Raw genomic sequence first — 112,673 nt, 5'->3', positions numbered from 1 at the left:
CTTTTTTGACCCATCACATCTATGCAAAACCCCACTCCAGCAGGTAAAGGCCATTTTCTCCGTTCCTTTTACTTGCAGTTGAATCTTTTCCATAAAGCTTCTTTTTTAAAAATTTTTAATTTAATTTTTATTTTTGGCTGCGTTGGGTCTTCGTTGCTGCGTGCGGGCTTTCTCTAGTTGTGGCGAGAGGGGGCTACTCTTGGTTGCGGTGCGCGGGCTTCTCATTGCGGTGGCTTCTCTTGTTGCGGAGCATAGGCTCTAGGCACGCGGGCTTCAGTAGTTGCGGCACACAGTCTCAGTAGTTGCGGCTTGCAGGCTCTAGAGCGCAGGCTCAGTAGTTGTGGCACACGGGCTTAGTTGCTCTGCGGCATGTGGGATCTTCCCAGACCAGGTCTCGAACCCGTGTGCCCTGCATTGGCAGGCAGTTTCTTAACCACTGCACCACCAGGGAAGCCCCATAAAGCTTCTTTTTAAGAGTCAACCTGAAGTGCTTTACACATTGACTAGCTGGCCTCTTATTTACCCTCTACCTCCATTTCCCCAAAAAACAGTTAATAAATTATGTGAATGAATCTGTAGTTTATAAAGTAGTGGTTCCCAACATTTAAGTGTAAATACTTTAACATCAAAAATGTCTTATTTCTTACTGATATTTTATAGAACATAAATAGTGAATGAATTCAGCAAAATGTGTAAGTGAATTTAAATTTAATTGTCTCAACAGTATATATGTTAAATGGTTGTACATGTTCTACAAATTATTAGCTATTCAGTCTGCTACAATGATATCTCATATAGCATGAGCCCCATGAATAATATGAATTTTTCTAGTACCACATTTAAAAAGTAAAAAAAAACAGTTGAAATTTATTTTCTTTTATTTTTTAAATAATTTTTATTGGAGTATAGTTGATTTACAATGTTGTGTTTTTCTGCTGTACAACAAAGTGAATCAGTTATACCCATACATATATCCATTCTTTTTTAGCTGCTTTTCCCATATAGATCATTACAGGGTATTGAGTAGAGTTCCCTGTGCTATACAGTAGGTTCTCATTAGTTATATATTGATATTTTATATATAGTAGTGTGTACATGTCAATCCCAATCTCCCAATTTATCCCTTTCCCCCTTGGTAACCATAAGTTTGTTTTCTACATCTGTGACTCTATTTCTGTTTTGTAAATAAGTTCATTTGTACCATTTTTTTAGATTCCACATATAAGTGATATCATATATTTATCTTTCTCTGTCTGACTTACTTCACTCAGTATGACAATCTCGGGACTTCCCTGGTGGTCCAGTGGGTAAGACTCTGTGCTCCCAATGCAGGGGGCCCGGGTTCAATCCCTGGTCAGGGAACTAGATCCCACATGCATGCTGCAACTAAGAGTCCACGTGCCACAACTAAGAAGCCTGCATGCCGCAACTAAGACCTGGCACGGCATGCATAAATAAATAAATAAATAAATAAATAAATATTTTTTAAAAGTACGACAATCTCTAGGTCCATCCATGTCACTGCAGATGGCATTATCTCGTCCTTTTTGATGGCTGAGTAATATTCCATTGTATATATGTACCACATCTTCATCCATTCATCTGTTAATGGACATTTAGGTTGCTTCCATGTCCTGGTTATTGTAAATATTGTGAAATTAATAATACATTAAGTCTAATATATCCAAAATAGAATGTCAACATAAAATTCAATATGAAAATGTAAAAATGACTGAGATATCTAACATTCTTTGTTCCATATAAAGTCTTTGAAATCTGGTGTGCATTTTACGGCTACAACACGTCTTACTTCAGACTAGCCACAATTCAAGTGCTCAGTAGTTTCATGTAGCTAGTGGCTACCACATTGGACAGTAAAGCTATAGACTTTGCTAAGTACTTTGGTAGTTTCTTTAATATTACCAGTAACTCTATGGCCCCTGGGAATCATCCATTCACAAGTGAGAACTTCTGCTATATAGCATCCTAACTATTCACTTGTTAAAATATAAAATGGAAATACTGTTTTTTACCAGAAGCACTTTAAAATCAGTTATACCTTTAAAATGGTGAGTATTTCTGGACTTACTTAAGAATATTCAAAAGTCAGATATTTAGTTTCATTTATATCTAGTACAATGAAGTGCTGAACTTGAGTTTCTGTTTTATATTCTCTAAGATGGAACAGGACATTTGTTAAGCTTTTTGTCTATGCATTATAACTAGAACATAATATCAGGCTAACCAAATTATAGAAAACTGTCTAGTTCCATATTGCAAAGATGCCAGAAAAGTGAATTTTTAAGCTTTGGCTGAAACCTACTCAGCTCCTCTGAATGAAAGTCAGCACTTCTAGCTATACGTAATTGTTTTTTCCATTCAACTCAAAAATCATTTATTGATCATCTATTCTATTTAATGTGCTGAACTAAACTCTGGAGTAGACCCAGATAAATAAGAAGCAATACCTATCCTCACTCAAAGTGCCTTCTAATTAATAGGAGGAGGTAGATGGAATGTCCTCTCTCCAGCATGATCTCCGTACTTTCTTTAGCCACCACTGACTTAACATTTTGGATATTCCTTCAGGAAGCCTTCACTAACCCAGCTAGTTTGGCTTGGAAGGGTGCCCCTCCTAAATACCTTTCTAGAAGATTGTACTTTCCTTTTAATAGCACTTATATATGGTTGTAATTGCCTGTTTATTTGTCTGTTATATGGATTGTAAGCTCCAGGAGAGTAGGAACCATGTTTATTTTGTTCTCTTGTAACCCAGCACCTGACACAAGTTCGTACTCAGTGTTTGTTGGATGAATGAATTAGAAGTTGAAAACTATCTGTACAATCTAAGAACCCCGGAATGAAACCAACAAAAAACTTAACAGGGGTTATCAGTCAGTCAGTCTTGCATTTTGGTTTAAAAACTGTTATATATGTATGAAATAATAACGACCTGATATTCTTTCAACAAATAATTTTTAGGCCTATAATGTCAAGCACTTTTCTAGGCACTGATGATACATAGTTGTGAACAAGAGAGCAAAATCCAGGCTCTCATGGAGCTTATATTCCAATGAATGGTGATAATCAATAAAGTAAACAAACAAGACATCAATTTTATAGATAAACATTTTGAAGAAAATAAGGAGTGGTGTGATCTGGTGGGAGAGCTGTGTTACTTTGCATCAGATTGGCTGTGAAAAAGAGAGGTTTGGTTAAATACAAGCACAGCGTAAGTAGATAGATCATCATGAAGTCTGGTACAATAATAGAAAAAATGGATCCAGATCAGGGAAGGCAGAAGTCCCTTGTACCCTCCTATTCAGACCCAATGTGGAAGGTTATACAGAGTGTAGCATATCATACTTTAAAAGGAACATTGATGAACTCTAGAAAGGTCATTAGCTCATTAGCTCTCATACCCTTCACCGCATTCTACCAATTCTCTTCCTCCTGTATTTGCTGTCACTATCCACCTAAAAACCTAGATGTGAGCCTCCTGGACTCAGATTTGCCTCACCAACCATATCCTAACTGAGCACAAAGTTCTAAATGTTCCTCAGATGGATTTCTTAAATCTGGGCCCCTTTTCCACTCACAGTGATAGTACCTCAGCGCGTCTCCTGGCCTCCAGTCTTTGTCTTGCATATTGTCATCAGAGTTCTTTGTAAAGTATAGCTTTGGTCCATGAAAGGTGATCATATTGGTTTTTGCCTGTGCTGGGCACATGAGCAAAAGAAGACTTACTAATTATGTGGGGGTGGGGGGAGGTATAAATTGGGACATCACATCACCCAGCAAATCAGGACATATAGTCACACAAATCATATACTCCCCTGCTTAAAAATCTCCAATATTTTCCATTGCCCACAGGGAAAGCCAAATTCTCTAAATAAACATTTGAGGCCTTGTCTTCTGCTTCTACCCCACACATGCCGTGGCCGCCGGCCACATTGCCTTCTCTTAGCCCCCAAACATCCTGCTCTCTGAAAGACATCTGGAGCCATGTTGCTGGGTTTGACTCCCAGCTCCCCTCACTACCTATGTAACACAGAGCAGGTTACTTAACCCTTCTCTCTCAGTTCCTTTTGTAGAATGGGAATACTATGAGGATTAAATGGGATTATACATAGAAAGAAAACCTTTATTTTTTTTTAGTATTTATTTATTTAGGCTGGGTCCGGGTCTTAGTTGCAGCACGTGGGATCTTTGTTGCAGCATGTTTTAGTTGTGGCATGCCGGATCTTTCTTAGTTGCAGCACGTGGGCTTCTCAGTTGCAGCATGCATGTGGCATCTAGTTCCCCCACCAGGGACTGAACCCAAGCCCCCTGCATTATGAGCGGGGAGTCTTACACACTGGACCACCAGGGAAGTCCCAAGAAAACCTTTAGCATAGTGCCAGGAACATAACAATAAATGTTAGTTGTTATCTCTGTAGGATATATTCCCACAATTTTACGATGAAAAAGTAAACTTGGAGGGCCTCCCTGGTGGCGCAGTGGTTGAGATTGCCTGCCGATGCAGGGGACGCGGGTTCGTGCCCCGGTCCGGGAGGATCCCACATGCTGCGGAGCGGCTGGGCCCGTGAGCCATGGCTGCTGAGCCCGCGCGTCCGGAGCCTGTGCTCCGCAGCAGGAGAGGCCACGACAGTGAGAGGCCCGCGTGCCGCAAAAAAAAAAATAATAATAACCTTGGAGATGTAAAGTTGCCCAAGGTCACATAACTGATGGCACATGTTTTTCCACTGTATTGCAATTCTTTTAGTGACTTGAGGGCGGGGAGCACCCTTTGCAGATTCCCCACCTCCAAATACAGTATCTGGCACTTAGTGCGCAAAGAATGTTGCATGAGGTCAGTTGGTCAAAGATTTGGAAAGACACGTAGAAGGAGAATGTGAAATCTGGAAAGAGAGGGTCAGGAGAGTTGACTTAAAATATTCTTGAAGTTATGTGGAAGATGGAGGGACCCAGCGTAGTCTTGGGTAGGTCTGGAAGAAACATCTGGGCCCACTGACTGAGATGACAGGAGGCAAGTATTTCCGCTGGGGGGGAAAAAGATATAAATTGAAGGGAAAAGGTATAAATTGCTTACTAAACAAAGAGCGCTGTGCGATGTTGGAAGGGACTGTTTCCCCAGTCACTGCCCTTGAGATAGGCCTGGCGCCCATAGAGACTGGATGACCTCTGGACATCGAAACTGTCTGAGCCTAGAGTCTGTCATACAGAGTGAAGTCAGAAAGAGAAAAACAAATACCGTAGCTAATGCATATATATGGAATCTAAAAAAAGAAAAAAATGGTACTGATGAAACTAGTGGCAGGGCAGGAATAAAGACGTAGACATAGAGAATGGACTTGAGGACGTAGGAGGAGGGTAAGTAGCATGGACATATATACGCAACCAGATGTAAAATAGATAAGATAGTGGGAAGCAGCTGCATAGCACAGGGAGATCAGCTGGGTGCTTTGCGACGATCTAGAGGTGTGGGATAGGGAGGGTGGGAGGGAGGATCAAGAGGGAGGGGACATGGGGATGTATGCGTGCATGTGGCTGATTCACTTTGTTGTGCGACAGAGGCTAGCGCAGTATTGTGAAGCAGTTACACTCCAATAAAGATCTATTAAAAAAAAAAAAAAAAACTGGGAACCTGGCCAGCAATCAGGGGAGGGATCTGCAGACCCGTCGATGACGCCCTTGCCCCCGCCAGAGCCACTGGTCTCCACACGGTCTCCACCAGGCGCCGCCACCCTCGCCGGAGGCCTGGCTTTCCCAGACCGCCTGGAGGAAAAGCAGCCTCGCCGCTAGGCTAAACGAGCGACCAGAGAAAGCGAAGGAAACCCCGCCGGGCCGGAAGCACTCAGAACTGCTTCCGGGTCAAGGGGGAAGGACCTGCCATGGAGCCTCGCTGGGCGGCGGGGTGGCTGGGCTGACGGGGCCGCGGGCTGGCGTCTGAAGCGGGAGAGGCGCAGCGCCGCCCGGGACACGCAGGCGGGTCCCGCGGCCGCCGCCATGTCGGTGCTGGGCGAATACGAGCGACATTGCGATTCCCTCAACTCGGAGTTTGGGAGCGAGTCCGGGGGTGGCGGGGACTCGGGCCCGGGGCCCAGCTCTGGTCCGGTGCCCCGAGCCGGCGGCGGCGCGGCGGAGCAGGAGGAGCTGCACTACATCCCCATCCGCATCCTGGGCCGCGGCGCCTTCGGGGAGGCCACGCTGTACCGCCGCACCGAGGTAGCGGCCCCCGGCTCCGGCCGCCCCCGCCCCGCCTGCGCGGCCCTGCTCTCCCTGCTCGTCGTCCTCGCTTAGTGTTGGGGCCCCGCAGGGTATCTGTCTCGGGGTCTTCATCACTTGTTCAACATTCCTGCACTAGGAGTTCGTTAGAGAACTGGTTTTACTGACTGGTCGTTTTTTAAATCAGGCAACTGAACAAGTCATTGAACCTTCTCTGAGCCTTAGTTTCCCCATCTGTAAATTGGAGTTAGTGATAGCTACATACCTTAAACGTAATATTTACTTTTTAAGGTTATTTTGAGAATCGAACAAAGATACTTTGCAAACTGTAAATTAAAGTAGTTTATGAATGTGAGGTATTGTCAAAACTTCCTTCCTGTTGTGCCGTACAGCTCTCCAAGGTCGAGGTGGAGAGGAGGGGATAGCTTCAAAATTCCCACATCCGTGGCAGCTCCCCTGCCTTTGCCATATCTTTATGTTCAGATATGAACACTCAGTTGGAGATTTTTCTTGAAGATCATAGGGAAGATTTTAGCGTGTTAGTTTCTTCAGTGATTATCCAGCAGCGTTTATTCGTGGGAAATACTTTTTTATTTTGGTATATTCTAAGCCGTTAGTTCTTAACTTTGGGAGGGACAGGACTCCTTTGAGAATCTAATGTAAACATACCCTCCCCGCAGTCCACTACTGCACACACACAAATCCTTTGAAGAGATTTGTGGATTACTGACCCTCAAGTTCAGAATATATACTGATTAAAACCCTATACTGGGGAGTCTACTTCCAAAAACTAATCGGAAACAGGGTTTGATCACTAAAGTCTTAAAACTCTAGTTTTAGAATAGGTAAGCATCAATGAGAACTTGCTGGGGTTGCTGAAGGTGTTTGATCTATCAGTGCTATCTGTCTGCAGTTCTGGTGTGTGTTCCAAGGTACTTTTAAGGCTAAAAGATGGAGGAGGAGAGAGGTGGTTGCAAGATTAATGTATAAGGTTAGAGTTACTGTTAGTATTCTGTTTTCTTATTTGTACTCAAAATATGAGAATGAGGAGATGAGCTTTGGTATTCCTATTTTATAGTTAAAGAAACTAAGATAGTATATTTAAGGACTTGCCCACTTAAATTAGAAGCAAATCCTGGGCTAGAATGGAGTTTCACATCTCCTTGTCCATGCCTTTCCATTATTATCATGTTGAACTTGATTACCAAGGTTGTTTTAAGTTTGATTGCACTTTCCCTAAAATTGCACAGTATTATCCATAACACCAAATGTTTATTACATCTGTGAATTTACAAGGGTTTAATTAGAAGCAGCCCTTTCCCTCAAGAAGCGTATATTTCGTTGGGAAGACATGTTAATCTTGTTAGTAGCAAATAACATTTAAGTTGTATGTGTATATAAGGGGCAAAGAATGGACAAATATTTTAGTGTATGAGCTCTGAAAGTTAAGGAAATGCACAGTGGAAGGTTCATTGATCTTCCCCCAAAGTTTCAAAGGCCTAACGAAGCCATTCTAAAGGATAGGGAGGGTTATTTAGGTGGGGATGCTCCTGAGCTGGGGAGCAGTATCTGTAAAGAATTAGAGATGTTATAAAATGGAGTGAATATTGGGATCCACAGGTAAGTCTTCATGAATAGAGGAAAGCATGATAACATAAAAATGACAGTAGAAACAGAGTTGCAGAATGGGACAGGGTGAGGAAGGTGAACTCAGAGCCCTTAGACCTGGCTTATTCTTATCCAGAAAGGATAAATGAAAATCATTAGAGAAATCTAAATTTATAAAATGAGAGGCAATTTTAACATTTCTATTTTACAAGAAACTGTGGTCAGCCATAGGTAACCATTTTCCAGCTCTCTATTTCTCCAATACAATCCTCATCATGACTAGCAGTCTTTCATAATGTCCCTCAATAGAATCTTTTGAGACCTACCTCCATCCCATATTTTTTACCTGGAATTGACATCATGTAAATTAAGTGTAGAAACAATATAACAGCATCTTAATGCTTTCCCAGGCCTGCAGTAAATTATGATGCTTGGTTGTATGCAGAACCTTTTTAAAGTCTGTTCATGTTTAAAGGAAAAAAAGGATTCAGTCTAGGAAGTTTTCTTCCTAGGCTTACAGATCCGGGTGTGGATTCATTCTCTGCCAGGCGCGAGGAAAGCACGATAGCTCTATTACTGTGTTACAGGATGACTCACTGGTCGTGTGGAAGGAAGTTGATTTGACCCGACTGTCTGAGAAGGAACGTCGTGATGCCTTGAATGAGATTGTTATTCTGGCGCTGCTGCAGCATGACAACATTATTGCCTACTACAATCACTTCATGGACAACACCACCCTGCTGATTGAGCTGGAATATTGTAATGGTAAGGTAGCATTCAGTGAGACTTCCTCCAGTGAGACACTCTTGTGCTTGTACTTACCTTAAGAGGGAGAGAAAAAGGAGATACACATACAAAGAATAAGAACTTTAAATGGATTTCTAGAGTTTAAGAGAAATGGTTCAGGCCCTGGAGAGTTTTGAAATGATCTACAAAATGAGGGGAGGGGTTTTTCCCCTGCATACTCAAATTCTCCTTTGTGATGATAATTCCATCTTCAAATTACTTGTTCAGTTGAATTTTGCATTCATTTTTCAAGGTTTTTTCCTTATGACATGACATTAATCAGGCATTAGAGACATAGCATGGTTTGACACTTGATATAATATATAATGAAATGGCTTGATATATAATGAAATCTTGTAGGTAATATTTATTTATATTGACTTCAGCTAAAGCCATCCTGTTGAAAAGTGGTCCAAAGATCATAGCTGACTGAAAATGAAAATGATTTCTTTGAACACTTTTGCTTGTAAAATAGCAGTATAGCCTGTTTGTTAAGAAAATAGACCCTGAACGCATATCCTAAGCTTCACTGCTTTTTAGCTCTGTATCTTGCATGAGCAACTTAACCTCTCTGTGCCTCAGCCTCCTTATCTTCAGTGAGCTTGATGATAAGCAATAGTTACTTCCTAGGGTTGTTGTATGAAATGAATATGTAAAGCTCCTAGCATAGTACTTGATATGTAGCAAATTTTTGATAAATACTGTACAAGCTATTATCCTTATTACATAAGAGAACCCCCAAAGCCCTTTCTTGAGCTGCATGCTAAGGAGGTCCCAGCATATTCTTCACTTAAATCTCTTTAGAGAAAGCTCCTAGACTTCTTTCTTCCTAGATTCTTGTGTACCATGATTGTTCCTATGTTCAACCCTAAATGTATGAGATTATATTAGAAATTTTTGAAGTAGCAGAAGCCTCAAGTAGCTAACTTCCTTTGTGGTTAGGAGGAACTAGAACGAATGGTGTATTTATTGAAACTCTGAGTTACTAAATTGCAAGGGGAAAAAAAGTTGTGAAACTTAACCAGGACTACGGTGTAAGTTACAGCTGCAGGTAGGAAATAAAATGAACCATCATCATTTGCAGTCTGTATTACTTGATAATGAAAGGGAGAGGCAAATTCAGACTTACTCTGCAGGAAGGAGTTAGTAAAGGGAGTAATGATTGGAAACAATCTAGAGTCTACCCTAAATTTTGGGAAACTTTTTCAGTGTGAAGTGGAAAGAAAAAGAAGTTGATGATATACACCTGTATATACAAAACATCACATTACAGCTGTAACCCAAAAGTTCTAATAGTCACACTGAGAGAGTTGTTACCAAAATATTGCAGATTCCTTTAAAAGGAGTTTTGGAAAAGAAAATCATCGGATTTTGAAGACTTTTAAAGTAATTTTATAAATTAGGGTACTATAGAAAGTGTCTTTACTCTCATCTTTTCTAAAAATGCTGTACTTCCCGTTTTCGTATTGAGTCTCTTCTGTTAGGGAGGGGAATCTCTGAAGAATATTTCAGGTATAGTCCTTGACAGATGGGAAGAGTTTTGTACCCATGTACCCAAGAGCTGAGAAGGAAGAAGGGGTATCTTTTAAGAGGAAGCAGAATCCTTCACTTACTGTGGCACTTGTTAAAACCCTAGGAGCGTTGATCTCTATTAAGCAATTCAAACCTGTTTCTTGTTTTATTGCAGGAGGGAACCTGTATGACAAAATCCTTCGTCAGAAGGACAAGTTGTTTGAGGAAGAGGTAATTCATATTTCTGTGGAAGGAAGCTAGAATTGTAATGTTGTGATTCTTGCATTCTAGTTCTGTATTTACTCTTACAACAATGAAGAGTGTTTTTTTCCTTTTATTCAGACTCCTTCCAGGCTCTGATTGATATTCATGAGAAAGGAAACCTCTAACAAGGAAGCTGTCTATAGCTGCTTCCTAAATGGTTTACCTCCACATCATGATTCTCTATGACCTTTCTTTCCTGGTTCTGTTACTACATACTGGTATGCCCAGTTTTCTATACCTTTGCATTCTTCCTGGATTTCTTTCCACAAGTCTGCTTCATCATACTGTATAACAATATTGGAACTATTTTATAATGATCTGCTTTTTTTTTTTCTTTTAAACCCCTACCACTTTTCTTTGCCTACTCAACCTACAAGCAAGAAATGTCAAGTCATGTTGAATCATAACCTCTGGTTGCAGCTTTGTTTTGTGTGTTCGAGTGTGTGTGTTTATTTATATGGTTTTTTTGGTTTGTTTCCAGTCCAAGTATAATTTATTTTTTCTCTGCAGATGGTGTTATGGTACCTATTTCAGATTGTTTCAGCAGTGAGCTGTATCCATAAAGCTGGAATCCTTCATAGGTAATGAGTGAAAGAATGTGGGATGTATTCCTTTCCACCAATCCAACCCTCACCTTGGGTACCTCCCATCAGCACTATTATTTTCTTGATTAAGCAGTCAAGGCTTTTCCGTTGATATAATTTAGGAAGGCAACAGTGAGTAATGAGGGGCATTATCTTCACTTCCTAAAGTTAAACTGTGATCTAGGAAGAATCTCCTCAATAGCTAAGTACTGCTCAGTCATCTCTTTAAGAAGTATTTTAGAGGTGAGTTCATTAATTCATCAGTAAAGCCTAGAAAGCCACTATAAAAGTGGTATTAGATTGGTTGGAACTCATAGTAAATGTTTTCTCTGAGCAATAAAATGGGCAATTGTTTTTAATTTTATAATTAAGTCTTTTAATTTAAGTAAAAAGGGCTTCCCTGGTGGCTCAGCAGTTAAGAATCCGCCTGCCAGTGCTGGGGAGGTTCAAGCCATGGTCCGGGAAGATCCCACATGCCACGGAGCAGCTAAGCCCGTGTGCCACAACTACTGAGCCTGCACTCTAGAACCCGTGAGCCACAACTGCTGAGCCCACGTGCCACAACTACTGAAGCCCACGCACCTAGAGCCCGTGCTTCTCAACAGGAGAAGCCACCGCAATGAGAAGCTCGTGCACCGCAACAAAGAGTAGCCCCTGCTCACCACAACTAGAGAAAGCTCGCATGCAGCAACGAAGACAACGCAGCCAAAAATAACTAAATAAATAAACAATTTAAGTAAAAAGCTTATTCATTTTGTACAATTAATTATGCAGTTTTACCAGAGCTTTGGCCGGGGGAAACAGCTTTCTATCCACTTCTAGCTATAGGAGAGAACCATTATAAGAACATTTCCACGTCATTATACCCTGCTTAAGTGAGTCATGGACCATTGTTAGAGATTAATGTTAATACACTAGCATTTCCCTTTTGATTGGTTTGTCCATATATTTCTTGATAGCCGTCGAGTGGCTCCAGTTGTCTACTGTTACTTTCTTTTCGACAATTACAAAGAATATTGTTCTGTTTTTTTCACATCTTTCAGTACGGGAAGCCAGAGTATGGACTAGACACAGTTTATTTGTGTTACTTACGGTCAGTTCATCTTCAGAAAGATAGACAGTGATGTTATTTAGGTGAAGCCTCTAACCATTTTGCTGCTGGGATGTGCTGTCTCTTCTGTTCTCTTGCCTTAACAAACTTGAAACTTTGGCACCAACCAAGTGTTAAAATTGCCTTGATAATCACTTATTTCAAGGCACAGGTGTTCATTGAAGAGGCAGTACACCTCATAGGAATTATGATTACCTAGGGCACCTTTTTTGTTTTTTTCGTCGGACCCTCTCAACTTTTCCTAACGACTTCAGTGTTCTGGGGGACATGCCTGTGCTGCGAAACCATGGAGGATGAAGTTAGTTCTCTGCCTCCACTCCCCCAAGTCCCCTCTCAATGTTAAAATGTATGAGAACGTGATGGCCACTCTTTGGGATCCCGTAACAACCTGAGCAGTGGTAACACACTCTTTTTATTTTGTACTAATTTTGGGCAGGAAGGGGGATGAGATAAAATAGAGATAAATGAGATAAAATAGTTGAGTATATGGGTTTAATATACAGCATCTTTTTTTTTTTCAGAGATATAAAGACATTAAATATTTTTCTGACCAAAGCAAACCTGATAAAACTTGGAGATTATGGCCTAGCAAAGAAACTTAATTCTGAGTATTCCATGGCTGAGACGGTAAGTTATCCTTGACTTGGTTGGGTTTGTTTTGTTTTGGTTTTTGGTGGCGCTCTGCGGCATGTGGGATCTTAAGCAAAGTCCTAATCACTGGGCCGCCAGGGAATTCCCCCTGACGTAGTTTTTTTTTCTTTTCCTTTCCTGCACTGTGAGATATAACTGTACCCCCTGAATTTTGCACACTTCTCTCAATATTTTTACAAGTTCTCCATACTTATAAAGCAAGCCTTCAGGAGTCTTTTTCCTGGACCCACTAACAGTTATTTACATGCTCAGGTGTTTTTTCAAGCGCCATTGTCCACATAACAGCTCTGACATCATTGGCCTTTCCAGCACTGACTAGAGACTTTTCTAAAAGCAATAAAATACCTCACCATTTTTTCCAGACTAGGATCTTTAGTAGATTTCACTTTATCTCTCATTTAATGTTTGTTCTTAGGGTGTTAGACATCTCTTGTGTTTCCTTTGAGTTTTTTCTGGTTCAGAAACCCTATATTACAAATAAAGGCTGATGCCCAGAGAACAATCTCATCTTTAATATGGTACACAGTCTGAACTGCAGAGCTCCCTTCTAACCTGATCCTATGAAAGACCATTTGTAAAGAGTAGGCATAAGCTGATCTTTAAACACAGTGATCTGATCCTTTTAGGACTTATAAAACCCAATTATTACTCTTCTGGTTTCACAATGCTTTGTCTTTAAAAGAACTTGAAAATGTAAACTAATAAAATTAATTTTGTCCTCATGATTATTTTTGATAATGTTGAGATGTGCCTGCAAGCAATCTAGAAACATCCAAGGATACTGATAGCCAAGGTTGGGAGTCAGCTTCAGGGACTCAGTTTGCTTGTATGAGGGTGCCATATTGAGTTTCTGAGGAAGTAGTCATATTGTTGCATGGATTTTTCTCATCAAGAGTAATCCGATAAAGCCAAGATTTAACTTTTTTAACCCAGTTAAATGCAAAGAAGGAACGATATGAAAATTTATAAATGCCATGTAAGCCATCTGAAAAACTGCCTTGCTGATGAAAGATGGCTGTCAGTTTTATTAGAATTTCCAGGGTACTCATTGTCTCTCATCTTGGGAGAGGCATGACCTCCATTCAGGGCATTTTTTTCCTTCCAACACATTCTTGAACTCAGAAGATCTTTTTAAATTTGGAAGAAATTCACTAGCTGTGTTAGTATTGCAAATGTTAAATTGAGCCATTTACAAAGTTTCACTACTATGCGTTTCAGTTAGAACTTTTAACCTGTTTATTCAATTACCATCTCCCCACTACCAGTTTTTTTTTTTCCATTAGTGAACTTTTACCAAGTATGCTTTTTTTTTTTTTTTTTTTGTTACGCGGGCCTCTCACTGTTGTGGCCTCTCCCCTTGCGGAGCACAGGCTCCGGACACATAGGCTCAGCGGCCATGGCTCACGGGCCCAGCCGCTCCGTGGCATGTGGGATCTTCCCGGACCGGGGCACGAACTCGTGTCCCCTGCATCGGCAGGCGGACTCTCAACCACTGCGCCACCAGGGAAGCCCAAGTATGCTTTTTACGAAGTCTGTGAAGTCTTCAGTGGGTCTTGAATGCCTAAATCCTCTGTGATCCAGGAATCACAGAGCTTTTCTGTCTCCCAAATTACCATATGTCTTTACCACAGAGATTGTCCCTTTATAATTGGCCCAAGAGATCTGATAGGAATAAGATTTCTCCTCATAGTGGCATCATCTCATAAAAACCATTTTGGGATATGCTGATGAATGTTTTGTAATTGTTGTCACTAGGTCTAGGAAATTTAATTCAGTTGTTGAAATATTAATATAGTTACCTCAGAAAAGAAGTTATTCTTTGATTGCTTTCTTTGTTGTTCAGCTTGTGGGAACTCCATATTACATGTCTCCAGAGCTCTGCCAAGGAGTTAAATACAATTTCAAGTCTGATATCTGGGCAGTGGGCTGTGTCATTTTTGAACTGCTTACGCTAAAGAGAACGTTTGATGCTACAGTAAGTTGATATATTATCCCTGCATTGTCCTTGCAAATGGTACAGCTTGGTTGAGAGAATCAACTTTATCCCTGAGCTTCTGATTTCATGAACAGAAATCAGCTGTAGGAAAAATAACCAGTATTCAGGCACTGGCTTAGTAGTGTATTACTAAAATTCTATAGACAAGATTTATTTCCAACTTGAATTCCCCACTGAAATAATCATAATCAAGTAGTTTGAGCACGGTCCTTGAATCTGTTGACTATAATTTTAAAACTGGCTCTAGGATCGACTGTGTGATGCAGCAATTTAGATAAGCCATTTCATTTCTTAGGCTTCAGCTACATCGTTTTATAAAAGCTAAGGCAAGTTATATAATACTCATTAAAGTGTTTTGATCTTTTTTATGAAAAATTACACCCTGACTCTTACTAAAGATTGCTACTGTTTTATAAACAACAAATCCCTTTAAGGCTCTTTCCTTTTCTTCTTAAGCCCAGTATAAAGCAGTGCTTCTCAAACTTTAATATACATAGGAAATCACCTGGGCATCTTGTTAAAATGCAGACTCTATTTTAGTGTGTCTGGAGCTGGGCCTGATATTCTGCATTTCTGACAAACTCCCAGATGATGCTGATGCTACTAGTCCATGGGTCACAATTTGAGTAGCAGAAGTGGATTCACATCCAATATCCTCTACAAACCAGATGTGAGAACTTAGGCAAATCACTTCATCTCTTTAATCCTCTATTTCATTAGCTATAACAAGGGAAAAATACATATTCCTCTCATAGAGATGCTCTGCTAATGTATATGAAAATGCAAATGTAAGATAATGCAGAATTCTTTGGCCTTTTATGAGACCTGTTTATTTTTCTAAGTGCTGAAGTTTATTCTGATCTATCATCTAATTCTCTTAAATAACATAGTGGGAAGAAAATGAGTTTTGGGTCAGATAGACTTTGGTTGAAATTATGGCTCCATTTTTTACTATCCGTGTAGTCTTGGGCAAGTTACTTTACGTCTCTGAATTGGTAATGATAACCTTGCATGGTGTTTGCAAGGGTTAAAAAACATTTTATGTGCAACTTATGTTTCTATTGGTCTCAGTAAAGGTGGTGGTAGCACTGTTATAATAATTTCTTATCATTATGAACTTATTATTCATTGCCTTGTCTGTTACAGCAGAGTATCACCTGTATAACCATTATTCGGATATATAAATTAGGAGGCAAATTAGTTGGCAAAGGACATACTTAAAGCCAAGAAGCATAGCTAACCTTGCTTTCCTTTTTCTTAGGATTCAGTTGAAGGGTCAGATTATAATATACTCTGAGTATTATTCTATTGGTCACATAGTCATACCTCCATGTTGGCCAGTTGGCTTCATTCTCTGACAGCAGTAGTGCATCCCTAACCATTTCTTTTTTTTTTTTTTTTTTTTTTTTTTTGCGGTACGCGGGCCTCTCACTGTTGTGGCCTCTCACATTGTGGAGCACAGGCTCCGGACGCGTAGGCTCAGCGGCCATGGCTCACGGGCCTAGCCGCTCCACGGCATGTGGGATCTTCCTGGACCGGGGCACGAACCCGTGTCCCCTGCATCGGCAGGTGGACTCTCAACCACTGCACCACCAGGGAAGCGCCCCTATCCATTTCTTGCTGATATATACCAACAGTTGTAAAAATAAGTCAGACCTAATTCAGAACTATTGCCATTTCTTTATATGATAGTCACAGACATCTCAAAGCCCCTACTAGTAGATTATAATGTCATCTTTATATAACCAAGGACAATACAATAATCATTTTCTCATAGAACCCACTCAACTTGTGTGTGAAGATTGTACAAGGAATCCGGGCCATGGAAGTTGACTCTAGCCAGTACTCTTTGGAACTGATCCAAATGGTCCATGCATGCCTTGACCAGGTAAGCGTGACTTAACATATTGATTTCAGTTCAGTGCTTTCCCTTCCAGCCTCAGTGTTTGGAGTATGGCATAGATGAACCAGCACAAAACCACATCCACTTCCCCAGGGTAGGATGTATTTGTGGCTGTATCCGGGAGAATAGGCATTGGCAATTCATGATAGTTGTGTGCTTCAGCCAACAAATTCTTCCTTTACTAATTTGCGAAATGAATTTACCATCTAAATTTGTGCTCCATTTTTTATGATCAAGATTAATTTTTTAAAATTGATTGTATAAAATAATAGAGGTAATTTAGAATTCCTAATGTGCAGAATGTATACAGTTCTGAATGTCACAGTTGCCTTGCAGTGCAGCTCTAGGTCAGCATTATTCAGAGGTGGTCCAGGAACCACAGGCATTAGAATCGCCAGGGGATGGAGGAGTTTTACAAGAAGAAAATGAAGATTCCTGGGCCCCACCCCAGACTGACTGGATCAGAATCTCTGTGGATAAAGCCCAGAAATCTTTACTTGTAACAGGCACTCCAGGAGATTCTTATGTACTATATATACTGAAATTTGAGAACCACTGCCCTAACAGTTAAAACAAGTGAGGAAGGTGCATTCTCATTCACATATAAGTGTTGATGATAGTGAGCATGAAGCATAGAATGTGACATAAGAAATAGGTTTTTTGAAACAGAAGGATGGTATATAGTGATCTTTGAATAACAAACCTACAGCCTTCTAAGAGGAAGTAAAATACGTCTTTAGATCCCATTTTGCCCATTCCTTTTATTTATTTAAATATTTATTTATTTATTTTGGCTGCACCAGGTCTCCGTTGTGACGTACAGGATCTTCATTACGCCATGTGGACTTCTTAGTTGGGGCACATGTATTCTTAGTTGGGGCATGCACACTTCTTAGTTGCAGCATGCATGCAGGATCTAGTTCCCCAACCAGGGATCAAACCCGGTCCCCTGCATTGGGAGCATGGAGTCTTACGCACTGGACCACCAGGAAGTCCCTTGCGCGTTCCCTTTAAGTTAAAACTAACCCGCTGATACTTTTTAGGACCCTGAGCAGAGACCCACTGCAGATGAACTTCTGGATCGCCCCCTTCTCAGGAAACGCAGAAGGTAAAGAGCAAAGGAGTTGCTTCATTTTCTTTCTGTCGATGGCCGGCTGACTGTTAGAAGCCTGAGCAGAGTACTACAAAGAGAGGGTGGTGTCTCCTGACTTTGCCACTCTGCTGCTGTTTTCTTCCAACATCTCTGCTTTCATTGCTTGATGTAGTTCCTGACTTTCACCTCCTTAACCTGTGCTACTTACTTTGTTCTAAATTGATACTGATGAGACCCTGGAGCCCTTCACTCCTCCCCATCTTCTGTGAGTTCTAATCTAGAGTTTGGGCACTAGAGTGTAGTAACTAAGAGAGGAGGGCTCTGGACTCAGACATCCTTATGTTTGTATCTGAGTTGTGTCATTATCTTTGTCAAGTTATTTAACATCTCTGTCCCTTAGTTTTCTCTATAAAGTGAGGTAGGGTGAGGATTAAAGGAGGTAATGCATATAAAGTGCTCAGCCCAGGGCCTGGCACATGGTGCTCAACAATTGTTGGATAGTAGTGTGGATTTGGACCAGGCCTTTGCTTTTTAGTGCATTTGTTTAGATGGTAGATGGCAATTGGAGGGGTCCTCTTCAGATACCTTTTGCCCATTTCCTGTAGTCGAGGTTGATTGATTCATGACAGGTTATTTCCTGAGGTTTATTTTGTGTTAAAGGTCTCTAGAGGTAGGAAGAAGGTCCTTTATCCCTCACTTTTTGTAGGAGGCTTCAAACCCTAACTCAGAGGAAGAGGTGTTGTTCGTCCTTCTTAAACGCTCTAGTCTCTATTTCATCCTGTTATACTATTTTTGCCTAACAACCCTTCTTCCTCCTCTACCAGTTCTTTGTTTTTGAATCTTCCCAATATTCAAACATGTACTGTGCTCTGTTTCAAGTGTTGCCCTTAGATGCGTTAAGTGTATACCTAATTCCATAATCTCTGCTGTTTGGTCAGTAACCTTTATTCTGTTGTATTAAATTAATCTTTTTCTGGTTCTCCAGTTGATCTCCAGCCAGTGTTTTAGTGCGTAGAATGATGTATAATACTCCAGATGCAGCACTGTAACCTTCCATTTATGTTCTATTCGTATTCAGGCAATATCACCCTTTAGGGCTGGTTAAGCATATTCTAATTCTTTATCTGGCTTATTTTCCAACAATATAATCACTGTTTAAATCTCTTATTTAAATATTTCCATTGATAATGCAATTTTTATTGAGAGAGTTGGAGATTTACACGTAGTACTTTGTTAGAACTTTGTTCTTTGATGGAAAAACAGAAGACAAAGAGCTTTCCAGATAAAGCACAGACACAGGGAATTGTGGAAGTATTCAGGAAGCACTAAGAAGTTCTAGACCTGGCGTTCTCAATAGCAACACCTCAGGAACTTTAAAGAAAATGCTGGTTCTTAAGCACCACCCCAGGTCTTCAGCTATAATTGATTTAGGCAGAATGAGAACCCTGAGTTAGAACATGGGAGTGGATACAGGGAAGGAAGGCTGGAAAGGTAGGCAGAGAATGTTGAATGCCAGATGAAGGAATCTGTGCTTTATTCAAGGAATAGTACGGAAGTGTTGGTTATTTATGAGAGGGCGGTTCATGTGATGAGAGATGCGCCTTAGGAAGAGTTATGTAGCAGTACTAATAGCAGTGTTAAATCAGTATAGGACTGATTAAAGTGGATTGAAACTGTGGTGAGACCAATCAGGTGCTACCACAGCCCAGTTGGGAAGTAGAGCTGCCCAGAACCAAGGTGGTGAGACTGGGAAGGAGACGTGAGTAAAAGGGCATTGTATAAGTAGAATCTATAAAACTTGAATATTGAAGAAAGGAAGACAGCTGAGTCCAGAATCACTGAAGTTTTAAACCTAGTTCACTGGGAGAATAGAGGGTGCCAGTTACAGAATTAGGAGAGTCAGAAAGAAAAGCTGTATTGGAGAAAGACAATGAGCTGAGCTTTAGAGATGTTGAGTTTAGGGAGTCAGTGGGCAGACTAAGGGAAGATGTCAGCAGGTTCCTGAAACGAGCATCAGAGGTTCTCAAGGCTCTCTGGTCTGGCCTGGAACATTCCTCAGAGACAGAAAGCAAATGGCCCCAGACTGCTGGCCCCCTTGTATTTAATGAATTGTCTAATGCTAGGCCTATAGAACTGTTTCAGTTGTATCGAAGTACTTTCCTAAAAGTATTGTAACATTGTGGGAGGCAGATGGTTTATAGAAGATTAAGTCTGTTGAAGGTTTTAAAGAGACACTAGTGCAATATAGGAACCTATTATTTCTCTCATGTATCTTTGCTTTTCTTTTGGTAGAGAGATGGAGGAAAAAGTCACACTGCTTAATGCACCTACAAAGAGACCAAGGTAATGCTCAAGAGACTCTTGAAAAGTAATATATCTTAAATTACCACCAGGGGGTCTTTCTTTCTTGGGTCTGGACATTGTTTGATCCCAGTAAGAAGCCTTTGGCATCCTTTCAGAAGCCAACATCTGCTTAAATGTCAAATAGTCATTTCAGAGAAAAAGAAAGCTATAACTTTACCCTCATGCTAAAGTGGACATCATTATCATGATGAATGTTGAAAAGTTGAAAACTGTAGGTGTTATGGATCAGACTGCTATCTGATCTGGCTGAGCTGTGATGAAGCCTTAAGGCAGGAATTGCAAAGCCTGCTATGACAGAGGGTTGAAATAAGTTGTCGAGAAAGAACATACTTTCTCATACCATAATTGGCAGTTCTCAGGAAAAAGACTGGAAGCATTTTTCTTTGATATAATTTTTATGTTAAATGTTCCTTTGTTCTGGGGGTTGTCGTCAGGTCAAGCACTGTGACTGAAGCACCCATTGCTGTGGTAACATCCCGAACCAGTGAAGTCTATGTTTGGGGTGGTGGGAAATCCACTCCCCAGAAACTGGATGTCATCAAGAGTGGCTGTAGTGCCCGGCAGGTGTGTGCAGGGAATACCCACTTTGCTGTGGTCACAGTGGAGAAGGAACTGTACACCTGGGTGGTAAGTGAAAGCTACGTACTTTAGAACAGTGATGTGCGCCTCATTGTTTACTGGGGCCCAGGCTGTCTTAAGAATTTTGTTGGTTGAACATGTGCTGCAGAAGTGGCAGCATGGGATGATGGAATGGAAGCTCTTTAGAGAGTGGGGATTTTGTCTGTTTAGTTCACTGATGTATCCCCAATGCCTGGTACATGTTAGGTCGCTTATAAATGTTTTTTGAATGAATGAATAAAAGAGAGAGAAAGAAAGAGAAAGAATTAAAAGGCTTGGACTCAGGAGATTGGATTCTCATTTACCACTGGGTGATTTCAGAAGGTCACTTAATTACTCTGTTCTATTACCATGCATTTCAGAGCAACTCATACCTGTGAAATAGCTTTGTAAACAAATGAAGCAGTGTACCATGTCAGGAAAATTCTAAGACCTCCATCAGTGACTGAAGATGGAATATCCTGAGTAGAATTTTCCTTTGTTCCCCTCTAGATTCTATCCTCTCACCTTGAACAAACTGCCTATTTTTGCTGTCTCTTTTCTTATCTCCCACTCATTCCTCATTCACCTACAGTGCAGCTTCCATCCCTCCACTCAATTGAAACTACTCTTGACAAAATGACCTATAAATTGTGAAAATAAAACAGATAGGTACACTTGAGTCCTTGCTTGATCTCCTGTAGTATCTGACATAGTTGGTCACTCCCTCCTTGAAGCCTGGTCTTCCCTTGGCTTCCGCAAGAGCATGTTCTCTTGACTTTGCTCCTGTCTCTTCCGCTGTGCCTTCTCAGGCTCACTTCAGGCTGCTTTTTCTTTACCCGACCGTGTCTTATCTTAGGTTCTCGGGTCTTCCCACTCTTCCTCCTTCCTGAGGGAGCTCATTTTTTCCAGTAGTTTCAGATAACTTCTCCATGAGGACAGGCTTTATCCCCAGTGTGTGACAGAGTAGACACTCAACTATTGATTGATTGAGAGAAAGAATGAGTGATTTGGCCTCTGTTGTAGAGTTTTAACTTGCTGTTATTTCCTAAAATCCTCTCACTTAAAGAACTAGCTTCTGGGGGGCTGCCAGAGGTGGATTGAAATTAGTGCCTTAAAAAACATTTGTGTAAGGACTTACAGTTGAGTTATTGAATGGGAAGAATTACTTATGTCTTTAAAACTGTTGAAAAGTCATGTAGGACTATTCTCAGTGCTTTATAGCAGCGTCTTTGATGTTACCAGATTCCTTATGACTGTTACGTATTTCAGGGAAACTGTGACCAAAATTTGTAAAACTTTTACAAGGATTTCCAAGAGGCTGTACTCCTGTAAAAAAACAATCAAATTAGACTACATAAAGAATTTTTTCATCATCACCCATAATTAAATAGACAGTTCACCTTAGACTTGAAGAAGAAAGACAAAATTGAGAATGGGTCCTTTTAAGGCCCGATGGATATCAGTCTGGATACTTTAAAAATCTTTATCTGTTGGCAGGGGTTTTTTACTATCTACCATTAAAAGGTTTAATCCTCTTACCTTTTTTTCCCCCCGTTTCTATATTTCCAACTGATTTTTTTCCTACTGCTTTTCTTAATAAGAAGTGATACTAAAGATTAGGTTAAAGATTTGGTGTGAAAAGTTTAAAACTTCACAAGACCTATTTATTTCACAGAACATGCAAGGGGGTACTAAACTCCATGGTCAGCTGGGCCATGGAGACAAAGCCTCCTACCGACAGCCAAAGCATGTGGAAAAGTTGCAAGGCAAAGCTATCCGTCAGGTGTCATGTGGTGATGATTTCACTGTCTGTGTAACAGGTAAGCCAGCAGCAGAAAGCACCCAGGTGCATTTAATGTGGGGTATTTTACTTAATTCTGTGCAGTTTTAGTTGGGATTTTACAACAAAAGACAGTATCCAAAGAACCAAAGACAGTGAGCAAATATTATACACATTAATAACAACATGCCCAACTTGCTATAGCATTAGAGTAGTGATGAGCAAAGAGAAGGCAGGTGGATAACAGAAGAGGTGGGATTAGGAGAAATATATCGTATGTCCCAGTTGTGGGGGGAGCAGAAATAACCTCACTACCTAGTCAGGTGTAGATAACGCTGAGTCAGGAATTGGGAGCTCAAATTTAGTTTGGGTCTTGCCATTACTCACTTTATGATTCCTTGGTGCTTCCCTTTTTTTCTGTAAAATAGAGATGGCCCCGGTAAAATTTTAAGCCTCTTTAATATATCATCCCACCATTCTTTTTTTTAACTGTTACTGTAACAGTACACATGACCCCCTAAATACCAACAACTCTAGGCTTGATGGACAGTCTATCCGATTTCTCTGATATAATCATCCCATGTGAGCTCATTGGCTGAGGTCATCCTCATTCCAGCCCTGCCCAGCTTTCTGATTAGACAAAATAAGTCATTCCTTTGATGGGTTCTGCTTTCCTTCCTTTCACAGATGAAGGTCAGCTCTATGCGTTTGGATCTGACTATTATGGCTGCATGGGCATGGACAGGATTGCTGGCCCTGAACTATTAGAACCCATGCATCTGGACTTCTTCCTGAACAATCCAGTGGAGCAGGTCTCCTGTGGAGATAATCATGTGGTGGTTTTGACACGAAACAAAGAAGTCTACTCTTGGGGCTGTGGTGAATATGGTAGGTGTAGCCTTGACTCTGTCCACTTATTCCCAGGCGGGCAACCTGACCTCTTGCTTGTGTGCCTCTAAGCACATCATGCAGCCTCTATTTGAGAAGTGTTAATTCAGTAAAAGAGAATCTTTTTTTTTTTTTTAATTTATTTATTTATTTTTGGCTGCATTGGGTCTTTGTTGCTGCGCGCAGGCTTTTTCTAGTTGCGGCAAGCGGGGGCTACTCTTCGTTGCAGTGCGTGAGCTTCTGATTACGGTGGCTTCTCTTATTGCGGAGTATAGGCTCTAGGTGTGTGGGCTTCACTAGTTGTGGCACGCGGGCTCAGTAGTTGTGGCTCTCGGGCTCTAGAGTGCAGGCTCAGTAGTTGTGGCGCATGGGCTTAGTCGCTCCATGGCATGTGGGATCTTCCCAGACCAGGGCTCGAACCTGTGTACCCTGCATTGGCAGGCAGATTCTTAACCACTGTGCCACCAGGGAAGTCCAGTAAAAGAGAATCTTATAGAATATTTTCATTGGGAAGGAAGCACCCATTTTATTTTATTTTTTTAAGTTGAGAGGTACAGTAGATTTGATTTGATTTGATTTCTTTTTATTTATTTATTTATTTATTTCGTTGCACCGGGTCTTAGTTGCAGCACGTGGGCTCCTTAGTTGCAGCACGTGGGCTCCTTAGTTGCAGCTCACGGTCTCCTTAGTTGCAGCTCGCCAGCTCTGTAGTTGTGGCATGCGAACTCTAAGTTGCAGTATGCACGTGGGATCTAGTTCCCTGACCAGGGATCCAACCAGGGCCCCCTGCATTGGGAGCGTGGAGTCTTATCCACTGCACCACCAGGGAAGTCCCTGGAAACCCTCATTTTAATGATTTTCTTTCTTATGTGTGTCTCAGGAAGGCTGGGTTTGGATTCAGAAGAGGATTATTATACACCACAAAAGGTAAAATCAGAGGCAACTTCTTCCTAGAGCCTATCTAGGTCACACAGACTCCAGTAATATGTCCTCTTTACCTGACTCCTCATATCAAGGTGTTTATCCCTGAAATATTTCCTATCTGGGAGACTGACAATCCAGGATTCCTAATTTAGCACTATGTGGTCTTATCATCTGACTAAATCATAAAAAGTTGCGAAAGAAGATGCAGCCACTGTGGACACTCTGGAGTCACATCTTGCTTGGGGATGAGCACTAAAATCAGAATGTCTAGCGAAAAAGTCACATCAAGCTAAACACACCCTGGATGGGAAATATCGGAAAGCAATAGAGTATCCCTTAACCCAGCACAGCCATTTCCCTTCCCCTTTCCACAGTTGGATACCAAATGAAGTAGTTGTTTGTATTTAGGGGTCATACTGTATGAAATGTAATATCTAATTCCTCTCAGTACTGCAAGAGCTGGCACTGTGAGAGCTGGCGCGGGAGCTGAAACAAGCAGAGAGAGCACGGTCACATGCGCCCTAGGACACAGGCTCACCCACTGTTCACTATTAACAATGTTTATTTACATTTTAAAAATTAACCTATATCTGTGGGACTATTCTCAGTCAATAGGATTCACAGCTATTCCTCTTCTCCTGAAAAGACTATAGGAGAATGTTTGCGGTTTGAGTTTTCCGGTTTCACAGACATCCATCATGTGCCCCCACCACTCTTCAGCCCTGTCTCGTTAGCTGCAGAGGGAATGTGAGCCTTCACAAGTCTTGGCTGCTGCCTCAGTCCTTGGTCACCTCACTTATTATATGACCACACTGGCACCCCACAGGGCTACTGAGTTTCTTCTATAACGATCATGGGATCTCTGCATCTCAGGGGACTAAATCAGTAATAGATGGAAGCTTCTCTTTTCCCAGTGTTTTCTGAGAAGTCTTCCTAAGTAGGACCTATTGCTAAAACTTTTAGCTGACCTGGAATTGCCACCTTTTACTTTATTATAAAACTTGAGCTCCTTGTTGAAAACAGTAGCCTCTAAGCTGCTGGGCAAATCTGAAGAAAATAGAGCAACCTTTATTTCCCTGTAGTCATTCTGCTAAATGCAGAGCATCATTTTTGAAAGAATTTGAGGGTTTTTTCCTAATACAAGTTATGTTTGGGAGATTTTCTGATTTTTTTTTTTTCTTGCAGGTGGATGTTCCCAAGGCCTTGATTATTGTTGCAGTTCAATGTGGCTGTGATGGGACATTTCTGCTGACCCAGTCAGGCAAAGTGCTGGCCTGTGGACTCAATGAGTTCAACAAACTGGGTCTGAATCAGTGCATGTCTGGAATCATCAATCATGAAGTGAGTACCCCGTTTGGTATCCTAAGTACATCATCAGAACTTCTCTAGGTTGGAATTTCTTTGGAAATGCTATTATTGGTTTGTGACCGTGGAATTTGACTTAAGAATAAAGTGACGATCTCACAGGCACTATGTCCAGTAAAGTAGCCAGCCACCAAAGTGTACATACTATACGATGCCCATTATATGAAGTTTCAGAACAGGCAATATTAACTTATGATGGCAAAAGTCAAAACAGCGGTTGCTTCTGGGAAAGAGGGGCATAGGTGTTAACAGAAAGGGTAGGAGGGATCCTAGGGGGATGGAAATGGCCTATATCTTGATCTGGATGGTAGTTTTACATTTATATACCTTTAGAAAAATGTATCAAGCTGTACAATATTGTATAGTACGTTATACCTCAATAAATAAATCGATTACAAACAATCAGTGATGGAATTCAGATTCTGCCTTATCACTGAAGTAGATACAAGAAAATTAACATTATGAAAAGAAACATTTTTCCATGTATCACCTCTCTAGGGAGTTTTTATGATTACTCTCAAATCACTGATCCTATATAGGCTTATTAAATATAATTACCATTCACCTCCTTCAAGGATGTCATACATTCGCCACTGATATTAAGTACTAGTCCCCTCTTTGTGTTAGTATGATGAGTTTTTGTCATTTTCTAAAGAGTCATATTGAGACAAGTTTGCTGTCTCAATGGAAAAGATAAGAATTAGTTTTTAAGCAATCTCTAAAGTAGTGATTGTGAAATGGGAGAGTGCAAATTTGGAGCAGGTCTGGGGAGGGTGTCCATGTACTTTGAAAAGGCATATTCAGAATTACCATTACTTGATTTTGAGTTTTGTTACAACATTGTGTTTGTTGTGAAATTTTAAACTTACATGGTAAGATTTATTTTTATGCTAATCTAAAGGGAACGTGGGTTTTAACAAGTTGAGAATATTGTAGGTAAAATTAGATCACAGTAAACTGATGGGCTGGACAGAGTCTTCAGGATTTTAATTCCTTCCCCTGCTTTTGTTAGGTATGTAGAGTGTATAACCAAGACAAAAGTCAAATGATTCTATCCTTATATAGATGCCTTCTGGGATGGAGAGTTCATGTTTTGCATACCCTAATTTAGGAATCTTAAAACTTTTGTGGTCAGAAAGTCCTGCTTCATACTAAATTCTCTGATTACATATTGAGCTTATTTCTTCTTTTATTCTATTGGAGATGAAAAGCTACCTGGCACCTTCTTAATAACATGATTCACTTGAAAGGCCTTTTGGTCACCACGACAACATTTTCAGCCTGTTTCCCCTCCATTTTTTACTTCATGAGTCTTTGCTTTGTGTTCTACCTTGTTTCAGGCATACCACGAAGTCCCCTACACAACCTCCTTTACCTTGGCCAAACAGTTGTCCTTTTACAAGATCCGTACAATTGCCCCAGGCAAGACTCACACTGCTGCTATTGATGGTGAGTTGATGTACAGCTGTGGACACAGGCCTTCGTATTTCAGGCTCTTTTATTCTATCAAGTAGTAGCGCTTCTTAACTATATGTACACATTCTCCTGATTTCCCCCCATTATCCAGTATTATCTTATTAACAACTTGGGCATTCAAATAAATGTTTTGTTGGTAATCATTATAAGTATATAATCAATACATTCCTTAATGAGAATACCACAGCTACAATTTCTGGCAACTGCTATTTGTGATTAGCACCATCTATAAGTTTTCTAAGTTAAATAGTACCCATTTTCCACATTTAAAATAGAATATATAATATTGAATCACTTCCTGGGCCTAATTGGTCATAGTTCTAGATGCCCTAGCTGCCCTAGGTCCAGTATTGTGTAGCTAGCTTTATATTTGTATACTCTAACAACCAGAAGCTAGTCTGTGGGACTCTGCATTGTCTGCATTTTCCCTCTGTTTCATGACCCATTTGTACCTGGTTATTTATTTTTGCTTCTGTCTCAGAGCGAGGCCGGCTGCTGACCTTTGGCTGCAACAAGTGTGGACAGCTGGGCGTTGGAAATTATAAGAAGCGTCTAGGAATCAACCTGTTGGGGGGCCCCCTAGGTGGAAAGCAAGTGATCAGAGTCTCCTGCGGTGATGAGTTTACCATTGCTGCCACTGATGGTGAGTCTGTACATGTTATTTCAGGCTTTCTGGATAGATGGCTATATTTTAATTTTTGCTTGCAAAAGAGGTGGACTGGTTATTTGTGTAGCTGGATCATATGTTTACTTTTTTTTTTTTTTTTTTTTTTTGCGGTACACGGGCCTCTCACTGTTGCGGCCTCTCCCGTTGCGGAGCACAGGCTCCGGACGCGCAGGCTCAGCGGCCATGGCTCACGGGCCCAGCCGCTCCACGGCATGTGGGATCTTCCTGGACCGGGGCACGAACCCGTGTTCCCTGCATCGGCAGGCGGACTCTCAACCACTGCGCCACCAGGGAAGCCCTTATGTTTACTTTTTCATCTGTGTTAAATTGGTGGCCAATTTTTATGCCTATGGAGCTTCATTAACTTTTCATGTGTCCAACATAGTGATTGCTGTAAAAAGGTCAGATTTCTAGAAAATGGCAAGTTAGTACTCTTAAATCCCTACTTTTTTTACTTTAACTTTTTTGGTACAATGTTTTAAGAATTATTAAATTCTTGCCCAGTACCATGTTGGTTCCAATAAATGTTGGGTGGCTAGAGCGGAGAACAACATAATTTAACCTTGCTCCTTGGTTGGGGTCAGCTGCATTGCGGTGATGTCTTTAGGGACTACTAAGGCTTGAAGGGCTATATACCATGTGTTTCTCAACTTTCTGAATTGGTCTAATGGAATTTTCTTCTCTCTTTCCTCTCAGCTATTTCTTCTCAGCATCCTGCTCCTATCACTTCTCTTCTTTACTGCAGCTTCTGCTAGCCTTCACTCCCTTTCCTCTTTCTTGTGCTTTCTTTTTTTCTTTTTTCTCTCTTCCTGTATCACCTTCTAAACTCTCTTGATTTTTGTAGCCACTTCTTTCTTGTGACTAGTGAACACCAAAATAACATATTTCATCTCCTTATCTTTTGACTCACTTTGGCTTTTTTTGTTATTGTTCATGCTCTGGGATGTCTTTGTTTTCTTTCAGTCTGTGCCTGTTACTTACACAGGAGAGGTCCAGCTATAGTGTCAGATAAGTGATCTGTTACCATATTTAATTAAGTGAACCAGCCTTCAGAGTAGCACATTAACCTTCCCTGCTTGTCCCAAAACAAGTGGTTTTAGGGAACAGACTGGTTAGTTCAGGCTAGATAAATGGAAATGGTACCTAGAAGGACAGAATCAGGATGTCACTGAGGATTAAAAATAGTATAGCAAGTTCAGTGGCACTTTCTGACAGGGCCTCGGAGAGGTAATGTTTCTTCAGTATCTGTGTACTTCTCAAGTTAAACTTCAGAATGACGCGTATAGAATTAGCCTCTGTGTCTGGGCGTATTACCTGTTGATAAATGTTCCTCCACTCCTTTGAACTGTACTTGATCACCTCATTCACACGGCAGACATAAACTGAGTGCCTACTATGCTCCAGGTCCTCCTTTAGGCTCTGGGACTATAGAAGTGAGTCTCAGCAAAAATAGAACCATCGTATGATCCAGCAATTCCACTCCTGGGCATGTATTCGAAGAAAAGGAAAACAGTAATTCGAAAAGATACATGCACCCCAGTATTCATAGCAGCACTATTTACAATAGCCAAGACATGGAAGCAACCTAAGTGTCCATCAACAGATGACTGGATAAAGAAGATGTGGTACATATATACAATGAATGGGATATTACCCAGCCATTAAAAAGAATGAAATTCTGCCATTTGCAACAATGTGTATGGACCTAGAGGGTATTATGTGTAGTGAAATAAGTCAGAGGATGGCAAATACTCTGTTATCACTTATATGTGGAATCTAAAAAATAAAACAAATGGGATAAGTATGACAAAACAGAAACAGACTTACAGAGAGAGTGAGAACAAACTAGTAGTTACCAGTGGGGAAGAAGTGGGGAGGGGCAAGATAGGGGTATGGGGTTAAAAGATACAAACTACTATGTATACCATAAATAAGCACCAAGAATATATTGAACAGCACAGGAAAAATAGCCATTATTTTATAATAACTTGAAATGGAATGTAATCTATAAAAATATTGAATCACTCTGTTGTATACCTAAACTAATATAATATTATAAATCAGCTATACTTCAATTAAAAAAAAAAGTGAGTTTCAGAAAGCCCCTGTCCTCAGGGACCTCACAGTCTAGTAGGGTAGGGGAGACATACATATAAACAGATTAGTGCAGTCAAGTAGGTTCAGTGCCATGATTATAGTATCCAAGTCTAAAGCCTGGAGTGTCCAGGGCTCAATCCTTCTCTCCCTTTCTTTTTTTTTTTTTAATATTTATTTATTCATTTATTTGGTTGCACCAGGTCTTAGTTGCGGCAGGTGGGCTCCTTAGTTGCGGCATGTGAACTCTTAGTTGTGGCATGCATGTGAGATCTAGTTCTGTGACCAGGGATAAAACCCGGGCCCCCTGCATTCGGAGCGCAGAGTCTTATCCACTGTGCCACCAGGCAAGTCCCTCTCCCTTTATTTTCTTTTTTTTTTTTTTTTTTTTTTTTTTTTTAAGTTTATTTATTTATTTTTTTAATTAGTTTCTGCTTTATAACAAAGTGAATCAGTCATACATATACATCTGTTCCCACATCCCTTCCCTCATGCATCTCCCTCCCTCCCACCCTCCCCATCCCACCCCTCCAGGCGGTCACAAAGCACCGAGCTGATCTCCCTGTGCTCTGCGGCTGCTTCCCACTATCTATCTACCTTACGTTTGGTAGTGTATACACGTCCATGCCTCTCTTTCGCCTTGTCACAGCCCACCCTTCCCCCTCCCCATATCCTCAAGTCCATTCTCAAGTAGGTCTGCGTCTTCATTCCCGTTTTGCCCCTAGGTTCTTCATGACATTTTTTTTTTAAATTCCGTATATATGTGTTAGCATACGGTATTTGTCTTTCTCTTTCTGACTAACTTCACTCTGCATGACAGACTCTAGGTCTATCCACCTCATTACAAATAGCTCAGTTTCGTTTCTTTTTATGGCTGAGTAATATTCCATTGTATATATGTGCCACATCTTCTTTATCCATTCATCCGATGATGGACACTTAGGTTGTTTCCATCTCCAGGCTATTGTGAATAGAGCTGCAATGAACATTTTGGTACATGTCTCTTTTTGAATTATGGTTTTCTCAGGGTATATGCCCAGTAGTGGGATTGCTGGGTCATATGGTAGTTCTATTTGTAGTTTTTTAAGGAACCTCCATACCGTTCTCCATAGTGGCTGTACCAATTCACATTCCCACCAGCAGTGCAAGAGTGTTCCCTTTTCTCCACACCCTCTCCAGCATTTATTGTTTCTAGATTTCTTTTTTTTTTTTAATTAGTTTCTGCTTTATAACAAAGTGAATCAGTCATACATATACATCTGTTCCCACATCCCTTCCCTCATGCATCTCCCTCCCTCCCACCCTCCCCATCCCACCCCTCCAGGCGGTCACAAAGCACCGAGCTGATCTCCCTGTGCTCTGCGGCTGCTTCCCACTAGCTATCTACCTTACGTTTGGTAGTGTATATATGTCCATGCCTCTCTTTCGCTTTGTCACAGCTTACCCTTCCCCCTCCCCATATCCTCAAGTCCATTCTCAAGTAGGTCTGTGTCTTTATTCTCGTTTTGCCCCTAGGTTCTTCATGACATTTTTTTTTAAATTCCGTATATATGTGTTAGCATACGGTATTTGTCTTTCTCTTTCTGACTAACTTCACTCTGTATGACAGACTCTAGGTCTATCCACCTCATTACAAATAGCTCAGTTTCGTTTCTTTTTATGGCTGAGTAATATTCCATTGTATATATGTGCCACATCTTCTTTATCCATTCATCCGATGATGGACACTTAGGTTGTTTCCAGCTCCGGGCTATTGTGAATAGAGCTGCAATGAACATTTTGGTACATGTCTCTTTTTGAATTATGGTTTTCTCAGGGTATATGCCCAGTAGTGGGATTGCTGGGTCATATGGTAGTTCTATTTGTAGTTTTTTAAGGAACCTCCATACCGTTCTCCATAGTGGCTGTACCAATTCACATTCCCACCAGCAGTGCAAGAGTGTTCCCTTTTCTCCACACCCTCTCCAGCATTTATTGTTTCTAGATTCCTTGATGATGGCCATTCTGACTGGTGTGAGATGATATCTCATTGTAGTTTTGATTTGCATTTCTCTAATGATTAATGATGTTGAGCATTCTTTCATGTGTTTGTTGGCAGTCTGTATATCTTCTTTGGAGAAATGCCTATTTAAGTCTTCTGCCCATTTTTGGATTGGGTTGTCTGTTTTTTTGCTATTGAGCTGCATGAGCTGTTTATAAATTTTGGAGATTAATCCTTTGTCAGTTGCTTCATTTGCAAATATTTTCTCCCATTCTGAGGGTTGTCTTTTGGTCTTCTTTATGGTTTCCTTTGCTGTGCAAAAGCTTTGAAGTTTCATTAGGTCCCATTTGTTTATCTTTGTTTTTATTTCCATTTCTCTAGGAGGTGGGTCCAAAAGGATCTTGCTGTGATTTATGTCATAGAGTGTTCTACCTATGTTTTCCTCTAAGAGTTTGATAGTTTCTGGCCTTACATTTAAGTCTTTAATCCATTTTGAGCTTATTTTTGTGTATGGTGCTAGGGAATGATCTAATCTCAAACTTTTACATGTCCCTGTCCAGTTTTCCCAGCACCACTTATTGAAGAGGCTGTCCTTTCTCCACTGTACATTCCTGCCTCCTTTATCAAAGATAAGTTGGCCATATGTGCATGGGTTTATCTCTGGGCTTTCTATCCTGATCCACTGATCTATCTTTCTGTTTTTATGCCAGTACCAGACTGTCTTAATTACTGTAGCTTTGTAGTATAGTCTGAAGTCAGGGAGCCTGATTCCTCCACCTCCGTTTTTCGTTCTCCCTTTATTTTCTAAGTGAGCTTATTACCTTAAATCCTCCCTGTGCACTGATAGCTTTAATTACCGTACCTGACTTCTAGACTCACTGATTCAAGTCCCTTGATTTGGATGTCTAAAGATAAAGTGGCTTTATAGCATGGTCTTCCCAAGTTGGTCCTGATTCATGCCTACTGTCCGGGCTTAATCATTAATAGCATCCCCTTTTCATTAAAAAATGCCCTGAGTTGGATAAGAGGTAATGGGCATCTCAAACAAACTTACTGTATTCAAAATCAAATTTCCGATCTTCTGTTCAAACCTGTTCCTCCTGCAGCCTTCCTGTTTCAGAAAATGGCAGCTCTATCCTACACCCCACATCCCATCCATTCGCAAATTCTATAGATTATCTTCAGAATATACCCAACCACTTTTTACCATCTTCACTATTACAACTGATCTCCCTGCTTCCATCCTTGGGCCCCTGCAGTCAGTTCTCCTCATGGTAGCCTGGGGGATCCTTTTAAATACCTACTGTTCAGAATCTCTACTAGTTTCCTATCTCAAACAGTAAAAAACAAAGTCATTGGAATGGCCTGCATGACCCAGACTTCAGTCACCTCCTGACCTCTTCTGTGGCCACCGTCCCCTCCTTTACTTTGCTCCAGCTGCAGAGGACTTCTGTGTTGTGTTTGTGATACATACTTTGCACTTTGCTATTCCCTCTGCCTGGAAAGCTCTTCCCCTAGATATCCACCTGGTTCTCTCTCACTTCAATCAGGTCTCTGCTCAAGTATCAACAAGTACTTCTCTGACTACCCTGTCTAAAGTAATGATACCCTACTTTATTGTTTATTTCCACTTTTCTTTATGGTTTATCTTCCTTCTTAGCACTTAAGGCTACCTGAAGTAATTTATTTATCAGTCTCTCCCCACTAGAATGTCAGTTACACAAGGGCAGCAACTTTGTTTTGTTCTCTGCTCTCTTCCTAGCACCTCAAGCAGTGCCTGTCATGAAGTAGTTGCCCAATAATTATTTGAATGAATGACCAAAAATGTTGAATGAGTGAATGAATGGATGGCAGTATGTAGGAGCGGTGGTCATTTTTACCTGGGTAGCATCAGGAGTTGTTTAGGCTTTATATAGGGGAATAAATAGCTTTCCCTTGTTTTATACATGGTGGAAAATCTTTTTAGCTCTAGGGCATAAAGATGGGGAACCCAAAAGAGAACACTGGGAAGCCAGTGTTCTGTTCAATTGTCTGCTGTTTAATTTTTTTTGTCTAGATAATCACATTTTTGCCTGGGGCAATGGTGGTAATGGTCGCCTGGCAATGACCCCCACAGAGAGACCGCATGGCTCTGATATCTGCACTTCATGGCCTCGGCCTATCTTTGGATCTCTGCATCACGTCCCAGACTTATCTTGCCGAGGCTGGCACACCATTCTCATTGTTGGTAAGGGTTCCATATGTGTTGGTTAGGATGGCTTTGACAGAGGATAGACCCACACCTAAGTTACTAATGGTCACATTCTGGCAAACAGAAGTGTCCTGAAGAAAAGAAGCTACTCGTGTAAGTCTTAATAATTGTCAGTGATACCATATCTAGTGGTAGGAATAGAACATTGTTTGCTGTCTTATGACAACTTCGGGCTCTGCCCCCCTCACAGTAGAATTTGTTACTTCTAGTAGTCCACTAATTAGTTTATCTGTGCTCATGCTTTTGTGAGAAACATACAGTACACCTTTAAAAAGAAACTAAATCATAACTGCTTTCTGCATAAAGATTCCTTTGTTATGAACAAATTATAAAGATCTGTGTGAAGGTTTACAAGTTCATTCTTTAGGCCAGTGGTTTACAACCTTGGCTGCGCTTTAGAATCCCTTGAGGAGTTTTTAGAAATCCCATTGTCCTGACCAATTAAATCAGAACCTCTGGGGTGGGACCTAGGCATTGCTACTTTCTAAAGCTTCCCAGGTGATTCCAAAGAATAGTTAAGGTGGAGAATTGCTACATAGTTGAATATAGAGTAGGTATTGGTGCTTGGCTTATAATATTTATATCTGGTATGAGAGATAGCAGTTATCTCCTAGATTAACTCCCTATCTTAGGCTGTCATTTTTCCTGTCTCTGGCTGTAAACAATGCTTACCTACTGAATATTTTTCCTCAGAGAAAGTATTGAATTCTAAGACCATCCGTTCGAATAGCAGTGGTTTATCCATCGGAACTGGTAAGTAGCAGTATCTCAGGTACCAGTGGTTTTCTGAGGTGTGAGTCTTTGGGTTGAATTCCGTGCAGTCTCCCCAAAAAGGAAATAGGAAATATCTTTGGGAAATGAGGAATACAGTGATCAAGAGGGAAGGTCATAATTTGGTAGATTTCACAATAAGTTATGACTTTTACATTGCGGTCAGAGGGAGAGTACATCTTTGCCACCACACATGTGGGAGTAATTACGTGGCTTGCCCAACATTGTATTGTGACTTACGTACTGTTCCTTTCCTTACAATGCTAGGGGCTGTGGGTTCTGTCTACCCTTTACTTCCATAGTGTTCCCAGGGGTATTCCAGTCTATAGAAGTAGTCCTTCAGAATAAGCCCTTAGAATTAAAAGTTGGCTAAACTTTCAATGTAGTTGGGAAAATCAGCCCAGACCTCTCTAATACTTTTCCTTTGGCTGCTTTCTTCATGGTTCTCTTATTTGGGGCCATGCTAGGAAATTGAATCTGTGTTCCTTTTGGTTTTCCATTTGCTAGAGTACCTGTAGTCTTTGATGTCTCAGAACTGGATTCTGATGTTTTGTGCAATCAAAACAGATGAAGAACCAGAATGAAAGCAGACTAATCCTCCAAAAAGACAGTTGAAAATCTGATCTAGACTTGTTGAGCTCTAGTTTACACAAACACACATCATACCTTCTGTTAGTTTCCTTTAGTAATCCATTGCTCAGCATCTGTTTGTGCATATTATCTGTCCCAAATGATAAAATACCTTTTTGCTAAGCACAGCTGTTATATTACAGCTCCATTTTACTGGAACAGTATTTAAAGGAAAAACATAAGATTAAAAGCACATGTCCATTGTCTGGAAAATATAAACTCTGTAAGGGCAACGATTTTTGTCTTTTTTATTCAATAATTTTATCCACATTGCCTAGAAGAATGCCTGGCAAATGGTAAATGCTCAATAAATATTTGTTGGTTGAATATGTTATAACCATCCAATGGAATATTATATGTGTTAAAATGAACAACATCTACAAATCTTTCCATAATGTGAAATGTAAAAAGCAAATTGCAGCAGACTACATGCCTTTTTATAAAGTTCAGAAACAAGCAAAATAAATAATATATTGCTTAAGGATACCTAAGTATGTGATAAAGTTTTTTTTTTTGCAAGAAGAAATGAAAAATACAAAATTAATCAAGTAGTTATATATAGGTAGGAGGCCAGAGAAGGAAGGAATTCACAAGACAGTTGGAGCAATACAGGTAATATTCTTGTTCAGCCCTGTCCCATAGCTCTTTCTGCAATAATGGAAATGTTCTATGTCTGTGCTGTCCAGTGTAATAGCCACCAGCCACATGTGGCTGTCGAGCAGTTGAAAAGTGGCTCTTGCGACTGAGGAACTGAATTTTTCATTCTGTTTAAATAACCATATTTGGCTAATGGCTACCATATTGGAAACTAATTGTACTTTCATGTAGTAGATGCATGTATGGTTATTTTGTTAGGCATCAAAACTTACACATACGTTAAAAATAGTCTTAATGTGTATGTCAAATGTAACATTTTAAAAAGCCATTTAAAACAAAAAAGCAAGCTTAAGAGGTTATTTTGGCATCTACAGGTCTGCTGCTTCGGTAGGATCACAGTGTGGCATAGTCAGTCCTCAAGCCAGGTTAGCTGGTAATCATAAATAAGCTTTTACATGTAACTTTAGAATATACCATGCAATTTTTTTTTTTTTTAGCTTTGGCAAATTACTTTCTTAGTTATATTTTTCTTTGGCCCATATTAAAACTCAGTTTCATTTCCTGACTGTACATCAACTCATCTTCATTAAATGTAACTTGGAATATGCTGCATGATATTTAAAGAACCAGCCATCATATTTTTTGAATTCTTACGAATAGTCATTAAAGAATTTAATGAATTTAACGGTTGAGGACTTCTCCATTCAGGTGTTTCCCCGGAAAGGGAGTTAATGGTGAGTTTATCTGGCAACTTTAAGAGGTGTTTGGCTCAAATGTGAAAAAGCTTTGTAAATAAGGTGAACCTCTATGAAGGATGCTGGAGTCTGGGTATATCTGTTAAGGCATGGATGCTGTGGTTGAGGCGACTATTCAGTAATGCTGTAGAACATTGATAATCTGCTGTGGACATAAGGATAAGCAAGTTTGGAAAGTAGAAGTGAATATTGCTATAAAGATACTGATACACAATACCTTGTATAAAAACTAAAAATTCAGTCCACAGTATCTGACTTACACTGTTGCTGTTCTGCTTCACGCAACTCTAAGAACCTCTCCGGGGGTCGGTGGGGCTATCAGATGGTAAATCTTGCTGCATAGCAAAGCTTTCTATTTCTGTGCTGTGTATCTGTCAGTGGTTCAGAGCTCTAGCCCAGGAGGTGGCAGCGGTGGCGGTAGGGGAGAAGAGGAGGACAGTCAGCAGGAATCTGAAACTCCTGATCCAAGTGGAGGCTTCCGAGGAACAATGGAAGCAGACCGAGGAATGGAAGGTGTAGTCAGTCCCACGGAGGCCGTGAGGATCAGTGGGGCCAGCAGTTCCTGTCCTGGATGGCTTCGAAAGGTAATTCCTTTGGTAGAGGTACCTCTGTAGGGACTAGAAAGGATCTGTTTCCCATGTCCTATCCAAGCGTTTTGCAGCAGGCATCTAGGTTTCTGATTTATACCTGAACCAAAATCACCAAATCTCTAATCCTTTTTCTTCCTGACAAGAAAAGATACAAGATGTGCTCATACCTGTATTACTTAAATGAATGGAAAATAATGCAATCTTCCTTGAAGGCAGTTTTTGTAATGCACGCATGCAAAGATTAAGCTTCTAGATTTTGTACTGTGGTTCGTAGAAGTAGAATATTGGGGCAATTGGAATGCCTTATGGTAGAGAAATGCTTTAACAGTGGTTATCTGAGTGATGGAATTACTGGTGATTTTTATCGAGAGTCTCCCTTTGCCCATCTGTTTTTTCACATTTTCTACAGTCAACATTTATAGTTAGAGAAATTTTAAATTTTTTACTCCCCCCCGACCAAAGAGAGAACCTGTAGATTTAAAGCTCCCTCTATAATAAGATTAAACTTGATAGCTACATAGGAATATGAATGGAGGAAGCAGCACACAGTTCTGTCTAAAGCTTTAGGTCAGCCTTCAGCAACCTGGCAGTTGGCCTCACTGCCATCACCTTAGAGCTTCCCAACTTACTGAATAGCCTGTGTAGACTGAGTGTGTTAGAGAAACATGTCTGACACTCCAGAATGTTCTTGGATTTGAGTTTGAATTCGCTTCACTATTCACTCCTCAGAGGAAGGAATGGCCGGATGTTGACAGGTAGGGCAAGCTATGTTGTAACCACAACTGTCCTGCTCCACTAGAGGGTGCTGATGTCACGACAGAGTGAAAGCTATAGCAAGAAGGGAATTTGGTCGAAAGTAAATGGCTCAAACAGAACTGATGAGATTCTTTCTCTTATACATAGGAGCTGGAAAATGCAGAATTCATCCCTATGCCTGACAGCCCATCCCCCCTAAGTGCAGCTTTTTCAGAATCTGAGAAAGATACTCTGCCCTACGAAGAGCTACAAGGACTCAAGGTGGGCTCTGAAGCTCCTTTGGAACACAAGCCCCCAGCAGGAGCCTGGGTAACTGAGCTTTTGCCTTTAAATCACAACTAGGTAAACAATGGCTGTAAGCTCTGCCCAGTTCTCCTGGCCTCACTGTCTTCCCTTCTAGCTTCATTGGTTTCCCAGCTGCCCAGCATCAACTCATACTGTCTGTTCAGTAGTGCTTAAAGCCTGTACGCAAGGCGAAACTGATTTCTGTGGAAAAGTATCTACCCTTTCACATTTCTGACAGGCCCACATCTTTCTGTACCAGGTGATTGTCTTTCTTTTTTCTCTGCCTCAGAAGTACCAAAACTGAAATTCCAAAATTCAAATCCAATTTTTCATGACACTGCTAGGGTAGGTTGGAGGTTCTAAATGTAAGTAAGAAATAATACTTGTAGTCTACTGGGGAGCAATGCATGTATACCTAACTTTGGTAGAAATCAAATTGTGGTAAATATCTCAATAAAACTGTAAACCAGGGATCATCAGACTTTTTTTTTTTTTTTTTTTTTTTGGTACGCGGGCCTCTCACTGTTGTGGCCTCTCCCCTTGCGGAGCACAGGCTCCGGACGCGCAGGCTCAGCGGCCATGGCTCACGGGCCCAGCCGCTCCGCGGCATATGGGATCCTCCCGGACCGGGGCACGAACCCGTATCCCCTGCATCGGCAGGCGGACTCTCAACCACTGCGCCACCAGGGAGGCCCCATCAGACTTTTTCTAAAGGGCTACATAGTAATTATTTTAGGCTATGCGGACCACACAGTCTCTTGCAACCATTCAATACTGATATCGTAGCACAGAAGCAGCCAAAAATAATGCATAATGAATGGGCATGCTTATGTTCCAATAAAACTTTATTTATAAAAACAAGCAGTAGGCTGGATTTGGCCTATGGGCTATCATTTGTTGACCCTTCCTATAAACAAAGTACAGTAGAAGAAGGGAGAAAAATCCAGGCTAGGATAATTGAAAAACTTCCCAGAAGAGGAAATAAAGCCTTTGAAACTTCAAGGTAAACATTTTAATTCCTCTGTCAGTTAGCCATCTTGAATTATTCTGGCGATCCTGTTTACTGAACACCTCTTAAATCTCTTCTAAAGTGTGATCCACTACATTTCATCAATATTGACCCTTTGAATCATGGTGTCCTCACTGTGATCAGAAAGACTTGTTCCATCTGGGAAGATCCCACATGCCGTGGAGCACATAGAGTAGAGTGCGCCACAACTACTGAGCCTGTGCTCTAGAGCCCACAAGCCACAACTACTGAGCCTGTGTGCCACAGCTACTGAAGCCCACACGTCTAGAGCCCATGCTCCGCAACAAGAGAAGCCACCGCAGTGAGAAGCCTGTGCATCACAACAAAGAGTAGCCCCCGCTTGCCACAACTAGAGAAAGCCCACGTGCAAAAAAAAAAAAAGAAAGAAAGAAAGACTTGTTCCAAACCAAATTGTGCATTCTCTTACTTCAGCATTTTAAATAGGAAGATATCAAAGACTTTAAAATTTTTCACGAAGTTCTCCAAAATAGATGATTATTCTTTTACCTTACCATAATGCAGACTGAGGCACTGAGAGTTCTCTTGCTCTGTTATGTTAGAGCCAGGTTCTATTGTAATCCCAGCAGTTTTCTGTTTCTCTTCCATTTACTTCGTGTGTATGTGTTTTATATTGTTACTTTAAAAGTAAAATCTGGTAGCACTTAGAGGACATTTGGATTGGGGAGCTGTAGCATCCAGGCAGAACCTCCTATGACCCTTTTCTCCTGTCTCTCTAGCCACCTCGGCTGAATCCTGCAGGAACATGCACTGGGAAGGGAACACCCTTGACTCCTACCTGTGCATGCAGCACTTTGCAGGTAGAGGTTGAGAGATTGCAGGGTCTGGTGTTGAAGTGTCTGGCTGAACAACAGAAGTTACAGCAAGAAAACCTTCAGATTTTTACGCAGCTACAGAAGCTGAACAAGAAATTAGAAGGAGGGCAGCAGGTGAGAGCATTAAAAGAATAATTGAATTTCTAATTCTGTTTTGAAGAATCGTAGAAACAAAACACCAGTGCCTGCAATAGGCTTACTTCTTTGCAAGTACTTACCTTTTGATGATGTAACGTTTGTAATTAATCCCAGATGCTTGGTCCTTCTTCAGGCACCTGGATTGAATCATTTTATCACCTTACTTCCATTGTATTTTTGTTACCTTTGCTTTTTCTTCTACTTATTACGAAAAACTTTAAACATTACAGTTCAGTGGACACCCATACATCCACCATCTAGGTTCAACCGTTGTTAACATGTTGCTGTAATTATTTCAGATGTGTTTGTGTATGTGTGTATGTTTAAAATATGTGTAGGTATTTATCTGTGTATTTGAAATATGCGTATGTGTATGTGCGTGTATTTTTTTCCTTTTTTTGCTAAACCATTTTCAAGTAAATTATGAAAGTCATGACATAGCCTCCCTAAGTACTTTATTACACATATCTAAAAATAAAGACGTCATTATTCTGGAGAACCACAGTACTATTATCACACTTAACAAAAATAACACTAGTATTCTCATTTCTCATCTAGTACCCAGTTGATACTCAAATTTTCCCAGTTTTCCCATAAAAATGTCCTTTATAACTGTTTTTATTAGACCAGAAACCAGTCAAGAACCCCCTTTTACACTATTATGTTTCTCATTTCTTTTAATCTAGAACAATTCCATCACCACTTCTACCCCCCCCTTTTTTTTAACATTTTAAAATTGTTTTATTCAGTGATCCATACTTCCCTCACTGATTTGAAAGATCACATTTAATATATTGTAAATATCCAAATACACACGGGTTCATTTTTAGGCTCTCTTTTCTGTTGCCTTGAGCTATTTAAAATACTAGAGTTTTGAATGTCTTGATTCCCAGTAAGGAAAGTCCTGTGCTCCTTTTTGTTCTTTTCCAGGGTTACATTGGCTATTTTTGCACATTGCTGCTTCTATATGAATCTTAGAATTCCTCAAAAGTGAAGTTTCTCAAAACTCCCTTTGGTATTTATATTGGAATTTATTAGATTTGCTTTGAATTGTATCTTTATTTGAGTAGAGTTGACATGTCTGTAATGCTGAGTCTTCCCAGCCTTGAATAGTTATTTATTCAAGTCTTCCTTTATGTTCTTACATAAAGTTTTATCATTTCTTAGAAGTCTTGTGCATTTCTTTTTGGATTATTGTTGTTGTCATCTACCCCTGTTTTTAAAAAAAATTTCCATGGCATTGGTTTGTTGAAGAAACAGGGTCAGTTGTTTTACAGAATGTCCTACATTCTGGATTTGCTTTATTTTCCTGAGACATTGCTTATCTTATTCTTTTGTCACCCTGTCATTTCTGTAAACTGCAAGTTAGACTTAAGGGTTGATTAGGTTCAAGTTAAACATTTTTGGTAAAAATACTTCACCGGTGATGCTGCTTGCGTCGTTTTTAAAGGGCCATAGTATTGCTCTATATAGAGTGAACTAGGTTAGGGAAATACTGTCAACCTTGGCTTTGCCATTTACCAGGTTTATATGTTTGGATAAATTACTTTGTTTCTCTGAGCCCTGGTTCTCACCTGAAAGAAGAAAATGGTTGTTGTATGGTTGTTTTGAGAATTAAATGAAATAATGTCTATGAAAGTACTTTGGAAAGTAATACACACACTTGAAGTAAGCATGGAGTGATTGGCAGCTGTAGGAGGGAGGAGGATTGTTTGCCTAGGGCTGTTTGAGTTTTAAAACTGAAGAGTTCTGCATCCCAGAAAATCCTGCAGTCCTGGGCACACCACGACACTTGGTCACCCTACCTGCAGCAAATGTACAGGTGTGGACCTCATCTAAGGTCCTTTTATTAAGGTAGTAGTATGAGCTTCTCACAAAACCATGGCTACACATTCTTAGAGGTGGGCATTGAAAATCTAGTCCTGAAATGATGTAACTAGGTGGCAATGTTGTTAACCTGGAACTGTGTTTTATCTGGACAGGTGGGGATGCATTCCAAAGGAACTCAGACAGCAAAGGAAGAGATGGAAATGGATCCAAAGCCTGATTTAGATTCAGATTCCTGGTGCCTCCTGGGAACAGACTCCTGTAGACCCAGCCTCTAGTCTCCTGAGCCTGTATAGCCTCCAGGAAACTGGAATCCAAAGACCTTCACAGCACACTTACTGAACGCAGAGAGCGCTTTCCTGGCTTCGTTCACTTGCAGACAAGGAGCGCGAGGCGGAGGCTCTGAAGCACTTTCCATGTACACTTGGAGAGTAGCATTGCCTGTTAGATAGGATCTAGGAGTGGTTTTGTGTTGGAGAATGGAAGGGCCCCATGGCCCTGGCTTTGTCCTCAGTGACTGCCGTAGCAACAGCAGCTCTGTACCTCATCTGGTGATCCCACCTTTGAAGAGGAGACACAATGCTCACCTTAATTTTGCTGGTAGCAGCTTACATCCCACTTGCCATTTTCACCATTAATTGGAAGCTGCCTTGGGAATTCAACACCAGGCATTGCACCTCTGGGTGGAGGAGGTTAAAGTGTAAAGCTGGAGTGGGCTGGAACCAGGTGTGGCCCATCCAGGGTCATCTGGAGAGTGGTGAAGTGTTCTAAGCCCTCTCAGGAGCCTTAGTCCAGGAAAGTATGTCTGGTGGAGTCAATCTTCAGCTTGTTTTCAGAAAGTTCAATTATTTTGTGCAGCTAAGTGCTTGAGGAGGAGCAGTGGGCTTAGATTGCTTTTCCTCTGAGGGTTGAGTGAGACTTCTTCAATGAGGAGTAGAGAAAGAAGGGTAGGTCCCACCTCGTCCCACAGCAGGAGTGTCAGGCTGTGGCCAACGCAGGGTGGGATTTCCTAGCTTTGGAAGATTCCTCTGAGAGATGAGGCGTCTCGTCGAGAATTGAGTCCATGGAGCAGTAGGAATGGACTTCAGAGGAAACCGTGAGGGGAGGCCCTCTGCAGCTGCCTCGGTGTCTTCAAGAGGGCCTAGAGACTGAGTCTTCTGCCCCTGAGAAGACTTCTTGTGCCTCTGCCTTCATGGCTCTTAGGGTTCTAACCTTGACATCAGCAGCCCCAACCGCTCCCTTTCTGTATGTCTAGTCAGTATGTTTCCCCTTTTGGTGTTTTATGAAGCCATATCAGTGAATCTGTATCATCTTTGCTACTTGAGTGGCCCAGAGCCAGCCCCCAGACCAGGTAGTCCCTGAAGCCTAGCAGAACAGGAGGAGCCTGCCAAGTGAGAGGAATTTGGCTGAGAGCTCCCTTCTGATCCCCGTGTCTTCATGTCCTTGTAGACAGGAGCAAGCTAGCTTTCCCAGAGAGAGAAAGTGTCCTAGAAACGTTTGATGGTTTTACTTACGGATGTGAGCATTGTGTTTCCACCTAGCCTTTAGTATTTTGAGTCACAGGAGCTGCCTTGATGAGTCTCATATCCTACCTCCCTAGAAAGAGCTAAATTAATTTTTGTTTCATTTTCCCCAACCAAAAAATGAATGTTTGATATCTGTTTAATATGTTGGAAGGACCTGTGCAATGGAAATTTTGCCATTTCCCTAAAACTGGTGGTGTAAAGGCTGCTGCTCCGGCAAAACCCCTCAGCTGGGGATGGGCAACTCTATTCAATGGGATCTTCTTTGGTTTAATATTCCCATTGTTTTCTCAATTCTGGGAAGCCTAGTACAATGGTACTAATGTAATCACTGAAGCCTTTTCTTAAAATAAGGGAAGGGGCCAACCCTGGATTAAAGTTGCAAGTTCTGGGGACTTGGGGTTTGCAACAAACCCTAACAATGGGTTTTGATTCATCATGTAAATGCAACTTTGATTTTTTTTTTTTTTTAAGGACCGACTGGCCTTTCACGTTCCTGTATCCCTCATGCTCACCACCTCAGCAGGCCTGAGAGGCAGGGTCATTTTGGGTGTTAATCATGAGTATTGCTTCTGCCATGGAACCGAGGAACATGGGCACGTTGCTGAGACTATGGGATGAAAGTGAGCGCTGAAGGGAGGGTGAGAGCTGGGCTCTTGGTCCGGAGGGGAAGTCACTCTCTAGCAGTGGAACGCTGGGGTCGTTTTCTCTAGCACGTTCCCTTGGGAAGTCTAGGTTTGCTGTTAATCTGGCTGAGAATCTAAGTTCTGTGCCTCAGAGACAATTTGCACTTTCCCAGTTGTGCCTGGGATAGCCATATGTTTTTTCCCACCAAAAAGCTACGCAAACAGAAACCAGTTCAAAGGTGGTAGCCACGCATCAGATAAACAGTAAAAGGTGAGGCGGCAGACATGCCTTTGAATGGTTTTCTGTAGCTAATTCTCTTAGATTGCACCCTACGTTTCTTCTTCATGTAGTGCTAGGTGTTTGAAGTGTTCCAGTAGTAGTGCTTTGGAGTTATAGTATAACCTGAGTTACTCCTCCGCTCTGACATTGTTGCTGAAGAATTAGCTTCTTGTTAGCCAGATGTTTGAAAGGTTGAGGGTGGAGTGGTTTGACATTTCTGTTTTAAATAAACATTTAAACTCTCAATCAGTGCTATGCCTCAGTGAGCCTACGCATGGACCTTAGTCACTGGGGATAAAACACGCAGACTCTAGGCCTTCATGAATTTTTGATTCAGTGAGTCTTTATATAAATAAATAAATAAATGGTCTTGTAACAGAAACAATGCAAGGGACATTTGCACAGAAATAATCTTTGCTTCTTGCCAGTTTCTTTTTCTTACTAATGGAATCATTTTTGCTGCTACAACTTTTCTTCCCCCCAAACTTCTAAAATATAGTGCTTAAAATGCAGAAGGAGAAAAAGATGAGCCATTAAAATAGGAAGGGTCATGTCTTGTACTTATCTCCACAGTGGGCTTTTTCAAGTGATACTGCCAGTTTATGTTTATAAAACTGTTTTCCCTCACAAAGGCTGAACTGTATTTGGTCTCCCTGGCATAGCCAAGTTGTAACTTCTCTTGGCTGAACATTTCACTAAAGTTTAGAGCAAGAGGAGACTTAACTCACGTTTCATTTGATTTTGCCGTATATTTGGAAACATTCATAATAGAACAACTCTGGTGCAAGGATGAATTATTTCAAATGAGCATCCTTGGGCCTCCAAAGAAATATTATTCATGATAGTGTCAGGGCAGAGTGGGCTGTAGTCAGGACTACGAAACAAGTTCCTTCCTGCCACAAAGCAAAAAATCATTTATTGCTTCAATGATTAACTATGGAAATAAACATGCTGATCACTAAACCTCACAGAATTACGAACATTAGGGAGAAGAACACTATATCACATCTCTGCTACCTCCTGTGTAGTTGTGAAAAGTGACTAACTGATGACCTAAAGCAAATGTAGGCCAAAGGTGCTGGGCTGCATTCAATACACTGCATATACTTTTTAACGAAGTGAGTTTCACCGTAAGATTTTTTCTCATTGCTTAACCTTTTGAACTTAAAAATTTATAGCATCTACTTGCACTAAAGGTTCTTAGATAAAGTAGTATAACACACGGACATTAACAAGCAGCATTTATTTATCCTCTTGTCATCCTCTGCTATCTAGGAAGAGATGTAGATAGAAAAAGGTTCTTCTTCCCAAAGATCCGATCAAGCTAAATTTAAAAGGCTAATAGATATTCCTGATATAATCAAAGGCCTAAACATGTTGAGATCGAAGGGAACACTATGGCACTGACTATTGTTTGTTCCTCTAGCAGCATAAGGAAGCACCCCCCACACACACATTTGTTCTCCCTGGAGGCCCCTGGTCTGTGACCTTTATAATGTCATCCAGGGGTTCTGGGCCAGGCAGACAAGGCAAATAAGTGAAGCACACCAGGCGGGGCTGTGGTGATCTGCGTGCTCCACCCCGTCTGGAAGGGGCAACTGATTCTAAACCCCACTCAGTTGGTGCTATACAGGGTTGCAGGCCCAGGGTTTCCAGAACTTCCAGTTTCTCAAAAGATGCTCCATATCCCAATTTTTTAATGTCATTATATTTTTAATACTATATCAGTCAAATAAAACATACCTGTGGGGCAAAGCAGTCCACAGGCTACCACTGTGTGACCTTGGCCACCACTCATTCTAGTCACCTATTGCTTTTACCATCAAGTGTGAAACTTAAGGTGGGTACCTCATTAAACTTGACTGGAGAATGTATATATTGGGTTAAATATCCAGTGTCTCTCTTGTGAGTTTGACCAACCAAAAAGCCCTATTATGTGATACCCCTCTTTCTTTGTAACAGTTATGAAGAGCATAAAGCAATATATGCTGTTTTTTAAAACATGATTTTTTTAGCCTAGTGTCTAGCAGCTTCACAGCTAAAGCCTTAAACCTGCATATCAAATTGGTCTGATCTGTTAGCCCAGCCACTCAGCAGAAGCTGCAGAGGAAATGGAACAAGAGTGAGTGGCCATCTGTAGTTCAGTAAATGTGGTTTTGGGGTCTGCCCAGTCCCCTTTGCCCAGGTCAGGTTAGGTGATTTTTCTCCAGTGTTTGTTTTTGGGTTTTTTTTAACATCTTTATTGGAGTATAATTGCTTTACAATGGTGTGTTAGTTTCTGCTTTATAACAAAGTGAATCAGTTATACATATACATATGTTCCCAGATCTCTTCCCTCTTGCGTCTCCCTCCCTCCCACCCTCCCTATCCCACCCCTCTAGGTGGTCACAAACCACCGAGCTGATCTCCTTGTGCCATGCGGCTGCTTCCCACTAACTATCTATTTTACGTTTGGTAGTGTATATATGTCCATGCCACTCTCTCACTTTGTCACAGCTTATCCAGTGTTTTAAACTAACAATTTGAGTGATAGTCTCAGGACAGTAATCTTACTAGTATTTCAGGTCTGTTGTGTTAGCTTCATCCTACCTGAACTGATACCTTCTCCCGCATCAGACATTACCTTATCACTTCTCCCGTTTGACAAGTCTAAGACTCACTCATTTTATTATTTGTTTAATTTTAAATTCCCCAAACCCATTTATTGAAGGCCTAATTATGAAGGTTACTTGCAGTAGGCACGATTCTGCCCAAAGAAAATTTTAGATCTGGTATCTTTTCCTTCAAAGTTTACTTTCTAGAATAGAAGTTTACTGTGATGTGATCAGCAGGGACATGTGACACCAGAACGTCCCAGGTTGCTTTGATGGTACATTTTGCTGCTTCATTTTAAAAGTCGTTAAACCAACCTGATTTGAAAGCAGAGTGCTAGCAATAGCTGAAACGGAAGTTCCTTCCTTGTTTTTTTTTCCCCTGACATATGAAATCCATTAGGAAGGAACAGCTGCAGAGACATAGTGTGCTTTCCCCCATCCCTACCCTGTAAAGTATTGTACATAAAGCTGAGGTTCCCTTTCTTACACAGTACAACGTGGGGAGGGTTTAGGACATACTGGCGCCTGAACCTTCCATACTTGTATTGACTTTTGGCCAGGACCATGTATCGGGGAGGTCATTTGCCTTACGGCAAAACTGTATTTTTTATAAGATACCATGATCCTCTGATAGCCACGAGCCAACTTCTTGCAAGAACAAGAGGCGTTAACAGAAGCCATAGACATACATGTAGAGGCAGTGGCAAGAAGGCAGAGCAAATGCAGGCACTTCACTAGCACAAACCACGATCAGGCTTGCAAGAGAGAGCTTTAATGTGGCCTACTCGCTACTCTTACGTGTCCTCACCCGTCAGTTCTTAGGGCAATAACATGAGGCACAGCAGCCGGAGGCGGTGATTTAGTGGGAAGCTGAGGCTTCCTGTTGCCTCCTGCTGCTTAGCAGTGGGTCTCTCTCTCTTCACCGACTGCAGCTCTGCAGGCAGACCTGGGAGATGTAAAAGTTTTAGTTCTTTCTGCTCTGCATCAAATTATTCTACTCCCATTTACTGCTGAAGAGAAGCAGAGCCTTCTGGACTATCGAGGAAGTTTCCACTGTTGTCTGCTCAACGGCAGTGCCTCCTTGGAGGTGGAGGGCGGTTCTTGACGGTCTTACACTTAGCAATGTGCCACTCTGCCACCTTGGGAGCAAAGTGGCGGCTACAGTGAGGACACTGAATGTAGTCTGGATTTCCTGCAGGCAGGATGGGAGGCAGGTCGGAGGGGTTTCCACCTTTGGCAATTACCTGCTGGACCTCTCGAGCCTGACGGAGGGTACGGATGAAAGATTCATGCTTCTGTTTCCAGTTGCTCTTCCGAGGAGGTTCAGCCTGTAAGTTGAAGGAAGACTGATCATTTAACTTGGTGTCTATCTCATCCCCTTCCTGAGTCTCCGTTAGAATGACAGTAAGGAAATTAAGGTCAAAGAGAACAGGAAAGAAGCAACAATGATAACTGACTTGCCAGAGTGGAGGCATTTAAACCAGGGGTCCCCAGTGCCCCCGGGGCTGCGGACTGGTTCTGGTCCACCGCCTGTTAGGAACCGGGCCACACAGGAGGAGGTGAGCGGCAGGCGAGTGAGCAAGCGAAGCTGCATCTGCTGTTCCCCCATCGCTCGCATCACCGCCTGAACCAGCCCCCTCCCACCCCATCCATGGAAGAACTGCCTTCCACAAAACCGGCCCCTGGTGCCAAAAAGTCTGGGGACCGCTGACTTAAACTAAGGGCCTGCAAAGGCGGATAGTACTGAGAGGCAAGCCGTATTGCCCAGCAGAACCCCTGGGAGGCTCAGTGCTTGGAAATACAGGTAGTGGGAAGGGGGAGGTACAGGGCGGAGAACAGGTTGGCTCCCAGGGCTCCTCTCCACCTTGCACATCCAAGTGTCCAACACTTCCAGCACCCTCTCTGGAGAAATTGAACCAGACAGGTTTCAGACTCAGGACATCCAGACACAGTGGAGAACAGGGTTAATCTAGGGGCTGAAAATGGAGATTAAGGGCAAGTGTACGCAAGGTATTGTGGAATTAACTGTCAGCTTCCTTCTCCCACTCAGCTCCCAGAGTACCAGACACAGGCACCCTCATAGGAGGCAGGAGTTCTCTGGATGCACCAAGCAGTTGAGAGAAAAGCTGAGATGCTGATTCTGAGGGACCCCAATTAAAAGGCTCACTGTTTGACAGCCCTAATATGAAAGCCCTCAGTCAACAAGCCCCACTTAAGCTTAAATATGAACGGACAGTCAGTAAAGCTCTAACAAGGAAGAGACCAAACAAGTACAGGAACACACATGCATACATGCTCAGGAAGTAGCAACAAGGCAGGTAGCAGAAGAAATTTTTTTACAAAAAATCATAATAACAAAGGAGTGTTAGAAGAGATTTTATCTTATGAAACAAGAATATATATACTATGAAAAAGGAATGAGAGAACCAGAAAGAACTATTATAAATTAATACTGCAATAGCTAAAAATAGAACTGTTGTAAAATAATGTCAGAAAAGTTACACAGAATGGGAAAAAGGATCAAGATGGAAAGTAGAAAAGATCAGAAAATCAGGAAGTCAATCTAGAAAGTCCAACACTGACTAATAGGAGTTCCAAAATCAGAAAGCATAAGGAGGAAATTATTAAAGAAGACAATAAATATTCCTAGAAATAAATATCACTACCCTTGAGATTGAAATGGCCTACCCACTATCCAACACAATCATTGTAGAATTTCAGAATAAAGAGAGAATCCTATAAGCTTTAAGAAAAAGAAAAAAAATCTATAGGTTTCATATAATGGAGCAGAAATCAAAATGGTATCAGATTTCTCAACAGTAACATTGGATGCTAAAAGCTAGTGGGAAAATGCCATAAAAGTTCTAACAGAAAATAATTTTCCAGCTAGAATTCTCTACCTGGCCGATTCATCAATCAGAAATAAAGCTATTGGGCTTCCCTGGTGGCGCAGTGGTTGGGAGTCCGCCTGCCGATGCAGGGGACACGGGTTCGTGCCCCGGTCCGGGAAGATCCCACATGCCGCGGAGCGGCTAGGCCCGTGAGCCATGGCCACTGAGCCTGCGCGTCCGGAGCCTGTGCTCCGCAACGGGAGAGGCCACAACAGTGAGAGGCCCGCGTACCGCCAAAATAAATAAATAAATAAAGCTATTATATAGATATTTTAATTCATCCCAAGACAAAAAATATGCCTCCCATGCGCCTTTCTTAATAAAGCTTCAGCAAAGCAAGGAGCAAAGCAAGAAAAAGGAAGACACAGGATGCTGGAAACAGGAGAGAAGCAGAGAGAAGTTCCAAACAACAGGTCTGCACCAGGCCTGGAGAAGAACCAGTCTGGACTGGAGCAGGAAGAAAAAGAATGGTGGGATGGAGGTTCCAGAATAAAAAAAAGTCAAACTGATAGAAAAACATGAACAGGTGTCTGATACTGGGCAGATCATTCAGGGGAAAAAAAGTAGAGTTAGGTATGTAGGAAACCAAGCAAATTAAAACATGGGTCAATTATTAACTCTGGGTGTATGTGGGCAGAGGCAGAATCTGTTCACTCGGCAGTGAACAAAATTTATGTGGGTATTATCACATACACAGCTGACTACTGGTTTAACCCAGAACTGTGATCTCACTACAATGGAAGGATAAGGGAAGGAGAAAAGTGGGAGGAGAGGGGATATGAACCCAGAGTGTCCATAAGAGGAGGTCAACAGATAATGTGCAAAATTGATAAATCAAGCAAGTAAGTTATTATATATATATCCATATTATTTAGAAATATGGAAATGCATACCAGAAGAGTCATCTATCAGAACTGCCTGTGGGAGCTAGATGAGGGGCCAGAGAGGGATGAGGCAAAATACTGTTGATCTGCATTATAGGTCACTTAGTACTACATGATTTTTAAAATGTATTCAAATACTACTCAGATGAAAGTAAAATGAATTTTAAAAAGAAGAAAAAAGAAAGCAAGCAAGTAGCTGCTTGGTGATGAATATAGGAAGAGATGTTATCAAAGGAAAAGGATCCATCAGGAAAATCTTACTGAAACAGACAAGGCAAGAGAATCAGAGTGTTAGAGATGGTATCTAGGAACCTTTAGAATTGAATTAGGGGAAAGTTCCTCAACTATATGATACTTATACTTTAATTCTTCATTGTATTGAAGTTTATTCAATTAACACTTATTAATCACAAAGCACAAAGATATAGTCTCTATGCTCAAATACATAAGGTCTAGTAGAGAGACAAGAGTATGAGTCTGCTGGAAGTTATGTGAATATTAAAGGATAAAAGAAAAATCACCTGTTCTTGCAAGTACACTGAAGGAATAACAGAGAGACACAAAGCACTCAGCTTACAAAGGCACAAAGCTTTGGAATAAAACTTGGGACAGTCCAAGGAGAGGAGTCCATCTCAATCCAGATCCTTTCTGCCTTGATGTCCTCAATGCAACATATTTCCTCAAACTAGTTTCCACAAAGCTAGGGCATCTGATCTCAGAAACCCATTTTTTTGCTTTATTGCTACCGTATTTGGGAATTTAAGAAACACAAGATTCTTTTAGGTTCTGGCCAGAAATAAACCACTATAATGGGACAGAGAATACCCAAGTGGATTATTGGGTTGACCAGAAAGAAAACAGGAAAGAACAGGAACTGATGATCATATCGTTATCTGCAAGGGCAAAATGTTGACTTCTCGTTGGAAACCGGATTTCAGGGAGATGGTCGCTAAACATGGAAAAGACTTTCTTGTAGCGATCTCCCATATTGTACTGAAAGAAATAACTAACTGCAAAAGACTTCTCTTAACAGCCACCACATAAACGTGAGTTTTTAAAGGCACCGCAAATACACAAATAAACGGTAAAGTGCTAACGGACAAGAGGTGTTAGTGTGGCAGTGGGAGGGTTGGAAGGAAATGAAAATAGAGTAACACTCTCATAGTTGACGAGACTCAGAGCTGGACGCGGCTTTGAGATCATGTGGTCTAGGCTTTTGCACATTTTGATCATTTGCATACCACTTTCACTTCATCCCCTTACTATTTTTCTTTAAATTCATGATTCCTAGAAATCAAGTGCTTACTACGTCTTACTTTTCTAATACACATTACAACTACCGAAATAAAAAATGCATGTCAGCATGCCACACTTTGAGAAACACTCATTTACAACCCCAGTGTTATAACCTTGACAAGGTGGTAGAAGCTTCACCAGACAATCTTCTCCAGATCTGACTGTCCAAATGTGCCTATGAAGTTCCCCCAAATGTATGGAAGTGTCTCAAAGTCACTTTTTACAACATTTTTCTGCAGCTAGGAATGTTCACCAAAGACGAAGTCCTCTAATCCAGCAACCCCACTTCTGAGCATATATCTGGAGAAAACCATAATTCAAAAAGATACATGCACCCCAATGTTCATAGCAGCACTATTTACAGTAGCCAAGACATGGAAGCAACCTAAATGTACATCAGCAGAGGAGTGGATAAAGAAGATGTGGTACATATACACAATGGAATATTACTCAGCTATAAAAAAAGAATGAAATAATGCCATTTGCAGCAACATGGATGGACGTGGAGATTGTCATACTAAGTGAAGTAAGTTAGACAGAGAAAGACAAATATCATATGATATCACTTATATGTGGAAGCTGAATTGGGCAATTGGGATTGACATGTATACACTGATGTGTATAAAACTGATGACTAATAAGAACCTGCAGTCTAAACAAACAAACAAACAAACAAAAAAACAATTAATACTAAACTTTCTTTGGGTTATTTGTATGGAAATATGTTAGTATAAATGTTTCAGACATTACATGAAATTTCTAAAAATCTTATATGTTCTGGTATAATGTTATAAGTCATAATTCTAGTTATTACTTTAAAATGTGTATCTCAGAAATAACTAAATTTCCTTGTCAACTGCATTATTATGAACTTCCATCAAATCTTTAACCATGGTCATTTTTAAGTCTTTGGTCATTTACAGAGAGTTCTGGGTGTACTCTGATGCTTTTGCAAAAATGTTCCTATAAAAGGGTTTCATCTTCAAGGAATTCATGGAAAAGACTCTGACAAGTACAGGTTTCTGGTAACTGACTATACTGCTGAACTGAATGAATAAGCATTTTCAGAACTCTAATGGAAAACTGATGAATTCATAAAAGTGCTAACAAAAGATCAAGATGAAAAATAAATTAATTACATGGGACTGAGTGAACTGATGAGGATGATTATAATTTTTGTGACTTTCTGTTTGAATTTAAAAAAAATCCCACAAGGACTCAGAGGCAAAAAATATACAAATCAATTTTCACTGCAAGGTAAAGGAGCTGTTACAGTGGAGGATTACTGGACTGAATGTCAATATTATGACATAGAAAAAAATATATATATATATATATATGTGTGTGTGTGTGTCATCTTGGGCATGTTACTTAACTTCTTGCCTCATATCTAAAATGGGATAGTAGTAGTATTGTTGGGAAATTATGTGAGATAGTATATGTAATCTAGAGCACTTAGAATGGTATATGGTTCAACCAAAAAAAAAAAAAAAAGGTACAAATGAGCTTGTTTCCAGAACAGAAATAGAGTCACAGACGTAGGGAACCGACTTGTGGTTGCCAGGAGGGAGTGCTGAGGGGGGAATAAATCGGGAGATGGGGATTGAGATATATACACCACTGTATATAAAATAGATAACTGGACTTCCCTGGTGGCGCAGTGGTTAAGAATCCTCCTGCCAAAAAAAAAAAAAGAATCCTCCTGCCAATGCAGGGTACATGGGTTCGGGCCCTGCTCCAGGAAGATCCCACATGCCACGAAGCAGCTAAGCCCATGCACCACAACTACTGAGCCTGTGCTCTAGAGCCCACGAGCCACAACTATTGAGCCCACGTGCCACAACTACTGAAGCCCACGTGCCTAGAGCCCGTGCTCCACAACAAGAGAAGCCACTGCAATAAGAAGCCTGCACACTGCAAGAAGAGTAGCCCCCGTTCGCCGCAACTAGAGGAAGCCCATGCGCAGCAACGAAGACCCAATGCAGCCAAAAATAAGTTTTAAAAAATAAAAATAAAAAAATAAAATAGATAACTAACAAGGACCTACTGTATAGCACAGGGAACTCTACTCAATATTCTGTGATGACCTATGTGGGAAAAGAAACTAAAAAAGAGTGGATATATATTTATATACGTATAACTGATTCACTTTGCTGTACACCTGAAACTAACACAACATTGTAAATCAACTATACCCCAATAAAAATTATTTAAAAAAATTTAAAAAGTCCTCTAACTTTAAGGTGTTTATGCTCTAAATGGGGAGAAAAAGAATTCCAAACAATTGTGTTTCATGTATTTACTAAGAAGGTATATCAAAATTAGCCAATCTTGAAAAAATAGATACAGTTATAGGAGTGGTAGCAAGTCCTAATCTTGGGAGGTGGCAGAATATATTGCAGAGAGCGAAGAATTCTCTCAGGGTAGTGAAATGCTTCATAATATTTTTCTTTATATTTTTCATTCTCTTAAATTTTCTAAAGTAAGTGTTTATTACTTTTATAATCAAAAGGACATATTTTTTAAGTCTAGATTTTTGGAGTCATTCTGACCCAGATTTATATGCTGACTGTCATTTAAGACTGTTTGTGATCTCAAGCAAGTTAACCTCTCTGACACTTGATTTTTGAACTGATAAAAGATAATTGAAATCTTCACAGGGTTGTGGTGAGGATCATATGAAAAGCTCCCATCACTGTGACTGGCACACAGTAGTAATCAATAAATCAAACGTTAATTCTCACTTTCTCCCCATATAACACATGAAATTTTTTTAAAGAAAATGGATGAGTATATAACAGGCTCTTAAAATGATCCCCACTCAAGGCAAATCCATAAGGCCCTTGTTACCTTGACTGAGGCTGGTCCCTTCCAGTTCAAGTACTGCTCTAGTTCTGTGCCCTTGGCCCGGGCCCTGGAGGAATCAAACACTTTCCTCTTGGAACTCTGCATCCTGCGGCAGACGTTGGAGTGTCTCTCCAGCCTGAGCAAGAGAAACTTTCGGCCACAGTGGCTGCACTCGCCCAGTTCTGGCTCTTCAGTGGAACAGCTGGAGCCCGAGGAGTGTGGTGCCCTAGACGAGCTAGAATTGCTGGTGGACCTCCGCAAAGCACTGAGTGGCGCTTCTGCAGCTTGAGAAAACGTCTCCTTCCATCGCGCTGAGACTCGGTCTCGGATGTTGTTACTGCTTGCCGCCAGTCTTTCCCTTTTGAGCTTCTGAACTCCATAATCAGAGAACTGGAATGGACTAGAACTTTCTTGAGACCATCCCCAAGTTTCATCCTCTCCTGTGTCTCTACTGACACAGACCTCCTCAGACATGAATTCTGGGGAGAAGATAGGTTTGTATGTGGTATTGCCATTGCCTTTAGCTCTCCTCCCGGGGAGTCCCATTCTCTGTAGCTCTCTTTTTTCATTTTCCTCAGCCTGTTCTTTTTCCTTCTGGATCCTTCTGAGTTCCTCCTCTGTCTTCTTCAGCTTTTCCCTCAGAAGAGTCTCTTTTCTGCGGATTTCCGCCTCTAAACTCTCCCCTGCAGCTTCTAGCCTTTGGATCTGCAACCACTCCATCCTGTTGGGGTTTGCCATGACCCTGTCCTCCTGACTGGCAGCAACTGTACCAACCACAGATGAATTCACCCAGTTCCTTGAACCAAAGCTACTGTATGAAAACTTTCTTGGCTCAGGGGGTCTTGGAGAGGCATTCTGGTCCCCTTCAGTGCCAGCCTCACCTGTACTATGGGGCTTCCGATGAAACACAGGTTTCAGTGGGTATGCCCGGTCCACCCCAACTCGCTTCTTTGTAAAGGGGATGAATTCCTGGTTATTTGCTTTGGGATACCGGGACTGAGGGCCTGGTGAGTAAAACAAACACTTTGCTTGGCCCTGGGGATTGCTTCTTGAATCTTGCTGGCTGATTCCTGCATAGCGGGGATAGGAGTAGCTCCGGTCTTTCGCGCAGGTGTTCCATTTGGGGTGAGTGTAGAGATTATCCAGCGTCAGCTCTTGGTTGCTCAAAAGCTTCTGCTGGAAATTGTTCCTCGGGTGCCCCACAGAGGACCGCTGAGAAGAGTCACCTTTTTCAGAGGGGTCTTGCTTAGCTGAGTGGAGCTCTGGAGCTTCCGTTTTATTATGTGGGAGCATAATGCCCACAGGCAGAGGCAGTGCCAACTGGAGACCAGCCGTTCAGGGCATGGACTGAAAGCCTAGGGGAGATTTAAACCAGACATATGTGAGGAGTTTGTCTGAGGTTCACCTCGGCTGCTAAAGTAAACTGTTTCTACATTTGTCCTACCCACATTTTCCCTTAGACTTCTTAGGGACAGTGGTGCTGGGTCTGCCAGAGCTTTCATTCAATAAGCATTTGGTGAACACTTATTATGTCTTGCGGGTGCTTATTAGGTCCTGAGGATAGAAAAAGGAATGTGATACAGGTGTTCCTGTCACCTGGCTTTCCTTTGTATCGGTACCAGCCTCTGCCATACACAGCATACTCTGTAGCAGGTGGAAAGAGCTATTGGATTGAAAGTCAGTTTTTAGGCCTGTGACACAGGACAAGCAGCTTCCCCTCGCTGGCTCCAGTTTCTTCACCTGTAAACTGAGGGGTTCTCTCAGAGTTACAGGACTCGAACTTAGGGACCTTAGGACTCCGAGTCTAGCCCCATCATTTTATAGGTGAGAAAACTGCGGCCCATTGCTAAGTGACTGGCACAAAGAGCTCTCGGGGCTTCCCTCCTGCTGGAACAATGCTTGACCCCAAAGAGCACAGCTGCTGCCGCTCAGGGCCTGCAGCAGGTGCCTGGCTGGCAAACCCTCACCCAAGGAGTCCCCGCGGCACAGACGGCAGGTCTGTAATCTGAGAGGAGGGGACCACCTGATCTGGCCGCCGCGGGTTTTAGATCCGGAACGCCCAAGTCGCATTCTGTCCTGGAGGGCTCAGCCGGGAAGCCTCTACTGGAGACTCCGTTTTGGGGACAAGCCCTCGCTCTTCAGTCTGTCGGGCCCTTGGGAGGTCAAGGTGCTGACCCCATGTCTTCCCGCCCTTCTGCGTACCTGAGGCTCTCGTGGACAGCTCCTGCTCAGGGCAAACCCCAGGACTCTGCTTTTCCCGACCACGAACCCTCCCTCCACCGACAGCCGCGCAGGCGCTCTCAGCTGGCCTCTGTTTTTCCCGTTGCCTGGAGACGGGAGAGCGTGGGCGCCCAGCCCCTCCTTGCCGCGAATTCCGCGGTGGGTGGGCGGGTGAGGCGTGCGCAAGCGCAGTCCGCACACCACCGGGCGCCGCCCCGGGCGCGGGCGCGGTCGACCAGAGTGTCGCCTGACCCGGTGTCCCGCCAACTCTGCAGCTCCGTCCAGCTCTGCCCTTAGGGGACGGGGGAATGGGGTGGGAGAGGCTTTTCTGGGGCTCCATCAAAGAGCTTGGATTTTTCTCAGAGCGATGGTCTCAGATCCTGGGGTGTGCCCTTCTCTGGCAAAAGACGGAGCGCCTAGATGTGCCCTCAAGTCATTCTGCCGCAGGATTCCGGTGTCTGCCCCCTTAGCGGGAGTGGGCCTGCTGATAGCCTTTCTTAGCACGTTCGGCTGCCTTGTACGGGCCCCAGGTACGGCTGTATGCTATCTCTCCATGCTTTTCCTCGCAAATAGTTTGGAGCTTGCGTCAAATTTTAGCAACTCGGCTAGGTTTTGCTACGCAGAAGGGGGGAAGTTTTTGTAGCCAATGTAATTATTTTGATATAATGTTTTACTCTCACGTGGTAACTCTGGCCCTCTCTTAGGGCCCAAGAATGACTCAGACAAGTGTAATGATAATAAAGTTAACTACCAGATCGAAAATGCTCAGTATAACCTGGTTTCAACACTAAAGATACTCCATAACTTGCTAACATCAGAAGAGAGTTTATTTGTCTTCATACTTCAGTTCATTTGTGTAAGCTGTTTGGAACAGGCAGCTTACTTTTTTCCCTGTAACTACTTAAAAGATTCATGCACATGGAAAATAATATAGACAGCAGTGGTCGGTGTTAATACTTCAACATATCATAATACAGCTTTTACAAGTTATAAAGAAATGCCTTGGTGGTGCTCCAAGGCAGTCCTTTTATGCCTTGTTTTCTTTCCTAGTTGACTCTCCACTGCCTTCTCTATGTATGCATTTTCAGACATTTCCCACTCTTGTCAAGGTCCCAATTATCTCAGCATGGGGCTTGCCTGTCATCAATTCCAGAAGCTCGCCTCCAGCCTGGCAGAATTTCCCAGGGTGCCTCCCTCCATCTTGACTTCTTTCCCTCTTGTTTATGAGGAAGAAGAATCTTTGTCTTTCCTTGAGTTCTCTTGACTTAGTCCCTTTCAGTACCCTCCAGGAATTGACTCACTTTACCCCTGCATCTTGTTAACTTCAAGTTATATCTATCCACACACTCTTCTGTGGTTTTAAAATATGCTTAACTTTGCCCTGCACAAAAAGCCTCATTTCCCTTGACCACACCTTTCACCTTAGGGTCCCATTCCTTTCTCCTCTTCTTTTTTATTTTTTTGCGGTACGCGGGCCTCTCACTGTGGCCTCTCCCGTTGCGGAGCACAGGCTCCGGACGCGCAGGCTCAGCGGTCATGGCTCACAGGCCCAGCTGCTCCGCGGCACGTGGGATCTTCCCGGACCGGGGCACGAACCCGTGTCCCCTGCATCGGCAGGCGGACTCTCAACCACTGCGCCACCAGGGAAGCCCTCTTCTCCACTTCTTAATAGAAAACTTTACATTTCCTGCCCCCACTTCCTCAACTCCCCCTCACTGTCCAGTCCATTGTGGTCTGGTTCCCCTCTGTCCGCTTTATTTAACTGCTAGGCTACCAGTGACCTTCCAATGACCCTAAAGACAAAAGCTGCTATTTCTTCAGCCTACTCATTTGACATTGATTTTTCTCTCCGTTGGAACTCTCTTCTCACTTGCTTCTGTGTGCCCTCTTGGTTTCTTCTTTCATGTCCTTGCATTTATGTCTTTTCCTCACCTGCCCCCCAAATGTAGGTGTTCTCCAAGGCCCTCGTATTTCTCATATAAATGTAGTTTCAGACATTCTCTTCCTTAATGATTTCAGCCAAATGCTGAAATTTCAGGTCTCACCTATGTTTAAATGATATCTAGCTTAGTTCTCTCTCCTTAATTACGGACTCAACTTTCCAAATTCCCATGTAGCACTTGCACATGAATGTTCCTCAGGAACCACAAACTCAATATGACAGAAAACGAAGTTGTGATCACCTCCGCATTCCCCAATCTGCCTCTCCAGTGTTCCCTCTCATGCTGAAAGCATCAGTCATCTTCTCCTCCTCCCACTTTGTCACCCCCTCTCTCTAACTGGTCAGCAGGCTCTGTTGAAGTTACTCTGCAATGTCTCTTGTATATGTCCCCTCCTTTACATTTCTACAACCCTAGGTGAGTTTCTCCCTCACTTCTCACTGGGATGGCACCACTCTCCTAACTGCTATTCATCTGCTCCCCAAACCTAACCTTCTGGCTGCTGCCAGAATAATTATCCTGAATACTTCTGACCCCATAATTCTCCTACCCAGTGGCTTCCTCTTTACCTGTAGGATAAAGTTGAAATGTGTGACTTAGCATGGTAGTTCAGCTTGCCAGATTAGGTCCAGCCTACCTTTCCAGTCTTGCCTCCCCAGAGGCTAGCCCAGGGCATCTGAACCTTGGCTGTGCTTTAGGACTACCTGGAAAGCAATTTCTGGCAGTGAGGCCTGGGTATCAGTATTTTACAAAGCTTTCTCCAAGGTCCTAATGTGCAGCCAGGGTTGAGAAACCCTGGTCCAGCCACACCTGACTACTTGCACTTTCTTACCTCAGTGGCCTTACTCCAAGCTCCACGTACTGGTAGGTGGCGGAGCATAGCATTCATGGGAGTAGGTTCTGTACTCAGACTGCTTGGAACTAAATCCCAGCTCCATCACTTACTGCTTGTGGTTGTGTAACCTTGGGTAATATGCTGGTTTCTCCAAGAATGCTTTCCCAGCCTTCCCAGCCAGAATGAATCTCTTTGCTCCTTTGTGTTCTCATAATATTTTCCGTCCTTGTTATAGCACAGGGCTGGCTCATGATGAGCTCTCAGTGGATGCTTGTGGAATTGAATTAGTATGTTGTGCATTATATTGTCATCATTTGCATGTGTATTTGTCCCTTACACTAAATAAAAAACTCTTTGAGGGCAAAGATTATATACCATTCATCTTTGTATATCCTGCAGTGTATATACATAGTAGATACTCAATAGGTTAATTCTACAGAGAAACTAGTTTTTAAAAAATAAATTTTAAATAACATCAGCCAGTTACTCTGTTCAGCATTATTTTCAAATATTACCAAGCGTAACAATTCAGTTCAGCTTCCCACCCCACTCCCACCCCAACGCCAGCACTGAGGTTATATGATTCTCCAGGATCTGGATCCTCACTTTGTAGTGGGGAACTGATGGAATAATGGATCTCCATGGCTTCCATTGCAAATCCATCTCACCTTGCCAAGTCTGCCAACCTGGTATATTCACAAATGGAACCTTATGTTATGAAGGGATGTAAGGTACACAAGCACTCCAAAGAGCAACAATAAACACCACAGTTTTCCTTCATACAAAGACATAAATGCAAGGACATGAAAGAAGAAACCAAGAAGGCACACAGAAGGCACCACAATCTTCATACACAATCAAATGCCTTCAAGGTGACCCTACTTTTTTTTTTTTTTTTTTTTCGGTACGCGGGCCTCTCACTGCTGTGGCCTCTCCCGTTGCGGAGCACAGGATCCGGACGCGCAGGCTCAGTGGCCATGGTTCACGGGCCCATCCGCTCCGCGGCATGTGGGATCTTCCCAGATCGGGGCACGAACCCGTGTCCCCTGCATCGGCAGGCGGACTCTCAACCACTGCGCCACCAGGGAAGCCCCCTACTTTTTTTTAAATTAATTTTTATTGGAGTATAGTTGCTTTACAGTTTTGTGTTAATTTCTACTGTACAGCAAAATGAATCAACTATACATATACATATGTCCCCTCTTTTTTGGATTTCCTTCCCATTTAGGTCACCACAGTGCATTAAGTAGAGTTCCCTGTGCTATACAGTATGTTCTCATTAGTTATCTATAAGGTGACCCTATTTTTTTTTGTTGTTGTTGTTGTTGCAGTACGCGGGCCTCTCACTGCTGTGGCCTCTCCCGTTGCGGAGCACAGGCTCCGGATGCGCAGGCTCAGCGGCCATGGCTCACGGGCCTAGCCGCTCCGCGGCATGTGGGATCCTCCCGGACCAGGGCACAAACCCGTGTTCTCTGCATCGACAGGCGGACTCTCAACCACTGCGCCACCAGGGAAGCCCAAGGTGACCCTGTTTTTAACAATCATCACCCACAACTCCCCTTGACAATTCCCTTCTCCCAAAAGAAATTCATGCAACTTGGTCACTTGGCTTAGATTGACTGATTTAGTTGTGATTATGGGTTATTTTGCTTGTGCTTGTGATTGATGGATTGATTGCTTTAGATAAGCATTGTTTGTAGTTTTCTTAGTAAGGTAGACTCTGGTGGGCCGCTTCCAGAATCACAGAGGGAGAAATAACCTCCACTGGGACCTCCTACACACTCATCTCCACTGCTACCCATTCCAGACTTAGGCATGACTCAGAATTGGAGGAGAACTGAGAAAAAGGGCAGAAAAGTTGTATGTCTTCTATTTAATTTGTTTGTTTGTTTATGATGTTTAGTGTTTATCATCTGTCTCCAGAATTTAATCTCCTCCGGTCCAGGGATCCTTTTTGTTCATTAACGTATGTCAACCACTTAGAAATGTGCCTGGCACACAGAGGCTCTCAGTAAATATTTACAGAATGATTGGATTTATCTCAATTGTTTCTTCGTCTTTGTCTTGATCCCCGCGAGAAAATGAAAAAAGGCGTGCGCTTAGTGACCGAGGTGGGGTGAGGGCTCGCCTGCAGAATCGTAGCCGAGACCCTGGACAGATCCCGCCCACTCGCCAATCGGAGGCTCTGGAGCTACTAGACACTGGCGTCCCGCAATCCCACCCTCTGGGCGGGCTCTGGGCTGAGCGCGCCGTACGTGATTGGCCGGCGGAGATGATGGGCATGAGAGACAGCGAAGGAGGAGCCGCGTTCTAAGCTACTGGGCGCGGCGGATACGCAACCGGGGGAACCGTTGGCCTGGTGGTCTCCGGGGTAGTCCACCGGAGAGGAGGACGAGGAGAGTGAGTCTGGGGCAGGGCCCCGGGGCGTGCTCATCAGTTCCATTAGCCCTAAAATATTAATAGGAGGGCATTCTGGTGGGAGCGCGGAAGCCAGGTTCGCGTGGGAAGAGGGAGGGATGGAGAGGGTGCGGGACCGGGGATGGGTTAGGGAGGTAACTGGATAAGCTGGTAATTGCCCCAAAAGAGGCCTCTGAGGGCTCCCTTGCCCGGGTGTCTTCCTATTAACTTCACACACCCGCGCTTACACGTGACCGCTTACTTACTCCGAAGTACTGGCACCTTAAGGTCAGGGAGAGGTCACAGTGGTTAACGATGGAGAGGTGTGTGTGTGACCCTTTCTGCCTCAGGATTGGGGCCCCGGGAATAGGATAATGAGTCCTTTACTTTTCTGCTTTCATGGTCTCTGACAGGTCTGAGCGTGAGTATGGCAGAAGGGGACACCCTGATGTCAGTGGATTATGAAGTTTTTGGGAAAGTGCAAGGTGTGTTTTTCCGCAAGTACACTCAGGTATGTGGCTTACAGGATTTGGGGACATACCTAGGTTATGAGGATGGGAACAAGAGACATGTTCCTGAAAAATATGCATTGGAGAAGCTTTCTGTTTGGTAGCTGGATGGCAAAGAGGTGGTTTGTAAAACAATGGGTATGAAAATGCTTTGCAGTGGGTAAAACACAATGCAAATGGAAAATTTGTCTACTGTTATTATTGGTCTTTTCTAACAGTGGTACTTGAGTACCTAGACACATATGGATGAGCTTCTCTTTTCCAAAGGGGAATAAAGGGCTTCCCCAGTTCTCCCTGTTGTGGCATCATCAAACCAAGTCACAATTCTTGTAGGAAAGTTAACATTGATCAAAGAGATGGAATTTAAGTGAACTTGTGACATTTAATTGCTTCCTCTGCAGCTGCTGCATTTTCTTCAGACCTCTTTCCTTTTTCAACCTCTCCCATTCCCCTATGTAATTCCTTCCCGCTCATTTTAGCTTTTTTTTTTTTTTTAACATTTTAACCTTCCTTAACGTTTTTCTTTTTTTAAAAAAATTAATTGATTAATTTATTTGTGGCTGTGTTGGGTTTTCGTTTCTGTGCGAGGGCTTTCTCTAGTTGTGGCAAGCGGAGGCCACTCTTCATTGCGGTGCCCGGGCCTCTCACTATCGCGGCCCTCTCACTATCGCGGCCCTCTCACTATCGCGGCCTCTCTTGTTGCGGAGCACAAGCTCCAGACGCGCAGGCTCAGTACCTGTGGCACACGGGCCTAGTTGCTCCGCGGCATGTGGGATCTTCCCAGACCAGGGTTCAAACCCGCGTCCCCTGCATTGGCAGGTAGATTCTCAACCACTGCGCCACCAGGGAGGCCCTCATTTTAGCTTTTAAAGAACAATTACCTTTTCCAGGTGATGCTTTTGTAATGAAAATACTTTATCCATTCCAGGGTAAGTAATGGTAACATTGAACATGGAGCCTGGTATTCCTATTTGATATTAGGGAGTAGTTGAGGGGATGAACAAACTATTGACAGCTTCTGTCTTAATATCACTAATCCTCCCTCAATGGGCACACACAGATGCAATCTCAGTTTGCCTTCTATCTTCTATAGAGGGGTATCAGGCTATTGCCTTCCCAATGTATCTCCAACCCCAAAGATACTGAGTTAAGACTGCAGAACTTGCCAAGTGTCACATTCCTGGGACTGTGGTACTTAAAATTCAAACCTGAATCTTTGAAATATGAATGTTAAATATCACTACCTCTTTTTCCAATTACTTGCAAATCATTTCCTCCTGTTTCATTCTCATATATGAAGTGCCTATTGGAAAAAAAGAACTACTGAAAGTCATAGCAAGAGCTATGTTCCAATTAGCCTTGCTACCAATTATGTATGGTAAGTTCCTGTGATTTAGTAAATGGAGGTGGCAGCCTCAAAGATTAATTAAAGTTGTTGAGCAAAAAGGACCAGATGGCAGTATACTCCATCTTTCTCTACTGCGCCTCCCACCCCTCAATTTAAAGAGAGAATAAAAGAATGCAGAAAAACAAATATTGATTTGGAAAACTGCAAGGAAAATGTCATCCTTTTTTCCCCTTAATTAGACCTGTGGTTTATTCTTGACTACTTACAATCATTTTATTATATATGTTCATTTTAACAGTTATTTTGTTTTGCTACAGTCTTTTTATGTGTTGATATCATCTAGCCTCTTAATTAAATTCCATCACTCCTAGAATGAGAATACTTGAAGGGATTTTTTTTAAAAGTTGGAATATAATTCACATTCCATAAAATTCACCCTTTTGGGACTTCCCTGGTGGTCCAGTGGTTAAGAATCCACCTTCCAATGCAGGAGACATGGGTTCGATCCCTGGTCAGGGAACTAAGATCCCGGGGCAACTAAGCCCACTCGCCGCAACTACTCAGCCTGTGCACCACAACTACAGAGCCCACGTGCTCTGGAGCCCGCACACCACAACTAGAGAGAAGCCCGCGCACCACAACTAGAGCCCCTGCGCTGCAACGAAGATCCCGCTTAAGGCAACTAAGACCTAACGTAGCCAAAAATAAATAAATAAATAAATTAATTAATTAAATATTTTTAAAAATTCACCCTTTTAAAGTGTATAATACAGGTCTTCCCTGGTGGTGCAGTGGTTAAGAATCCGCCTGCCGGTGCAGGGGACACAGGTTCGAGCCCTGGTCCGGGAAGATCCCACATGCCGCAGAGCAACTAAGCCCGTGCGCTGCAACTACTGAGGCTGTGCTCTAGAGCCTGCGAGCCACAACTACCAAACCCCGCATGCCTAGAGCCCGTGCTCCACAACAGGAGAAGCCACTGCAATGAGAAGCCTGCACACCACAATGAAGAGCAGCCCCTGCTCGCTGCAACTAGAGAAAGCCCAAATGCAGGACCAAAGACCCAATGCAGCCAAAAAAATAAATAAATAATTTTTTAAGGGTATAATACAGTGTTTTTTTAGCATTCATAAAGATGTACACTAATTCCAGAACATTTTATCACCCCAGAAAGAAACCCCACACCCATTAGCACTCACTCTTCATCCCCCCAGCCCCTGGCAACCACTAAGCTCATTTCTATCTCTATGGATTTGCCTATTCTGGACATTTAATGTAAATGGAATCATACAATATGTGGCCTTTTGTGTTTGGCTTCTTTCACTTGACATGTTTTCAAGATTTATCCATGTTGTAGCTTATATCAGTACTTCATTTCTTTTTATGGCTGGGTAATATTCCATTGTATGGGGAATTCCCTGGCGGTCCAGCGGTTAGGACTCGGCGCTTTCACTGCCAGGGCCTGGGTTCAATCCCTGGTTGGGGAACTAAGATCCCACAAGCCTTGCAGTGTGGCCAAATAAATAAATAAATAAATAAATAATTGTTTAAAAAAATATTCCACTGTATGGATATAATACATTGTATATATCCAATCATCAATTCATGGACATTTAGGTTGTTTCTACTTTTTATCTGTTATAAATAATGATGCTGTGAACATTTATGTACCTGTTTTTATGTAAACATTGTTTTCAATTCCCTTGGGTATATATACCTAGGAGTAGATTGCTGGGTCACATAACTCCATGTATAACTTTGTGAGGAACTGCCAAAGCAGTTTTCCAAAGCAGCTGCACCATTTTACAGTCCCACTATCAATGCATGAAAATTCCAATTTCTCCAAATTGTCAACAATTGTTATTGTCTGTCTTCTTTATTATAGCCATCCTGGTGAGTGTGAAGTGGTATCTCATTGTGGTTTTTTGTTGTTTTGTTTTGTTTTGAGGTATCAATAAATTTAAAAGGATTTAAGTCATATAAAGCATGTTCTCCTATGACCATAATGAAACTAAACTGCCATCAATAACAGAAAACTGGAAAATTCCCAAATATTTGGAAACTATAGAACACATTTTTTTTAACTGTGGTAAAATATACATAATGTAAAATTTGCCATTTTAACCATTTTGAGTGTACAGTTCAGTGACCTTAAGTACATTCATATTGTTGTGGTACCATCACCATCATCCATCCACAGAACTCTTTTCATCTTGCAAAGCTGAAACTCTGTACTCATTAAACAATAACTCCTGATTCCCCTTCCCTATACCTGGCAGTTACAGTTCTACTTTCTGTCTCTATGAATTTGACTACTCTAGGTAACTCATATAAGTAGAATCATATAGTATTTGGTTTTTTTCCTGATTTGCATATTTCACTAGCATAACATCCTTAAGAGTCATCCATGTTGTAGCATCTGTTCAAATTTCCTTCCTTTTTAAGTCTCTGTAATATTCTGGTGTATGTGTATACCCTCATTGTGGTTTTGTTTGCCTTCTAATGATTAATGGTGTTGAACATCTTTTCATGTGCTTATTGGCACATGAAAGAAGATATTTCTTCTTTGGAGAAATGTCTCCAAATCCTTTGCCCATTTTTTTTTAATATAAATTTATTTATTTTGGGCTGCTTCTGGTCTTAGTTGCTGCACACGGGCTTTCTCTAGTTGTGGTGAGCAGGGGCTACTCTTGGTTGTGGTGCGCGGGCTTCTCATTGCGGTGGCTTTTCTTGTTGCGGAGCACGGGCTCTAGGCGTGCGGGCTTCAGTAGTTGTGGCACGTGGGCTCAGTAGTTGTGGCTCGTGGGCTCTAGAGCACAGCCTCAGTAGTTGTGGCACGTGAACTTCAGTAGTTGTGGCGCACAGGCTCCGCAGCATGTGGGATCTTCCCAGACCAGGGCTCGAACCCCTGTCCCCTGCACTGGCAGGCAGATTCTTAACCACTGCACCACTAGGGAAGCCCTTTAATACATCTTTATTGGAGTATAATTGCTTCACAATACCATGTTAGTTTCATTTGCACAACAAAGCGAATCAGCCACACCCATACACACTTCCCCACATCCCCTCCCTCTTGAGCCTCCCTCCCACCCTCCCTATCCCACCCCTCTAGGTCATCGCAAAGCGCTGAGCTGATCTCCCTGTGCTCTTCTGCTGCTTCCCACCAGCCACCTATTGTACATTCCGTCGTGTATGTACATCGATGCTACTCGCACTTCACCCCAGCTTCGCCCTCCCACCCCGTGTCCTCGAGTCCATTCTCTACGTCTACCTCTTTATTCCTGCCCTGCAACTAGGTTCATCAGTACGATTTTTTTTTTTTAGATTCCATCTATATGCGTTAGCATACAGTATTTGTTTTTCTCATTCTGACTTACTTCACTCTGTATGACAGACTCTAGGTCCATCCACCTCACTACAAATAACTCAATTTCATTTCTTTTATGGCTGAGTAATATTCTGTTGTATATATGTGCCACATCTATGGAAAACAGTATGGAGGTTCCTTAAAAAACTAAAAATAGAACTACCATAGGACCCAGCAATCCCACTACTGGGCACATACCCTGAGAAAACCATAATTCAAAAAGAGACGTGCACCACAGTGTTCATTGCAGCACTATTTACAATAGCCAGGACATGGAACCAACCTAAATGTCCATTGACATATCATGGGCAGTATTTGATTACTAATTCAATCTCTTGTTATAGGTCTATTCAGATTTTCTATTTCTTCTTAATTCAGTTTCTGTAGTTTTTGAGTCTTTCTAGGTATCTGCTCTTTTAATCTAAGGTATCTAATTTGTTAGAATACAATTGTTCATATTATTCCCTTATTATCCTTTTTTTTTTTGTAAGGTTGGTGGTAATGTCCCCTCTTTCATTTCTGATTTTAGTACTTTGAGCCTTCTCTCTTTTTTTTATTGATCAGGCTAGCTTAAGGTTTGACAACTTTGTTGGTCTTTTTTTTTTTTTTTTTTTTTTTTGCGGTAGGCGGGCCTCTCACTGTTGTGGCCTCTCCCCTTGCAGAGCACAGGCTCCGGACGCGCAGGCTCAGCAGCCATGGCTCACGGGCCCAGCCGCTCCGCGGCATGTGGGATCCTCCCAGACCGGGGCACGAACCCGTGTCCCCTGCATCGGCAGGCGGACTCTCAACCACTGCGCCACCAGGGAAGCCCTGTTGGTCTTTTTAAAGAATCAACTTTTGGTTTCATTTATTTTTTCTTTCTTCCTGCTTTCCTTTCTTCCTTCCTTTTTTTCTTTCTTTTTTCTATATCTATTAACTCCTGCTCTAATCCTTATTATTTCCTTTTTGTGCTTGTTTTGGATTCAGTTTGCTCTTCTCTTTCTAATTTCCTAAGGTGGAAGTCTAGGTTATTGGTTTGAGGGTACTTTCTTTTTAGATTGAGACTAGAGTTGGTGATTATATTTGTTAAAATGTTTCCAGATGACCATCCAAGCAGAAATATTATTATGAGGGAGAATTAGCTTTTTGGAATTTTCTTAGGAGAAAACACTGCTTACTTGTTTAGATATATATTCAAAACTGAACATGACTCAGCAACATTATGTTATCATTTAAAAATAAAAACAGGGACTTCCCTGATGGCACAGTGGATAAGACTCCGTGCTCCCAATACAGGGGGCCTGGGTTCGATCCCTGGTCAGGAAACTAGATCCCACATTAATGCTACAACTAAGAGTTCGCATGCCACAACTAAGGAGCTGGTGAGCTGCAGCTAAGGAGCCCACCTGCCGCAACTAAGACCTGGTGCAACCAAATAAATAAATATACATATGTATGTGTGTGTGTATATATATATATAATAAGAACAGAATCGAGTGCACAAATAAAACCCATAGGAAATCCCCATTCTCAACACCAGTCAAAGTTGGAGTGTTTTGTTCACTCTCAGAGTTCAGATAAATCATATTGCAATTTAAAATTTAAATAATTTAGTTTTGAGCAGTACTGTTATAACCTCCTGCTCAAAACTCAACACAATCATTCCTATAGCTAATTACCATATAAGGTAACTAAGAACTAGGGATAGCCCATTCCCCTAGGTTAAAGGAAGTAGAAGAGTGCAGTTGTTACACAAAGTCAGCTGGATGTGGAGTCTTATTCAAATCCATTCTCTGCATTCTTTTTTAATGCCACAGTCTACAACACTCCATCATGCTGTAGGTATCTCTTATTTTTCTTCATTCCTTAATTTCCTCTGTATCCTTTAAACTGTTATTTATTTGACCAAAGTCTCTTTTGTTCATTATACAAACAAGTCTTTGCCTTGAACTGTTAACTGATTTGATGAATACTTCAGTTCCTCATCAAACATAGTTTTGCTATGCATAACATTTTCTTTGGCCAACTCCAGCAATTTCCCATACTTACTAGGTCACTAGTCTGGCATTTGGACATGCAATCAAGTTAACTCCCGTTTTCTTTTGTAATCTAACCCCTTCTATTTAGATAGAATGTAACAATCAATAACTTTTATAATATCCTTAATTGGAAATTTTACAAAAATAAAATTGCCTCTAAAACATTGCTACCTTTCCCCAATTTTCAGTCATTCCACAGTTAATGATTTAAAGGAAAGAGCATTGGAAAGTCTAAGAAAAGAGCAACTACAGTGATTAGATAATTTTCATAAGCTTATGCAACATTAAAGACATTGTGATTATTTAGACAGAAGAAAGTCAAGTGAAAACAGTAGTTAATGTAGTCTCATGAAACTTTGGTGTTTAGAGGCTGATCACCAGCTGCTTTTTCCTTCTCTAGGAGGATGAGAGAAAGTGGGCTTTGGATGCAACATAAAGACCTTGGGTTAGACAGTTTCTTTACAGTGAGAACAGTGGATTGCGTTGCCCAGGAAATTGTAAAATACTCTCTAATGATCTTTAAAGAGATATTGGACACTTAATCATCTGGATTTGTTTAGGTGTGGTTTTGGTTAAAGAAAAAAAGAAGGATCAAATAGCTTCATGCTTTTTCTGTTTAATAAACCCAGTAGATTCTTGATTAGGAGACAGAAAATGAACAAGATATACTCCAGTATCCTAACAACAGTCATCCTTAGGGAATCATTTTGAAAGCATCTGATTTGGTCTTAAATCTTTACTACTTAACCAAATTGATGACATAGTGAAAAATTCTGGTGCCTGGTTTTATAGGGTGGAAGAAGGAAATAGAGTCAAGTGGTCAACACTGCATGTTAAGATCAGCAATGAGATTCTCCTTGCTGTAGTTCTGTTTTGACTGTTCTGGACAATATCTAATTAGTTTCAGTGGCTTGATTCTAGGCCAAGATTCTGGCAAGAGATTGTAGTCTAATTTTGTTTTGTTCAATCTCACTGGATTTCTCTCTCTTGTCTTTTTCTTTCCCTTAGGCTGAGGGTAAAAAACTCGGATTAGTAGGCTGGGTCCAGAACACTGACCAGGGCACAGTGCAAGGACAATTGCAAGGTCCCACCTCCAAAGTACGTCATATGCAGGAATGGCTTGAGACAAGAGGAAGTCCCAAATCGCACATTGACAGAGCAAGCTTCAACAATGAGAAAGTCATCTTAAAGTTGGATTACTCAGATTTCCAAATTGTGAAATAATGGTCTGAATTTAAATTTTCCAAGATACTCAGTGGTTTTGTTTTTTTATTTTTAATAGGGATAGAATTATTCTGTGTTCAATATTAGAATTTGTAAGTAAGTTATTTTAGTATCAGATATTTGATAGTTACTGTATATTATGTATATGATGGAAGGATTACAACCGTACACAATTCTAATCAATAAAAACACAGAACCTTCTGTGTAGGATACTTATTTTCTTTTTGGTAAACTTCATTTTGGGCAAAGTAAGAGGAATTTACTTAATAAACATCTTTGGGAAGAGAATTTTGAGGTAATTTAAAGAAATCTGAAAGAAAAAGAGTTACTTTTAATCATTTCTTTTTAATAGCTTCCATGAACTTTTCTTCAGGAAATTGCACCTAATAAGAACAAATACCACAAGTTCAATTTGTTAGCTGTTCAAATGGTATTTTGGACTAATTGTTTTTCATTTTCTGGAGTTCCTGCTGTCATTCCTGTCCTCTGCATAAGGAATTCACATAAATTGATGTTATGGGCTGAATTATCCCCCCACCCCCAAATTCATATGTTGAGTCCTAACTCTGGATACCTCAGTATGGGACTACACTTGGAGACAGGGCTTTTATAGAGGTAATTAAGGTTAAATGAGGTCATTAGGGTGGGCCCTAATCCAATATGCCCCAGTGTTCTTATAAGAAGAGGAAATTTGGACACAGCCCTGTGTGCACAGAGGAAAGAACATGTGAAGACAGAGGGAGAAGACAGCAATTTTACCAGCCAAGGAAAGAGGCCCCAGAAGAAATCATCATTTCAATACTTTGATCTCAGATTTCTAGCCTCCAGAACTGTGACAAAATAAATTTCTGTTGTTTAAGCCACCCAGTTTAGTACTTTGATATGGCAGCCTTAGCAAACTAATAAAAGCAATAAGCATTTTGCTTCATCAGACTTAAGATATCTCCTGATTTGGTTTAGTCAGCCATTTAAAAAAGTATATATCAGGGCTTCCCTGGTGGCGCAGTGGTTGAGTCCGCCTGCCGATGCAGGGGACACGGGTTCGTGCCCTGGTCCGGGAGGATCCCACGTGCCGCGGGGTGGCTGGGCCCGTGAGCCATGGCCGCTGAGCCTGTACGTCCGGAGTCTGTGCTCCGCAACGGGAGAGGCCACAGCAGGGAGAGGCCCGCGTACAGCAAAAAAAAAAAAAAAAAGTATATATCAAATGCTTATTGGGTTTGACAAATTTGTCATAAATTCCAATTTTTTTTAAATACAAGGTTTCAATGAAAACAGGACAAAGCAAAAACTGAAGGTTGGTTAACGAGTCCCAAAACACCTATTCTCACAATGCCCTTAGAGTTCCACTCTCATTCCATTAGAAAAGAAAGCTGCGGTGGTATTGGGAAGATACCAAAAAAGTCAATGAAGGGAGTCTTGTTGTCCTCATCTGTAAATTAAGAATAGAGCTATATAGTTTCTCGGTCTTTTCCAGCTCTGAAATAATACTATAGATCTCTAAGATGGAAGCCTTTGGATTTATTAATTAATTGAGTACCTAACATAAGCCAGGCACTGTTCTTGCCATGGGGATACAGCAGCAAACAAAAATAGACAAAATCCATACCTTCATATAGCTTACATTCTAGTGAGAGAAGATAGACGATAAGCAAATAAAATATATATTGAATTAAATGGTAGTACGTGCAAAGGAGAGATGAGAGAAGGGGAAAGAAGAAAAAAACAAAATTGCTAGAAACAGCTCTTCACGCCATGCTAAAACGGGATAAGGATTGAGAATTCGGGGTACTAGTGAGAAGAGACCTTGGGACACATGAGTACCGAAGCCGGGAACACCTGGTGCGCATGCGCACTGGGGTGTCACGGACGAGAGGATGTTCTCGGCGGGGCAGCTGAGAAGCGCATGCTCGCGGGCTCGCGCGTGCATGAGCCTCGCGTGTACGAGCCTTGCGAGCCAACGTGCGCGCGTCCGGCGTCCGAGGCGGTTGGTGTGAGGGAGTTGTTGAGGCGCGTTACGAGGTGACTTGGGGAACAGCCCGCGACGAAAGGATGATTCCGGGAGCTCTTCTACCACAAGAAGGGCCCTGGCGACCGCTGCGGGCCAACTTTACGGGCCCGCTGCGCAGGGGCTCCGGGAGGCCCCCTGGCCTGTCTTCAGCGGGGCGCCCGAACCTGGGCAGGCTGGGGTTTCTGGTTGCCAGCTGGGGGAGGGGATGGGGGTGGAGCTTGGGTCTGGCGGGGTAGGCGGCCTCCGCCCTGCTCCCCGAAGCTTTCTTATTAGCTCAGAACCCGGATGGAGTCGTCCCATTTGTCCCAGGAGCCCTGAAAGGACTGGGATATAATCAGGAAATCGTTGAGTTGGGTAGCAGTCGGAATACTTACTAAACGTTTACCTCTCATTTTTTGCCGGCTGCAAAGTTCATGACGTTAGAAATCGTCAGATCTGCAATTATCACTCTGATTTTACCGGGTTTGAAAAACTAGCCCTACCACTTGCGAGAGGTCCCCCCCATGCTGCTCTCAGCTGTGAAGGGAGGGGACCTTTAATTGCACTATAATCTTATTTTTTTTTTACCTGTCAGAAAACTTAAAATCAAGTTTAAACAGCCCCTTGCCATCATGATTATTGCCAAGGTAGTTTGAAGCCATCTGTAAAGACCAAAATACAAAATAATAGTAAGGGCCTTCTGAAAACTTATCAAAGTTATACATGAACAAGATTTAAAAATCAAATACAGAACGGCTTATAATGACAAGGAATTTTCCTGCCCTATCCTTCCCCATTCTTAGTCTGTTTCCCCTGAGATAACTACATTTAGCCAATAATAATAATAATTATTATTAACTTTAATCTCTTCTTGACAATTTTATTTTATTTCCTCTTGTTCCTTCACCCTAGTTATTACAGTGTCTTAACACTTCATTATAAGTTTTTTCTAAAAGTCATGGTTATTGTGTAATGTATAAATGTTATGAAACTAGCTTGGACTTTTTCTTCATGAATAATTTCTAGCTAATGTTTCTTAGTGGAATTTAGGCATCTGTTTTTGGTGAAGTGATTAGCATTTTGAACATGTCTTTGCAGGTCAACTTCAAGTGTGATTATGATTTCACTTTAGGGCATATGGGATTTAGAGAGGAGCAGTAAAATTATGAAATTATGAATGCTGTTTTGGATGTTAAAATCACTGCACCAAACAAGAGCTGTGTCATCTGCCTAGAGATCAGAGCTATAATTTGTTTTGTTTTGTTTTACAATGTGGTTTACTAAGAGATTTCATTTACCTCAAATATTTCTTTATAAAGCTTGAGAGAAATGGTTGATGCCGTGTAACTCCGAAGCTTTAAATGTGTGTGTGTGTGTTTTGTTTTGTTTTTCCTCCCATAGGCAATTATTTCCAGTCAGAAAAGGGAACCAGTGCCTGGCTTTCTCACCAGCTTTCTACCTGCCATGATCAAGTGCTTGTCAGTTGAAGTACAAGCCAGGTTGCGTTCTGGTTTGGCTATATGCTCCTTAGGCCAGTGTGTTGAGGAGCTTGCCCTCAATAGTATTGATGCTGAAGCAAAATGTGTGGCTGTCAGGGTAAACATGGAAACCTTCCAAGTTCAGGTGATAGACAATGGATTTGGGATGGGGAGTGATGATGTAGACAAGGTGGGAAATCGTTATTTCACTAGTAAATGCGACTCTGTACAGGACTTGGAGAACCCAAGGTTTTATGGTTTCCGAGGGGAGGCCTTGGCCAATATAGCTGACATGGCCAGTGCCGTGGAAATTTCATCCAAGAAAAACAAGTCAATGAAAACTTTTGTGAAGCTGTTTCAGAATGGAAAAGTCCTGAAAGCTTGTGAAGCTGACTTGACTCGACCAAGTGCTGGGACAACAGTCACCGTATATAACCTGTTTTATCAGTTACCTGTAAGGAGGAAATGCATGGATCCTAGACTGGAGTTTGAGAAGGTTAGGCAGAGGATAGAAGCTCTCTCACTTATGCACCCTTCCATTTCTTTCTCTTTGAGAAATGATGTTTCTGGTTCCATGGTTCTTCAGCTCCCTAAAACCAAAGACATATGTTCCCGATTTTGTCAAATTTATGGACTGGGTAAGTCCCAAAAGTTAAAAGAAATAGATTTTAAATATAAGGAGTTTGAGCTTAGTGGCTATATCAGCTCTGAAGCACATTATAATAAGAATATGCAGTTTTTGTTTGTGAACAAGAGGCTAGTTTTAAGGACAAAGTTGCATAAACTCATTGACTTTTTATTAAGGAAAGAAAGCATTATATGCAAGCCAAAGAACGGCTCTGCCAGTAGGCAAACAAATTCAAGTCCTCGGCATCGGTCTAACCCAGAACTCCATGGTATATATGTAATCAACATGCAGTGCCACTTCTGTGAGTATGACGTGTGCCTGGAGCCAGCAAAAACTCTGATTGAGTTTCAGAACTGGGATACTGTTTTGGTTTGTATTCAGGAAGGAGTAAAAATGTTTTTAAAGAAAGAAAAATTATTTGTGGAATTATCAAGTGAAGACCTTAAGGAATTTAGTGAAGAAAATGAGTTTAGTTTATTTAGTGCCACTCTTCAGAAGCAAGTGTCCTCTGATGAGAAGTGTGACCAGGTCAATTTCCAAGAAGCATGTAATAATATTTTGGATTCCTGTGAAATGTTTAATTTGCAATCAAAAGCTGTGAAAAGAAAAGCTCCTGTAGAAAACATAAGCACACAGAATTCTAGGGATTCGGAAGCTATCAGAAAAAAGACAAATGATTCATTTTTGTACACTTACAAATCCGATGGGCCAGCCCATAGTAAAATGGAGTCATCTTTACAAAACGAAGATAGCGCTTGCTCAGAGTCAAGGATCTTACAACAAGAGACAGCTGAAGCATCAGAATCAGGAGCAAATGAGAAACATAAAAAATCTTGCTTGGAACTTAACTCTTCAGAAAATCCATGTGGAACCAGTTCAGAAATGTTTGCAAGCCCTTTTCAGACACTTTATCACTTTGAGGGGAGTGGAGAAGGTCTAGAAATACAGAAAGTAAGTACTACTGCTAATGGCATGGCTGCCAACATCCTGAAAAATAACAGAATTCAGAATCAACCAGAGAGATTTAAAGATGCTACTGAAATGGGATTTGCAAGCCCTTTTCAGACACTTTATCACTTTGAGGGGAGTGGAGAAGGTCTAGAAATAGAGAAAGTAAGTACTACTGCTAATGGCATGGCTGCCAACATCCTGAAAAATAATAGAATTCAGAATCAACCAGAGAGATTTAAAGATGCTACTGAAATGGGATGCCAACCTCTGCCTGTTGAGACAACATTATCGGGAGCACATGGTGCTCAGAGAGAAGAAGAGAAAAGAAAAAAAGAACCTAGTAATTGTGGAAGAATAAATGTTTTTAGTTATGGGCAAGTTAAATTATGTTCCACTGGTTTCATAACTCATGTGGTACAAAATGAGCAAACTAAATCAACTGAAACAGAACATTTATTTAAAAATTATGTTCAACCTGGTCTTGTGAGTGCCAAGGAAATATTTGGAAATAGAACATGCCATTCATTTGAGACTCCAAACACCAAAGATTTAACCACCACTTTAAGTAAAGAATTTGCTCAACTGCCCAACAAAAGATTGTGCAGAACAAATATAAGTTATGGGCTAGAGAACAAACCTATAGCAACTTATAAAAATTTTGCTATTTTTCAGGAAAGTAGTAAAAAATCGCACACAGGTTGCTTACTACCTGACACATCCTCTTTCTCTTGGGGTAGACATGTTTCAAATGGTAGTAAGAAAACAGGTAAGTTGATTTGTTCTGCCAAACCCATAGCTCATAAGAAGCTAAGCTTAAGTTCACAACTAGGATCTTTAGAGAAGTTTAAGAGGCAATATGGGAAGGTTAAAAATCCTCTGAATACAGAAGTGGAGGAAAATATCACTTTAGAAATCACTACCAATCTCAATCCTCAGGTTGAACCTGACATTCTGTGGAAAGACAAAAACCACTTAGACAACTCTGGTATTTGTAAAATCACTACTATGAAACATGATGATTCAAATAGTAGTTGTCAACCAGTAAGTCACATGTTTTATTCAGAAAAGTTACCATTCTCCAAGGAAGACAGTTTGGAAGAACAGATGCCTTGCTTAAGAGAAAGCCCTATAACTCTACAGGAGTTATCTCATTTTAACAGAAAGCCTTTGGATATTGAGAAGTCACCTGAATCACTAGCCTCTAAATTATCCAGATTGAAAGGCTCCGAAAGAGAGACGCAAACAATGGAGATGACGAGTCATTTTAATGAAGTTCCACAATCAGATCCCAGTAGGAAAGACAGTGACTTGTCCAGTGGGTTAACCCTAGATTCTTGTAAGTTATTTAAAAACGAGCATAAAAAAACAGAAAGTGGCAACATCCCAATGTTGGACTCTGTCACACAGGGTAATCCCTTCAATAAAGACAGTGAAACATATTCTAACAACAATACAACAGAGAACTCTGTGATGTCAGAAACTCCTTTAGTACTACCCTATGTTCATTCTACAGTTACGGGTAAGGATTCAGATGTTCTTATAGCTTCAGAACAACAGATCAGAAGTCCTGACTCTCCGAGTAGAATGTTAGTGAGTCACAGAGAAGATTCCACAGCTGGCCAAAATGGAACTTGTTGTCAGAGTGAGGAATCTATAGCAAGAACTTGTTCTGAAAATGAAGAGTCCAACACATGTTCTTTGGATTGGCAGCAGCATTTTGATGTAGCCCTGGGAAAAATGGTTTACATCAACAAGCTAACAGGACTTAGCACATTCACTGCTCCTACTGAGGACGTTCGGGCTGCTTGTACTAAAGACCTGACAACTATGGCTGTGGATGTTCTACTTGAGAATGGTAAGTATATGGTGTTCACTGTCATGAATGCTTTGGAAGGTGGGAATAATGGCTGAGGGGTAAGGTAATCATGTTCAAAGAGATTATCTCAGCAGACAGAATATTTTGAAGCTTAATTATAAAATGTATGTGAAAATCCTCCAGGTCTATTATTATTTAAACAAAAATACAGTGAAAGAATGATACAGAATGGAAGTGTATGTATATGTGTCTATGGGTATAGGTATGTGCAAGAGGGTGAGACAGTTTTTAATGAAAATGGTGCTATTGATAGTTGAGAAGATCTACAGTGTTCCCCTACCCCACTTTCCCCTCTCTCCCAAACACACAAGTCTCTTAAGAAATTTGTTTTTAAAGGCACCTGCAATGCCAGTGTGGTATTTTTCTGGAAGTTGCTCTCTGCAGCTCCCAGGTGAAGGGCCAGAATGATCCTGTAATCATCCTAGTCCCAGGAAAATCTATGGCTCAGTACAGTAGTATATTTATAAACTTTTTTTTTAAAGAAAAAAACTTGACCATAAATTTTGGGGAATATAGTTTAAGTATGTATTTTTATAATCATACTTTTCAAATGTACTTTATTATAATACGTATGCTAATAATCTTGATCTGGATAAGTGGCTGTTATTCAGAAAGACAATAATGTGGCTTTTAGATCAGACCACAAGGCCACATTGGAGCCTAGGCTAGGACTCTGAGTTCCCAGGTCTCAGTCAGCATTAAAAGTGACATTGTTTTGGCAGCGTGTTGAAAGCCAGATGTTGGGAGATGGTAAAACTGATTTCCATCTGGCAATAATCTTGGTTTTGCATCAGGATGATAAACATTAAATGTTCATCTGTATTAAAAGTCTTGAATGTTGCAAAAGAATGTAAATAGTATGAAGGTAATTGCAAATTAACTTATAAGTTAGGATAAGTATCTCTAACAGGAGGCTCTGATTTATTTAAGGTTAAATAAGACTTTTATTTTTCAATGGTTTCCAGTTTTTTTCCTTGTGAAAAAAATAATCACTGTAGTAACTTGCAAAGTATTAAATAGAAGAAAACCCTTTTCTTCAGTACTGCTCCTGAGACTAGCAGGCGGCTCGTAAAGACACACGTGTTTTTCAACGTATGTAGTTTTGTGTCCTGATTTATAGTGAATGCTTATCAGAGGTAAATCTAAGGCACTGGCACCTCGTCTTCCTGAAACACAACTGCTTCTGATATGGTGACAAAAAATAACTGGATCACATTAAACTAAGATGGTTGTTGCTAAAACAAAGGGGGACAATCTTGGCTGCCATACTCAACCTAAACATCTGCTCCTGTTAAACAAATCTCGATGTGTAAAACACTTCAACCTGCTCAACGCCTGCGTTAGCAAGTCTTGTGGTGAACTTTTGAGAGTCATGTTAAGTCAGAGATTCATAATGAAAAATTAAGTAGTTAGGGTCTAGAAACTAGTTCGAAGAAAAGATGGCTTCTGAGCACCCTCCTTTCACAGGGAGGGTTACCTTTCTGGAAATGGCTGGTGCGTAGCAGAACAGTAGGACTTGTTGAACCACACATAAAACATCACATGAGATGAACTGTTAAGAGGTAAATTTAATTGCACAGAAGAGAGGATCTATAAAGGTAATTTTAAGGAATAGTGTCAATCTCCAAGCCCTGGTAGTTTTTTTCTTTAAAATGTCTTTAACGCTGTCCTTTCTGTTAATAGTGACACAAGCTTATTTCACCTCACACTTTACTTTTATCGTTCTGAATTTATCTCTCTCCAGTTTTTGTCCAACAGATTTATCTTTTTGAAATAATAGTTTCATCATGTTTTGCCCCTGTTCAAAACTGTCAAATTCAGCATTGTTCCTAAAACTCCAATCTTATCATCCTTCAGAGAGGAGGGTAGAATTTGGGCCAGATCTTACTGGACTTTGGAATTTAAGTTGAGAACCTTTCATTCATTCATCTATTCATTTATTCACTCATTTGCTGGTCATTCACACTGTGTTTGGAGCTGCCACACTGCAGATTAACTGGCTTTGCTTTCAAGAGTCCACAGTCTATTAGGGAGGACAGCCATCTAAACAATTATAATATGATGAGATAAATGCTAGATACATACTGGGCACACACACATAGAGAGAGACATATATTGGGAATAAGAGGCATGTAAATTGGGGATCTATTCTTCCTCATTCTGTCTGATATAGAAGCTAATAGGACTAAGCATTCATGCAGATTCCTAAGTTAGCAGAATAATTTCATTAAAGAACTTCTGACTCAATCTGTTGTTTAGTAGTCTGCCTTATGTCTTAATTCAGTTTGTGCAGAAAGAGATTTTATGTAACTTTATTTTTTAATAGTTTATTTTTTGAGTTCAAATGTCTAGATTTTTCTTTTTTATATTTAGGATCTCAGTACAGGTGCCATCCTTTTAGAAGCGACCTTGTTCTTCCTTTCCTTCCTAGAGCCCGGGAAGAGAGGACTGTGATGAGACAGAATAACAGAGGTAGGGGCATTAACAGAGATTGCCAGAACACCTAGTACATACTGTGCCACCTAGCTTAAAGAAAACAAAGCAGGGTTGTGTTATTGAGCTTGATCAGTGCCAGCTGTGCCTTCCTGGAACCAGGAATTCCCCATGGTCCTATTTAACAGCAGAACTAAGTAATTCAGTGCATTTAGATCAGAAATTACTTTTCCAGACGAGGTCAATACTGTGTGATCATGCAGTCTGTGGTGTCTTGTGACTGAGAAAATGTTTCTTATTTTTAAAGATTGGAGCTGAGTCCATATTGCATTAGTTTTATATAAGCAAAATTCTTATCTGCAAAAAAAGCTACAGACATTTATCATTTTTCTTTTCTTCATTTCTAAAAATAGATAAGGTATATTTTTACCTAAAAGAAGTGAGACTACTAATTTGAACTGGTTTTTCTTCTGGACTTGTATTCTGAAATATCTGGTGAAAATTGTTTGGAGAAAAAGCTATAGTGCCAGAAGATACAGTCATCAAGCTTAGTTTAAAAAGTAACAGATCAAAACAATTTAGAGATACAGCAAACACTGCACATTTGCAGAATGTGGGAACAATGTGTCTGATCTTTGGTCTTGAGGCTGCACCACACCAAGCATGAGACACCATTCACCACTCACCCACTTCCCTGAGACTCTTGATGCCAACTTTACTTGTCCCCTTTTGCTGTAGCTACTGGGGACGGTGCTGTTGGTCCCGAATCGCTTCAGTCTTTGTTCTCAGAATGGGACAACCCAGTATTTGCCCGTTATCCAGAGGTAGGTCTGCAGCAATTTTTCTTTGCTTGTTATTTAAAAATTTGAATTTCATTTAAATTGGGTATGGGCATGAATGACTATATTCATTTGTAATTATGAATGGCAAGTGAGCATGTTTCCAAATAATTTATTTGGAAATTAATATTTACTGTAGAGAGGAGGAATCAGAATTCACAGCAGTTTGGAAGCTCGGACATTTTGGATTAGACATGTGTAACCACTTTGTGAATAGTGAATGTGTTTACCACTCTCAGAAGCCCTGACTTGCAGCTTTGGCAAAGTATTTAGGGTGGTGGTAATAAAAACTGTTATCATTAGATAAAGCAGTGAATCTTCTGCTAGAGGAACAGTTCACCACTGGACCTGAGTATGCATCCTCTCCTCAGTGGGTTATCACACAATGTGCTTTGTGTGTTGTAATACGGGTGTAGAGTATATGAGCATTTGTTACTGATTCATCAGTTAAGATGTCTTTAAGGACTTGCTCATGAAGCGCAGGCAAATTGTTATTCTGAAAGTATTGGTGTTTGTCAGTAATTTTGTGTATAAACAAAAATTATTATTTAAGAGTAATAATTCATAAAGCCTTTTGAATTTTTATAAGTTCCCTGAATTCAACCCACCTCTAATAGGTTCTGTGAAAATGAATGTTTGTAAAGCACTTTGAGATCTTTGGTAAAACAGTTCTGCAGAAATAAAAGATTACAATGTAAATGACGTTTGATCTGGGTCTTTCTAGGTTGCTGTTGACGTTAGCAGCGGCCAGGCTGAGAGCCTAGCAGTTAAAATTCACAACATCTTGTATCCTTATCGTTTCACCAAAGAAATGATTCACTCGATGCAGGTAAAAGATTGACTTTAAAATCTCATTAAAATATGTATATATATATATATATATATATATATAAGACCTAAGCTAGACTAACTCTTGTGAAATTGGATTTATTTGATGATATAGACCATCCTGGTCAAGGCACATGTGTTCTTTTTAATCTTACTGAAACTTTTATCATCAGAAGAAAAAGTGAAGGATTAATTATAATTACAAAGAAAAAAGTGTCCTTTGTAGTGTGAGCAGGTTTGGAGGGATGAATTATGGATTCAGGCTCACAGTTGCAAGGATTATATATTGACTTTCTATGTTGACAATAATTTGTAAATCAACTAAGTAATGTAGAGACATTGTCCTTAACTGTGCAACAATGCCCCTTTTTAAATGACCCTCTATTGTATGAGGCTACAAATGATATGGCTTAGGAGACCCCAGACTGAGGAGTTCCATTAACAGAAGGGACCCCTTCTCTCATCTGCTTTTCTAGTTTGCCCTCTCTCTGCACCACTCAGGCTGTCTTCATCTCCTTATTTTCAGTATGGAAACAAATTAGGAGGTTAGACAGATCTAGGCAGAGTAGAGCCACCAAGGTCTGAAGCCACCAGTGGCTTTTAACTTACTGCTTTAATGGACTAGCTCCTACAAGATGGGTTTCCTTGCTTTTGCATACATTTTCCAAATTTTTTCCAGACCTATTTGTTAGCAATCTCTGGTCATATTAATAAATCTCTGGTCATATCACCTGTTAATAAGAGTCATTCTGTTGGGAACATTTCAAGTCTACTCTGAAGTTTTATTAGCATAACCCTCTTAGATGCCTCAGCCTGTTTCCTTGTAGTCTCTCCTTTTGTCTTCTGATCACTCTACTTGCCTATTCATTTTCCTTCCTAATGACTCCCTCAGGTTCATCAGCACCTGTCCTCAGTCTTAGATATGAATGTTATAATGCAAACAACTTTAAATTAAGTACAGTTTTATCTCTCTCTATGCAGATAAGCCTTTGTTAATCTTTATTTAGTATTGTACCACTTATTTGAATGTATGGCAGGTTCTCCAGCAAGTGGATAACAAGTTTATTGCCTGTGTAATGAGCACTAAGACTGAAGAGAATGGTGAGACAGGTAAGAATGAGGTTTAGCCTCAGTAACCAGCTGGTCTTCTTTTTTTTTAATTAATTAATTAATTAAAAAAAAATTTTTTGGCCACGTTGGGTCTTCGTTGCTGTGCGCGGGCTTTCTCTAGTTGTGGTGAGCAAGGGCTACTCTTCGTTGTGGTGCGTGGGCTTCTCATTGCAGTGGCTTCTCGTAGTGGAGCACGGGCCTTAGGTGCGCGGGCTTCAGTAGTTGTGGCACATGGGCTCAACAGTTGTGGCTTGCGGTCTCTTGAGCGCAGGCTCAGTAGTTGTGGTGCACGGGCTTAGTTGCTCCGCGGCATGTGGGATCTTCCCAGGCCAGGGCTCGAACCCGTGTTCCTTGCATTGGCAGGCAGATTCTTAACCACTGCACCACCAGGGAAGCCCCAGCTGGTCTTCTGACAGCCTCCTTTTAAGATTATTTTTTTATATACAATACAGTTTCAATGATTTGGACAGATTAGGGAAAACCAATCTAAATTAATATTATGAAACAACAGTTTTAAAGTACATTTAGTTTTATATACGTAGACATGTATATACATGTTAAACTATTAAGAGTGGTTACCTTGGGAGTGAGAATGGAAATGGGCAGAGGAGAAATTTCATCTTTTACTCTTTAAAATATTTTATAGTCTTTGACTTTTTAATAATGTTTTAATGTGTTCCCTTTATAATAATAGAAAGTTTATATGATGAACTCTGATAGATTTATCAAGAGTTACATATAATCTCTTGGTGACCTGCTTTAATAAAACAACAACAATTTGTAAATAATAACATTAACTCATTCAACAAATATTGATTGAGTGCCTATTGCATGCCGGGGACTGTGCTAGGGATACAATGGTGGGAGAAAATATTCATGCAAGAGAAACAGATAGTTACACAAACAATTAAAATTTTAACTCTAGTGTTATGGAGGAGAGAAACAAGATGCTGTAAGAATCTGTATTGGGAGATTTGATTTAGTAGTGAGGTCAGGGAAGGTTGTGTGGGTAAAGTGAGATCTGAAGTATAAGTTAACTAGGTAAGGAAAGGAGGGAGGAGTATTCTGGGCAGAGGGAATAATATGCAATTTGTGCTTTCCTCTCCTTCAGTGATAGGAAGCAGGGCAAGCCCTTCCTTGTGTGAGGGCAGGAGACAGGCTAGACAAGTAGGTTGCAGCCAGATCTTTTTTTTTTTTTTTTTTTTTTTTGCGGTACGCGGGCCTCTCACTGTTGTGGCCTCTCCCGTTGTGGAGCACAGGCTCCGGGTGCGCAGGCTCAGCGGCCATGGCTCACGGGCCCAGCTACTCTGCGGCATGTGGGATCTTCCCGGACCGGGGCATGAACCCGTGTCCCCTGCATCGGCAGGCGGACTCCCAACCACTGCGCCACCAGGGAAGCCCTGCAGCTAGATCTTAAAGACCAATTACAAGCTTTGTCTTCGTCCCAACACCAATTGGAAACAATTGAAGGCTTTTTGTTTTCTTTTTTATTGTTTGTTTTCGCAGCGGCACATGTCACATCACATTTGCATTTTGAAAATACTGCTCTGGCTGCAGTGTGGAGCCTGGAGCGGGTGTGGAGATGGAGTCCCAGTAACTGCAGAGAGACTGTTAGGAGGATGTTGCAATATCTAAGAAATGATGGTTAGCTGGGATCAGGGTGACCTAGAGAGAAAGATATTTAGGAGATAAAGTCAGCAGGACTTGGTGATGGATTGGATATGGGGAAGGTATATCAAAGATGACTCCTGGTTTTCTGACCTACGTAACTGAGTGGATGACGTTGCAGGACGAGGTTGGAGAAGAAGCAGGCAAGAAGGGTGAAAAGCATGAGTTCAGTCTGAAATCGCTTTGAAATGTTCAAGAACGTGTCAGGAATATTACAGGTCTAGGATGCGAGAAGCATTCTGACATGGAGATTTAAATCTGAGTTGTCAGCATAAAGTCAGTCACTGAAGTCATGTGTATAAATTTTATCACCTAGAAGAAGAGTGAAGAGTGAGGAGGGGAAGAGAGGTTCTAAATCTAGAGTAATTCCGCCATTTAATAGCTGGGTAGAAAAGGGTGAACCAGCAAGAGAGATTATGAAACAACAGAAATAGGAAAACAAGCAAAGGTTGTGTTGCAAAGCCAAGACTTTGTACTAAGTGCTGACGAGAGGTTAAGATGAGGACCAAAAATATCTGTTAGATTTCCAGAAAGTGGAGGTCAGGGACTGCAAATGAGAGCTGTTTCAGAGAAGACATAGGACAGGAGAGACTCCAAAATCTGTGACATGGAAGCGGGACTAAGGAGAGTGAGGGTGCGAGAAGGCTTTTTTTTTTTTTTAACTGGGAGACTCTTGAGCCATTTACAAGGAATGCTTGATCCTGTCAGGTTCTGGAAAAGGCCTGAGTGGCTGAGTCCTGAGCACCACTGGAGGAGTTGGCTCCCGATGGGTAGACCTGCAGGCGAGAGCTTCTAAAGTTTGAAAGCAGTTCATTCTCTTTGTATTTCAAAATATTCTTTTTTATCTTGTTTACAGTATAAATTTATTTAGTAAATGTCATTACAGATCAAAGGTAAAGTAACCAAAAGTTTTGTCGTACTTATCATAAATATAGAATTAGTGAAGGTCAAATTCTAGTAGTCTTACTACTTCTAGAAAGTGAATAGATTGTTTTCTAAAGTTTTGATTACCTGGAATTCTTTCTTGTTTAATACCAAAATCTCTACTAATGGCACCTGAGATGGGTGTAGCCACAAAATCTCCAGATATTTAAATTTCTCTTGAGATTCTGGATTGTTACTGTATAGGTTAGCTGCCATCAAGGAGTACTTTTATATAAAGAATTTTTCTAAATCAAAATATAAGTATTTTTATTGTTGCTCACAAATACCAAAAGCAACCTATTCCTATAATTGATTTACTTTTATTTTAATATTTACACATTTTTAATGGATAAATATTATTTTACATTATTGTGAAATTAATGCCATATAATGGCATTTTTATTGCATGTTTCCACCTATAATAAAATTCAGTTGTTCAGTTATGATCCTCTAAAGAATAAGGATTCATTCATTTATTGAGTGCCTCTTATGTGCCTGGTGCTATTATACATGCCAGGAATATAACAGACAAAAATCCTTGCCCTGATGAAGCTTCTATTCTGTTATTTTGGAATATCAAAAATACAGCTCTGACATGAGTAAATTACCTTCATATATTCTGCTTCATTCAAGGAATGGAAAATGTCATGAACATTTTGTAGACTATAAATCATTCCTCCAAGGCTTCCCTAGTGGCGCAGTGGTTGAGAGTCCGCCTGCCGATGCAGGGGACGCGGGTTCGTGCCCCAGTCTGGGAAGATCCCACATGCCGCAGAGTGGCTGGGCCTGTGAGCCACGGCCACTGAGCCTGCACGTCCGGAGCCTGTGCTCCACAACGGGAGAGGCCACAACAGTGAGAGGCCCGCGTACAGAAAAAAAAAAAAAAAAAAAAATCATCCCTCCAGAGTCAGGTGCAGGATTGATTTTGTAGGGTCCCTGACTCTTGGTAATTCACATTGGCTCAGGTTGTGAGTTTGAGGTTACTCCCTCGTAATTTATTATTTATTCCATTGTTCTGCCCAATACAGGATGTTCAGTATTCATCACAACCAGCTGCAACTCCTCCTATCCTCAAAGGAGTTTAAAATTCAACATTTTGGGGCCTGTTCTGTGGTTGAACATGCTGTCAGAAAAATCATAATCTTTTTATTTTTCAAGTCAGTAGTTCTTACGCCATGAATTTGATGGTGTCATACAATTTTTTTAATCTTTAGTAGAAATAGGAAAAACAGGCATTATCTAGTTTGATCAAATTCGAGAGGAGAACTTTTATTTCAATATAATCAGTAACAATAAACCTCAACCCTTTGGCCAAAAGTAATAAAATTACAAGCTAAAAAGATGTACTAATGTAATTGAGAATCAGTCCTCCTGCCAGTGAGAAAGGGATTTATTTCCCTGTAGGTTTGGCTTTGGGGTCAGGACATTCTGCTTCTCTCTTGCACCTGAGAGTAGAAAGCCTTGCTACTCAAAATCAAGGTCTGTAAATAACATCACCTGGGAGTTTGTTAGACTTGCACAATCTTGTGTCCCACCCCTAACCTACTGAATCAGAATCTGCATCTTAATAAGATCCCCAGGTGATTTGTCTGCTGTTCCAAGTTTGCGAAGCCTGAGTCTAAAGCAAGGCAAACTGTGGCCTGGGGGCCGGATGCAGCCATAATCTGTTCTTTTTTGTGTTTGTTTTTTATCCAAAATGTGTTTATTGGGATGGTTTCCCATTCATCTTGATTCCAGGGGCTTTTAGTACTGCTTCCGTCTTAAAGAGCACCCTTCTGTAAGCCTTGCTTTTCCTCCTGTAGGCTGGCAGAGGACGGTAGAGCAGCCAACACACAAAACTACTGTTTGTGCATGGCTAAAGACGGTGGTGATTTTACAGCATAACCTGTTTTTGTACAGCCAGGGAGATAAGAATGGTTTTTACTTTTTTTTTAATTGACGTGTAGTTAATTTACCATGTTACATTAGTTTCAGGTATACTACATTTTTAAACAGTAAAATAAAAAGCAAAGGAAGAGTTATATTTTTTGACACATTAAAATTATATGAAATTAATATTTCAGTGTCTGTAAAAAGTTTATTGGAACACAGCTACAATATTCACATGTCTATGGCGGCTTTGGTTCAGAATGAATATTTGAGTAGTTGTGACAGAAACCATGTGTCCCAAAAGCCTAAAATATTTACTGTCTGGCCTTTCACAGAAAAATATTGCTGACCTCTGATCTAAAGTGTAGTAGAATGCTTCATGGGTTCTGGGGCAGCTTGCGAATCAAGGTCAGCTGATTATAAAATGTGTGGTTTAATGATCCTTCATTGTATCAAATTTGAATTAATAAATCAAAATCAGTATTTAAACATTAAGAATGTAGGGCTTTCACCATGTTTTAGAAATGAAATACTAATGAACTAAAGAGTTTTTCATCAGGGGTACATTTGTTGTAGTTTTTCCCATAACTTTAACTTTTTAGGAAATAAAAGATGTAGTCATTACTGCTCAGTTTGTATGCTTCTCTTTTGCTCATGTTGTTAAATAGTTTGAATTAAGCTTTTTCTCCCTCAACACAACATGATTATTTTAATCTTGACCTGAGAATTTGAAACCCGGTGGTGCTTGCTGGTCTTCTAGGTGGAAACCTGCTAGTCTTGGTGGACCAGCATGCTGCCCATGAGCGTGTCCGATTGGAGCAGCTGACCATTGGTAAGAATCTGCTGAGGACTAGGAAAGATTCGAGACTCCCCAGCAGAATTAATGTACCTGAAAGAGTTTTTCTAACTGTGGCTGTTGTGAAAAAAGATGAATTGTACATTTTAAAAAATGAAGCTGAAGCCTGCTGGTATGGCTTCTTTTATAATTGAAAGAATGTAGTAGTTCACTTTGCTAATTCAAACATGTGGGTCTTAACACATGGTCAAAGGCATATTTGCTGTATCCTTATCATCAACCCTAAAGACTAGGCTACTTTATTACAACTTTCAGCACAAAGATATGCCCCTCCACATGCCCATGTGATCTTGGTTTACCTTCACAGTTCATCAGGCAGAGACTACCAAGCGGCTCAGAAGGCCCAATATATTGTTTTTATTTTAAAATTTAATTTGTTTTTGAATAGGTAGTATAATCCAATAGGCTCAAGTCTGAAAGGTACAAAAGGGAATAAAATAAGGTCTCTTTTCTACCCTTGCCCTTCATCCAACCTAGTTTCTCCCCAGAGGCAACCTGTATCACTAATTTGTTATGGATTCTTCCAAAGTCAATATGTGCTTTTTAATCTTTCCTACCCATTTTTCTCATATGAGGCAGTCTGTTCCCCAAGGTGTAAAATACCAGGAAAATCTTTACTCCTGTGGTCAAGTAATAAAAAACCCAAATGTTGTAGAGTTAGGTGAGGACCTAGGGAGGTATTTCATGGACTAGAATGGCAGTGATGTTACTTCCATGTTCACTTTTCCTTATAAAATGAAGACCTAAGAGTTGGGAAAGATACAATAAAAAGTATTAGAAAAACTTTCTTGCTTTAGGCCCTGGACCATTTGAGAATAGTACTGACTGATTCTCTTCAGAGCCTGGGAAATCCTTCTGGAAGAATGAGGGAGCCTTCTTGAGCCACTGGGTTGTGAAGTAAACCCCTTTTATCTCCCCAGTAATCCATATTAGTCAGCCTCTGTTACTGAAACCACATTTGTTGACTATCTACAGGAACATCGCATTGTTCATTTGAATGTAAGATTAAGTCTTATATTTCTTATTTAAGAAAATACTGCTAAAATGAATAAACAAACTAGATACTAGTTTGACTTTAATAATGGAAATTCAAAGCCTAAAACTGAACATTGAACATGCTGCTAAGCATTATAATAATTCCATGACTGTCTTCATTTTTATCTGAATCTGGAAGACTTCACTTCCTGCTCTTAACCCATTCATCTTTCTCTCAATAGGTTCCTATGAGAAGCAACAGCCACAAGGCTCTGGTCGAAAAAAATTACTGTCTTCCACTATAAGTCCTCCACTAGAGATAACAGTGACAGAGGAACAAAGGAGACTTTTATCGTTAGTACCACCATGAGGTTGTGATGTTGCTAATGTACATTCTCTGGCCAGGGTATAAGCATAACTGTTGTTCCTTACCTCAGTTGAGGCACTGAGACCAAGAGAGGTTACATGACTTGTTCAAGGTCATAACAAGTTTTAAGTGGTGGAGCAGGCACTCAGATGCAGGTCATCTGACTCCAAATGCTGTTCTTTCCACTATATCACAGCTATTGAGTATAGGATAGAGTTTCCCTGATAATTTTTTCCAGCAGTTGGCTTAGAGTACTCTTACCATTTCTTGGAACGGTCAATATTTATGCTGTGCTGTTTCTGAAAGTGAAGTTACTGCAGTAATTGCTTCCATTCTGCTTTGCCTTGGTACATTCTAGATTCTTAGTTTTTGTTACCATAATCATACTGGGAAGAAAGTAAAACACCGGGCCACAAGGAGGGGGCAAATCATATAATGAGTCACAAGATAGGACATTTTCCTACTTCGGGGTAGCACAAATTATTGGAAATAAAAAAGAGAGAATTGTCTCTAAATTTATTTAAGGTTTGGGAATATGCCACTGCCAATAAATCTTTTTCCCTGTGATATAATTTATATTAGAGGCAGATCCATTTATTTACATCCCGTTAATCAGGACTTCTCAGTTTCTCTGGCTGTTAATTATCTCCCTGCTTTTAATGCTGATTCAAAACATTCTTAGCCCTTTTATTTGTGCCAAACTTCTTTAAGTGCCAGCAAGGAGAAGTTAGCAATTCCTCAGTGAAGAATAAAAAATTTAGGAACAAGACATAGAAACAAATTGACATAGAAACAAATTGATTCTCTCAATGGAAAAGAGGAAAAAAAAATGAAGGTTACTGTAATTCAAAAAGGAAATTTGATAATAAAATCTAAATAAAGAAGCATAAGTGTGAGAAAAATAGTGTAAGTTTTAAAGCTTGTGGCAGCTTTTGAGAAACTATCAAGCATTTGGAACTGATACTGAAATGTGAATGAAGTAATTCTTTTACATTTGAGGTTATCTCTTTAGGTGTTACCACAAAAATCTGGAAGATCTGGGCCTTGAAATTATATTTCCAGACACTAGTGATTCTCTGGTCCTTGTAGGAAAAGTACCACTCTGTTTTGTGGAAAGAGAAGCCAGTGAACTTCGAAGAGGGAGATCTACTGTGACCAAGAGCATTGTGGAGGTAAGACACAGCTGCAAAAGCCGAGAAAACTGCTGAATGCTAATAACCTCTTACTTTGTTCAGAAATTCTTTATGTTCATCTTTTATTCAACAAGCATTTATGAAATAACCTGCTGTGTGCCAGGTGCCAGAGATTCAAAGATGAATTAGCTCAAGGTGAGGGAGAAGGACATTTAAATAATTATACTGTAATGAAATTTGGCCAGCAGAGGTATGTTCAAAAGTGCTATGGAAATACAGAATATTTACTGTGCCCAGGAGGGTGGAGGTCAAGGAAACTATCACAGAAAAACATTTGTTTTTTTGTTTGTTTGTTTCAGGAAAAGTCTTATAGAACAGTAGGAGCCTGCCAAGTACAGAAGAGGGGATAAGGTCATTCTAGACAGAATAACAGATATCAGAGACTTGAAACAGATCCCGTGCTTAGGGAACTACCAATACACATGGCTCGAATTAAGATACACACAAGGTAGTGGTGGGCCTAGATGAGGCTAGATAGGTTGTCAAGCCCAACTCATAAAGGGATTTAACATATTTAGCTGAATAGTTTGCATTTCATCCTGTAGGCAGCCAATGAAGAGCAAAATACACTTCAGCACTGCATTTTAAATACTTTACTTACGTGTTTCGTTTTTTTAAAACAATTTATTTTGTATTTGTTGTCTTTTCTTTCCTCCTTTCCTGTTTTCTATTAGAGTTTTCTTTATTTCTCTTTTTTTCCCCTCTACTGGTTTAGACGGGGAATTTTAGCTTGCATATATAACACAGTTTAAAGGTAATTTGTTATTCTGTTCTCTTCATAAACCGTACACAAACCTTACCACCCTTTCTCTTGTACCACTTTTCTCCCATCTTCCATTTCGTTGCCTATTTTAATTCCACCTTGTCTTTAATCCCCCTGGTAGACCTTAATTTTATAGTAAATGTTTATTTAGCTTAACCAGTGTTTTCCGTTCTTTGTTCACTATTGCTTCTTGCATCCTATTTATTCTTTGTGTTCAGTTTTCTTTTCACTGAAGTAAATCTCTTAAAAGTTCTTTTGTTAAGAGTCCAGGAATAAAATATCTTTGAAAACATCTTTATCCCACCTTCACATTTGCATGATTGTCTAGCTAAAAATAGAAGTCCATATTTTTATTTATCCCTCAAGCATTTCAAAAATATTCTGTTACTTCTGACATTCTATTTTTGCTACTGAAGTCCATTGTCAATTTTATTATCATTACTTTGTAGGTAACCTGATTTTGTCTCTGGTTGCTTTTAAGATTTCTCTGTCCTTGGTGTTCTGCCATTTCCCTATGATATATCTTTGTGTGGATTTATTTTGATTTCCTTCTTGAGATTCATTTTACATATTCAATTTGGAAAATATAGTTATTATCACTTCAAACATTGCTTCTTCCCCCCTTCTCTCTCTTGCCTCCTAGAAATGCTATCAGGTGTCTACTGGACCTTATCATTCTATTCTCCATGTCTTTTGCCCTCTCTTTCATATTTCCCATGGTTTTATCTCTCTGTGATGTATTCTGGGAAATTTCCTCATTTATCTTCCACTAAACTAAGTTCACTCTTCATCACTATTTAATTAGGTGTTTAACTTGTCCACTGGGTTTTTTATTTCAATGACTATTATTTTTTTCCAGAAGTTTTATTTGGCTCTTTCTCAGATCTATCTGTTCTTTTTTCATGGTGTCCTTTTTTATTCATTGTGGTTTCTTAACTCCTTCTTTAGCTCTTTCTGTTTGGAGCACAGGAAAATCCACATCAACTCAGTCTATCATTTTTTACAGAAATCTGAATTACTTTAGTAATATTTAAAAATAAAAAGTAGAAGACAGATTTAGTGGATAAAGTGTGGGATACATGGATATAGGAAAGATTTGAGGTAGAGAGCAGTTGAGAGGCTCGTGCAGTGGTGCAAGTAAGACAGTATGAAGATTTGACTAAGTCAGTAGCAATGGGAATGGAGAGGAGGGGCATATTTGAAAGGTAGAATCAAGAGGACCTGGTGAGCAAGAGAATATAAAAGAGATAAAGGAGAAAAGATAAGTAATGATTCTCAGGGTTCTCACTCAGATGACTAGAGGGATGGTGCCGTTGACAGAAAAAGGAACCAGAGGAGGAGAAGTACACTTGGCTAGGGAGTTAGATTATGAGCCTTAGTTTAATTTATTTATTTTTATTTTTTTTGGCTGTGTTGGGTCTTCGTTTCTGTGCGAGGGCTTTCTCTAGTTGTGTCAAGTGGGGGCTACTCTTCATCGCGGTGCGCGGGCCTCTCACTGTCGTGGCCTCTCGTTGCGGAGCACAGGCTCCAGACGCGCAGACTCAGTAGTTGTGGCTCACGGGACTAGCCGCCCCGCGGCATGTGGGATCTTCCCAGACCAGGGCTCAAACCCGTGTCCCCTGCATTGGCAGGCAGATTCTCAACCACCGCGCCACCAGGGAAGCCCGAGCCTTAGTTTAGACACATTGAATGTGCCTTCAAATGGAGATGTCCAGTGGATGGACAGACTTTGAGATCTAGCACTTGGGAAAGAAGTCAGGGCTGTAGTATCTATTTGGGGGTTAACAGTATACAGTTGGCCCTTGAACAACATGGGTTTGAACTGTGCGGGTCCACTTATACTCTAATTTTTTTCAAAAGATACGCACTACACTACTACAGGATCTGCGGTTGGTTGAATTCCCAGATGTGGAACCATGTCTACGGAGGGCTGACTGTAAGGTTATACAAGGATTTTTTACCACACAGAGGGTTGGTGCCCCTAACTCCTGTGTTGTTCAAGGGTCAACTGTATATATTTTGATAATATCAGAAGCTGGAGAAGGGTCTAACAGACGTGCAATTGTTCAGGGAGAATATGAAGAAAAAAAGAGAGCCAAGCATGGAGGCTGTGGAACACCAGCATTTGGGGTGTATATGTTTTGGCAAAGGTCCAGAAAGCTACTGATGAAAAGAAGAGACTGTAAAGGATGATTGAAAATATTTGGTCAGAGAGGAGGAAGGAAAACCAGGGAAAAGTAATATTGCCACAGCCAAGGGAAGTTTTAAACAGGAAGGGAATGGTCAACAGTGGCCGGAGAGTAAAGCCTGAGGAGTTGGATTTGGCTGTCAGGGGACACTGCCTGCCTTGTGGAATCTGTTCCTAGGGGTGGGCAGGGGGTCAGGAGTGAGGGAAGGGAGAAAGGGGAGCTAAGGAGCCCTCTCTTTCCAGGACTTCGGCTACATACCAAAGAGATGGGGGCGACAGCTAAAGGTTAAGGGTGTCAGGAAGTATGGGGCAGGACACAGGTGGAGGAAAGGTTTTTGTTTCTTTTCAGACAGGAGAGACTTGAGCATGTTTGTAGTCTAAGTGTAGAAGACATTTGAGAGGAAGAGGCAGCTAACATGCCAGCTTTGGGATCATCTTGACTTTACCCTTCCCAGAATTGCCCTTTGATCAGACCACCTCTGCTTGGCTTTCAGCAGCGCTCTTTTCTCCCAACAGAGCTTATTTTCTCCAAGCCTCCTCCTCCAAATGGTCTTAAATCCAAGAGATAGGATCTGTTAGAATCTTTTATAGTAATTCAATCCTTAAGTATTTAATGAGAAAATTATAATGAAAACTTTTCCTAAAGTGACTTCAAAGAGTACTGGCAAGAAGTTTACCTCAAACTGAAACAAGGCTTATGGTTTCAGCAAGTCTTGATTATGTTAAGTCAGGCTGATCAGGAGAGATTTTGTTGATTCTGAAAGAAGCTGGAACAGTTCTGGTATCTTGAAGAAGAGGTAGTTACTTGGATCTAGCAGTTGAAAGATCACTAAGACATCTTTCTATAAAGTTCTATCCTCTAGCCTAATGAATGAGCCTTTTAAATATTACATTATCTAGCATTAATGTTCAATTTGAAATTGAACATTTGAAATATGAAATGAATAGAGAATAAGATCCGTTTCCTCTTCTCCATGCTTACAGACTGATGTTTTACAAGTCCCAGATATATAAACACAAGAGAGAATAGCAAAGAAGTTAGGTTTGATCTGTATCCACACTAAACTTTGTTAGTGGGTCAGGTATTATGAGACATCTTTCTATTTAGGTTTGTTTGGGAGAATATGTGGCTTTTAAAAAATACATAGTATCTACCAACTAGCTCTTGGTAACTGTGCTCATTTATAAGTATGGTGGACTAGTCTGTAAATGAGGCAGGGAAGAGAATTTTCTTTTTTTTTTTTTGAAGTTTTAAACTTTTTAATTCTTTTTATTTTTATTTTTTTAATTGGAGTATAACTGCTTTACAATGTTGTATTCTGCTGTACAATGAAATGAATCAGCTATATGTATACCTATATCCCCTCCCTCTTGGACCTCCCTCCCACCCCCCTCCCCCATCTAGGTCATCACAGAGCACCAAGCTGAGCTTCCTGTGCTTTATAGCATGTTCCCACTAGCTATCTATTTTACGCATGGCAGTGTATATATGTCAATCCTAATCTCCCAATTTGTCCCACCCTCCCCTTCCCACCCCCCGTGTCCATATGTCCGTTCTCTACATCTGTGTCTCGATTCCTGCCCTGCAGATAGATTCATCTGTACCATTTTTTTTCTAGATTCCACGTATATGTGTTAATATACAATATTTGTTTTTCTCTTTCTGGCTTACTTCACTCTATATGGCAGACTTTAGGTCCATCCACATCTCTACAAATGACCCAATTTCGTTCCTTTCTATGGCTAAGTAATATTCCATTGTATATATATACCACATCTTCCTTATCCATTCATCTGTTGTTGGACATTTCGGTTGTTTCCATGTCCTGGCTACGGTAAATAGTGCTGCAATGAACTTCAGGGTACATGTGTCCTTTTTTTTTTTTAAACATCTTTATTGGAGTATAATAGCTTTACAATGTTGTGTTAGTTTCTGCTGAATAACAAAGTGAATCAGCTATATGTATACATATATCCCCATATCCTCATAAACCCTTCCTCTTGAGCCTCCCTCCCACCCTCCCTATCCCACCCTGCCCATTTTGAATTATGCTTCTCAGGGTATATGCCCAGCAGTGGGATTGCTGGGTCATATGGTGATTCTATTTTTAGTTTTTTAAGGAACCTCCATACTGTTCTCTATAGTGGCTGTATCAATTTACATTCCCACCAACAGTGCAAGAGTGTTCCCTTTTCTCCACACCCTCTCCAGAATTTATTGTTTGTAGATTTTTTGATGATGGCCATTCTGACTGGTGTGAAGTGATACCTCATTGTAGTTTTTTAAATTTACTTTTATTAATTTTTGGCTGTGTTGGGTCTTTGTTGCTGCGTGCAGGCCTTCTCTAATTGCGGCGAGCAGGGGATACTCTTCATTGCGGTGCGCAGGCTTCTCATTGCAGTGGCTTCTCTAGTTGTGAAGCACGGGCTCTAGGCATGCAGGCTTCAGTAGTTGTGGCTTGTGGGCTCTAGAGTGCAGGCTCAGTAGTTGTGGCGCACAGGCTTAGTTGCTCTGCGGCATGTGGGATCTTCCCGGACCAGGGCTCAAACCCGTGTCCCCTGCATTGGCAGGTGGATTCTTAACCACTGTGCCACCGGGGAAGTCCCTCATTGTAGTTTTTTGTTTGTTTGTTTGTTTGTTTGTTTTTTGCGGTGCGCGGGCCTCTCACTGTTGTGGCCTCTCCCGTTGCGGAGTACAGGCTCCGGACGCTCAGGCTCAGTGGCCATGGCTCACGGGCCCAGCCGCTCCGCGGCATGTGGGATCTTCCCGGACCGGGGCACGAACCCGTGTCCCCTGCATCGGCAGGCGGACTCTCAACCACTGCGCCACCAGGGAAGCCCCTTCATTGTAGTTTTGATTTGCATTTCTCTAATGATTAGTGATGTTGAGCAGCTTTTCATGTGCCTCTTGGCCATCTGTATGTCTTCTTTGGTGACATGTCTATTTAGGTCTTCTGCCCATTTTTTGATTGGGTTGTTTGTTTTTTTGATATTGAGGTCTGTGAGCTGTCTGTATATTTTGGAGATTAATCCTTTGTGTGTTGCTTCATTTGCAAATATTTTCTCCCATTCTGAGGTTTGTCTTTTTGTCTTGTTTATGGTTTCCTTTGCTGTACAAAAGCTTTTAAGGTTAATTAGGTCTCATTTGTTTATTTTTGTTTTTATTTTCATTACTCTAGGAGGTGGGTCAAAAGAGATCTTGCTGTGGTTTATGTCAAAGAGTGTTTTTCCTAAGTTTTCGGGAAGAGAACTTTCTGAGTCTGGTTTAAAAAGAAGTCTGTCATGTTGTAATCTTAGGAAGCTAATTTTTTTTTTTTTGGCCGCACCACTTGGCTTGTGGGATCTTAGTTCCCCAACCAGGGATTGAACCCAGGTCCCAGCAGTGAAAGCTCTGAGTCCTAACCACTGGACCACGAGGGTATTCCCAGGAAGCTAATTTATACATAGCCATTTCTAGGAGTAAAGAAATCCTGTGTTTTCTTATAAAGAAATTATTAAATGTGCCATATCTCAAAACAGTTTTTAACCTCCAGAGGGTAAAGAAATTTGTAGCATGAAATAGTGTCTGCTTTAAATTTCTTTAGTCCTTTTGTAAATATTAACATCTGCAGGGATGTTACTATTGAAAAGGCTACCCTAGGGGCAGAGATATGCAAAGGAGGAGAAATTTCTCAACAAAATGCCTCAGAGAGTAAGCTTTTTGACCTGAAGGGAATTGTCACACACAAAAAAATGCCTGTGGGAACTAAGTGACTACTTATTTTTATGATATTTAAACAAGTGTTATACTGAGTGCATAGTTGTATTGACGATTGTTGTGTATTTATTCTGTTTATGTGCAGTATTAAACATGTTCTAGCTAAGATTATAAATGCAAACAGACAGCCTCTTAGTGAGAAACCTCCCTGATATTCAGTTGAGTCATTAGGCTACCAGTTATATAACCTCATGAGTTGATGAGCTGTCTCTGGAGAAAGCTTCAGTAGCTAAATACATTCTCCATTCAGTAAGAGTTCTTTCAGTTGTCTTGGTATTTCGTATTCAAAGTGCCTTACAACAAATAAATTATTTGCACCTAAGTGCTATATTGCTGCAACTCTTTTCTTCAAGAGGCATATTTTAAGAAAATTGGAATATTTTGTAAATTATCAAAGGGCAGTTATAACATAGCAATCATTTAATGCCTGTTTTCCTTTTTCTCCTTGTAGGAATTTATTCAAGAACAAGTGGAGGTAAGCTTTTCTCTTATTTGGGGGTTTCACACAGAGACACCATACACAGAAAGCTCCATGGTCCCATTTGCTTTTCCATTAACAAAGGATGTGTTTATGCATTAGCTACTCCAGACCACAGGAGGCATCCAAGGGACTTTGCCACTGACTGTCCAGAAGGTGTTGGCATCCCAAGCCTGCCATGGTAAGACTCTTGACACACTAGCTATTGAGTGCCTTTGCATGCTGCGCACTGGCAGGGTTCAGCAGTTATGAAAGAAGTAGAAGGCATGATTATCACCTGCCTCTTGGAGGGTTCAGTTTAGATCAGGAAACAGTACACTAAAAATGAACCCTAAAAAATTACTTTTACAGGGGCTTCCCTGGTGGCGCAGTGGTTGAGAGTCCGCCTGCCGATGCAGGGGACGTGGGTTCGTGCCCCGGTCCGGGAGGATCCCACGTGCCGCGGAGCGGCTGGGCCCGTGAGCCATGGCCGCTGAGCCTGCACGTCCAGAGCCTGTGCTCTGCAACGGGAGAGGCCACAGCAGTGGGAGGCCCACGTACCGCAGGAAAAAAAAAAAAAATTACTTTTACAAAGCAAAATACCACCACATATACTGGACCATAATGCAGACTGACTTATATGAGTGGAGGAGTAACTGCATTTTTGAGTCAAGTTTTGAATGAGCTGGGGGACATGGATTCAGAGGAAGGGAGAGTTTACTACAGGGGAGGAAATAGCCTGTGCAGAGATCCAAAGGCAGAAACAAATTAGTTATATGAGGAGCAGCAAAGAATATCAGGAAATTAAGCTGGTGAGGAAGCATAGAAACCTAGAAGGTCACAGCCAAACCTTTAGACTTTATACAGAGGGCAAGAATCATTGAGGGTTCTTGAGTAGCGCAATATGATAAAATATAGAAAACGGTATTGGAGAAACTTACTTTAGGGATCATGGCAGCCACAGAATCCCCTGCAACTATCATTTGACCATGGTGGGGTGTCCACTCCAGACACCCTCCCTCCATTTGATCTCTCCCCATCAACCTTCTCCTCTCTTCACTTCCTGTCTTTTCTGGCTTTGTAACCTCAGTCCCTCATTAGTTTGTCTCCTGTAAACATCACAAACTCCTTCCCCCCTTTATCCTATCTTTACTCCTCATATTACTCCATCCCCAATTTCATCATCTCTGCCTTCAAAGTGTATCTTAAATGTCTCCGATGTGATCGGTTTCTACTGCCGCCTCCCTAGTTCTCGCCACTGTTGAGTCCTCTGACTTAGTCTCCCCACATCTATTCTGGCTCACCTTCAAGCCATTCTTCCCTCAACACCCAGAGGAATCTTTTTGAAACATTCCTCTGAGCATGTCATTCTTCTACCAAAAACCTGACAATGACTACCCATTGCTCTTAGGATGAACATTTTATTCTTTACCATGGCTTGCAGGGGTCTTCATGGTCCAGCCTCTGCCTGCCTCTCCTGTTTCTTCTCATATCACTCTCCACCTTGCCCTTCACATTCCAGCCTGCTTCCTTGGTCTTGGTCTTGTGTGCTAAATTCTGCACTTGCCTTCCTCCTCTGTCTGAAATGCCCTTCTGCTCATTCTGCAATTAGCCATGTTTTTCTTAACCTAAGATCTCAGATTAAATATCATTTTGTCAAGAAAGCCTTCCCTGACCCTCCTAAACTGGGTTTAGTCTTCCGGTTATATTCTTCAATATTCTATATTTTATAGTACTTATAATTTAAACTATTGTGTAACTGTTCAATGTTTGTCTCACCTATTAGATTGTAAGCATCATGAGGGTGGAGGGCATCCATCTCATTCACTGCCTGGCATAGCTCCAACAGAGTATATACTTAATAAATATTTGTTGACTGAGTGAATTAATGTATGCATAAAGGCAGTTTCTGACAATATGAGAGTTTAGAGTAAGAAGATTATGCTAGAAATAGAAAAAAGCAGCAAATAAAATGGACACTGTAGGGAAACAATTAGAGATCTTGGTGATAGATTGGCTCTGGATGAAAGATGACCTTGATTTCACAAACCTAAGAAGTAGGCAAAAATATTGCTCTTGCCTCTTTGAAAAAACTCTGAAGGCAAAATCCTAACAAGTTAAGGAATGCCCGCTACAGGGATTAGACAGACAGTGACTCCATAAGGAAAAGCTGAGTGCAGGTCAGTCCTGAAGCCAATTTCAAGCAGTATTAAAGTCACATGAAAGGAGCCTCAGAACCACGCTGCTCTTCCCAGATATTTGGCTCTGACCCAGGGCCAACACCGGTTCCCCACCGTATGCACCATACCCTCTTGTTTCTGTCTTTTGTTTAGGAGCCATTAAGTTTAATGACGACCTGAGCCTAGAGGAGAGCTGTCGCCTTATTGAAGCTCTGTCCTGGTGCCAGCTGCCTTTCCAGTGTGCTCATGGCAGGCCCTCCATGCTGCCGTTAGCTGACATTGACCACTTGGAGCAGGACAAACAGGTGGAGCAATGACTGACAGGAGACTAGCTCCTATTAACCAAATGTAATCTGTCTTAATCCTTTCCCAATTACGAGAGTTTTGAAAAATATGCATTGGAAGTTTTCTTGGAAGTCTCACCATTTCATCTTCTAGCTCAAATTCAAAATAGAGTTTAGGCTGAACTATCTCATTATACATATGATGCCTTTGTATTTTTTAAGTTTACCACATGTACAGACTGATGTATCCTGAACATTTGTTGCCTACAGGCTCTAGGTTTGATAAGATGCAGAAGTTCTCTCTGGGGCCCCAGAAGGTTGGTAGAAACACAGCAAATTCACTGCTGGCAAATGTAGCCGAAACAGCCAGTTGCTTGATAGTACTTACTGGAAATGGTAGCCATCTCCAGGGATCTCTAGAGTAACGATTTGAGGACCTTCAGGCAGGAAACCAAGCTTAGGACATTTTCACATTATGCTTTGGCCCTGATTGCTCAGCAGTCCAGGAACAATGATGTGGATAATGCAATAAAGGCACCGAGTGGTTTAAACTAAAGAGCATTTTCTGACCTTGTTATAATCGTAAATGAAACAGAACGTGAGAGCATAATAGGAATGTCTACGTTGCCGCTTTCCAAAATCTTTTATTTTGCTTACCTTTCCTGTCAAGGGCTATAAAGTCTTTTCTTGCATGGAGTTTTCAGGTACTAATGTTTTCTGACTCATCTAGTACATTTTACTCCATTAAGAACTTCTTGTTTCATATGACAGTGAAAAAAATGAAAAAAGTTTTGTCTCCATTCCCAAACAGATAGATGTGCCTGTAGACTGAGTTTTCAGTCCCATTTATCCTAAGGAAATCTATAATCTTTTCCAAATCCAGAAATTAGAAATCAAAACTGATTTGAGTAGCCATAATTAGGAAATACTTATATGCTCCTTGGCTTTTCATACTGCTAATTGGAGTTATTCTCTTTCTTCCCATAGGTTAAACCCAATCTTGCTAAACTTCGCAGAATGGCTCGGGCCTGGCATCTCTTTGGAAAAGCAGAAGGATGTGATACAGGGCAAAGCCTGCAGGCATCTGCGCCTCCTCGTGAGCTGCCATGAGAACAGAATTACTGTCTCTAAGGAACCTAAGGGATGCTGACTGTAGGCCTCTGGGCAGAGAGTGTGAGCCGCAGGCACTGGCAAGGTCTTGACTGAATGGGCCCAGGGCACCAATCAGCATCTCCATCTTCCCTGAGCAGATGATCCCTCCAGTTAAGTAGCCAGATGGAATTCAAGCCTAAAGACAGTTCATTAATTGGTATCCATGGACACTGGAGGTTGCCCTATAATACCTACTTTTTGTAATTTATTTGGGGATAAAATATAATGATTAATTGTTTGATTGTCTGGTTGTTTGTGGGATTTTTGGGGGGTGGGATGGGGTTTTTTGGTTTTGTTTTGCAATTTTTTTCCAGCCTCATAGTTTGCGCTGATGTGATCTACCTGATAATGAACTCCCAGCGGTCAAGCCTGCCTTCCCTAGACCTCCCACAGCCTGCTCCCTCAGCCCCTCCTTCCCCCCCAGCCTCCTCCACTTCCCTCTGCTGCTGCTTTACATTCTGTATCTCAGCCTTAAAGAGTTTCTCCACACTCATTAAAAACATGCTGGGTAGTCTTCCACTAGGCCTACAGTTGGATTATTTTAAGGATAAAAACGGCTGATAAAGAGAAACAAGGACCAGGATGGAGTAGAGCAACTGTAAAGCACTGCTTGTCATTCTTTGTTTTATTGCCTCCTTAAAACCCTTTGGCTTTGGAAAGCAATCTACAGATTCAATGCAATCCCTGTCAAATTACCACTGGCATTTTTCACAGAACTAGAACAAAAAATTTCACAATTTGTACAGAAACACAAAAGACCCTGAATAGCCAAAGCAATCTTGAGAACGAAAAATGGAGCTGGAGGAATCAGGCTCCCTGATGACTTCAGACTATACTACAAAGCTACAGTAATCAAGACAGTATGGTACTGGCACAAAAACAAATATAGATCAATGGAACAGGATAGAAAGCCCAGAGATAAACCCACGCACATATGGTCACCTTATCTTTGATAAAGGAGGCAAGAATATACAGTGGAGAAAAGACAGCCTCTTCAATAAGTGGTGCTGGGAAAACTGGACAGGTACATGTAAAAGTATGAGAACACTCCCTAACACCATACACAAAAATAAGCTCAAAATGGATTAAAGACCTAAATGTAAGGCCAGAAACTATCAAACTCTTAGAGGAAAACATAGGCAGAACACTCTATGACATAAATCACAGCAAGATCCTTTTTGACCCACCTCCTAGAGTAATGGAAATAAAAACAAAAATAAACAAATGGGACCTAATGAAACTTAAAAGCTTTTGCACAGCAAAGGAAACCATAAACAAGACCAAAAGACAACCCTCAGAATGGGAGAAAATATTTGCAAGTGAAGCAACTGACAAAGGATTAATCTCCAAGATTTACAAGCAGCTCATGCAGCGCAATAACAAAAAAAAAAAAAAAAACAATCCAAAAATGGGCAGAAGACCTAAATAGACATTTCTCCAAGGAAGACATACAGATTGACAACAAACACATGAAAGAATGCTCAGCATCATTAATCATTAGAGAAATGCAAATCAAAACTACAATGAGATATCATCTCACACCAGTCAGAATGGCCATCATCAAAAAATATAGAAACAGTAAATGCTGGAGAGGGTGTGGAGAAAAGGGAACCCTCTTGCACTGTTGGTGGGAATGTAAATTGATACAGCCACTATGGAGAACAGTACGGAGGTTCCTTAAAAAACTACAAATAGAACTACCATACGACCCAGCAATCCCACTACTGGGCATAAACCCTGAGCAAACCATAATTCAAAAAGAGTCATGTACCAAAATGTTCATTGCAGCTCTATTTACAATAGCCAGGACATGGAAGCAACCTAAGTGTCCATCAACAGATGAATGGATAAAGAAGATGTGGCACATATATACAATGGAATATTAGCCATAAAAAGAAACGAAATTGAGTTATTTGTAGTGAGGTGGATGGACCTAGAGTCTGTCATACAGAGTGAAGTAAGTCAGAGAAAAACAAATACCGTATGCTAACACATATATATGGAATCTAAGGGAAAAAAAAGTCATGAAGAACCTAGGGGTAAGATGGGAATAAAGACACAGACCTACTAGAGAATGGACTTGAGGACACGGGGAGGGGGAATGGTAAGCTGTGATGAAGTGAGAGAGTGGCATGTGCATATATACACTACCAAATGTAAAATAGATAGCTAGTGGGAGGCAGCCGCATAGCACAGGGAGATCAGCTCGGTGCTTTGTGACCACCTAGAGGGGTGGGATAGGGAGGGTGGGAGGGAGGGAGATGCAAGAGGGAAGAGATATGGGGATATATGTATATGTATAGCTGATTCACTTTGTTATAAAGCAGAAACTAACACACCATTGTGAAGCAATTATACTCCAATAAAGATGTTCAAAACAAAACAAAACAAAACAAAAAAACCCTTCAGGCAGGCGCAAGCCCACAAGGGTTGGTGGCTGGAGCTGGCGCCCCAGGCGGCCCGCAGCTCCAGAGCCTCCGCCTGCCCACGTGGGGAGCTGTCAGCTCCAGCCCCGCTCTGTCACAAGCTTGTTGATCATATGAAAAGTCTAGAAACAGGTCCCTTGACAAGACATCTAAACATGTTGTGACTGGATTTGTGGGGGTTGTACACGTGGTGACGTAATGAAATTCCAGATTCAAGTGGATGAAAAGGGGACGAGCGTGGACGCCAGGTTTAAGATTTGGTTGTGGCTCCGATTGCCTCCAGCCGGTGAGCCACCCCGTGGGTAAAAGGGAACCGGCGGAGGAAAACTTGACCATCAAAACACGGACACAGGTACTTCCCTGGTGGCGCAGTGGTTGAGAATCCACCTGCCAGTGCAGGGGACACGGGTTTGAGCCCTGGTCCAGGAAGATTCCACATGCCGCGGAGCAACTAAGCCCGTGTGCCACAACTACTGAAGCCTGTGCGCCTAGAGCCTGTGCTCCGCAACGAGAAGCCACCGCAATGAGAAGCCCGCGCACCTCAACGAAGCGTAGCCCCCGCTCGCCGCAACTAGAGAAAGCCCGTGCGCAGCAACGAAGACCCAACGCAGCCAAAAATAAATAAATGATAAATTAATTAATTTTTTAAAAAAATGGGCATAGCCAAGGAACTCTCCTTCCTCCTGTGGCTGCACTGTTCCCTGATGGCTGAAGGTGCAGCCCAGGCCGCCCTGGCGGATGACACAGGGAAACAAGAACCCAAGGGGGCAGAGGCGGAGAAGAAAGGAGCCCTTGGCGAAGAAGCCTCTGCCAGGTCGTGTCAGCTGTTTGCTTCCCCTCTCCCACAGTAAAAGAGCTATGGGATACACACATGTGCTGTTCACACTGTGGCTTAAATGCCAACAAAATACATAGTTTAATTTTTCTGAATCCTGTGGTTTCTTTCAGCCCACATTTATCACCTTAACCCAGTTCATGTATATTTTGAATTATGTATATGATCTCAAAACTGAAATCAATAATGAAGTCTCAAGTTCTGGTAGTCCACGAAGTGCACAAATATCTGATTTCACATGAATCTATTTTGGGGAAGATTACCAATAGAATGCCTTGGTCTAATCATTTTTTATAGAACCAATTATTGTACATAAAACATATTTGCATATATATAAAAAATAAACAAAAAAATAGACAAAAAAATAAATAAACCCCCTTTCAGAGACTGATATTGTTCATATCCCAAACCAGTAAAATGGTGAAAGGACTATGCACTTGTTTTAGAAAACATTTTTTTGTACTTAAGTATCTCTATGTGAAAGCAATCTTCATATAAAAAATGCAGCATTTATTCTTTCAACCTAGCCAGATATATTCTCTACACCTTTTTAGGAGATAAATGTTACTTTGGTCCCTTTCCAATTGTATCTTGGTTTCATTACAGTATGCCTAACTAATGGCCTCGTAATTTCATTTGGGACCGGGACTGATCTTTCTGCAGATGCTTGTTATGCCACTCTTAATCCGTATTCCCCCTACCTTTTTAGATGACTTGATTTCTGGTTAATAAGACTCAAAAGACTAAAGTCCTATAAAAGAAAAAAAAAAAGCAAAAAAACAGCTGGTAATGTTTTTTGCATCTGGGATGCCATACAATGAGAAAGATGTTGCAATGAGAATATCTACTTTTGTATTTCCTGACCAGCCTGCTCCCACTGGTCTTTGTAGCAAATGGAATGATTTTCTTCGTTTTTTAATACAGGAAACAAATTTGTGCTTACGGGAGAAAAATTCGTTTGCCGGCAGCCCTGCAGTGAATCTTACGGGAGTGATGAAGTAGTGCATTCAGAGAAGGTTTAGGGAAAGCCTTCACTGGTTTTCAAGGGGATCCTCGTAGATCCTTGTAGAATTACATAATTGGAACCCTGAAGAATAGGCACCACTGGCCTTTATTCTTCTAAATACGTAAAAGTGGTTTCATAGACTGGGAGGTCTAGCCTTAGAAAGGAGGGTATTTTCAGGGGCTCAGCCTCCAGGCCTGGTGGGGTGCCGTGGCCTCTGGACCTCTGTCTCCCCTCTCCAGAGCTACATGGAGGTCAGCTGTCCTGGGAGTTTTAAAAATCTTTTTAGGTCAGACCAATCTGTATGATTTAAAAAAAGCGTTACGATACCTCTTATATTAGGGTGACGGGGTGTGATTTCACAAGGTCTTGCTAATCATCTCAAACCCCTGTGTTCTTGAGAAGAGCAGAAGACTAGAAAAAGTTCTCAAAAAAGCATGTAACCAATCATCCTGCCCAGCCTGACTCTAGCAATGCAAGAGACAATTATACTATCTTAATAATTTATGAACTCAGTAGCATGTATCAGCATAAAACCAACCAATTAGCCAAAAATATCTAACATTACTTTTATTGCCTGTTAGGGTTCTGTTTCGTTCTGTTTTGTTTTTTAACTCAGGTGCCATAAGAGCAGAGATACATTTAATCTTCAAACACATGACGGTAATCATTAACATCTATATGGTGTTTTAAGGTTTACAAATAATATTTGCATAACTTATTTGAATGTCTTGGCAACCCATGAGATAAGGTGGTATTATTCTCCCATTTTACAAAGTGGGAAAGTAAGTCTGAAAAATATTCTCTAAGATCACGTAGCTAATAAGTAAAGCGGAGAGTGGTATCCAAGTTTTCTGGCTCCAAGAACAAGAATACTAGCTACCTTTTTTTTTTAAGATTTTATTTTTAATGTTTATTTTTTTGGCTGTGTCAGGTCCCGGTTGTGGCACACGGGCTCTCTGTCACGGGCTCCTCTAGTTGTGGTATGTGGGCTCCAGAACGTGCAGGCTCAGTGGTCACAGCACATGGGCTCAGTTGCTCCGTGGCATATGGGATCTTAGTTTCCTGACCAGGGATCGAACCTGCATCCCCTGCATTGGAAGGTGGATTCTTAACCACTGGACCACCAGGGAAGTCCCGATACTAGCTTCCATTTACTGAGGGCTCACAATATACCAAATGCTTTGTATACACAATCTCTAATCCTTACAACGGTCCTCTTAGGAAACTAGTATCTCTCTCTTGCCGTGAGACTACTAAGCCTCAGAGATGTTAACCGGTTTGCTGAGAGGGAGAATTCCAGCCCAGGTCTGTAGGACTTCACACTGCACACATTCCCATTATTACCCACACTGCCCTATATCTTTTTAATTTATTAGGGATTTATCAGTTTGTAAACCTAGTGGTTTAACTGTACTTGATTCTGGTTAGCGGAGGCTTTGTTAACTTCAGAGTAAAACTTGAGAGATGAGATGTGTAACGAAGCCATTCTTAACAAGTTCCTTTGTCAGTAACACTCATCAGAATTGTACTGAGAAATAAACGTGCATACCTTCAAGAAGCTTAGCTTCAGTCAGGGAGAGAGACAAGGAAACTAACGATAGACTAGGTAACTTCCTCTAAGTGTAGGGATCACCCTGAGTTACAGCTATGTCTTTATTATTGAAATAAATGGAAATTAACAATTCTACCGTCAGAATTAAGGCTATATAGATGGCAACAGGAGCTAGTATCAGAAAAGCTTAAGGCAAAGCTTAGAGAGTAGGCTAGAAGGAAAAGGAGAGTCTGGGGAGCGGGCTAGGGCAAAGTCCAGAACCCAGCTGGGGATCTGGAACTCCATGAGTAGCTGAGAACGGAGAGGGTCTAGCAATCAGATGTCAGGGCAAGGCAAAAGGTCAGACACAAATGAACAGCTGGGATCTGAGCCTAACAGATCGTAAAAAGAACAAGGCAACCATAACAGGTCAGAGCAGGAAGGGGCCCTAGGCCAAGTTCTAGAGATGTGCAGGGGGCTGAGGAAGCCATGCCAAGCAAGAACAGATGCAGCCCATCAGTTCCTAGACGGCACTGACAACCAGGCTCAGCTGGAGCTTCAGGTGGGGGCCAGTACCGGCGTATCTGAAGGAAGGGAAGAGCAGTTTCTGGCACAAAAAACCAGACTCTCCCTACCTGTTTTCCACTGAAGTGCACCTCCTTCCATCAAAACCCTTCACAGGGCTTCCCTGGTGGCGCAGTGGTTGAGTCCGCCTGCCGATGCAGGGGACACGGGTTCGTGCCCTGGTCCGGTTAGATCCCACATGCCGCGGAGCGGCTGGGCCCGTGAGCCATGGCCGCTGAGCCTGTGTGTCCGGAGCCTGTGCTCCGCAACCCAAGAGGCCACAACAGTGAGAGGCCCGCGTACCGCAAAAAAAAAAAAAAAACCCTTCACAAAAGCAGGCTAACAAAGAACTGACTGGTATGTTTGCCACTGTATATCGTGCCAATTTTCACCCCTTCTCAGTTGAAGTTGCTCATCAGCAGTGAGATGGCAAAAAGGTGGGCTCAGAAGAGAGGAAAAGAAAGCCTGGGAAACCAAAAATCTGGATAATCTGCACGAAATAAACCCTTCCTTCTTTCTCTCTCTCCATTTATTCATTTATTTATCATTCAGTAACATTTAGTGAGTCCCTTCTAAATGTATTGAGGCAGAAATTGTGGAAGAGATAAAGAAAACAGAAGTTATCTAATGGTTTAGGATTTTTCAAGCCCTTGAATCACTTTCATCCCGTGCCCATTTGTCACAGAGCACTCAGTCTGATCCAGAAATATCTGATAAAGTTCAGGCAACCTGATCAAAGCCTGTAGGAATCTGAGTGCCTTACATATTGCAATCTATCGAGCCAGCAAGCTAGCATGACTCAAGTAGCAGTGTGAAGAAGCTGGATTTGGCCAGACTTTCCCTGTACAACTTGCCTGACTAAACAACTTGCTCTAAGGAGCATTCAATCATGATCAAAAAAAAAAAAAAAGGTAGTTTGGAGTTAGCTACTGCTATTAGTTTATCATTACTTAAGTATTTCATGACCTCTCTTTTATCGTAGTTAACTGCAGAGTTTTACACATAAATTATGCATCTTTGGAATCTTGTCAAGTTTTTAAGTAGCTTCCTTCTTCTCTAGGCAGGTCTTAATTCTAAATGTAACTAGGGACTTCCCTGGTGGTGCATGGTTAAGAATCCGCCTGCCAATGCAGGGGACATGGGTTCGAGCCCTGGTCCAGGAAGATCCCACATGATGCGGAGCAACTAAGCCCATGTGCCGCAACTACTGAGCCTGCGCGCCTAGAGCCTGTGCTCCACAACGAGAAGCCACCACAATGAGAAGCCCGTGCACCACAACCAAAAGTAGCCCCCGCTCACCACAACTAGAGAAAGCCCGCGCACAGCAACGAAGACCCAACACAGCCAAAAATAAATAATAAATAAATGTATAAAATAAATAAATGTAACTAACATGCATGCAAAAACACTACTGAAAGGCCCCTTCTCATCAGCACATTTAATTTAAACATTAGGCTATCGTCGTTTCAAGCGTGGTTAGGCTTGAAGGCAGCCCTCTGCTGTGTTGTGAAGACTGAAAGCTTAGACTATAGCTCTTTATTGGTTGTAATCGCTCAGCCATTGCACAACATCCTGGAACAACTGTTTGGTGAATGAAAGGATAATCCAAAGCAAAGCAGAGATTAAAAAAACACTTCCAAACCACATTTCAAAATAGCTCCTTTGTGTCAACTAGATGCATGTCTGCAGAGGGAGTTTTTGCAAGGACAGGTGGATAGTGTAGGCCTTTACAATAATTACATCACCATCTGGTACTATCTTTCTGGCAAAGCATTCTGATATATGAGTTCTACATATGTGGTATTACAGAGTCATGGAGCTCAATGGTGGAACTGTGAGCCTGGCAGCCTTCATAAACCCAAAGACTGCTGCAACAGATTACTTTGAGAAATGGTTTTGAAGCACATCCGTGAAACTTATGATCTTACGAGTACCAGCATTTTTTTCTTTGAGGTATCACTTTACACTTCAGTTTTTCTCGGTAGTGTATTTTTCAGAGACTTCTCTTAAGAGGCTATGTTGGGAATTTCTATTCCTTATTTGAGTTCCAGGAATTGTGCCTTTCCTGCCCTCCGTCCAAATTGGAAGACATAAACCGTGGGAAAAAGCGTCTTTACAACTGTATTGAGTAAGTGATTTAACTTGGTTTATTTTGCATATTCAGGAAGACTTCCACGTCCATGGAATCCTCTATTAATTCTCCAAGCTACAACAGTTTTTAAATGAACTTCTGGATTCTGCCGCAAAAGCAGGGGTGGGAGGCAAGCCCAAACAAAGGCTGATAAGGTAGGAAGCTGACACAAACGCCTTAGCTTCTCCCTGTTCAGATCAGGTTCTCCCTTTCCAATATTTACTCTTCCTCAACTGGGAAAAGGGAGAGAGAGAAATAGAAAAACTAGGCATACAAACAGCTTTGTGGGATTTACTTGACTGAGGTTCTAAAGAGTACGCATTTGTGCAGTTCTGTTCTAGGCACTCTAAGTGTTGACCAAAGAGACAGCCTCTACCCTGGTAAACTTCGTCCATCTCAGTTCTCCCTGGGCAGGATGTTGGTACTAATTTTAGACCCAGAGACCAAGATGCACAAAGGACAAGTATCATAAAGCACTTTTGGAGCCAGAAACAGATTTAAGTTCCTTGCCTCACTGCTGCTCTTACCCCAGAGCACATGGTCGTACCCAAGTGAGCTGCCGTCAGAACTGGTGCCTTCAGAGGAGACAATTGCTCGAAATTGGTAGCGATAAGCTGCTTTACTGAGAAAGCGTGGGGTCTTAGATGCTTTAAGAAATAATTGACAGAGACCTAAGTGAGCCAGGCTCTTCTGTGTCAGAGAGCTTTTAGGTCAGTCCTTTAGACTGACCCTCTTCAGTCTTGCTTTTTCCCTGTCTCAGGGAAGATAAGAGTCCTAAGGAAAAGACCTGCCCATGTCAAGTAGCTAACAGAGAGTAGAGCCCTTTCCCTCATCGTCTACCTCTGGCCAGTGTTTATCAAAACAAGGTTATCGAATGCCCTGTTAAAAATCCCTTGGGTTGCTTGTTAAACATGCAGATTCCTAGAACTTCCTCCCGTACCTCATAGACACTGCTGTAAGAGGCAGGAGGCCGGCTTTGTGACAAGCATCCCGGGGGTTCCCCCTGCACACTCAGTGGACCTTGGACCCCTGTTTTGGACCAAACTTCCCAAACATGGCATCCAGATCACCTGGATAACCTGGGGAGACTTTTTGAAAACATAATTACTAAAGTAGTACACATAAAAAATAGAAACAATATACAAACACACTAAATAAAATTAGAAGCTGTCCTGCTTCTTGCCCGTTTGGTGTTATCCTTCCAGAATTTTATCCTATGCATGCATGTATTTTGTTTTACAGAAGTTAGTTAGGGTCATGTCATGTAGATTGCTCTGCAGCTTGTTTTCCCAGCTTGATTTTGGTTTTATACAGAATATAAAATAGACTTGCTTACAAATCTATCCCACTCATTAACACAAGGGTCACCACTCAGATGCCTACAAGGGTTCGGCAGACAACATAAATGAGTTTAGTGGACATGGCTCGGAACTGCAGAAAACTGGGGGTTTTCCATTTAATGGAATTAGAAGCTACCCAACTATAGCCAAATGCTGCCATTTGGGAATGTGGGCCCAGAGTTGCCAAATCTTCAGGAGAAGCAAGAAATCTGAATCTGTTTAATGTGTAACCTCCAGATTTAAAAATACTGGTAAATGATTCAAATTAAATACTAGATGAACCAGCCAAAATGTCTAATCCAGACACTGATCTCAAGCCACCCTTTGAAACCTCTGGTGCAGTGTATACATAATGTTCCATGGTACATCATACTTATTTTAAAACCTGTCTTGTTTTTAACTAACAGAATACAAAATGCTATATTGCTGGACACTTAGGCTGTGACATTACAGCTGCTACAATGGACATTCTTGTCTGTGTCTTTGTGTGCTTGTAAAGATAATTCTAGAAGACTCAAAATTGCCCTGGAAAAGGTTGTACCAATTTACAATCCTATCAACAGTACACGAGGGCGTCCTTTTCTGGGGCACTCTAAGCAGATTCTCACGTGCCAGCCCAGAGATCAGATGCAATAGGTCTGGGATTGTATATTTTCTTAAACTCCCAGATGATTCTGATGATCAGTGATTTTGGAACCATTGTCTTGGATCATTAACAAGTTGTTTGGGATGAATTCCAGTCAATTATAAAGGAATCATAAATACTTTCATCTGCATTTCTGTTTTAGGCTGTTACCTCTGATTATTGCCCTCTATGAAAACACCAAAGGGCTCTGCTGCTGCTGTTGCAGGCATTTCAGTCAGAGCAGGACAATAAATAAAACAACTCAGGAACCTTCGAGCAGCTTTTATTGGCACAGCCTCAGAAAAGGCGTGGTAGTCA

At 41.3% G+C, this 112,673-nt stretch overlaps 4 protein-coding genes across 11 annotated transcripts in view; 2 read left to right on the top strand and 2 right to left on the bottom strand.

Annotated features, from left to right (window-relative positions):
* Positions 1-5,852: 5,852 nt before the first annotated feature.
* NEK9 (NIMA related kinase 9) lies at positions 5,853-45,013 on the top strand. Of its 2 annotated transcripts, none has more exons than XM_081228362.1 (22): positions 5,853-6,228; positions 8,424-8,601; positions 10,310-10,365; positions 10,909-10,979; positions 12,615-12,720; positions 14,588-14,719; positions 16,518-16,628; positions 17,687-17,751; positions 20,029-20,079; positions 20,535-20,727; positions 22,376-22,520; positions 23,168-23,368; positions 24,249-24,295; positions 25,478-25,633; positions 26,998-27,106; positions 27,615-27,776; positions 33,932-34,102; positions 34,820-34,879; positions 37,258-37,463; positions 38,373-38,486; positions 40,278-40,487; positions 42,494-45,013. In XM_081228362.1, the coding sequence occupies exons 1-22, from the start codon at positions 6,010-6,012 to the stop codon at positions 42,614-42,616; spliced, it is 2,886 nt and encodes a 961-aa protein (XP_081084488.1). In that variant the 5' UTR covers positions 5,853-6,009; the 3' UTR covers positions 42,617-45,013. The 2 variants fall into 2 exon arrangements, with proteins under 2 accessions (XP_081084488.1, XP_081084487.1); XM_081228361.1 differs by having other exon boundaries at positions 38,373-38,534.
* Positions 45,014-45,088: 75 nt separating this feature from the next.
* ZC2HC1C (zinc finger C2HC-type containing 1C) lies at positions 45,089-57,568 on the bottom strand. The gene is made up of 3 exons (XM_081228363.1): positions 57,482-57,568; positions 55,283-56,634; positions 45,089-48,689 (listed from the first exon to the last, which is right to left on the bottom strand). The coding sequence occupies exons 2-3, from the start codon at positions 56,570-56,572 to the stop codon at positions 48,426-48,428; spliced, it is 1,554 nt and encodes a 517-aa protein (XP_081084489.1). The 5' UTR covers positions 56,573-56,634; positions 57,482-57,568; the 3' UTR covers positions 45,089-48,425.
* Positions 57,569-57,715: 147 nt separating this feature from the next.
* LOC308614166 (acylphosphatase-1) lies at positions 57,716-102,136 on the top strand. 7 transcript variants are annotated; one of them, XM_081228360.1, is made up of 14 exons: positions 57,716-58,029; positions 63,085-63,182; positions 74,523-78,033; positions 80,428-80,526; positions 81,226-81,311; positions 82,051-82,155; positions 83,192-83,264; positions 88,486-88,557; positions 89,799-89,910; positions 90,936-91,095; positions 98,276-98,299; positions 98,405-98,483; positions 100,615-100,766; positions 101,733-102,136. In XM_081228360.1, the coding sequence occupies exons 1-14, from the start codon at positions 57,867-57,869 to the stop codon at positions 101,853-101,855; spliced, it is 4,857 nt and encodes a 1,618-aa protein (XP_081084486.1). In that variant the 5' UTR covers positions 57,716-57,866; the 3' UTR covers positions 101,856-102,136. The 7 variants fall into 7 exon arrangements, with proteins under 7 accessions (XP_081084486.1, XP_081084483.1, XP_081084485.1 ...); XM_081228356.1 differs by lacking the exons at positions 57,716-58,029; positions 63,085-63,182 and adding an exon at positions 73,110-73,153; XM_081228355.1 differs by lacking the exons at positions 57,716-58,029; positions 63,085-63,182; positions 80,428-80,526.
* Positions 102,137-112,622: 10,486 nt separating this feature from the next.
* Positions 112,623-112,673, bottom strand: part of EIF2B2 (eukaryotic translation initiation factor 2B subunit beta) — a 6,911-nt gene continuing 6,860 nt past the window's right edge. The window contains exon 8 of the mRNA XM_081229457.1: positions 112,623-112,673. This exon is cut by the window's right edge and continues 504 nt beyond it. The gene's annotated coding sequence lies outside the window, so the exon portion shown is untranslated.

The sequence above is a fragment of the Mesoplodon bidens genome (genome assembly GCF_964165515.1).
Source record: "Mesoplodon bidens genome assembly, chromosome: 3".
Taxonomy (NCBI): domain Eukaryota; kingdom Metazoa; phylum Chordata; class Mammalia; order Artiodactyla; family Ziphiidae; genus Mesoplodon; species Mesoplodon bidens.
This window is presented reverse-complemented; position numbering and strand designations above follow the sequence as displayed.

Bases quoted from the DNA above. Each gene is read 5' to 3' on its own strand.
- ZC2HC1C (XM_081228363.1), bottom strand. From the start codon at position 56,572: ATGCTCCCACATAATAAAACGGAAGCTCCAGAGCTCCACTCAGCTAAG. The intron at 48,690-55,282 runs GTAACAAGGGCC...TTCAACTTACAG, and splicing joins AGGGACCAGCCTCAGTCAAG to GCTGAACCTCCTCGGAAGAG.
- LOC308614166 (XM_081228360.1), top strand. From the start codon at position 57,867: ATGGTCTCAGATCCTGGGGTGTGCCCTTCTCTGGCAAAAGACGGAGCG. The intron at 80,527-81,225 runs GTAGGGGCATTA...CTTTTGCTGTAG, and splicing joins GATGAGACAGAATAACAGAG to CTACTGGGGACGGTGCTGTT. The intron at 88,558-89,798 runs GTAAGAATCTGC...TTCTCTCAATAG, and splicing joins ATTGGAGCAGCTGACCATTG to GTTCCTATGAGAAGCAACAG.
- NEK9 (XM_081228361.1), top strand. From the start codon at position 6,010: ATGTCGGTGCTGGGCGAATACGAGCGACATTGCGATTCCCTCAACTCG. The intron at 20,080-20,534 runs GTAATGCTCAAG...GGTTGTCGTCAG, and splicing joins GCACCTACAAAGAGACCAAG to GTCAAGCACTGTGACTGAAG. The intron at 40,488-42,493 runs GTGAGAGCATTA...TTATCTGGACAG, and splicing joins AATTAGAAGGAGGGCAGCAG to GTGGGGATGCATTCCAAAGG.